This window comes from Rhopalosiphum padi, chromosome 1 (genome assembly GCF_020882245.1).
Source record: "Rhopalosiphum padi isolate XX-2018 chromosome 1, ASM2088224v1, whole genome shotgun sequence".
Taxonomy (NCBI): Eukaryota; Metazoa; Arthropoda; class Insecta; order Hemiptera; family Aphididae; genus Rhopalosiphum; species Rhopalosiphum padi.
Genome location: NC_083597.1, coordinates 15527488 through 15671666, shown reverse-complemented (window position 1 = coordinate 15671666; position 144179 = coordinate 15527488). Strand labels below are relative to the sequence as shown.

The 144179-nt window shown below is 26.1% G+C and overlaps 9 protein-coding genes across 18 annotated transcripts in view; 5 read left to right on the top strand and 4 right to left on the bottom strand.

Annotated features, from left to right (window-relative positions):
• LOC132917062 (sodium/potassium/calcium exchanger 5-like) overlaps positions 1-34020 on the top strand; it is a 37090-nt gene extending 3070 nt beyond the window's left edge. Inside the window, exons 2-8 of one of the 2 annotated variants that reach the window (XM_060977592.1) lie at positions 17925-18146; positions 20396-20800; positions 29230-29358; positions 29668-29811; positions 32235-32432; positions 32539-32640; positions 32923-34020. In XM_060977592.1, coding sequence (XP_060833575.1) covers positions 17925-18146; positions 20396-20800; positions 29230-29358; positions 29668-29811; positions 32235-32432; positions 32539-32640; positions 32923-33245 — 1523 coding nt within the window. In that variant the 3' untranslated portion in view covers positions 33246-34020. The remainder of the gene's footprint in view (positions 1-17924; positions 18147-20395; positions 20801-29229; positions 29359-29667; positions 29812-32234; positions 32433-32538; positions 32641-32922) is intronic. The other variant, XM_060977593.1, reaches the window with a different exon arrangement.
• LOC132917063 (guanine nucleotide-binding protein-like 3 homolog) lies at positions 33899-37327 on the bottom strand. The gene is made up of 7 exons (XM_060977594.1): positions 37117-37327; positions 36931-37038; positions 36506-36744; positions 35971-36437; positions 35720-35912; positions 35503-35651; positions 33899-34169 (listed from the first exon to the last, which is right to left on the bottom strand). The coding sequence occupies exons 1-7, from the start codon at positions 37133-37135 to the stop codon at positions 33995-33997; spliced, it is 1350 nt and encodes a 449-aa protein (XP_060833577.1). The 5' UTR covers positions 37136-37327; the 3' UTR covers positions 33899-33994.
• A 372-nt stretch (positions 37328-37699) lies between these two features.
• Positions 37700-52811, top strand: LOC132917061 (GRB10-interacting GYF protein 2). Of its 5 annotated transcripts, none has more exons than XM_060977588.1 (23): positions 37700-37993; positions 39047-39129; positions 40598-40790; positions 40859-41095; positions 41575-41873; positions 41936-42050; positions 42121-42235; positions 42686-43042; positions 43255-43425; positions 43480-43637; positions 43708-43838; positions 43964-44051; positions 44120-44320; positions 44383-44622; positions 44681-44878; positions 45005-45060; positions 45136-45247; positions 46217-46419; positions 47712-47892; positions 48698-49022; positions 49357-49581; positions 49643-49815; positions 51985-52811. In XM_060977588.1, exons 2-23 carry the CDS (start codon positions 39098-39100, stop codon positions 52093-52095), a joined length of 3921 nt encoding a protein of 1306 aa, XP_060833571.1. In that variant the 5' UTR covers positions 37700-37993; positions 39047-39097; the 3' UTR covers positions 52096-52811. The 5 variants fall into 5 exon arrangements, with proteins under 5 accessions (XP_060833571.1, XP_060833573.1, XP_060833569.1 ...); XM_060977586.1 differs by lacking the exon at positions 37700-37993 and adding an exon at positions 38241-38681; XM_060977589.1 differs by lacking the exon at positions 37700-37993 and adding an exon at positions 38259-38681 and having other exon boundaries at positions 44693-44878.
• Positions 52812-63737: 10926 nt separating this feature from the next.
• Positions 63738-66530, top strand: LOC132917784 (uncharacterized). Its single transcript, XM_060978683.1, has 5 exons — positions 63738-64268; positions 64352-64475; positions 64545-64746; positions 64806-64920; positions 66059-66530. Exons 1-5 carry the CDS (start codon positions 64207-64209, stop codon positions 66186-66188), a joined length of 633 nt encoding a protein of 210 aa, XP_060834666.1. The 5' UTR covers positions 63738-64206; the 3' UTR covers positions 66189-66530.
• Positions 66531-68877: 2347 nt separating this feature from the next.
• Positions 68878-89452, bottom strand: LOC132927567 (myosin heavy chain 95F). 3 transcript variants are annotated; one of them, XM_060992126.1, is made up of 23 exons: positions 89111-89452; positions 75580-75764; positions 75425-75498; positions 75065-75194; positions 74825-74992; positions 74483-74745; positions 74271-74420; positions 73949-74208; positions 73727-73884; positions 73494-73658; positions 73174-73397; positions 72732-72929; positions 72450-72674; positions 72141-72348; positions 71944-72068; positions 71645-71761; positions 71362-71585; positions 71227-71296; positions 71022-71161; positions 70270-70378; positions 70088-70205; positions 69772-70005; positions 68878-69645 (listed from the first exon to the last, which is right to left on the bottom strand). In XM_060992126.1, the coding sequence occupies exons 2-23, from the start codon at positions 75761-75763 to the stop codon at positions 69497-69499; spliced, it is 3693 nt and encodes a 1230-aa protein (XP_060848109.1). In that variant the 5' UTR covers position 75764; positions 89111-89452; the 3' UTR covers positions 68878-69496. The 3 variants fall into 3 exon arrangements, with proteins under 3 accessions (XP_060848109.1, XP_060848119.1, XP_060848104.1); XM_060992136.1 differs by lacking the exon at positions 89111-89452 and adding an exon at positions 79086-79177; XM_060992121.1 differs by lacking the exon at positions 89111-89452 and adding an exon at positions 75990-76233.
• A 6204-nt stretch (positions 89453-95656) lies between these two features.
• On the top strand, positions 95657-101170 carry LOC132917291 (2-acylglycerol O-acyltransferase 2-like). Its single transcript, XM_060977967.1, has 6 exons — positions 95657-95827; positions 95899-96131; positions 97895-98160; positions 98871-99042; positions 99109-99302; positions 100706-101170. The coding sequence occupies exons 2-6, from the start codon at positions 95908-95910 to the stop codon at positions 100861-100863; spliced, it is 1014 nt and encodes a 337-aa protein (XP_060833950.1). The 5' UTR covers positions 95657-95827; positions 95899-95907; the 3' UTR covers positions 100864-101170.
• A 1063-nt stretch (positions 101171-102233) lies between these two features.
• LOC132917290 (kynurenine 3-monooxygenase) lies at positions 102234-139034 on the bottom strand. Of its 2 annotated transcripts, XM_060977966.1 has the most exons (13): positions 138912-139017; positions 137523-137626; positions 108668-108742; positions 108514-108583; positions 106193-106386; positions 105517-105565; positions 105363-105450; positions 105123-105291; positions 104809-105066; positions 104594-104683; positions 104356-104496; positions 103758-103919; positions 102234-103435 (listed from the first exon to the last, which is right to left on the bottom strand). In XM_060977966.1, the coding sequence occupies exons 3-13, from the start codon at positions 108713-108715 to the stop codon at positions 103343-103345; spliced, it is 1362 nt and encodes a 453-aa protein (XP_060833949.1). In that variant the 5' UTR covers positions 108716-108742; positions 137523-137626; positions 138912-139017; the 3' UTR covers positions 102234-103342. The 2 variants fall into 2 exon arrangements, with proteins under 2 accessions (XP_060833949.1, XP_060833948.1); XM_060977965.1 differs by lacking the exon at positions 137523-137626 and having other exon boundaries at positions 138912-139034.
• On the top strand, positions 114108-139351 carry LOC132917289 (uncharacterized). 2 transcript variants are annotated; one of them, XM_060977962.1, is made up of 30 exons: positions 114108-114621; positions 122548-122730; positions 122797-122937; positions 123242-123424; positions 123532-123675; positions 123734-124048; positions 124122-124304; positions 124368-124499; positions 124566-124880; positions 125166-125348; positions 125423-125554; positions 125627-125956; positions 126018-126200; positions 126313-126450; positions 127098-127280; positions 132629-132760; positions 132828-133010; positions 133104-133244; positions 133316-133504; positions 133627-133764; positions 133883-134185; positions 135585-135685; positions 135795-135879; positions 135956-136087; positions 136348-136530; positions 136607-136747; positions 136821-137003; positions 137074-137214; positions 138176-138358; positions 138942-139351. In XM_060977962.1, exons 1-30 carry the CDS (start codon positions 114384-114386, stop codon positions 139148-139150), a joined length of 5427 nt encoding a protein of 1808 aa, XP_060833945.1. In that variant the 5' UTR covers positions 114108-114383; the 3' UTR covers positions 139151-139351. The 2 variants fall into 2 exon arrangements, with proteins under 2 accessions (XP_060833945.1, XP_060833946.1); XM_060977963.1 differs by lacking the exon at positions 133883-134185.
• Positions 139352-140138: 787 nt separating this feature from the next.
• LOC132932347 (uncharacterized) lies at positions 140139-143107 on the bottom strand. The gene is made up of 7 exons (XM_060998673.1): positions 143033-143107; positions 142718-142790; positions 142472-142635; positions 142275-142386; positions 141753-141967; positions 140691-140859; positions 140139-140426 (listed from the first exon to the last, which is right to left on the bottom strand). Exons 1-7 carry the CDS (start codon positions 143105-143107, stop codon positions 140335-140337), a joined length of 900 nt encoding a protein of 299 aa, XP_060854656.1. The 3' UTR covers positions 140139-140334.
• Between the last annotated feature and the right edge of the window lie 1072 nt (positions 143108-144179).

Below are 144179 nucleotides of genomic sequence, written 5' to 3'. Positions count from 1 at the left end.
ATTATGAGTTAGGAAATATTGAATTTTACAGCTATAAATTAATATGTTATGAATCATAACTCATCATTGCTAAATTGTATTCATTATAATATATTTATAATATTACAATATTGTCTGTACACCATTTTGTATATATAAGCTATGCAACTGATGTACTGGTTAGTGATCACTGTGTAATAACTTTTCGACTATGACGTTATTGGAAACTTAGGCATAATATGTAAAGATATCTTCAGTTGTTCTATCTCAGGCATAGATGAAGTTATAAAAATGAATAATAATAATTTTTAACGAGCAATGCTTTCTTTTTTGACACATGTTACATCAGTTACATGTAATAATAAATTCTATGTAAGTACCGACAACATTCAAACATTTTTATTGAAACTGACAAGTACGAGAAGGTATTTAATGTAGGTATACTTTAATACTTAATGTGCTAATACACCATAGTAATGATATTACTAAATATCAGCTTTGGCACTATGGGCGCTGAAGGACTCCTCCTATAGATAATTATTCAAAGATACTTTTTTCGTTATTAAGTTAATTCATAAAAAGGTAAAAACAGGTACTTTAATCTGAAACGGAACTTACGGTATTCTATATGTTTATGGTTATTATTTTTTTATAACTCCGAGTAGGTAATTTATTTAATTGTAAAAAATGTATGTGAATATTTAGTGTCCAACCCTTCCCACATTTTCTTATTATTAAATTCGCCACTGTATTTAATATGTGCGTAGGTAGGTATATGTATCGAGTTAGCAAAATATTTATCATACAATCATATTTAATAGTAGAGCGTAATAAAAACCAGTCAGAAAATCAACTTCCTTTAAAAATACCCTGGGGCAATGTATTGAAAAAAAAATTAAAACCTATGAGATTATTTGTATTGACTATTGGCACTTAAGTCCTATTATAAAGCGCCCCGCACTGTTTTTATATCATATAAACTGTGATGTTCAACAAATACTCGTATCTACAATAAATTGCATTAATTTACATATTTTATTAACTTTTATCGCCCGTTCACGATTCACCCATATTTAAATGGCTAAGAACTGAATTGTAAAAATAAAAAATTATCTATCTGTAAATAATTAATAATTATTATCTCGTTGTCATTAGTATTTATTATAATCCTATAAAAAATAAAAAGGTATTTGCTTGGCCCCGAAATTCTCGACGTATTTCGTTTATGAAAAAGTGTTTTCTTAAAATTACCCACGTGACAAATTAAAAAAAAAAAGATTCTAATTGAATAGATTTTAGAAAACCGTATCATTACAAATAACAATTAATTATTTAATTATGGATTATTAACTACTGTATATTTACGTTTCTTGAAAAGGATATATTGTTTTAATACTTCTTCTTCAAAGTACCCAAATTTAATAGGCAAAAAGTTACTGACTATTGATTTGAAAAATGTATAAAATTTAATTTAATTCATGAAGATTTCATTGGGTTTTTATTTAATAACTTAAAAGCATATGTATAGGTATCAAATGAAATAAAAACCTACATACTTGACGTTTCTCTGTGTACTACCTACACGAGTAGTATAAGTAATATGTATGTAGAACTATACTTTTAAAATAAACCATTTGTGATTTAATTATTGTTATTATTAGTGTTGATGGTAAACGATTACCATTAAATTAAACATTTTATGTTATATTAAAATAGTATTTTATACTTTTGTTTCTTGAGGTTAAAAACCTTGGAAATTCTTTCCGGTTTAAAATCTGGAAGTATGCGTATAGTTAATATAACATGACTGTATCACTAATATACTTGCAAACGCATATGTATACCATTCTATATATTTGTATATTGTACACAAAATGCAGTTTAATGTGTAACTATGGCCATGGTTAGTGGTTGCCGATGAGTATATTATACCGCGATTCATTCAGCATGTGACAATGTCACTGCCACCTTTTTCCTTTTGATAATCTATTTAATAAAAATCTCGTTTTTAGAATTGTTGAGAATAGTTTAGAACCATATTTTAAATACTCACAATACCACTCCAATAAGGAGGGCCATGCACTGCTGCAACAATAATAGAATCTTATTTTTTAAATGATAATTAACTTTTTTTATTGTTAATTGTCAAAACGCGATAATTTAAATTGGAATTCGATAAAAAATTTTTAATTTATTTAATTTTGTAAACTAAGGACAATATTCCGTAATAATAGTTTTAGAAGGTATTGTGGGGGCTAATGTAATAATTTAAACATATTTTTAATTCTTATATAGTAATTAATATTGGTTTATTAAAATATTTAGTATTTGGAAAATAATTTGCGTATAATAAATACTAGACTTAATATTGCATACATATCTTATATTTTATTTGAAACCACAGTTCAAGACTATTATTCTTACTACTTATATACAGTTTAATAATTCGGAAACTATTCATTCAAATTCTAATTTAGACAGGTAAAAATTTAAATAAAATTATCTAAATAACAATTTAAAGATAAAAATAAAAATAAAAAAAATAGTAAAGTAATTTATGTCTTAAATTTAAATTTAACAATAAATAATGAGAACAACAATTCTGAACAGTCTATTAACCTATATTTTATGATTTATTTATATTGTTATTAAAGTAGTTTATTTTACTACTTATTAGTAGTAAAATTACTATACACTATGTTGAATACTTAAATTCATTTAAGCTAAAAATATAATATTAAACATATTAAAAGTTTCAAATACTCACGAAAAATATTCTTAAATTTCAAAAAATAGCTAAAATCGTCATTCTTTATTCTAATATCTAATATATAATTTGGTCTACATTTTAACTCAAAATATCTATAAATAGAACTTATGTTAATATATTTTTAAGATTTTTTGATTATACATTATGAACGACTTATGTGAAAACTTGTATTAAAATTAAAATTTGTATTGCTATACTATAAAAATTGAATAATTGTATAAACTTTTAACTACAAAACTCCGTGTTACAAATGTATGTAAATATGTTAAAAATTAAGAATAATTGTCGAACATAATCACATAAAAGCTCAATAGTAAAAAACAAAAAAAATTATAAGGTAATTTGCAAACTTTCATGATTTTACGAATTTTTTCAAAATGTAAGCTTCTAATGCTTATAAATAAAAACCATGTGTATGAATCTTTAATATCGTTAGCTATAAAAAAACAACTTATAAAGAACTTTGTATTTAATTTTTAAGCCTTTTGATCAAACGAAAATTTTTTTGTTATGGTTTGTAACATTTTTTCAAATGATTATAAAGTTTAAAAATATTGAAAATACATGTAAAGAAAATACTAAGAAAAATATTTGGTGAAATGACGAAGTATTTAGGGTTATTTATTGTGTTAGGCTAAAAAACAAAAATTATTTTGTCGGTTATTGATTTCCCGTAAAAATATCAGTTTTTCTTAATTTATTTTTTATTTTTTTCTGATGATATTAAGTACTATATTTTTTATTTAAGATCCTCTCAAAGTATCAACTAGATCTAATTTTATATCATAAATCAGTAAAACATCTTTAAAGTTGAAAATAAAACTGCTTTTACTATTTCAAAGTCCAGAGATAAATACACAAAAAAGTAAAATATACATCATTGTAAAGTAAATATATTCATCTCTTCACTTAGAATTAAAAAAGGGTAAAAAAGAAGTTTTTATTGCCATAGAATTATCTCTAAATTATGAACAAAATCTAAGTGGTCTTTAAGTGTAATTAAAATTTCTAATAATCAGAATTTGAATAAATAAATTATTAAAAGAAAAATTGAGGGTACAGAACATGTGGTGAATCACACCATATACACCATGTACGTACTGGATATCCAATTGAAAGATCGTAATGAGCTAGAAAGGACAAAGTTCTTTCTTATTCTCAGAAAATTTAATTCGCCAATAGAATTCAAAACATATTTATTTTAAGACTTACAATAATATGTCCCTGTAATGTATAATAATTATTAATCAAATTATATACTAATGCAATTTTATACGAATTTAATACTGTTAACTATCTATTCACATTATTTCTGAATTTTAATTAAAATTCAAGAACATACTAAAATATATAGTAGGTAGTCTCATATTTGATCGATCGAGGCTTTCTTATAATAAAATGTAATTTTATATCTCTATAATTCAATAATCTGGACTGGAATACGGATGCTGTTGAATATTATAATTAATTTTGTTAACTTGACGAGAATTTAAAATGCTTGTTAAAATATGGTTTTTTTGTCTGTCTGTTTAATATCCTGTTTTACATGAGTCTACAGCGTACAATGTCATGTAGTATGCAATATAATACTCGTAAACTTATTATGCATTAAATGATAGTCTAATATACTCGAATTTACAACTAATAAACTTATTAATAATTTATTGTCTTGTCTTCTTGAATTTGAATGGTACACATTAATAATATTTTTATCTGTAATTATTAAAATACATTATTATTTTTTCTGAAAACTTTATTTGTTTTTTCATAATGTTCTTCTTTTACTCAGTATATCATATATATTTATTTTTTTAATATAAGTATATTTATTTTTAACAATAATTAATAAATTATAAATATAAATACCATAATTTAAAACGAATTTTTTAGATTAAAATTGTTTACAGTTATTCTCTATTTGTGGGCATTATAATTTATAACACTAATTATTGTAATGTATTGAATTAAATATACTTATTTAGATTAAATATCAAAACTAAAACAAAACCTACCTGAAATATTCGGAAAAATTAAATAAATAATCCACTTGTAGTTTAAAATCAAAATATCATTTAATCTTATTATTATTCATATTATTGTTTATATTTGTACATCATTAATACGAAATAAATGCAATTGTAGGAGAAAATAATATTCATAATAAATTATTGCAGTATTTACACAAAATTAATTTTTAATATTGCAAACCCGTTGTTATGTTGACGTTTACAAAAATGTAATTAAACTTTGTACCATATGTGAGTCGTGGGTTAAAAAAATAAATCATCCAACATTTATACGTCGATACATTTTATCTATTATAAAGTTTATAATCCATAATTTACATAGTTTATACACACGCAAATTAATATTTTATACCAAACAAAAAACTTAAACGAAATTTTTTAAATTACATATTAACAAATATTTTAATCCACGCAAATATACTCGTACAGTGAGTGGCATATAAATAGTAATATAGAATATTTTAATCAGATTCATTTTAGAATAAAATGGGTATATTTGAGGAAGATAAAGGATATTTAGTATTTTAGTATTTTAGATACTCATTCTAGTTCAATTTTATGGAGTGTGATATTTTGAAATGCTTAAAGATTTTTTTTTATTAACATTTAACTATATTTTTTTCGATAGATAAACTACTCGATTACTTAAAATAGTTAAAAATTAATTTATTATTATAACTTATTATTAAAGAACCAATATAAAATTAACAATTTCATAATATTAGTGTAAATTGATGCTAAATTTACGTTATAGGTTGATTACATATTTATATTTTGTATCTATGTAATAACATTAAATTTAATCTTATCACATGCTTATATCTATGCAAATTTTAATTTACTGAAATATGTAAACGTTCCTTTGAAAAATATTATTTTAATAAATAACTTTTTTTTTTTTTTATAAAATATTACCTTATAATTTCTCATAAGAACAATTTAAATTAAATCGTTATTCGAGTAAAGAAATGGTATAACAAATTTATTTTTTAATTTGATTATATTTCAGACAGTGATAATTTTTAATATTACACAATTGTTTCATGTATAAAACGGATCCGTTTTTGGGGTTTCACCCAACAAACTATATACCTTTTATTAATTCCTACATACTACTCGTTGGCCCAGACATATCGAATGACCTCATTTCCTTCCTCAAAGAAACCGGACTGGATAAATAAATTTAATAATTAAAATTAATATTCTACTCCAGTGTACATACATTAATTATAAATAAAATATATTTTTTTTAAAAGTATGTAATATAATGTATTTATATGTTATATCAAATAGTTAATACTAATGACCTTAGCTGCTGAAGTTATATTTGATCAATAAAAAATCACTATGCTTTAATTCTTTTAATTCTGGTAAGAACAATTTATGAAAAATATTAAACTTATTAAATTTTCAAGCTCATTGACCAATCATAGAAAAATTTGTTAAATACGTCAAAAATTGCAAATGTCTATAAATACATCATTAAAATCCAAAATATTAAAAATAATTATATAATGTCTATAAAAGAATTTGTTTTTGAGTTATAACTTATAACATAATCAATTTTTCTAAAAATTAGTATTGCATACATTTTTCTAATATTTACATAATATTTTTTAGTTTTTCCAACCGTTTTTAAAAAGTACTCGTAATTTTCTTATTTTGTTTTTATGTACTAGTTAGATCCAATTTACTACCAGAAGCTACAATCAAAATCGATTATTAAAATATTTCTCTGATATAAAGACCAACGTAAAGGAATATTTCATAAACACTGTTTAGTGTTCAAAAATATTGATTTCACTTTTTAATAATACAAAAATAAATGTCCATAAAGACTAATTATTTTTTCATAATTTTATTTCACATTTTCACCAAATATTTATATTTCCATTTTTAAAATTGTTTAGTTCGTCGAATGATATATTTCCAAATTTTGAAACGCTGTACTTTTTTGATATTTAATTTTAATTAAATGTTTGTTTCTTAGTTATAAAGCTTGAAAATATAATGCATTTTTACTCAAAAATATTGTTTTTACAATAGCTAGAAAAATTCAAAATCCATAGCAACATTTTTATGTTATACGTTTGAACTTAGAATGTTTACGAAATTGAATAGTGAATAAGTATATACTTATATATAGATAGTGTGTGTATTAATTTAAATACAAATTAGATTAACATAATAATATAACTGTCAATTGATCCGTCTTATCTATAACTACGAATGAAAAATGTATTAACTTCAGTAGATTACCCTTAAAATTACACGTGTGATTTGTATGACGTACGAATCTAATCAATTATAATGTTTATAATAATGATTCAAGAGGTTTTAAAATAATAAACGATATCAGGGTTTGTTCGAAGCAGATAATTATACCTATATTGTTATGTTTTATTTTTATATTATAGTAATCATTATAATATTATTTAAAATTGTTGAATTATTATAGCTGTTACTTAACTTTATTAAGTTAATACCAGTGTACTTATTATTAAATAGATTCGCGTGATAAATACATTAAAATTAATCAAAATATTTTAAAAATGTATTACTAAATTGGGTATAATATATAATAATTTATGTAAAAATTCTTTAAGTCTCTACTTGAAACCTTTTTTTAATTAATTTAAATCATTATTTATCGTTAAGATATCCAGTTTTATAATAATATGAAGCTAAAATTACTAAAAACAAGTTATCCTATCCGTATTTGTTATCAATATTTTTAGTTAACTATGAAAACAACTTATGAGATATATTGTATATATTTTTACAAATCTTTCAAATCTTTGTTATTAAAATTAAAACGTTGTATACACTTTTAATTAGAAAATAATTTGAAAATGTTTAATCAAATTTATGCTAAAAAAATCATATAAAATCAAAGTAGTTTTAAACTAAACTTTGTTTTTTATTCCAGTAAATATCCATGGTCATGGTTTTTTATCAAACACGGGACGTTTTTTATTAATATTTATAGGAACAAAAATAAAAAAAAAGTTTAAAAAAATGAAATATTAATTTAAAATATTAAAAGATCCAAAATAATTTAAAAGTAATACCAATAAGTCTATAAAATTCCAATATAAATAATTTGTGATAATTAAATGTCTTCACTACAGTTATTATATTTTAAATTACCATAAAATAGCAAATTTGATTTGGTCAAAAATTGATATGCAGAAATATATATTTTTTAAATATGTTAAAAGTTATTTAAAGTATAGTTTTTTCTATTACTAAAAAAAGATATCATTATACAATGAATACCTTCATTCATGCTTCACTTGAAATCTAAAAAAGCAAAATACTTAATAAATTAAATAAATAATAATAGGTACCTATCATAATATTATACACACATGTCCTGTGTTATTATCCATGTATTTAGTAATAAAAATAAGAAAATAAACTTTGGATTGAACAAGGTTATAATTGGAAGTTTGAACAAGTTTCAAAGTTTATTTTATTAAATAAATTGGCATTTAACACAAATTTGCTTAAATAATCTGCATATACCTACATAATAAATCATTAGATAAATTTTTTTTTTAATGCAGAGTATAACTGAAAAGAAGGAATGCTTTCTACAGTATAATATTGAATACTTTAAATAATAATAACTTTCATATTTTTGAAAATGTTTATTTAATCTACAAGAAAGAGTGAGAGTGTGAGGGGGAGAGAAAGATATAGATTATATAAAATGTGAAAATGTATGTGGATAAAATACTTACAGTCTCAGTGTTCTGAACTTTCATAAAATATTTATACAATTTCATACAATATTTTTTTTTTATTTTAACGATTAATATATTATTTATTTTACACTGTGAGATTATTTTTTTTACTGAAAAAATACTTCGATCATCGATTTTGAGGGAGGTAAGAAATTGTATTTATTTTATACTTAGAGGGATTGGGACTGAGTGGAGTATACATTTCTAAGAACTTTTTAAAATAATGGGAAAAAACAAAATAAAATTAGTAAAAATATATTTTAAAATGTTAATATTATCATTATTTAACTACGGGGTTCTAGCAACTAAATCCCTGAAAGACAAGACCCTCTATCAGTTTACGTCGATCCTAATGGTGCTTCACCCAATTTATACCTTAAAATTTAAAACACAAAACAAATAATATAGAATTAAAAGTATTTAATTGCTAATAATAATATTGTTTATTGAATTTCATGGCAAAAAAAATTACACAAACCATTATTATAATATAATAAAAATAAATCGTTTTTTGTTAACTGCAATGGTTACCAAAAATGTACAATCTTCTCATTCAGAATAGTTTTTTCACGTAAACAATATGATTTACCATTGAATTCAAACTTAACACGTACATTATAACCTACTGAACGACAAAGTTTACTCTACATTTACTAGATAACAAAGCGCGGTACTTGGCGCCTTTTTCAGATTTGTTTTTAAATATTGATTGCACATTAATGTTGTTTGAATTCTATTCAAAAATATACACTGCTTTATTGTAATATATTGATTTTTATTCTAAAAATCATTGAAATCCACAGACTACAGTGTTTTTTCAAGTGATAAAGCTCATATTATATAAAATTATCATATGTATATTACTATGCATTTAATTATCATCGTTATTATGATTATTTTTTACCGAACATTGCAGTGTTTGTGTACTTTTGTAATTCATTTATAACTTCTTGAATCTAATAGGCTGTTATTGCGATCTTCAAATATCGATATGAACACTACAGTAAAACTTATCTCTGCTAGTTTTCCTACCGTGGCAACCGCAATGCATTAAGTGACCCTCCTCTGTTTCATTACCATTTTAAACAACTCAATTACTTTATAGGTGTGTACAAAAATACACAAAAACAATGAATAGACAATTGATTTTTTAAGTTTCAAGATTGTGGTGCGCACAGTAAAAGCGTATAATATACTTTTCATTTACGGAAACTATAGCCATTATTGCAAGGACGACATAATAATATAATATACAACTTGCAAAAGTGGCTAATTTATACTATTCTGGAACAAATTACACGTCTTTGCGAGAGCGGCATATTTGTGCTAATTTTTTCATATTGTCATTTTTGAATGATGTCACCACTGGGACATGTTAATAATAATTATGTAATGTTTTACCGACAAATTTATGACATTGTGTAGGATTTCAATGGAAGCTACAATTAAAAATTAAAATAGAGTGATTTTTTAAATTTCATGGTACGTTAAATATTCGCATAGAAAAATACATAAACGTATGGTTTTTTTTTTTTAATACAAACACCTAAGTTTAAAATCTTATTTGAATGCATTACCTAAAAACCCATTATCTTCAAGTGTTCGTGGAAATATCAATAGTACCTACTACATATATATTCTATTCTATTCTCTATGTTCAATATTTTTTTTCTTTATTCGTAATAAATAGTTAATTTTCTAAAATAAAAACTAGGATATTATTATTAACACTTATCATTTTGTAAAAAAAAAAATATTTACTTTATTTGTTATAATAAACGTGAAGATACTCAATATTGTTATCAAACAAGTTTTGAATAAATATTATAATACAGGAATAATATACCTATTTAATATAGATCCTTATATAATATGATTACCACTCCAGAGATCATATTGTTTTAAAGTACTGTATCCCCGTATTTTGATACAAATATGACGAATCAAATTTTAGAATATTTTTTAAACTCTTAAAGTCACAGAATTTCTTATAATTCATATATTTCCGTCAACTATAAGGTGGATCAATATATTGTTAATTATATTTAATTCATTTTTAATACTGTGTATTGTAAATTTGTAATGCAATTGGTTTTACGTCATTGGTTCACGCTTCAATGTTTATATAATATTACTAAAGAAATCTTCAAGATGTTTTTTGATTGGTTTGTAATAAATTTAATAATGTACCTACGTTACAATTCAAAGCTATAGATTGTGTTATTAAATTTGGGAGACATACAATTTTTACTTTTAATAGGTATAGGCTGGGACCACGCTATTCTCAAGTACATTAATTTATTTTGTAAAATACTGTTATATAAGATTTTATGATTTTACCTTTGCTGTTAGAACATTTCATCAATATAGTCTATATTTATCGTGAGATTTTCAATTCGTTTAGATTAATACTTGTTGTAATTTCAAAAATCATCTTTATTTTTATCAAATACATTCAATATAAAAATTGCATTTGTACTTAAAAATAAATTATTTTTTAAAATGCAATTTTATAAATATTACTTAATATGTTAAGTACTCATTATAAATTAATAACTATTCCAGCCATATTGTAATTAGAAATTAATATTTAAATATAAACAGAGAAATACCTATCTAAATAACAACATTAAATAATTTCATATATATTAATCAATTATAATAAAGTCTATACCCTGAAGAATTATAATAATACCCTAACGGTAAAATTTTAACTATTAAAATCACTTTTTAATAAAGTAAATAATTGTTTAATTTATTTTATAGATTTTAGATTAGTTACTATTAACTTAAAATAACTTTAAGTTATTTATTATTTACTGTAGGTACATAAATTATAATAAATAATAAATATCATGTATATATTAATTATTATCAAACTTTTGTTTAATTTAATTATGAGCATACATTTTTGTTCTATTTCATTTATATTGACTAAATCATATGAAAAAACTTTTGTTTTATTAATTTATTAACTTTGAGTTTTCTGCACTTAATGAGTAATATTCGTTATGCCAGCCTTTTGTATATTTCGTTGCCATTATTAGTTACCTTAATTATTACGTTGTTGCAGTTAGTGCATTGATGATTACGTAAAAATACATTAATTAATTAAATATTTAATTCTTAGAATATTATGACGGAGTCTTTTTTTTTACTAGCTGTCTCGATGATTTTAAGTAGATATATTTAAATACAATATTTATACTAACAATATAAAGGAAAACAATTTAAAAATACATTTAAAATCAATTTTACTATAAAAAGAGAATAATGAAGTAGAAATAATTTATTTTCATAATAATCTTAAGCTAGAATTAATTAGTTGAAAATTGTATTATTTTAAGTTATATTGAATACTAAAAAATTATATTAAGTTTCATTGCCATATATTGGATATTTACCTTTATTTTACTTACATTCTTGTCTTATACGTGGACTAGAGATATATACTATAAAATAAAATGAACTTACGTCTTAATAAAATAAAAGTTGAAAACTCTAATCAATTTAATTAAAAAAAAAAAACATTGAAATTCATATTCATCACTTATTGTCGGTACTATAAAAAGAGTCAACGATGTTTTATATTTAGTTCAGTACCAATGCCTATCAAACATAATATATATAATATACATACAGTGGCGATGAAACTTTTTTTATATCAATAATGACATATCTAGGTTCTTAGAAATATGTATTATGTATTAGTACAATAAATATTATAAATAATATAACTGAAGTGATTATAGTTACACTATTTATGATCCGTCTATATGCGAGACTATGAGAGTATTAATAATTTACTTAGTTTAGAGTACTACACTATTACGGATTTAATATTTATCGTTATTAATAAAAATTATTATTATTATTATTATTATAGTAAGTATGTGATAAATATTAAGTGTTGTATAAGAAAACCTTAAAATCCTAAAACTATTAATTAATTTTAAAAAATAACTTGAATTTTTACTTCAAATATGTACCACTTAAATCAAACTATAGTTTCTGCAAATGACTTTAAAAGTTGTTAAAAATATTTATAATTAATGAAACTCATTTATCATTATTGTATGTAACTGATAAATTCCTTGTTCCGTCTTCTGTCACGAATATATGTATATATACTAGAAATTAGGTACCAAAATCAAACGAAATATCATTACATGAAAAAAACATGTTTATCGTATATTGTTTACCTACTAAACATTATATTCAGATAATCAATTATTCATTATTATTAATCTGTTATATTTCCATTATGAATCATTTTATAATAATATTATCATATTATAATGAAATACGTATACCACACTACGATTTATATACTTACTACTACTAAATAAATCATTAAGAATTATTGACCTAACTAGTTTTTTATAATGCTAATAGAATGGTAATTATTAAAGACATTGAAGTATTTATGTTCGGTATTATATTTAATATTTATATAAAATAAGTAGATACCTAATGAGATTTTCATTCATAAAATTCATATATTTAACTATTTGATTGAGCTGTCATAATATTATTGTGAGTAATACGTGTTTGGCTGTTTATTGAATAATATATTATATATGTACGTTTATTTTGCATAGAGTACACTATTACAATAAACACATAATACAATCAATATTATAAAATAATATTATTTACACAAATATCGAAAATTCTTGGATAGGTGAGTCGGCGAGTTTCTCAGTACGAAACTTAAATTTAATAATAATTCATTGTTACCATCTAACAAAAGAACTACTAATCCAAAATGTATGATCAAAACCTCTCAAATATATAATTTAACAAACAAAAAACCAATTCAAACGTCAAGCTCATTTTTTGTCCAACCAATCTTATGAAATATTTCTTTACATCCCTGCAAAACCAACAACAACAACACAGAATACATGACATAATACAATTATTTACCAAACTTTTTATAACCACGGGAGACTTCAACAGCCACTAAGTTAGATACAGGTCTCACAATAGAGGTTAAAGAAATAGAAAACATTTTAGAAAAAGAAAATCTAATTCTACTTAATAATTTCCTAATCTATAATTTTATCAAATAACAATTATTTCAATACTGACTTAAATTTTTGAAACATTATTTTGCCCAAAACCTCAATTAAATGGTCCTATCCAAAATTAACGGCAGTTATCACTTCCACAATATTGTATATTTTATACCTCAATATAATGACAGTGACAGAAGTTTTTGGGAACTGTAAAGAGAGATGTAATTTGAAAAATCCAAACTTAACAATATTTAGAGAACTTCTTGAAATTGAAATAACCCATAAAAAATAATAAAAATAAATAAAGAAAACAGTTTAAAGATTAACAAACACAGTCTTTAAATTAGCCAATCTAATCATAGAAAAAATAAAAATCCAAAACCCAACGTACCCTGGTGGAATCAAGAAATAAAATAATTTATTAAAAATAATATTAATGCCCTTACAAAATTTCAAAAAACAATAAAGCTTTATCCAACTAAAATAACTAAGGGCAATATTAAAATAGGTAGGTACATAAAAAAATCATATGAAAAGCTTTCATTGAAAATATACTAACAATATTAATGAAATAGCCAATAAAAAAATAATTTGGAATAAAATACAACTATTTTTGGTACTTCTATACATTCTACCAAAAAATGTATTTAATTTTAAAATCATTATTTTAATATAAATACTAATGTATTGTCAAAAAGTACAACAAATATCCTTAATATTGTATTATCTTACTTTCAAAATATTAATCGTAATTATAAAGAAATAATAATTAATAAGTACATAAATAATAATTTATTAGATTATTTTGTTTCTTAATAAATATGAAAATCAGTATATTATATTAATAGCATTTCCTTGAGCGCGGGCGTAAGGAGTACGCCGCTGGAGGACAGTTCTGTATAATAAATACATATGATATACCTACTTAATGTATATTATATTAAATAGGTACATAATATTATTACAATATTACATATTTACTATAGTAAAGTTCAATGTATAAACAACAATATAATAAATCATACTTTTAAACATGATACTTTTATGTTTTCAAATTTATTTTATATAATATTATAACCTGAGATATGACGATATCAATAATACTAAACCAAAGAATGCAATTCAATATCAATAATAATTAGTAAATAATGTATAAGTATTTTTAAAGTGTATGCATAGAATGTATATTATATTATGACAAATAATGTATCTAGTTTTGTAAGACAACTTTTATGATGATGAAACTGTTCTTTATTGGCCAGTTGCAAAAATAAAACGATCTTATTTTATGTAGTTTATTTTATAATTGTGAAATAGACAAGTAAGTGCGAGTTAAATAATTAAATTTTACAGAAAAATCAAATAATAATCACGATTTCTTTCAACAAATTTAATTTGTAATCATGAAAATATTTTCGTAGAACTATTTTTATAAAATAATTATAACTAAGTTCCGGTTATAACTTAAAACCTTTAGAAACCTAATTTAATAATAAAATAATATGTACTGTTTCATTATAAACATTTAAATTTCATATTTCCACAATAAAATAACCAAATAATTCTAAAAATAAAATAGTTGATAATATTGACTTGTTATTAAAATCTAAATATGTTATTGAATAAAAAAAAAATTAATATGAACTTAAATACCTACCTATTTATGAATTCTAAGACTTTGTTTATTGCTCTAAATTCTATTTAGCAATATGTAATTGTTAGTTTCATTATTTTTTAAGATTGACCTCCACTAAGCAGTACCTACTCCGGCACCTGAAAAATCTTTAAAATCAATCATTATATTTTATTATATTATTTATTTTAATGATTTCTCTGCCTAGAATAAATTGAATTCTCCTACCCAACGGCACTACTATACATCGGTCAGAAATATAGGCGCACTTCACGGTACGCATACAGTAAGATTAATTATTATTGTAATAAATATGCAATTTAGGTAGGTACCTACAATCATTGTTGGTAAATATTATCGACCATTTGAAATGTATACAACATACTTGATATTATAATAATATATAATTATATATTAATGTTACAAATAAACTTGAAGTCAGATATTATTGTCATGCTTATGACCTTAAAAAAATATATCAGTCTACGTGTAGTATATGATTTATGTACTGGGTGATTCGTTTAAGAGTTAACAAACAAACAGAGTAACACTAACAATCATTATCTTAAAAAGTATTTAGTAATATTTTTATATAATTTTAGGTTATTTTAAAACAAAATTTAATTGTTTACTATTATTCATTGTTATTGCCTGTTATAATTTTTTTTACTATTTTGAATAAAAATATATACTATTTTAATATCATATTCTAGGGTAGAACATTTTTTGAGAAATGTGACACACACAAATTTAATTTCGAATAAGTTCAGACGTTACTATTACTCCACTTAACTAAGCTTTAAATACTTACAATAGTTAATATATTATAAAAAATAATAATTTCATTTCAATTTCGTTACATTACTTAATACTATACATACTATACAATTGATAGTACATGAATTTAAAATTATTGTAATAAATTAATCATAATAAACCACTATTTAAATATTATTAATGTTGAACATTATCTAATAAATTTTAAAGAAATAAAAACTAATATACGTAATAGGTATATTATACGTACGGATATTGATATGTATTTATTTGTAGCATACTTTACGCATTTTATCATTGTATACTTATGTCCTTGATTTTTTGATTTTTCTAAACTATACTAAATTGATTATATAATATTGTACTTGTATCTAATATTATTATCAAGTATATCTCTTTCAATTTTAAACCCTAAAATATGAAGTTTAGTATTAGTTTAATGGTTTATACTGTATAAACTATATACTGTATTTAACTTGAGGTATTTTAATTACGTTAATTATGTGAGTATGTAACGTTATTTTAATAATTTGCGAATATTGATTGAAGGTTGTCGTGTCGCTTTAAAGATTTATATTTTATAATATATTAATAAGCAAAAATTTATGATCATGTACACAGATACGTTTATCATAATATGCAATAAGTATAATCGTTTAAAAAACTTGTTTTTTACACTACTTAACCTGGTTTTTAATATGAATATAGGTGGATACATTTTAGCACTAAGCTTGCTGCCAAATCAATACCTAATCAATAATTATACTTACCTATTTATTGATATTTTAACATCAGCTATATGGTCATTACTCATTACTATGTTTAATATTTATATTACAGACAGTTTTAGGTAGTTAGTTAATAATTAATATCGTTATAAAATACTACTAAATACTCTAATATACTATAGGTACTAATATTATGTAGAAATAAAACTGCATGATCAAGTTTAAATACCGTAATTCTAATGTATAGGGATAATACTACAAAATATATAGTATGTTTAAAAGTAATCAATTTCATATTGATAGTTCATCTATGACATATGTAATCAAAAACGTAAGAAAAATGGTCAATGTTTATAAGACCCTGTGATTTAAGCCAACAACAATTTTCGTCTTTTTTAAAAAATGTAGAAAGCTAGTATTCAGGTTTGTCATACATAAAAAAGTACGATAGTTATCGTGTATTCGTGTTCTGATGTTTTAAAAAGATTCTGGAAGTTAAAAGATTCCATAAAAATAATTTCAGGATCTAAAAAACAAGATATCAGCCCCTCTTTTTTGAATCCAGTTTGGTTACAAGATATATGACTCATAATTGATATAACAAATCATTTGTCAAATTTAAATTCGAATTTACAAGAAAAAGCTCAAATATTATTAAACATTAATGACCACGTTAAGGTTTTCAGTTGTAAATTAGATCTTTAAAAAAAAACAGCAGGAAAATTAAGACTTAACGCATATCGTATAAAACCAATATTAACCAATTTTTTACTTTTAAGTATACGGGAAAAATCTTATGTTTAAGAAATCGACGTAGAAAAAGTATAAGTATTCTGTTAGATTTGGGTTAACTGACATTCATTCTATATTAAAAGTGACCTTAAACAATAAAATGTGTTCTAACATAGAACATTTTTATAGCAAAAATATAATGTTAGATATCGCAGACATGGCACTGAAATAAATAAAATAATATAAAATAATTTATAACTTAAGCAATATCACATACTATAATAATATAATTATTATTAAGTTATTGTTTCTTTTCTTTACAGCCTCCGCGTAAATACAAATATTTTGGCCATTTTATATTTCGAGTTTTATATGATTAGTAAAGGCTATACCATTACATTAACGAAATAAAAAATAATATATACAACTATAAAATTATAATACAACGAGGAAATAGCATACGTTTATAATTTGCAATCAAATCGTAATTTTTTTTTTTTCATTATAGGAAATGATACAAGTGACAGCATCGAGCTCAGTAATAGCAGTACTATCACGTGTGAAAATGTCAGTCGTTCCATTGATGACTTTCCTCCAGACTTCTTCACTGACGACCAAAGACGTCACGGCGCTGTTGTCTTTCACTTCATGGTGGCTTTTTATGGATTCGTTTTCATAGCATTTGTATGCAATGATTATTTCCTACCATCGGTGTTTTGCATATGTTTAGGTATGTTACATTTATCGAAAAAGTTTTTTTTTTAAAGGGTACATAAAATACATAATATATATAATATTATATACCTATACATATTATGTTTTAAAAAAATTCATAAAACGTTATAATTATATTTTAAGTACCAAACTTAATAATATACAATACCTCTTATAGGTATGCAATAACTTATCACTTTTTAATACTTATTTCCTTGTATTGTTTTTAAAATTATAATGCAAACCGAATACAATAATATTATGTACACTTTACCTACATGGTATTTAGTGAAAAAAATGTAAACATCAGCCAATTTTGAAATGTAATTTAATGACTTCATTTTGATAGCTATGATGGCCAGTAATTGGTATATTTTAGATTCTGGGAAAAGCGTAAATGTATTTGTTTTACAATGTGTGTGTGTGTCTAAAAAAGCTTTTTATAGCAACATTGAATATTGTACTTTGGGTGGTTAAGTTTAAAAAAGGTGGACGTGAGTACCGCGCGCTTTGCTGTATAATATAAGTGTTGAGTGGGTCATTGTAATGAATAATATGTTTAATTTGAATTCAATAATATCATATAATTCTATGCGAAAAACTATTTTGAGCTTCCATGATCTACTCATGACACAATTACATTTCAATTTCACATCCAATTTTGTTACTATTTTACCATTTTAATTTTGTAATTTTATTAATTTTCCACGGTTTACGTATTAAAAAATTGTAGTTTGTTATAAAACTTGAAAATTTAATACAAAATTTACTATAATAGTTATTAACGCAAAAATTAAAAAAATATATTAAATTACATCATAACTTAATTATATTAAACAATATATGCGTTTGAAGAACAATTTTTGTCAAAACTACAATAATTTGAAAATAATGCAATAATTTTAAATTTTTAAATTTTTTCATTGGCCATAGGGTTGAAGAAAAGCACATTACACATCATTAAAATAATCTATTTAATGATAATGTTTTTGCGGTCACTACATAAATTTAAGAAAAACCTCATCAAATCATTTATACAGTTAACGTGTAATAGATATAATAGTATTAAACTCCGTTACTTTATATAATATAATATTAAATAACACCTATTAACTATATACCTACCTACTTATTACGCAATAAGAACTATCAGATAATATACATATAGATTTCACTGCCGCCATTTATAGGTACTTTTGTAGTTCTTCTTAATTCTTAGCTACTCGTTATTATAAATATTACCCCGTATATAATTCCAGACCAACGTATAAGTACGTATATTTTAAAAATATATGTGTATTGTTTAGAATTAGAAGTATCGTCCCAACTATAAGGTATACAAATTGACTGTTACCGACAGTTACGTTGATAGACAGTGTCCCGTGAGGATTTATCCATTGCGATATATCCTGAAATAATTAAGATATCATAATTTTGTTTTTTTATCGCAGGGATAAGGACTAGGACTACAAGTATTTCATATTTTAATTTAACTTGACGGTTTGGTAAAAAAGTTAAAAAATAATTTTAATTTATTAATTTTTTTTAAATCGAAGATAACCGTTTCGTAAAGATTATTTTTCTGAAAAATTGTACGTTTCAACATTTTATTTTCATTAATTTCATGATTTTTAATATTTTTTGTAGTTTCGAGAAAAGTAGTGAATTATTTATTACCATGTAAGCACAGAATATAACAATATAAGGTATATAATACGAGTGTTATCAAACACGTGGCCCGCGGGCTTGTGCCCGTATAATAATACAAAAATATTCTCAAAACTAAAAAAAATATTCCAACGTAAATAATATAATATAGCAACCGCCGGGTTTTTTAAAACATTTATTTGAAATAAATAATTAACAATAATTTAAATTATAAGTACCTAAACCTAACTAATAGGTGACGCGTAAATGTAATAAGTATTAACTTTTGACAAATTCGAATTTTATTATTGGATTGCACTTGATAAACAATTTAGGCAACGCATTATTTTTGTACGACAAAAGCTTATTTATATTAATAAATAGTTAATTATCTATTAATGTACATAGGTAATATCAAAGATATACAATAATTTAACAGCGATAGACAGTACATTATACGTATTAAATTTCGTCGCATCAAAGCCGATTCTAAAATAAAATTCGGTCGGGGTCCTCACACCGTCAACAAGTGAATCGGCAACATGCGCCTGTCGTGCATTTTAGATTATTCGATGGTCGACGATCTTATTATTACATTTCTGTATGTGTTTATCACAGACTTGGGCATCTCGCCGGACGTGGCGGGGGCGACGTTCATGGCAACGGCTACGTGTGCGCCGGAACTTTTCGTCAGCGTCATCGGAACGTTCCTGACAGAGTCCGACCTCGGGGTGGGCACAGTGGTGGGCAGCGCCATATACAACACATTGGGCGTTTCGGCGTGTGCGGGACTCGCGGCCAGGAAAGCCATCAATTTGGAAAAATGGCCACTGCTTCGGGACAGTGGCGTGTACTTGGTGTCAATCATCGCGCTGGCCATCATCGTGGTCGACGACGTGGTCATGTGGTACGAGGCACTGTTTCTGCTGTTTATGTACTTTGGGTACTTCTTACTGATGTTCACGCAAGGAAAGCTGAGGACAGCCGCCAAAAAGTTGAAAAATAAAAATTCGTTCCGGTCGTGTAAGTATTTTCCATTTTTCTGCAGCAATCATACTTTCCATAATAATAACATAATAATAATACTGTATATACAGGACAATTCGCAGATATCGCCTATTCCCATTTTATCCTTTAATTGTTTAAATTCTAATTTTCTTAAACTTTTAAACTTTTATTATATGTATATCTATATACTATATTTTAAAATATTTTCACGGTAATACGTTTAAAAATTATCATATCAACTATTTTTGTGCATAGAAAGGTAATGATATTCATATTACGTCACCAAATTTCATACTTAATATCATCTAGAATATAATATCAAAATTATATTAAAAACACAATAATAACTGTACCCTGTACCATATTTATATTAATCAAAATAATTATGTACCTAAATATTAATAATAGTATATAGAAATATAGAAATACATATATACGAAATTGATATAATGTGTCTATGTACAACAACAATAATAAATAATAAAAACTTACACAAAACATACGATAACAATTTAAAACGGAACAACAAATCAAAAGGTCAATATTATAAGTAGAGACCATCTTTTGATGTTAAAGTCAGTCTGTTACCATCTACCAGCCTGTTATTACAGCATAACACCGTCTTATTACATTAACTTAAAAACTTTATTGATCTTTATTTCAAGTTGTGAAGTTATAAATTAATATTGCAAATTATATCCGAACTGCAGTTGTTCTTAATTTTATTTAATATATATTTATCGATACTTGGTTCACGTCTTGATTCTATTGTCATCTAATCATAGACGTCTACCAGGTAAGAAACTTTATTAACATACAAATATACATCCAGGGCAATAAGATTACTTTCACCTAAAAGTTACATAAAATACGCAGACTCAAGTATATTATAAAAAGAAGGTAAATGAATTCGTATTAATAAATCTATATTCACGATCACGATAAAGCGTAATAATATATATATAGACCTTGATAAACAATACACGAAGAGGCAAAAGAACGTCGACACTTCTAGTCCCCATCATTTTATTTACAACACCAGACTTAATATATTATTGCAAGGTAAAGTTTCATCAGACATCAATAGGCAATAGCAACGCGCAAGCTTATTTTTGATTCACTACAAAGTGGCGCCCAACGTGGGGCTTAAACCCACGACCCCGAGATTAAGTCTCGTGCTCTTATTTAACTTTTAGGTGATAGTAATGTTATTTCCCTGGATGTATATTTGTATGTTAATATAGTTCCTTACTGGTAGGCGTCTTTGATTAGATGACAATAGAACCGATACGTGAACTAGACTACTAGAGTATCAATAAAGATATTAAACTGAACTGCAGTTCGGATATAATTTGCAATATTAATTTATAACTTCTCAACTTAAAATAAAGATCAATTAAGATTTTAAGTTAATGCAGTAATAAGACGTTGTAATGCTGTAATGACAGGCTGGTAGTGTGGACAGTGGTAGATGGTAGCAGACTAACTTTAACATAAATAGGGGGACTATATTTATTGATCTTTTGACTTATTGTTCCGTTTAAATTGTTATTGTATATTTAGTGTACCTGAGTACCTACATAGATACAAAATATATTATTGTTGTTGTACATAGTATCAATATCTTATATATGTACCTATATATATATATATATACTATTATTAATATATAGGTAAGTCATTATTTTGATTATTTGATTAATATAAATATGGTACAGGGTACAGTTATTATTGAGTTTTTAATATAATTTTGACATTATATTGTTGATGATATTAAATATGAAGTTTGGTGGCGTAATATGAATATCATTATTGAAAGATTGTCTTTCTTATAACGAATCTAAATTTTAAATAAATTATTTTTCTGGCAATTTACAATTAAGTTGTACTCATCACTAAATTTAAATTCAAAAATTAGTAATAATAATTTTCCTGAATTATTCTATTTTGAGCGCACTGATCGTCGGCGGTCGACATAACCACACAATTATCGTTCATAACCACACATTTTATACCGTTTAATACCGCACACATTCATTATATTGTTAAAAAGGGAAATTTGAAAGGTCAATAATTCAAAACCGCACACATTTGATTGACAGTTAAAAATTAAATAGAAAAATTATAAAATTGTTTTTGATCTGGACAAGAAGACATAATCTCGACAAACGCCGTAGGAATCAAATGTGATGATAAATAAGGCTAACAAAAAAAAATGTTTAACCATAATCCAAATTGTAAATATTTAACATTGTAATTTTTTTTAATATTGGTATAGAACTGTTTATTCTGTATAATACCGAAAGTATTATTTTTATGATTTGGTGATCTTGATTAAATATGATTTACTGGTGTGCAGTACTAAACGTTAATTTTATTTTAGATAAATGTATACGTTATATATATCAATGTGTGCGGTATTGAACGGTTTGATTTGGGGAAAATATGCGAAAAAGTGTGCAGTTATGAACGACGCCCCTGATAATACCTATTAATTATTAAATATAATATTATAATATATTTGATAAAACTTTTAAAATGTAAAATATTTAGAACCTATTGTTATAAACTTAATTATACATAAAATATAAAATGCATTTAAAAAAAAAATTAGGTAATAAGAATTTAAACAAATGCTACCTATACTATTTAAGGATAAAATGGGAATAGACATGCTTCAATGTGCTTGGATTATATTTATGAACATTAAACTTCCATTGTCACTGTATCACGCATCCTCATTATTCAATTCATCACGCAATAATAAATAATTATGAAAGATATTATAGGTACGGAGTAAATCTCATCATTTTATAAAGTATTTACTTTTCTCGATATCTTCATTATACAAATAAATAAAAACGTATAAGTAATAAACATATATACAGTTTTTGACTCTCGCCATAAATTTAAATGGTTAAAAATGAAAAATGAATCTTTTAATATTCAAAATATTATATAGGTATACTATATCATTCTATTTTAGAAATAAATAAGTAATAGTGATAGTGAGTACCTACTTACAGTTAAAATCATCATTACATCATCTTGTGTATGTAAATAGGTATACTAAAAATAGGCATATTTAACATGACGCTTGCCATAGTAACAAGTTTCGCAGACTAGCTTCAAATCTATATACTCACAATCATCATGAAAATATTACGTATCATGAATGTTTGATACTTGACTCACAACTATACTAACTTCGCCATATCCGAGAAATTATTGTATTTGTAAAATTGTATCCAGTCAAAACTAATGACAATACTTTATGAGAATTTCGAAGTCCGCAGTTTTTTCAATAACCTACCTATTAAATTATCTATAGACATTTGATTTATATAATTTGTCCAGATTTATAACTATATGCATAATCTTCTTAATTATTCTAAAGGCTTTATCCTTTCATAATGAAACCAATCGTTGCATCCAGAAATTTTAATAATTTCTTCTTAAACTTAGTCTTTCTTTCCCTTTGTAACTATTTAAATTTTATTTCTATTGTATTGAGTATAAGGTGGTTATGTTTTATGAAAATAAATTTGACATTTGAATTAAAATATACTTGGAAAAAATGTAAATACTCGGTATTATCTATGTTCATCATTTTTATAGAAACCATAATATGCAAGTAATTGAATATCTAGTCAGCGTAAAACTCCTAAAATAAATTATCGAAAAAATAAATACTTAGGTACAATACTACTTATACTAGTAAATGAGTACCTAAACGCAATTGAATTCACTTTAATATTTCAATATCGATGATTAATAATAAGTTATTTTAAAAATTATTATTAGTGTAATATACGTACGCTATCCGTTATTGCAAAGTAATCTAAAAAGTAAATAAATACAAAACAATAATTAAAAACAACTTGCTCATGCGCAAATACGCAAGACCTATGTTATTATGTATGTGTTTTTATAGATGTATACTATACTGTAAACAGTATATACATATATACAATGTCAAAATATTGTTATAAGGGTCAATAACATGAGTTTGCGATCATAGGATAGACGGTCCTGTGGTACTAATTTATAGGTACCTACCCACCTACCTACACACTACCTACTTTATATAATGGCATATTATATAGCCTATAGGCTATATTGCTATAGGTATATAAAACAGCATTTAATTTTATAGAAACGCGAATTTTTTGGCAATCGTAATGTTGTATTACTATTAGTATTATAATTTATAATAAGTTATTATAACTTATAACCGTCGGCGACGACGCGGACGATTAGAGAGTTTCGAGCACAGTTTGCCACAGTAGTCACTGCCGCTGATAGGCAGATTTCTAGATAACCTTGAGAGGCCTAGGGGCTATAGTCAATCGATATACATAAACATATTATACAGGGTGATTCACTAAGTATGCTCACCCCAAATGTAGTTATTCAAAATTTGATTATTGAAATTTATAATGTAATTATATACTTAAACTCTGAAACTCTTGAGATTTTTTGTACCATTTAAGAAGTGCCCTGTGCCACTAGTTATACTACTATACGACTAAGTTATACTAACTTTTGTTTTACAAATGAAAACTACTTTTTATACCGTAAATTATTTAGTAGATATTTTTCCTGAAAATATTGAAGTATCAAATCAAAACTCGAGCATTTGGTTTTTGAATTGTTTAATTTTGTATTCTAAGAATAATAGGTTCACGATAATCGTTTGGAAAATATGGGGGTTATGGAGACATGAACATTTTAGTAATTAATATTAATGTATTAACATTTATAGGTATTTTGTAAAAATAATGTAGTATAATAAATACTAGATCCAATATTACATATTATATACCTATTTTATATTTTTTGTAAAACTGTTTCTAAGGACTATATTACCCTTAGTATAAACATTTTTATTAATGAAAAACTACTCATTCAAATTTCATAATATAAGGTAACATTTTCAAAAATATTATCTTCTAAATAATTAAAAGTAAAAAGCGAAGTTTAAAAAAAAGAAGTTTGTTTCACTCCAGAGCATTCCTTATGTTGTACCAAAAATTTCAATCGTAAAATACGGTTTTTAAGTATATTTAAAAATGTAAAAAATCAGAATTTGAATTTCTTTATTATAGAAAGAAAAATTTGGGGCGGACATGCTTTGCAATCACCCCGTATATACAATAACAAAAAAATAAGGTTATATTTTATACCATTGAAATAGCATATATAAGTACCTTATTACTTACATATTTCAAGTTATTATAGATATCTACATATCTATTATTAATTAGGCACTGTACTATTATTACCTATATTCAGATCTCCGTTCGATGTTTATTGTATAATATAACGTGTCGTAGTGTAGAATTTAGATACCTAAGTAGCCATGTATAGGTATATATAACAAAATTATACGCGTAATTCGTATCTATATTATTATACTTAATGTTTTCATAAGCTTGGATACATAAATGAACTAATATAATGTGAGATAGGTATATTACTTATATAATATTACATATTATTTACATTAAATATACCTATAGTTATTTGTTATTTAAAAATAATTTAACAGTCATTGATTTTTCTTTGTCATGCCTATACACAATAATATTTGTTTACAAAAGATTCTTTGTTCGTAATAGATTAACTTGTCTGTAGTTTACCTAATACTAATCTAGAATAAACGATGGGTTTATTTTTTTAAACCGACAAAAAACTGTATTTCTTTACAAAAATGTATATGAAAACAATTTGTTATTTTAAAAAAAAAGCTATAGATACCACGTGGCTAAAATAATTGTTATTCATATTACATTACGACGTATATTATATAGTTATAGTTATCACAGGTTTATTAATAAATAAACAACTTCTAATGTAATACTCAACGACTTGAATCAATTAATGATTGTACAAATAAATGTTTTTCTAAACTTTTTCTCGGAAATAATAAACTAGTTTACATTAGAGCATTAGGTGTACGATAATAATTCATAAGACGATGTTATTATGATACGTTCTAAATTATGTAGGTATGTGCCATTGAAAATACGTGTCCACCATAGGAAATCATTTGCTATAATATTTATTTTTTTTATAACTATAAGCCTATCAAAATAGGTAGGTCGGTAAAGTTTTTCACAACAAAGTAAACAAACAATTTATGACCTTGTAAAATGTAAATAAGTAAATATATTTAAATTTATATTAAATAATAATTATAATACGTATTATATTATATATAGTAACACTGATCTTTATACATAATATAATAAAATTTTATTAGTTACCTATCAACTATATATATATATAGCGGCCCTTAACATATACCCTTGTAATTTAATTTAAAAGTCTGCCGTTATAAATGTTATAGATTACATGGTCTCTTTATAGAATATAACCTTAACTCGATTGAAAAACAATAGATTATATTAAAATTGTGTAGTACTTCTTCAACTTCAAGTCTTCAAATAGTAGTTGCGGTGTAAATTTGTTAAAAATAAAAATTTTAAATACGATCGTAAGACCAGTACAGTTTTTGCGAGATTCTAAAAAAAGTTTTTCTCAATTTTTCTTTTTAAATATTGGAAATTTGGAAGCTATTTTATTGATAATATATGCTATTTGTTTCTAAAAATAATAGAAATTAAATCTAAAAAAATTATTTTCATAAGTTTATAACCTATTCTAACTAAGGACGAAAAGGTATAAAACAGATTTCCTATTTTTTCCAAATCAAGTTTACATCACATCATAGCTCCTATTGGTATTTTAAATATCAATTGATTTTATATGTGCGTTTCATCACATGGTTTATTGCCTACGGGCTACATTGAGGTTGCAGCAGTCGAGAGTAGCGGACCGTGGATTGCCAATTCCTGAGCTAATTATTAGATATTAGTTTAAAACTTTAAGACAAATAACTGTTCTAGTCAGAAGTTACTCCTTAAGGAGTTAGGTTTTAGTCTCGTAACTTGTTTGTTATTATCTTTACCTATATAGCGGCTATAGTTAATAATGTAATATGTACTCGTATATTATAATATTGTTGTAATCTAATAACTTTGTAAAAAATACCCGTGGTGTCTATAGTAATTTAATATTAGAAAAATTATATAATAATATAATATCTATATATTATAATAATATCATTGTTATATGTAATATGATTGTAAATTTATAACTTTATGTGTAGATTTCTTATATTTTTATGACACGTGTTTTTGGACATCCTCAACTTAATTAGTCTACAGAGTGTTTGAGTCACATATCATACTCAATGCAGAACCTCTTTTACTTTCAATAATGTATTTGTTTAAAATCTAATTTTTGTTATTTAATATACTTAAATACCATGCTTAAAAATTCTTGAGATTTTTGTACTACTTAAGGAGTAATCATCGTGTGTGTTATTTTTAAAATGAGAGCCCCATTTTTATACTGTACATTTTTAGTGAATTATTTTTTCGAAAATTTTTTTAATTATCTTAATTAATACTATAACAGTATAACAAATAGTTTTTGAGTTAGTGAACTTTGTGTGTCGAGGATAATAGTAATAGAACAATATAATAATAAAATTGGAAATATGGGAGGTATAGGGATTTTAAAACTTAAATAATTTATGTTGATCTATCAATATTTATAATTTTTAAAAATTGCACAAGGAAAATAAATACTAGATCCAATATTTCATGTGTTTTATTTATTTGTAAAACCATTTTTAAGGACTATTATCCTTTGCATAAACATTTTAATAACTAAGAAAGTAAGAACTTACTCACTCGAATTTTGGATTATATAGGTACATTAAAATGTTCAAAAAACTAATTCCCTAAATAAGCTGAATGTTAATATTTGAAAAACAAAAAATTGTATCACCACAGGACATTTTTTAAGTAATAAAAACAATTTCAATACTTTTAAAATATGTTATGTATATTTAAAAAATTCAAAAATCATAATAATCATAATATATAGAGATCCAAATTGTTCATCATCAAATTAGAGATAAAGACAAAGAGTATACATGTATAGTAACCAATAAATAAAATCTTCTGATTTAACACTTTTTTTAATTTAATTTTTTCATTAAATTTGTTACAACTTTTAAGACTGGTATCTCCTCGAATAACTGCGCAGTCTGTACATATATTAAACAAAAAATTGTTATATGAATACAAATGTACATGTTTAACAACCAATAAATATATAGGTTCCTGTATACTATTACTTACCAACCTAATTAGTAAATTACAAGATACAACTCTTACAATTTAATGTTTTGAGTTCGAATAGAAACACTCAAACACAAACTAGTTATACGCATTATATATACAAATCAATTAATAAAGTACCTAATTTTTGAGTCCTGCACCTATAATTTCTATTCCTGACATTCCTGTATAGTTATAGTAATAGTAGGTTGCCTACCTACCTAGCAACACACCTATTCACTGTTGCAGGGGCTATAGTTTTCGATTATGTTCAACGGCTGTTAATCAATGCATTGTTTTATGGGAAATTTACTTCGAATGAATGTCGAAGCATTTCGTTACCTGAAAATGGTGAAAAAGCATGTCAATACGGAACGGGTTGGTTAAAAGATTACGCTTTGAATAACGACAATATGCATGAGCATGATTTATTCATATATTTATATCAAAATTTGAAGACTGCTCTAATATTATCTTCTGTTTCTAACGTTTTAACAATACTGTTAGCTTATAAGTACCTTATATCTATCGTTAATGACAATAACAATAATAATAAATCTTCACTTCAATACCTATTACCTATTCTACACAACAGAGCTACTTCAAGTTTTGGTATTATGCAGACATCACACGCTTTACTGCTTTAGGGTTTAACGCGAATCTCTTATATATATGTTTGAATTATAGCTTCAAACTCGATGAAACCACCGGCGTTCGACATTGGTTACGGCGTTTATCGTTCGTTCTACTTCACGGAGTACGTACCGCCCCCGCCGGCGAAGAAGTCCCAGACGAGCAAAGATCCCAATGAAATAGACAACGAGGAACCGAGTAATTATTATTATTTTATAATAACGCACGACGATTTCATGTTATTCAGACGGGGGCGTCATTTTTTATTTGCTAGGTATAACTGTAAATGTGTATCTATACATTTTACATTGGACACATCACCCATGGGATGCTCTTTATGTTATATTATTACAAATTTGTTATTGAAATCGATAAACACTATTCTAACACAGATGATAATATTTTGATGGTCTTAGAAATTTTCAACGATAAGTGATCATTTTTTTTTCAATTTTAAATCGTCCTTAGCAATATATTTATTATTTATTGAAAGTTAAAAATATTTATTTTAATATTAACTGTATAGGAACATATCCTAAATTATTTTCAGAATTTATTTTTGGTAAATAATATCGAATTTTAAAAAAAAAAATCAGGCAATTAGGTAACGCTGTACAATAGGTATGTTAAATGGTATTTCCTCAGTCCTCATTAAGCAGGTTACTATAATGGATAATATAATATTAAATTTGAATTAAATTATAAATCATCGCATATATATATATATACTATGAAAAACGATTCTAAGCGGATAAGATCTGTTAGTCTGTTGTTTGTCTGTCTACAATACAATTTTCAACTATTTTTAAATTTAATATAAGATCCAACAATATTTATTTTTATATTATATGTAATATCTGTATAAAAATATTAAAAATACACTTACATTTAGAGTTAGAATTTTGATGAATTTCATAAAAATCGTAAAAAATTGAAAACTATTTAGAAGTTAAAAATTCAAAAAAACTTTTGATTTTATGCCTAAGTTTTAAAATTGCATACAAGATTCTTTATAAATAGTTCATACAGTATTAACAGAAATTTATAATCACATTTTGTTTTATTTAAGTTGATATAATATGTTATAAATATATGTTATTAATTATTATATTATTATAATAATTAAATATTTAAATGATAATAATATAATGAAAGCAATATTTTAGGCGCTACTGATTCCGCTCAGTATCATTTTTGGTTTAGTTATAATAATAAATCATTGAATTAAAATTTAACACGTCTATAATAGTGGCCCACTCGATACGACAATACCTAATGTCTAATGTATAGCGAACCAGAGCGCACTTGTCTACCTTTTTTTTGGTCTATATTAGCTTCTTTAGTCTAAGATCTATAGGTACAATACAACTACCTAATGGCTAATTATTAATACTTTTTTGTTATTATTTATTTATATACCATATACCTAATTGATAAAAGACATTGTTTAAAAAACATAAATATTATAAAATTATAACAACATCATTCTCCTTTTAGAATTTGTTAGCAGGTAAGTATGTATGGTAAATTTTCATGGATTTAATATTTTACATTTTTTTTGTTTATAATAAGTACAAAATATAAATACATGTTTTTGAACATGTATATACTTGATACCTATAATATGTTTAACTGATATGATGGTAGACTAAAGTATAAATTATATTGTGTGGAATCCCACTTAATATTTTGAAATGACGCCCCTGAATAACGGGCGTAACCGTTTTCTGCCAAAATCGACCTTCTTGTTAACCTCTAAGTCCGTTTACCGCCCGTATAATAATATATATTTCCATTTTTTGCCAATACTATTCACATTGTATCCTCTAAAACTTTGGGCACTCGCATCTTCTGAACTTACACGCACAACAAACGCCTAGGTATATGAGTCATTTCATGCACATTTAAAAAATAGATTTTATCGACATTCGCTATCTATTTTACAATGAAATCGTTAATGATTTAGAAGCATCTCTATGAACCAAAAACACCGCGATGTCAAATTTTCAACCGACAAAAAAAACATTGTTTAATTGATCAATATAAAAAGAAGAAATATACCGGATATACGTTTTTGAAATCCATAGTGTATTGCGTATAACTACTAAAACTATAAAAAAGTAATAAAAAAAAAAAAAAAAAATTACAATTACAATTACAATTTTAATTGATTTTAAAATCAAGATTATTAAGATTTTACTTCATTTTTTATAACTTACAGACATAATTTTGACTTTATTTTTGTAACATTATATAATGATCTATGTATACAATAAAAGAGTAATTAATGTTTAAAAAATATATATATTTAATTAAAATCCATTACATAATTATTTTTTTATTTTAAAAATCATTGCCAATTATCAACAATTTCGCGTTGTTATATTACCTAAGGGGTTACCTAGGTTTAAAGTATAAAAATTAAAATTTGTAGTGGTGGAAAAAGGAAGTATAAATTATTATATTGTAAACGGAAAGGTTGATTTTGTCGGAAAAATAGATCACTCCTGAAAAACGATCGTCGTAAATCGTATTCTGTGTGTTATTGGGTAAAGGTAATGGTAAAGTTATTTGTTATATTGTATCCGTATTAAAAATAATATTAAAACGTAAACTTGCAGTTTCCCCCATATGGAAAATACCAACAGGTGTATTACCCAAAATGTGGTGGGTATTTTCCTTACCAGTAGCATTCATGTTGTCGGTAACAGTGCCGGATTGCCGGACAAGGCGTAAGGTGTACCCGTACACGTTCATCATGTGCATAATTTGGATAGGCATCAGTTCATACATAGTTTCTTGGATGTTGTCAATATGTGGTGAGTACTTAGTGATAGTTATTGTTTTATAATTTAATATTTTTTTTATAAACATCAGTTGCTGTGGTATTAATTCACCATATCTTTTTTTTTTGTTTGTTAATAGGAGACACATTTCATATTAGTGACATTGTGATGGGCATAGCTGTGCTGGCGGCTGGTGGTAGCATACCTGAAGCGACTTCGGGTATAATAAATGCCCGTAACGGTAAGAACTCAACGTCACTACAAATAATTTCGATAATAGTATTCAGTTGGATTTTGGAGGGGGGAGGGACATGGGCTCGCACAAAATTCAGTCCATGACGGGCCACATCAAACTAAAGAATGTTGAATTTTAAAAACGCAAATTCGCCTTAGATCGTACCCCTCATTTATGAGGACTTCTATTTGATGAGCCCCGAGACCCCCACAACTCTAAATCTGACCTTAGTCGTATTATTATTATTATTTATTAATCATTTTTTTTATATTATATTTAATGCCCTAGGTGAGGGATCGATGAGCATCAGCAATGCGTTAGGTGCCAATACATTGGACATACTATTATGTTTGGGTTTGCCGTGGTTTATCAAATGTCTCATGCCAGTCTCCATGAATGGTGGACCTATATTGATGGAAACCAACGATTTATTTTTTAACTGCATATGTTTGATCATTAGTGTGATTGTGCTAAACATTGCAGCTGCTGCGAATGGATTCAAAATGTATAAGACATTTGGTATTATATGTCTTATCGGTCACATTTGTATCATAACAATATTCATAATTAGCGGCCTTAATGTAAAAAGCACAGACATTGGGCAATGTTAATATCAAATAGACACTATTTAGAATATTCATTCATTATTTATCATTTTTAATTGTTATCAAATGAATGCCATACATTTTAGTTTTAAGAAAATGTTTACAATATGTATGAACACTGTATACAGTATAATAACTATAAACATCAATTATTTTCATTTTATTAGTTTTATCAAGTATTATGTTTAATTAATGTAGATATTTTTAACCAATGACGTGTAGTGAACACTAGAATATTAAGAATATAGTAATAAGTATTTTGATAAAAATAACCACCTATTTACATATTTTTGTGCCAACATTTATTTTACCATTTAATATTATTTGAATAATTTGTTTAATATGAATATTGACTTGTATGTTAATTATAAATTGTAGGTCCTATGGAACTTGTTTTATATTATTTTATCTAGTTGAAAAATTATTGTAGATTATTGTTTTTATTTTTTAATAAACATTAATGATGATTTAATTAAAATATTTCAATAATTTAATGAGAATGTTAAATAGCTATAAGACTGATGACTATATTATTATATAATAATTAATTATGGCTAATAAACAGTAACCAATAAAATACGATTTAGATTGATGATAAGAAACATAGGAAAAAATATTACATTCATGCATGTAATTTAATTTTAGAAATTATTAAGAAATGTCTTGATATTTGTTACTTTATTAAAATATATGTGTATTTTGAAAATATTGATAATAAAATAACAAAAATGAAATAATAGTTTTAACAATAATCATTATGAATCGGTCATATCAAAATAAAGAGTTCTAGCTCTATCTCTACAATGAGATAGACCTTTATTAATTTTTGTGCTCATATCTTCAACATTGAATTTTGTTCCCAGTTCCATAGACATTACTGTTCCTGAAGGTTCTGTAGCAGGTGGCCGCGTGTAGTACAGTAATGTTCCGCTAAAAAAAAATATATTATTAAATTACTATGAAAATTATGTACAGCATGACTAAACCTATATGATGTAACAAAATATAAATTGTGTCTGGATGCAATTTATTGATTAACTGATTGAGTCAATTGAAGTAAATTATTTTAAATTGACTTTTAGTTTACAACAGGAATCATTCAAATCTTAAAACATAAATATTTTATAATAATTTAGACCATAATATTTCATATAACCCCAACATTATTTAAACTAACCATAATTCAAGTTATATATTAGATTCAGATATTCATTAAATGAATAGTATCACAAAATTCTCAATTTTGGTAATTTATTTATAGTATATTTTAGATTAATTTAATAAATATAATTAAATTTATATAGGTGTATTATTTTACATAATCTAGGGGAGGAGGTAACCAGACCAAGGTTACTTTAGCTAGTAGGTTGTAGATTTTTTTATCTGTGAGATTTTCAAAAAAAAAAAATTAATTATTAAAAATATGTATTAAACCTTGTGCGTTCAATAAGATCAAAATACGTCAAGGTATTATACCTATCTATGTCATAATGTATATTTAATATTGAGATTAAACTTTTTTGCCCACTTACAATTTTGTATTTTTTTTTATAAAACGACATATCAATACTAATTAGATTCATGTTTTATATGACAACAGTACTAACACGTTCAGTAGGGAGCTGACATCCGCCGCCAATCCGTGATTGTCACTAATACTTTTATTTAGATATGTTTAAATAATTCAGCCATAAAGACACTGCTTCAATATTTATCATGGCCATTCAGAAAGTATGTAATAAACAATGCACTGAAGTTTGTTTTTGTGTACCGCGTATTTTTGTTAAGTTTTATAAAAAACAATTGTTATCAACAGTAAGTTATACACGGCGTGTGGAACTAGATTAGGAATAAACGTGCGGAGGTGAACATGTAAATATAATTTTTTTAACAAGAACTTACAATTTAATCAATTTAAATTACTTAGAGGACACCACACATATTTGTTTCTCTCTTACAAATGTGTAATATAATATTAGAGAGAAAGAACTTACTATTAAACTTAAATATAACATTTTCTATACTTAATTGGTTAAGATTAATATAACATATTTTATGATCTTCAAAAACTTAAAGTTAATCACTATTGTGTTTTATAATCATTAAAACCAAATTAATCACAGCTTTCTCCAAATTTAAATCAAAGATAAATAATTGGTCAAATACACCAATATTTATCTTAGTTAATTAGTATTATATTTTCATTTTATTTCCAAGCAATCAGGAAATATTTTTAAATAAAATTAAAAAGAATAACACTTACTCTTTTAAATCTTTCATGAAAGATTTGGCTGCATTAAGTTGGTCTGGTTTTCCTTGTCTATTTATTAAGCTATGTCGCTTTGCTTTCATTTCAAGTATATGTGTATAATCTTCAGTATTTTCTACAGTCATGTCATACAATAGCTTAAACTAAATAAAAAAATTATGTTAATAAAAATAGACATCAGTTATAAGCAAATTCAATCATGTTTACATACCTGATTTTTTTTTATGTAAGGTAATATTAAAGCACATATCTTGATTGGGGCTACATTTTGAAGATCTACTTGTAATGCCTGTCTTAATAATAAACGACTATCACTGGGCTTCTCCAAAATTGTACTAGCTCCAGTACATTTCCATGGCAATAATTCAATTTTAACATTATTGAAAGGAAATACTCCTACTGATCTGTAAACATTCAACCATTGAATTTGGTTACTAGTAAAAAATAAAATTATTAACTCACTGATTCTTTTTTGATGGAACAGGTTCATCACCAATTGTATATTTCCATTTAATGGTATCTACAACACAAGATTTTCCCACTTTGGGCATACCAACAACACCAACTGTAATACCTAAGATTGGTGCATCTATACAAGTCTGTAAATAGTGTAACACAACAGATTCACCAAAACATCTATTGGCTACTTTTTTTTTTATTCTTGCTAAAAAATTTGGATCTTTTGCACTGGTTTTGGGTGTATTTCGTACTTCACGACTAGCTCTGAATGGCACTGTTGGTGCTATCTTGCTAAAATACTCAACCCAATCATTTATTATTGTTTTAGGCACTAGATCAATTTTATTTAACAAAATAATACGTTTTTTATCTGGATTAGCTGTTAAGTAATCGTCTATTTCTTTAGAACGAGTAGCTAATGGATCACGAATATCCAAAACTTCTAGAACTACATCACTCATAGAAATGATCTAAAACAAATATTAATTTATGAATATAAAAAACTACAAATCATAGAATCTATTATAGGCAAGTTTACATTTTTAAAATTGTGTTCCATATATCGGTCTTCTCTAGTTTCTTTTAAAAGCCATTTTTGTCTAAAAGGCAATTTTGATTCAGTACTTTTTTTAGTTTCTTCTTCAGGTTGTGTTTCCATTGAAGCAAAATTTGACAAACGAATTTCTCGTTCTTTTCTTTTGGCTTCATTAAGTTGCTCAATGATTTCTTCTTTGAATGGACACATGTTCGGAGCAATGATCATACTATTTTTGGTTTCTAAGCATAATAAATAATTAAAATTAAATACTTAATACTATATAAACATAGAATCATTAAAATAAAATATTGTACGATTTGTTTTGACAAATGTTTCAGATAACTTGAGGTAATATGACACCAAAATAAGCAAACACAAGTTATAAAAAAGGTATGTTACATTATTAAAAGACAACAAGAACTCACTTTTTTTAGGATTTTTCTTTGCATCTCTTTTGAGTTTACGATTGTGATCTCGTACTTTCTTGGCAACCTTATACTTGGTCCTGCACTTTAAACGTTTCGACTGTTTCCCTATGGATAAATGTTAAAGTTGTAATATAGAAAATAAAATTGTTGGTAAAAAGTCATAGCTGTTCTGGTAGTACTTACTCTTTTTTGGTAACGCCATTGTGTCTCACGATCTGTGTACGAAGTCTGAAAATATATCACAAAACAATAACGATCAAACTGCACCTATTATTTTGGGATAATATATAATAATATTATGAAGTTAATAGCACACTAGCAACTATGGACGAGACAGAGATTAGGAGATGTTCAATATTTACGTGCGGAGAGTATCCGCACAAATGATAGAACACGACGGGGACGTCTGTGAGTTAACCTCAAAAACGGAACGTGATCAGGCCGGCTACGGTTCACGATAATATATAATCTATACGGTATGTGATGTAATAATAATTGTGGGTTGGTACCACCGCCCGTAAAGATTTACATATTTATCTATATCGGCAGATCGTCGATGGTCCGGAGCGCAATCTACACGAGCTGGTCAACGGACGAACAGCAGCACCAGGAGCAGCTGTTTGAACGTAAACAAAAGGACCGCGCGTCGATTGGAGGACGGGACCGTCGTCGTATTATTCCGACCCTTCCGCTTATCCTTCCCACCAACGACGACGGTGTCCGACGATTTACACCTTCTACGTATCACACACGCGCTCGCGTATCATGACCCATCCTAGGTCTACAAACGTATCAATTTATATATAGGTTTATATAACATAATATATATATACATACAATACAAACGTAAATATATATACATACATTTGTGTGCATCTCATACGTCTACGAACATTTCGTTTTTTTTTTTTTTTTTTTTTTTTTTTAACATAATACGCTGGCAATAAGCGCAGAGGAAATACAAAATCATTTTTTTCCTCTCTACGCACGAGCCCGCTGTGTGCACCTACGTCAGTCATACCGTTGTCGTTTGTCCCGTTTCCGGATTATATTATTTCAGGTACGGCTTGTATGATATTTACCGTTTGCACGCATAATTTGCAATAATAACATCAGTGTAGATAATAATAATTTTAATAAAAAAAAAAAAAAAGGCCGTTCGCTGGATTAACCAACGCGACACCGACGAAAACGATTTGGATCCGCTGGTGTCGAGCGCGAATTGTTACTATATATACCATTCGTCAATCGTTATTAACTATTGTCCTCTTTATACACGACGAGCGCCGTTTAGGGATCGGGATCTCGTTCTCCGGTCTTGAGCGACGTACTCTGTATTGCCTGCAATCACGAACTCACGCCACCCGCGGAAGTTCGACTGCAGGTTGCAAGTCGCAACGGTTAACGGGAAAAGATTTCGGCAGCGGCGAGCGCAAGTGGCGTGTGGTGGATGCGGATCCGTCCCGTTTCCCGTACCGCGCGCAATTGTTAGGTTATGTTTGCTTTGTTGTCACTCGATATTCTATGTATATATACATGTATGTGTATTTGTGGTGCGTGTAGTGCATTATTATTATTTTTCCACTGCGCTCTCCGCCGTTGCAACCGCATTACCTGTATATGAGTTCTTGAATGTCCATCAGACATCAGCGCAATTTTCCCGAGTCCTGTACGCAACCCGTTTCACTGATTGTTTTTCCCGTGCAGCCGTCGCCGTCGTAGTTCGTTTTTGCCACACTCAACCAAAGGTTAGACGGTCAAATTTTCGATTTTTCTATTCCCCGATCCCCACCCCCATACACGCTCCGTTTTTCGTTTTTGATAATATTTAATAATTTATTGTAAGGAACACTACAATATTTATTGCCGTGTACCGTGCCCTAGTTTGTTTCCTTGTGATGTTTTAATTTCCTTTTGTCAAAGAATATTTGTTGTTTAATTTATTTTCTCGTTTTCGAATTACACACCATACTCAAATTTTAGAGACTAGACTCTTGTGAGTGTGTGTGTGTACCTTTATTGCCGTGTCAAAAACGATCAACAGGTTTAGTGTGGGTTTAGTGTTACTTAACTTTTAATTAATATTCGAATCCTCCTTTTTTTTCTGTTCCAGCGTTTTGCGTTCGTACTACTTTTTTTTTGTTTTTAAAAAAAAGGTGAAATCATGACAGATTCCATAAAGTTTGGTCCAGAGTGGTAAGCACGTCTAGGTTTATGTTTTCTTTATAATTTATTTATTTCATCTTCTTCTATTTTTTTGACACTTGCAATTGTGCACGTTTATTGCCCTCAACGAATCAACGTTTCGTTAATTTCGCAGTGCCAATCCTACTACTGTAGTATGCATGTGGTTCTTATTTTTCTTTTCACTATAATAAATCTCAATCACTGTTTCCCTAAAAATGTTTTCATCTGTTAGTCCATTATAATATTATATAGTGTACTGAGTTTATCCTAAAATTATTATAATTTACTAATTACTTTTTGTATGAAAATCATCATTCTTTGGCTAGATTTTTAATTGTTTGAATATTATCTAACTGATTTACTCAATAAAAGTGCTTATAATTTTTTTCACTTAGTTACTTTAATTTGTTGATAGTCATATGCTTGACTAGTGTTTAATCATTTTCTGGTACTTATTAAATTTTTTTACATTTGTTCTAGTTACACCTATGGTTCCTTTGTTAGATTATTTATGTATACAAATGAATACATTTTTTTTTATTATAATCTATGTAAGATAATTTAAAAAAATTTTTGTTTCATAAAAACTAATTGGCTATAGATAGGAAATAGTAATTTTTGGCAAGCATTCAGAACCTTCATTATATATTTTTCAAGTTTCAATATTTGTCACATGCATCTTAGTATTATGAAATTATATTATTCCTTGCAGTTTTATAAAATGGTAAAATATTTGAACCCTCTTTGATGAAAATCCATAAGATAAGAATTATATGATTATTAAACTTTGTATTAACCATATATTTGATTTTTTCAAGTGTAATGCTAATACATTAATATATCTAATACTTTTTACTTGTTTTGTTTGTTATACAATTACTTATTGATGGTATACAAAACCAATAATTTGATTTATTTAATAAATGTTATACAAATTTAATTAATTATTATGTTTCTTTTTTATATCATATATTTTTTATTACTTTAACAACCTATAAATACAGTTACTATATAAAAAAAAATTATAGTTAGGTATGTACCATATTTTTTATTGAATTTTTTTATATTTTATTCAATGTATTCATATTTTTGTTTGTTATATTTCTTATATTATTGAATTTAGTGACATTTAAAAATACATTATATGTATTTACATATTATTTAATTTTCAACATAAAAAAGATACCTGATATATAATATTTTCTTTCTAAAACTAATTTAATTTCACTATTATATTCATTCACCACTTGATCTCCCTAGTGAGTTTATCAAATTTATAGTTAATTATAATTTTAGTATGAATACAATATTTCATTGCAATTAATATAAAATAATTTTAGGATCTTAGGTCTTTTAGATTATGCAAATAGTTGATTCGTTGATATTGGTTATAATCTTAAATTTTATTTTATTTTGAACATTTTTCATTATTATTATTTATTTGTTTGATTAACTTATGTAACTATTTATGAAATAGGTTAAGGAATATGTCTCAAGGTATATCAAAACCACAGCTTGCTGAGCATCGTTATGGCCGAGAAGAAATGTTAGCCTTATTCGATATTTCATCATGTAATATTCCACCAGAATCACTTAAAGAACTATCTATGGTGTATAATGAAAAACCTCAAAATCCATTGTCTTTACAACAAATGTCTGAAGAAGAAACTGTATGTTTTTATACTTAATATATGAATGTTAAAATTAAAATCTTAAACTATAATTTTTGATTTTGCAGAGACTTTGGAATCGAGGTATAAATAGTGATACCATTATCAGAGCATCTGTTCGAACAACTGGTGGTAGAGGTACTGCTAATATTGAAGTTCGTGGAGGTAGTACAAGTGCCAGAGGAAGAGGTGGTCGTGGTGGTTATTATTACAATACTACACGACCAGGTTATGAGGAAGGCCCAGAAGGTGGAGGCTCCCCAATGAACAGAGGTCCTCACAGACCTTTTGAGAGACTTAACTCGGTAAAATATTTATTTTTCACAAATAACATTTATTTTGATGCGTACTTGATTATAAGTTACTCAGTGTCTTAAACTTTTATTGAAAACCATTATTACCTAACAGTGTAAATGTATAAAAATAGTATAAATGTATAAGGTGCTAACTTTGACATATTTATTCAATGTTGTCTACTTAGTTCTATGTAATATTAAATTTAACTGAACCGTCTATATTCGCTAGTTTTTTTTTTTAAGCATATTTACTCTTTTATGTGTGTGTGTGGTGTTTGGCTTAGTGACAGTCCACACTATTTATTTGCTGATAAGAACAAAACCCATTGATATGAATATAGAGTTAGCCACAATGTCTGGTATACAATATTTTGTTGAACTGTCAATTAAGAGATTGCATTAGGCAATTGATATTGATTAAAAAAAAAAAACAGATAGTGTGGCCTTAATGCAAACCTTACTAAGCTATATAAAATATTTTTTTTTAGAACGAAAGAAATATGAACCGCAATGGTGAATATTCAAATGATTGGAGAGGAAGAGATGAATCAAATTGGTGGAGAAAAAATAGAGGTGGAGCACTTCAAGGCCAATCTGATGAATCTAATGGTCGTTGGGGACGAACTCGTACAGATTCTTATAATAATGATAGATGGCCTGCAGGACGACCTACATCAAAATATGATGAAGATGAAGGATGGGATCGTGGTGGTGAATCTAGATGGTCGAATAATGCCACAACCCAAGAACGACGAAAACTTGATTGGGGAGAAACCTTGCCAGAATGGTAACTGTTATTGCAAATTTTTTTTTTTTGAGATTTTTCTTTTAATAACCTAAATATTGTAGGGCTGTTGATAATCCTGGTGAAAAAGGTGGAAGTTTTGATTCATCTGGTGCCTTCCATGATAATCATTATGAAGAAGAACATCACTATAATATGGCAGATGAAATATCTAGAGAAGTATGATAGTATAAATTAATTTTAAAGATCTAAAAATCAATTTGTATTCAAAATTTTATTTTATTTTAAGGAGGGACGAGAATATGAAGAAGACAATGATAATCATGAGACCAGTGTTAATAATGTAGAAAGCTCAAATATATCACCTATTGATGATAAACAACTGAATGGCCAAGAAAAAGAAGGTATGTGTAGTGTTTTAAATCTCAATAAATTAAATTAAATGCTAGTTATTTTAAGTGTATATTGTAAATACTAAAATATTAGGGAGTCATATAGTATTTTATCTACCAAAATCTATGTTTGTACTCTTCTACTAATTCATTATAATTGATTTAACTAAAACTCACCTTGTGTATTAGTAATAATCATTAAGACAATTTAATATAACTTATAAGAAATTATGTATGATTATCTCTTTCTTTTAAGCTAAAAGCTTATGGTAGAGATAAATTATTATTAATATTCATTATTGTCCTCATAAAATCAGCTTTTCTGTTATAATTAATAATTTATTTAAAGTATTTATAATTTAGTATTTTCTTACTGGTTATATTTTATATCCAAATTAAATTATGAATATTAACACTAAATTATATTAATAAATTACATGTATTTTTTAAAAAAATTTTTAGAAGTTGTGTCATCTTCAATATCTACTTCACCGACACATAATGAAGAAGTAATTTCTTCCCCTGAACGTTTTAAATCCATAAGACAACAGCATCAACATAAAATAAATCCCCAAAATCCCCAAATAACTAAGGAAGTATTTGTACAGAATGAACAAGTAATGATGAATCATCCTGAACCAGTAAGAATTCAACAAGTTCCAGATATTCCAGTTATTCACAGTAAAAGCAGTCCAGCAATTCCACTTATGTCTGACTGTCAACCTAATAAAATGGAAAATATTAAAAACTTGAGAGAGATGCCTAACCTAGGAAGTCACATTGATAGTACTAATATTAATCCCATCCATCGATCAACAAGTAAGTATTTTATTTACATAAAAACATAACAGACAGAAAACAAAATAATTTTTAAAATTAAATTTAGTTATATTAATTACATAATTATTTTTTAGATTTATTATTTACTGATTTTGTTTATTTTTATACTCTATCTTATATCATTTAAAACTCAAAAATTAAGTTACAACTTTAATGTACCATTCAATTTTATTTAATATTATGATTTTTAGGTTTAAATGCTAATGCTCATCATCGAATTGATACATTGGATGCTGAGGCAGAATCAATGGTGTCTAGGTTAACCAGTGATAATTTCAAAATAGGGCCATCTTCACATTCTCCACTTGCACCTCTTACTAACAACAAATGGTATTATAGGGATCCTCAGGGCGAAGTTCAAGGTAAATCATAAGGAAACAATTTAAGAATATTAATGATAATAGTTTAATTTTTAGGTCCTTTCTTGACAACTGAAATGGCTGAATGGTATAGTTTGGGATATTTCCACGACAACATGTTAATGGTGAAGAGAGCATGTGATGAACATTTTTATTCCTTGGGTGATCTTGTACGATTAAAAGGAAATGTACCATTTTCAGACACTCCGTTTTCGGTATTAAATTTAAAAAAAAAAATAATTTTTTTATAATCAATATTAAATAGATTATATTTAATATTTATAGGAGCATGATGTGAAAATTAGTAGCCGGATAGGAGTACAACCCCCTCCAACACATAACCCTTTTGCAATGAATGAATCTTTAGTTCTTCAACAGCAACAGCAACAATACCAATACAGGCAATTATTTTTAAAGTAAGTTTTTAACTTTCAAATACTATTCAATATTTTATGGTAATATAACAGAATAGAAAATAAAATCTATGGAGTATGTTATTTTATAAAAATGTTATAAAAGCTCAAAAGATACCGTTTTGTAGGCAAAGGGAATTAGCTATTCAAAGTGCAGTTCATCAACTATCTCAGTCTGAAAGGTGGAATACCCTATCACCCATTGAACAACAACAGGTAATTATTAAATTGAATGGCTATATTTTTCATCAATTGTATAAAACTTATTTTGTTTGTATGTCTAGTTGATAATGCATCATATTCGAAATGTAGAAGCAAACACAGCAATCCCTCCAATGTTTACAGCCCCCATCCTTCCTCAACCACAGCCAACACCAAATATACACCCCATGAATGCACCACCTAATAACAATTTAATGGTGATGCTATCCCATATGCAGCAGCAGCAGCAGCAGCAGCAACAACAACAACAACATTTCAACCATGTACTATAATATACAATTTAAAATAATATAATATGTTTTATGAAAAACATTATACATTTTAGCAAATTGATCCTAAACATATTCATTCTGTGCCACCTCAACCAATAACACAACAAATGGACCCTCTCCATTCACTTGTACAAAATATGGGAGGTTTAAAAACGTCCACGCCACCCCCAGTAAACTCAAATCATCATCATCAAAGTTCCAATATTATCCGACCTAATAGTGCTCAACCAGAAAACAATCCTATCTCAGATCTTTTAAGACAATTGGGTGCACCTCAAGATAAACCACTCAAAGTATATATATTTAATATTATTTATTCTATTACTTTTTTTTTATTATTATTAATGTAAGATTAATCATCAGGTGACAGAAACGAGTGTATGGGGTATGGATTTTACGGGTCCAGATAATAAACCTAAAATGAATGGTCCAATTGGAATTAGTGGATGGCAAACCGGACCTTCTATTGAAACATCTCAACAGACACCAGGTGTGTTGTGGGGATCTGGAGAGTATACTAAAATTATTGGAGCCGACCATAAAGCCATTGTAAGTAAAATCATCGTGTTTCTCATTTAAAAACTACCTAATTGTTGATAATGTTTAACGACAATGGATTTTATTGATTTTTATGATTATTTCTGGTATTTCACTTATGTATTTATATGCATGTAGGAAGAAACAATAAAAGAAGAAGCAAGACGGAGTCAAGAAGCTCGAAAACAAGAAATGTATTTTATTGTTACTTACAAATTTATACCTTAAAATTACCATTATTTATCACTGAAATTTGTTTTGGTTTATAGTAAACAAAATGAACAGATTAAAAAAAGAGAAGCAGAGAAGTCCAGAATGCAAAAAGAGTTAAAAAAAAAACAAGAACTCGAAAAAGCTCAATTGGAAGAAGAAAAAAAGAAGGTAAATAAACTTGTTAACTTATTCACTAAATTATTTTTATAATATTAATACGAGGATTAACAGTATTTTAATAAGTTGTTAGTCAATTTAGTGTTGGATATAAATTAAATTGTTTTCGGAACTAATGTAAGCAATAGTTACTCTTTCAGTATATCTCTTATGATTGTATTATACTGTTAAGTTTCCACATAATAATGCTATTAGAGTTCAAAAAATATTTAAATCTAACATACATATTTAAATTTTTATTGTTAAAGGTTGATCATATAATAGCACAGTTAATGTTATGTCCATTTATTTAAAAATTTAATTTAATTTCATAATTGTAGATATTTAATTTGATGTCAAGTTGATTGATATGGATACAAGAATAATTTCCAGTTCCTTGACTTATAAATTACAGTGAGTTCCGCTTAATGTGATCACATTGATTCAGATCATTTTGATTATATTTATATGTATATTTAAAAATAAAATAAAGTGAAAAAACTATCTTTTTTTGATTGTACTTGAGAATCTACTAATTTCATTTTCATATAAGCCTAAAATTAAAATCCATATTCAATTAATGTAATATATACAATCTTTAATTATTTAAAAATAAATAAATAATAATGTATGTATATATTGTACCTATAACTTTTGGAACAACTAAAAAGTATTGTTTTCGACATATTTTTGCATAGCTCCTTTTAACTTTTTCAAAACAATTCTTATTTTTTTTTAGTGAAAGTTTTAAATACCATTAAAATGATAAAAAATTTCTTAAAAATGATTCAACTTATCTGGTAATTAGTGATTCTAATAAAAGGTTAATTTAACATAAGTAACACAAGAACTGGTTTTGGATTTTTAATTTTGATTTCGATAAACGGTTGATTCTATAAACCAATGATCACATTAAGCGAAACTCTCTGTATAATCAATACATTTATTTATATGATTGTACAATATATTACATAATTTCAGGAAGAAGCACGTAAAATTAAAGAGCATGAAAAAAAATTAAAAGAAGAAGCAGAAAAGAAAAAAATTGAGAAGAAAAAATTAGAAGAAGAACAGGCTAAAAAACGTGAATATGAAAAAAAAATGAAAGAGGAGAAAGAAAAAAGACTGTTAGAAGAAAAAAAGAAAGAGGAAGAAAAACGACTTGTAGAGGAAGAAAAAAAAAGGTAAGATTTATTACATTATATTAAATTATTAATATTCTTGATACAGGGTGATTTTTGATTGTGAACAATTCATTATTTCAAAAACTATTAGTATTATTGAAAATATTTTTATAGAATTTATAGCCAAGATTAAATACATTTTAAATTATTTAACGTTATAATTTTTTAGTTTTTATACTTTATTTGATTATAATTTACATTTTTAATTTCATTTTCTGAAGCAAAAGTATAGTAGAATAGTATAAGTATTGAAAGTTTAGGTGAACGAAGTGGAGAGAAAGGAATATCTGCTTAACAATAAATGCTTATGACCTGAGCAGGATTTTTATGCAACAGCATGTTTTTTTTTTTTTTTTTGCTACGTCCCAATAGAATTTTACTGAGTAATGTCCACAATTCATATTATTCTGATGAAAATGGTACTATTTTTATTTTGCATATATTGAGCTTTATGCATATTTTTGCATATTTAGTATGATCGTATTTATTGTATTTGAGTCTGTAATAGTTAAACTGATCAAAGTATATAACTTGGTTTTTTTGTCAAACATAAATTCATTTTTATAAATACAATGGTACAATATGTGATAAAATATTGAATAGTTTGACGGAAAAAGATGAATTCAATTAACATATGTAGGTATCAATATAAAATCTGAGATAAGATATAATTTGTCGGGTATTTGTGTATTACACGCGATCCTAGTAGTTTTTATGTAGTACAAACTGTTCAGTTGTTGTCTGTACATCACCATTTATCAGATTGTTTTTTTAGTGTGATTTTAGTAAAATTATTGCGATTTTTATTTTAAAAATTCTGAAATTCACAAATAAAAATGCCAAATTACAACAATTTGTTGTGGAATTTTTAAGCGATGTTTTTAACAAATCAATATTATGATCCAATCGCCTATCATTTATATTCGAAAATTTAAAAATATATGTAGTTGTAGCATATAACACGTATTTGCGCTATTGAATGTGAACTATAATTTGTAATACTAAAATAATTATTAATAAAAATTAAAATGGATATTTTACAATTAATTGGGTGACATACATTGAAAAAAATTCTGCTTTAAAATATGAAATAAAAAATGTAAATTATCATCCAAAAAAGTATATAAACTTAAAATTATAACACTATATAATATAAAATTTATTTTATTTTGACTGTAAATACAAAAGGAAAATTTTCAAAAATTTTCATAGTTTTTGAATTAATAAGTTTGTGATAAAATAATCACTTGATAATTAAAAATAAAACCCATTAATTAATTTTATTATTTTAGAAAATCTGATTTGAAAAAAAAAGAAGAACAGAAGAAAAAAGAAGAACAAAAAAAGAAGGATGAATTAAAACGGAAGGAAGATACTAAAAAACAAGATCAGAAGAAAAAAGAAGAAGAAAATAAAAAAAAACAAGATACCTCTAGATCAAGTGCTGTTCCCATAGTTACTGAGCCACAAAAGGTATTACAACTTAAGTACAGAACAATCAATTTAACGTAAAAGTAAAGTGTATTAACTTTTAGAAACTTGTTTGTTTAGCTACTCTTAACCAAATAGGGGTTATTTAAATCATTAAATGCATCAACATATTGCACACTATAAACTCTATTTAGCCAAGTTTAAGAATGTATGGCCACTCAGAGAGCACTATTCTTTCTTGCATCCAAATGATTGAGCTGAGCCCACGGTTTCATATCCAAATATTTCCCACTCTATTACGTAATCGCGTGTGAATGCGCGAGAACGGACAAATTTTGGTCCCCACCCAAAAGTGCTCTCTTGATGGCCAGAGTATAGTAGCTTGAGTTATTCTTTGTTTTTATTCTAAGGTTGAACTTCTGTTTAATTTGAATTAAAAAACATGTTGCATTCTAAAAACTAGTATAATTTTGTAATTTATTCTCACTATGGATATAGCATTCTTATCTTCACTAAATGCAGTAGAATCCGTTTCATGGAGACAAATATGCAGTTCCAAATAAATGTATTAGCTACATTATACATCAGTTTATTATTGGGACAGATAAATCACCGCCCGATATGTCTCAATTAAGTGGATTTGATTGTATACATTATTGAGCCAACATAAAAGAAACGAACAATAGTTCACATTTGCGCACAGAAGTGTAGAAATGTAACAATTTCATTATTTTAAGAAAAACTATTTTGTAAAAATAAAAAAAAAATTTAAAAGTATAACGATAATATAACCTAAAATATGACTGATGTTTTGCTATCTTTTGATTGTTTTATTTCTTTTGTATAGAAAAAGAAAAAAGAACCTCAGACAGTGACTCATAATGGTATAGAAACATCTGCACCGTGGGCTGCTGCTGATCAAAAAAAGCAAGTGCAAATTAAATCTATGGCTGAAATTCAAGCCGAAGAACAAAAACGAGAACAATTGATGAAACAAAAAGAACGTGAACGCACTGAACGAGAAATATCCATGGTAGCAATTGAACAGGCAAAACAAGAAAAAGCAAGATCTGCAGTAAAAATGCAGTCTTGGTCTACTGTAATCACTAAAAATGTTCCTCAGTCTACTCCCGTGGCTAACAACTCTGTTTGGGGTTCATCCAATCAAACAAGTATGTAACTTGAATTTGATAATTTGCTTTATTTAAAATCAATTATATTTGAAGCTATTATATTTATGATTGATAAATTTAATATTTTATCAACTCTTTACATAGAGTATATAAATTATTTCTTCAGCTTTTTATAGGCCTTTCAAGTCCATTACCTCAACAACATACTGCCTCCTTTCTTCCCTGTCTTTTGCAGTTTCTTCTTCGTTCTTATAAATTATTTATTATTTTAACTTATATAAGTTTTTTTTTTATACAACTCGATTAATTAATAAAATAAAACCAAAAGTTAAACTTAGCATTTATTGTAAATAAAATTTATTTTATATTTCAGATACTGATAAACCACAAATTCAAAAATCAAATAAAACACCTGCTGTGACGGTTAATAATAAAAATAATGTAAAAAATGTAGCAAAAACTGTAAATCAAACTGTACAGCAAACAAATGCAATGAAAAAGGTTATAGAAAGTAGAGGTGAAAATAATAATTGTACGGACGAATTTAGCCAGTGGTGTTGTAAACATTTAGCAACTCTCAATAAAAATACTATTGACAGTAAGTATTAACTTAATAATTTTTTATAATCTGTTTTATCTCAACAACTTTTTTTCTTTAGTACCAACATTTGTGACATTTTTAAAAGATGTAGAATCTGAATATGAAGTAAAGGACTACATTCAGAGTTATCTGGGTGATAATAAAGAAGTTCGAGAATTCAGTAAACAATTCTTTGACAAACGCTTAAAAATACAAAATAAACAAAGGAGTTCTGATTTTGTAGAAATGAAAGTAAGTTATTTTTTTATTTATGCTTATACCATTTATAGTTTTGAATAATTTTATATTATACAATTGCTGCATTTGTCTTATAATATTCCTATTGGAAGCTACATCTTGATAAAAAATCAATTTTGTACTTGCTAAAACAAAATAATATTATTAAATGTTAATCTGTTTCATGTATGAATATATTATATTATATTATATTTTTAATATCTATGAGTTAATTTGAAAAGTAGCCTATTAGTGATTTTCTTTTAGAAAAATAAAAAATGCACCAATATTAAAAAGCTGATTAAAATATATTTTTCTACATACCTAATAGCTCTTCATACATTTTTGTTAATGTAGCCTATTTCTACAAATCATATCATAGAAATCCTTATTTTTTCTTGATGAATTCTTATTATTTCTATGCTATATTTCTGTAAGATTTATTTACTTCCTTAAAAAGTTTTTAATATCAGGAGGAAAAGAAACATTTATTAAGTCTTTTTCTGGTATTAAAATATTTTATAAGAAAAAAATTGTTCAGAATTGAACAAATTTTTCTATTAGCTTACAGACTAGTTTTGAAAAATAGGATATGTCCTTTTACTGAAATTATTTGTAGAAATTTAAGCTATAGTACCAAAAATGTATCCTTATGACATAAAAGATATTAACATTTTTATTTTTCAATTCTGGTAAATATTTTGATTTTTCATAGTATTTGAAAATATATTTTTTTTTCATTACACAGACAATTCTTTTTAGTCAAACATCTATATAAAAAATATATAGTATATAGTTCTGGTAATCAAATTCTTTTTTAATTGTACCATCGATAAATAAACTTTTTTTAATACAAAATCTGTTTATATTGAAACAGTTGAACATATATTGTGGGTAAATAAATATGGGATGCTCTCCAATACTGTGGTATTGCACTACGTTTTAAATGTTGATTACATAGTTTTAATAACTAGTTCACAGTCTTGTTAAGAATACATTTCAAATATATTTAGAATACATATTTAAATATTAATTTGAATACTTTTTTTGTTAATATTGAAATTATTGAAATATTTATATGTCAATCACGTATTATAGAAACTTAACTTTATTTTAAAATTAAATAGTTATTACTTATTAATAGGTTCAAAAATATCAGATTCCAATTGTAATTTGCTTTTTTTATCTCTTTATATGATATAATCTTATTGTGAATTCTTAGAGCCAATATTGGTTATTGAAATAATGGTAAAACAAAAAAAAAAATGTGTACTCTTTAAAATAAGAATATTTAAATACAATTATTCAAATACTTAACAAAATTACTAATCATGAAATTATAATTCTATGTCATTGATAACTATCGATTAACTATACAGTAGTATACAAAAAAAGTATTCATAATATTTTTATATTATAAAAAAATCAAAATATGTAAATGTTTATGTTGTTATTACTTATTTTTGTCAAAATATATATTAAAAAATAATATGAAATATTAAACATTTTTAAAAATGTTATAATTTTAAAAAGAAATGTATAGCATTCAAAACAAACAAACCTATGAAATAAAACTTATCATTAATAAATTGTAAATAATCATTGTAGCAATATTCAATATTTTAAATTTTTTATCTATTAATTTCCCTTATTTATATGACGTATTATATTTTATATTTCAATTTATGGCAGATTGAACATTTTCCTCAGAACATTGATTAATTGTCTGTATGTTTGCTTGTGAATAGGTAAATAAAAAATATATTAATGAACATGTTTTATTTGGCCGTGTTATGAAACATGATCATTCTTTATTAGAATTAAGAAATCTGCATTCAATAAGATTATATTTTTACATCCTCGCCTTAGTTATAAATATATAATATCAAAATAAATTGTGTCTGTATATCTAATAGTTAGTAATTGGTAAGATGTGAATTTATTTAATTTATTAAACTTATTATTTACATTACATATGTTATTCAATATTGGTCAGCTCTAACTGTAGGTTCTATTAGTCTAATTAATTTCAATCATATTTATTTTATTACCTACTTAAAATTGAAATTATATTTTCAAGAGTTTTGCTAGAACTATGTGGTAAAGACAAGGTTTCTTATTGTTTAATATTTATTTTTTATCTTAGCTGTATAATCTAATTGAATGTTCTATTTATTTTTATAGAGTAAAAACAAAAAACGGAATAAGATGGTGCCACTAGATAATAAAGTACTTGGCTTTAATGTGGTCGCTTCGGAACGTATCAATGTTGGTGAACTTGATCTTGGCGAATAGGAGTGATCATGTATGATAACATATCAGCTCGTTTTATGTAATCTTGGTCTTTTTAGGAACGATTTAGTCCCTTTAAAATTAAAGAAAACAATCTTTATTTAAGTATTAAATATGTCCATGTTTCTCGTTGAAAATTCTTTTTTTTTTATTTGATAAATATATATATTTAAATTAATTAATTTCTTTTTATTATTATTTTTAAATGTAAATATTTAAAAATTAATAATTATACTATTGTTAATTTTTTAAGTTAATGTTGTCATAAATTTTGTACAAATGCTTGCATGTAATGTTAACATTGATTTTTTTGTTAACTGTACAAATTGACCTAAAATCCATTTCTAAAATCCGTTGTTTAAACTATTATTGTAATTAACCATAAAAAATATTAGAATAATATATAAATTTTTTATAAAAAAAAAAAACAGTACCAGATACTTATATTTTATTTTTGGTTATAAAATTAAAAATTAGCATGCATTTAAATTATGTATACTTAATGTTCGTACACTTTGACTTAAGTTATCTAAAAAAAAAAAAAAACCAGGAGAAGTTACTCTACTATTATCTACTATATTGTAGGATTTGGTTGTAACTCGTCACTATATGGTAGTGTTAAATTTGAAATTAATCATTTAAAGGATTACATACAAAAATGCTAAGAAACGGTATGTAAACCTATATTATTAAGGCTATATTATAATTTATTTATATTACTTATGGTTATTTATTTTTCTATTATTAATAAGGTATGTTGAACTAATTTTTGCCAAAAACATTGAATATATGATTGTTATTAACTTGTAAGTCAATAGTCAATTAAGACATATCTTATTACAATACAATGTCATGAATGAGATTCTAGTATAGCTAAAAATTGGTTAAATGAATTTTAGAGGAGATATTAATGTTTTATATTTTAATATTTTGTATTAAACATGACATTAGAAAAAGATAATATCAAAACAAATTGAAAATTTTGATGGTTTCAAATAACTTTAAATAGCTAAAAAGTTACTAATAACCGTTGAAAATTCTGTAATAAAATCTATAAGAATATTGGTATTTTACACTTGAACAATTTTTTTCAACTTATTCTTGTATAATAAAGTATACTATTATAAAATCAGAATTAGGCAATCGGATTTAGTTTTAAAGTTATAAATGTTGGAAGTTTTATTTATTTCCAACATGTAGCCTTACAACAATTATTTATGTATTTTAAATTAATTATTTAGGATTTTTCGTTCTGGAAAGTTATAGATATTCTAAAATTCCGGATTATTAAAGCCTCCCAAACTGCACATTTCCTGAAAATATTCACTATTTAAATAATATGTGATTACAGCTGTCTGTTAGGGTAGAGAGTGACTCACCGCTGTATGTGAAAATAGTGTGTTGTTTTTGTCAGATTCTTCTGTTGTAAAGTATACAACATTATAATAATTTAACAGTTTTAAAGGTGTTTATTATAGGCAAACCTAATACAAATTCATTATTTTAACGATTTCCCATTTTCCTTATAAACCATTGGTGACACGAAAATCTTGTACGATTACATTATTCATTAACATTCAAAATTTCATAGATTTTCTTATTAATTTTAGTGTAAAAAATAATTTAATTATTTTAACTTACTATATATAAGAAAATTGTTTCATGTTGGTACTATCTTTATTGAACATGTGAGGATTAAATATAAAGCACATGCGTGTTTAAAATATTTGCAATTAATAAAGTTTTTTTACTGAATTAGTTTGGTGGTTAGTAGACAGTAGTATTTTTAAAATGTTAAATTTTCATTACGCGATAAACTCAATTGTAACAACAATAATTACAGGCATAACTTTAGTAAACACTGCATATAAAGTATTTGCTTCAACCTCGTTAAAACGCCTGGAGTCAGTATAAGATAAGTTCTTAGGACAGTACCAAGGCAAATTAGTCAATTTACAGGTATAAAATTGAGACCAAAACTATATAGGTGACTTTTTCGTACGACTAGTGATAGGAACACGTGTGTACTCGATTGCGTTTCAATATTTATATATATATATAAGCACATAATATAAGGTGCCAGACCTATGAATTATAAACAAACTACCAGATGGCGCAATGATATAATCGAAAAAACCTCATAGCTTATAAAGTAAGTGTAATAAGCCCCACAAGAGACCCAAGGCATAGATTAAATATACTATATTATAAATATAAATATAGTATATTTAATCTATGCCCAAAGTGACTATTTTTCGTGCGGCCGCCTAACAACGAAAATTGGTTTTTTTCAAAACGCGTCATTTTAAATTCAACAATGTAAACATAATATGGGGTCATGACTCATGTTTAAAAAGTCTATTTTGTACATAATACCTATATTAACACTTTATACACATGTCAAAAAATATTTGACTTCCTACTTCCCGTATCAAACTTTTTTTACTAAGCATCCTTCTTCGAGTACTTTTATCATGTTTTCTAAATTTTTAATTTAACTACTTACTACTTAGTTACTTGGTATATCTATCAACTCGAACGCAGAAATGTGTTCCCCTTCATTTTTTTGTAAATAATTATTAAATACTCTGTATATCAGCTGTCAGCATACTTAATAACTAAAACCGGCTAGATACAATTATAAAGTTTGTTTCCTAAGCGAAGCTAGAATATTCAACAAGCTTAATAAAAATCAAATTATTTTATTTACTGGCTGAAAATAAATCGATTGTTAATATTAAATTAAAACGAACAGAATAATATTGATTTCACTAACAGACTTATAGTTTTTTTATTGACATTGTACCAATACCTTATATTTAATAGGTAGGTATTATAATATTATTTAGGTTTGGAGCTCCTGGCTGTTAATGGTTGTTTTATTAGTGTCGAGATGAAATCGATGTTCAATATTCCCATTATGTTATTGAGTCCATAGGTAAAAACTGTTGATGTTATCTGATTAATTATTATTTTTATTTAAAATATTATATTTAATTAAATTGCGTTTAATATAAAACGCAAACAATTGTAGTTCAATATCTTATCTATTTAGTTTTTGAGAAGTCTTTCCCTAGAGAAAAATATAAATTTGCTATTTAGTGTTCCTAATGACTAATGACTAATGAGTAATGACCATGTAGATCTAATGATCTAAATAGTTCAAAGCAACTTAGTGGACAGGGGAACTTATTGTTCCTATTAAAAGCCAGTTAACTATTATTTGCTTACACTGTGATATATTTCTTTGCATATATATATTTACATTATATTCTTTATATTTCTTGAATAATCTATTTTTATGCGGCCAAGCAATATAAACATTAACACGTATTTTTTTTCTTAGGGCTGTTGAAAGAGGACCGCTTTTAAGGGGTTGAATATAGGCAATATTCTATAATCGTGGGAATTGTTGTGTGGCCGTGTGCGTGAAATAATATTCTGTGGTAAAACAGTTTACCAATAATTGTATTACCATCGCAGCGCGTATTGGCGTATTGTATTGACAAAATAGGTAATATGACAGGTACAACATACTACATAGTATATTATAAACATATTATACTTTATAGACGTAAAGTTCATAATATTATTTATACATTTATACACATACGAATATTATAATATCGTAATATTATTGATTTATTATAGAAAAATGTATTTTTTAATTTCATTAATTACAACTTTTTTTCCGATTTACCGGGACTAATTGGTAGTCCTCGGTCAATTATTTCAGGCAGTAATGAATCCATGTAAAATGCTGTTACAAATGGTTCAATTTTTGAATTCCCAAATTCGACGTCTTTGTTATAAAACCTAAAATAAAGACGTTTAAATTATAATATTTTAGATCCTATGTATAAATGTATAATAGTCAAATAATATTACCTTTCGGAGTCTACACAACAAAATAACAGTAGTTTCTTTTCGTAATATTTAGTTGCACTTAAACTTGTTAATAATAATTATCAGTTTTTTTAAAGTAACTTTTTTATCATCAGATATCATGTACTTTATTTTTTTTTTCCATCTATTGCTTCTTCTGAAGTATATTCTTTTATGCTTGGACTGCTTGGAGAGTTGGAAGACATTTTATTTTTAAAATACCGTCTTTGACTATTAACCCACCAGGACTCGATGAGGTATGGTTAATGTTTATGAATGAACAATCCTGCTGGTTCGATTTTTTCCTTTATGGTTTTTTTGAATGCATTTCGGGGTACGTAGCCCATTCGGCTCCCGTTTTACGAAAAAGTAAATTCCCAAATTGATTCGTTTTCAATACCGTACCTTAGTAGAACATTTTATAAAAAAAATAATAATACAAACAATTACTATTATAAAATAAATAAATATATAAATAGACATTATAGACAACAAACCTAAGTAGAAGAACTTCCTCGGAAAATATTATATAAATTATATTTTATTGTATTCGCTTGTGCGAAGTGGCGGGTCTTATAATTTACAATTTGCTAAAATTAGATGCCGTGAATCGTTGTTTTCTATATTTTTTCCAATCGTTATTTTCTTGCTGTCCGCGATGGTATTTCTTTCTATCTCAACTATTTAATCAACAGTTAAATACATTTTTTTTAAATTTCAATTTTTTGCATCGTTTTATTCGGCCATTCGGGTGACATATCAATTATACCTATTCCAATGTCTGGTATTATACAAAAATGTCCGAGGAAAAAATGTCCACGGTAAAAATGTCTGGAAAAAAATGTCCGAAACCAAGAATGTCCACGGTAAAATTTAGTTAAAATTGGGCAAAAAGATATAGGACAACCTCCGGCAAAAAATAAATGTATATTAATATGCAAGAAAAATTTAAAAAAATTTGCGAAGAGTATAATAATAAAGAAAGAAGTATAGAAAACTTTTTAAAATGTATATCGTTGACATTCATAAATTTTAATTAGACAATAATTATCTGGGTTTTTTTTGGACATTTTTATAATCAATTTTTTTATTTACTTTTATATTCAATAACGAAAGAATTATTAATTATTTTTTTAAATATTATAATCAATGTTGTATAAATACACTTTTCATATCTGACTACCGCAATAATGAAATAATTGTTTATTTTTTTTTTTAAATATTATTATAATCAATGTTGTAAATATTTTTAACGAGGTCTTTTACTTAGTTTATTTTGAACATTTTTGGTTTTGGACAATTTTACCACGGACATTTTACCGTGAAAATTTTTTCCTCGGAAATTTTTACCTAGATTCCCTATGTCTATAGCTCCATAATCTTCATCTGGTCCAGCACTCTAGCTATACATCTTTGTTTTTTCTCAAATTTTCTATTCATTTAAATAACAGTAGATTTAAAAAACATATTTTAGAAGTGCTGTGGAAGTATACGTACTGTTATTTATAATATGATATATATGTTATGTATTATAGAGTATATTAGACAAATAAACCCTATATTATTGTGACCTATAATATGGCTCTATGGCTATATGGTTACCACGATGTACATCGTGATGGTTACTTAAATTAAATAATTTATACCTGTCTTTTTCAAAAGTTAAACGTCGACCAACTCTACTAGTCTACTATGCTGGTTTTTATCAATCTTGCTTATGCATTTTTTAGTAAATACTAAATACTCCAGGACTTTTATTCGTAACTTTTTTATGATGAAAATTATTTCAATATTTTGGACCAAAATTAAATTATGAAACTGCAGCATTACATCTTACACTATATGGTCCTAAAATACAAATCATTTTTCATATGATATTATTTAGATATTATGTAATTTATAAATTTTATTTTGAATATATTATACAAATCTATAATTCTAAATTTAAACTTTTACCTAGTAAAGGAAAATTCACCCTTTTTCCACCAACAAATTTCGCTACTACATTATTAAATCCTTCTACAGCATTATTATATACATTATAAATTAAGCTTTGAGCATGATGATAGGCAACAATATATTGCCTTTATTGTAATCGCGCACCTAAAATATTAAATAATACATATTAACTTTCTCAGTATACAAAATATCATAATTTATTTAAATTAATTTTTTTTACCATTACTATAATAATTAAGTTCTAGAAGAACTATTATACGACGAGCTGATATGTCTATAGATGTATGTATATATATTTCTATTACAATAGTTTTTTAAAATATGGTTTATACATTCTATTTTTTTTTTATATCTATATCGTGATCAGCATAAGGTTTAGCATTACATTTATCATTTATTCATAAATCACATTTGTCATTATACCAAATAGTATCATGTGTATACCTATTTGTGATTTGAAAATGAAAATGAAAAAAAAAATTTAGGCAAGTTTAAAATTACCTATCTTAGAATTAAAAGTTAAATCATTTTTTTACACTATTATAAATTAATTAATTCATGAGATAGGTGAAGTCGGCCAAGTTGTCGAAATTGACGTGTCCAAATTTGGTCGAAGAAAATATAACTGCGGGCATCGTGTACTGTGTAGATATACTAGATATAGGCAATGGATTTTTGGTGGTGTTCAGTGAGAAACGGGCTTGTTTTTTAATACCCGTAGAAAAGCAAGATAAAGATACCCTTTTAACCGGAGTTGCCCGATTGCGGCCCGAATTCAGGTAGTCGTATTTTATCCCAAATATAAGTATCCCCGTTGCGTCCAAGCGGTGGAAGACATAAGCGCCAAAATTAGATAAGAAAAAATAAAGTCGTATCGTACAAAAGCGCCAAAATCCTTGGTACCTGTGTGCCACGGTTAATAGGTGTTAAATAACAGATATTAAATTTAGAACTATATCGTTCAAAAACTCCAAACGTTTAATCTTAATCGACAAATGTCGACAATTAGATTATATATCTGATTACGATAGATTGTCACATAGACAGTGTGTAAGCAGTTTTGTGTTATAAGTTTATAACATATTGTCAGTACCAACTTTGTAAGCATTCGCTGCATTCGTGTAAGCATCATTCGTTAAAATGGATTTTACAAAAACTATTACGAATAAAGGTGTTGTGTGTATTTCATTTAAAGAGCAAAAATATAGATTTTTACGAGAAATGGCCAGTGGTAATGTGTCATTGAGGTGTATCAAAAAAAAATGTTCTGCTAAAACACAAATGGATAAACCTATGACTACAATTTTATTGTTAGTATTAATGGTGAGCATTTAGACGAAATAGTGAACGATCATGATGCCCAGTGTCATATTTTGCGCAATAATTGTAAAAGAAAAGCAACCGAAAATATAACGGACCGACCTTCGAAAATTATGCGTCATGTGTTGTTGAAAATACTGCAAGGTTTCAGTTGATATTGGAAATATTCGAGTTTCAATGTACAGACAACGACGTAAATAATTGCCGACAACGCCTCATCATTGCAAGGAGCTATTAATCAAGTTAGTAACCGAAATACTTTTACTATAATAGGAACGAAACGTTTTGTCACGTAGATACAGAAAGCAAAATCATTTTTCTGACCACTAAATCTAATATCCAATACATGTGCCACAGTAGTTAACTTTTAGTTGCCGATGGTACATTTTACGTTTGTCCGAAATTCTTTTACCAACTATATATTACGATACATGTTTATAGCTGTGGAAGATATTTACATTTAATTTACTGTCTACTACCAAGTAGAACTTCAAATTGCTATGAATCAATGTGGAAATACATACAAAAATTGTGTGAAAAATATAATTTAGAATTTTCTCCTAAAACACTCCTAGTTGATTTTGAAAAAGCAGCACATGATGGATTTTTAGCAGTTTTTCCAAATTCAAAAATAAAATGTTGTAAATTTCATTTAGGGCAATCGTTGTTTCGGAAAATTCAAATCTTGGGTCTTCGAAATGAATAAACGAAGTACTCTGAAAGTCTGAAATAGGGATTTGGTTGAAGTCTTTTTTTGGTTTGGCTTTTCTTCCTTGCACCGAAGTATCTGATGCTTTTGCAGATTTAATGTCTATCGCACCCGAAGATCAAATAATTTTAAATTTTAGTGATGACGTTTTAGAAACATACAATATACATTGATTCTAGTATATTTCCATCTAAAATTTGGGCTGAAATTCCGGATAATGAGGTTATACGAACTACAAATGCAGCTGAATCATATCATCGACATTTAAAAGAACAATTTTATTTGGCTCATGTTCCGTCCATATGTATTATTAAAATTACAAAGTGAAATATATTTATTTATGAACTCTCCTCCTAACAATAAATTAAGGGTATCTCATGAAGAAATAATTGTACAATGGAAGAAATATCAGGATGGTGAAATAAATCGTTTAGAATATGTGAAAAAAGTAGGATTAAAAAATCAACCAATTTATTAAATTTATTATTGACATTTTTTTATAAAATCTCAACCGATTTATTAAATTTATATTTATTTGCATGTATATCATAATTTATTATTGAAAAATATAAAATTTTTATTTTGGGGCAAATTATTTGTAATTTTTGCACCTTTGGCGCTTATTTCACACGTTATAGGTATAGAATATTATATTGGCGCTTATGTCCTACACATTTTGGCGCAAATGATAGGTAATTTTTGTGCATTTGGCGCTTCTGTCATATAGCCCGTCCAAGCACACATTGGTTCACAAAATAGCTTATTATAATTAATAAAATAAAGTAAATATTTTAAATTTTTAAAAACTGTGGTACTTGTTTGTTATTGCCCCGCCAGTACGCCGTATAAAATTTATCGCCCCTCTATAAATAAAAAAAAATATTTCAATGTATAATATTATTTTATTTTAATAGTTTTAAATATATAAATGTATAGTATAAAATTTAAATTCAAAAATGTATAAAATATAAAATATGTATAAAAATGTAGAAAATATATTATGAATCTATAGTTATAATGGAGGCCAGAATTCGGAAATATCTTTGAGGATAGTTTCAAATGCGTCTTGTTCTCCGAGACGTGTTCTCCACATAAACTCTGCCAAATATGATTCTAGAAAATTTCTGTTAGTTCCACGACGCTTTTTATTGCCCTATTTAGCAGAACCCCACAACCTCTCAATATGTTGGGTGTGAGCCCCTGTTTCCGAATCGACAAAATTATACGTGTGGTTTACCGTATTATGTTTGAATCCCACTTGCTGCAAATTATTGTAAGCTTTCCAACAATCTGACAAAATTATTGAGCCTGGTCTTATATATCTTTGTATTATAGGTAACAATGTTTTTTCCGATCGATCTGGTACACTGATTATAAAACACGCTTTAGTTTCCCGACATATTCCACCAAAAATCCATTGTTGTGGCAGAATACGCCCAGCATTATTTTTTCTACGCACAAATAAACTTTCATCTATTTCCACAAAAAGACCGGGACCACCAATTTCTTTATTTTGATTATTTTCAAGCTTCCATACACATACCTCACGTAGATAATTACTCCAATCAACCACAGCATTTTGTCCCATATTTAGTTCACGTCTACAAAATGTTACCGAAGACATTTCTCGGGCCCAGTAGTATATGAAATGGACAATTGTGTGTATTGGTAGTCTAGAACCAGTTAGCCAATTATTAATTCTTAATCCTTTTTCCTTTCGGCAACTTCTTTTCTGACATCGCCATCGCGATCCCTTGATAAACATTATATGGCCATTTTCACACATTTCACTAACTTTAATTATACTATGTTGTTGTAAAAAGCTAATTCCAGTATCACTGTTTGAAACAATTGTAAGTAATTCAGTAAAATTCATTTTAACGTATTAAATTTAATTTTTCGAATTTCTCAGTAGTAGGTAATAAGTAAATGAAATGGTAAACGAATGCCAGCAACGAACGAATATCCTATATCATAAAAATGATAAAATGTAGTTTTCTCATTTTCTAAAATAGCTCACAAACGATTAGCAATAGCGATAAATTGTATGCGATGTACTGGAGGGGCGATAACAAACAAGAGTGGCGGGGCGATACATTTTATACGGCGTACTGGCGGGGCGATAACAACAAGTACCACTGTGTTGGATAAAACTGTATTGGAGCCATTTTAAGGTATTTGTATTTGAAATAATGTATGAAGTAGGTACAATTAATGTGTTAATAAATAATTAATAAATACTCAAATATTAAAATAATAAATAATTTACAATAAAAAAAGATAAAATACAATTAATATGTCAATAAATAGTAAAATAATTATAGCGTTCGAGTTAGATTTTTAAAACTCATTATTTAAAAAAAAATTAGAATTAGATATTTCCAAATTATTTAATTTTGTAATCTGGGTTTGTACCAATTTTTTTTTTATTAATTTGTTCGGTTGTTTCTCTAGGAGTCCAAACAATAGATTACATTTTTATTTTTGCATCTGTATGGCATTGTTTCGAAATTTCTAAAAATTGAAATATACATTATACTTGGATAGTGAACTTAATGTCGAATGGAAACTTTCACATACGGATCGTTATCAAATACATACTGAAACTACAAGTAGTCCATATTTCAGGATGAAAATTAGAATCATCATCAATTTAATAAGTGTCTATACTAAATAATCATAAAATGTTTATATTTAGCCGTTGAAGGTTGTATATATTATATATATAGAAACTAAATCTATAGCAGCACCGAACTACCGTCTACCACGCCGAGTATTGGTGATCGCATGAACCGTGTATAATCGATAGCTATATTTATGTCAAAATACGTATCGGATGAAATCGGGATATTTATTTAGTTTTGATAACCACTTAAATAGTATTTCCTACCTATTATGTACGGGCCGCAATCGGGATAGGTAAAAAGGTAAAAGGGTTACTTTGGGCCGCAATGGAGCGATGCCCCTTTTAACAGCAATCAATGATTGGATCTTGCAGTGACTACAATAAATTATCAGCGGTTGTTGGAAGGTAGAGTTATAAATACCTTTATAAATTTAGTTTTTAGTGTTTTTACCCTGTGGTAGTGATATGATCAACATGAGGTAGTTTTGCATAGCAAGTCGAGGGATATTTTCCTTACTGAATTTGTTCCCAAAAAACTTTATAAGTTAAAATAGTTAAATCTTAAACGACTTAAACTACAAACTTAAAAAGTAAAAACTGACTAGGCAGAAATCTACGATAGGAGGCCGCTGCTCCCGCGCGGTAAATTTATGATTAGTTCCCGAGAATGCCAGAAAGCGCTAGTGTTTCAAATTTCAAAACCTGAAATGTGGCGGAGTTACCAATCTATTTATCTTTTATCTACGCACGGTTTTGGTTTTTGGAGACGCGATACTAAGGCTCTGTAGTGTCTTTATTGGGCCCTAACGATACTGCGACAATTTATGATCACAGTCAAGGTGGATACATAAGTATATCTGGACATATCTATATTAAATATTAATGTAATCACTAATCGCTATAATTATTCACAATGACATATTATGAGCTGAATGCCGATAAACAGAATAAACAATTCGATTGAATATCGAATTTAAAAATTTGGCAGCTGATAGCCGATTGATAAAATGTTTTTCTTTATCACGAACTATAACCGCAACACACATTTAACCACAATCGTGGTAACCACGATTTAAGGTATATAATAATAATCATGATGGTAAATTGGTAACTTTACTATGCTTTGTATATAACCATTATCTATTTATCTATTACCGAGCCACGGGATCTCCCGAGTTCCGAACTCGTTCGTTTATTATCATCAGATATTCCGAAAATTGTTGTACTTAATATTATAACATCAATTAATATACATTAAGTATTGTATATATACTCAATAGCACCTATACAATCGTTATTTATACCTTTTATACGTCTCGGACTTATGATTGCATTTTCTAATCATTGATCGTTCTGATTTATTTTTGGTCGTGTCGTATTTTCGTGTTTGGTTTACTGCTGCACGTTCGTAGAACGTACGCCGTTTACAGTGATTTATTATTGAATTGTTTGTACTTATTATCCCGCGCTATTTTGTTTTTGTGTTTGGTACGATTTTCTCGGCATCCAGGAAAGTCGACGTTCACGCATACATCGCTAAGACCATGACAAACCGTCTTTAAAGCATTTTTTGTTGGTATTAATATTGATCGGTATTCTGTAAGCGGCTTCAGCTATGTCGACAGCAAGAAAAAACAATTTACTGGTTAAAAACACTGGAATGAGCTTAAATGACAGGTACCGTACAAGATTTTGTTCTTCGTAAATGATTATTTTTTATGTTTGTTATTCAATTTGACTTTTTTTTTTTTTTAACATAGGTTCACGCAAATTCAAAAAAAATCTAAGCCAACTGCAGATGATGAACTTGTGAGAAAACATCGAATTCTTTCATTTAACATGGAACGTCGACCTGAAGTGGCTGCTTCTTTATTAATGAATCAGGTATGTTTTAATTCTTCATTAGATTGTCATACCTACAAATATTTCACTTATATATTTTTACTGTTGTAGGAATTTGTGGGTAGAGAACGACTTCGTGTACCGCTTCCGCCACCCTTACCTCCTCCAAGACCTGAAATCGATAATCGCATGTATAATACTATTATACATGATATGATAAGATCAACAGATAGATTAGGTATTCCTGTTCATGAAAGACTAACTATAGGAAGAGTTCCAGTGGTGGAAGATAGAAGGAGAATAAGGAGAAGAAGTAATGTGATGTCGATATTTAATTTGTATTTGCATTACACAGTAAACTATTTATTTTAGGAGGCCCTAAGACTAAAACACGTGAACCTGTTAAACTCAACGTAAACACAAATGGAAATATTCCAGGAATTCCTAAGGTTTCTAAATCTAAAAAGCGGAAAATATCAAAACAGAGGTTAGTTATGAGAACTTTGCATTTATTAAATAGTTATTATAAATCGTAAATTTAAATTAATAGTTTTAATCATAATAAAACTTGATATTTGTATAAAATAAAAATCTATTTAAAATTACGATTACAAAAATAATTTATAATCAGTTAAATTTTAATAAAAATAATGTTCAAAACATTTTATACATTTTTTTGATCAATGTTATAAGTGATTAAATGTCATCTTATCATTATATTTAAAAATAAGTTGGTAACTCAAATTTAGAATTAAATTATTTTATAACGTATTATTGTAATAAATAAGTAATAAATATAAAATACATACTATTTAATTTATCATAATTGTATTTAATTAAATAACAAATGCTTATATAAATTGAAATATCAACATCAAAACTTTAATGTTAAGAAAAAATTCTAACCTCATGAAGCAGTCTGATTTTGATTCTATTTATATTGAAAGATAAAAAGTTTTTATTAGTTGCACTGAACTCCAGTTTAAAAAAAATATATTTTATTCTTACATTGTTTAAAATTGATTCAAAAACCAGTTTAAAAGTGTTACTCTTTAAAAAAAAAATTATCTAAATCTGTCTTTCTTGTTTTTTCGATATTTCTTGTTTTAAAATGTATAACATAACTAGAAAATCTCTACATTTTTGTCACTTAGTGAATAGTTGTAACTTCTTAAAAAGACATAAAATAAGATAATAAGTCAATAAATTAATTTTAGTCGTCAGTTTCATTTTCATATAACATGATGGTATTATTGGATCTATGGGCCCAATTACACTTTGTCTTTTAGTATTTTCATTTTTATTGTCTACTTATTACAATTATACAAAATTGTCACTCGCATACTGCTTTCATATATAGTTGTTTTAAGCATTTTAGCCTTGTTTTTTATCCTGAAGACTGTTCATTAAAGTCAGTATTAATATAATGTCAAAATTCTTAATTAAATGTAATAATCTTATTGTTTAATAAATCACATGATTGAATGACTATTTGCTATTTAGTTTTAGTGGCTGTTTGTATAACAAATAATTAATTTGTATATAATTGTAATTAATAGTAATGAATTGTAATATTATATATCATTTTAGAATCTTCATAATTATTTTTAATGTATGTTTTACAGAGATCAGTTTCCTCGTAAAGAACAAGTATTTTCTAAAGAAGATTTAGACCAACAACTGGATCAGTTTATGTCACATACCAAACAAAAACGAGACGAAGAATTGAATAGAGTTATTCAAGAACATTCTTAACAAATCATGTACGATTAAATATTTATAATTCATTTATTTGGTAAAAATTATTTTAATTATTCATGGGTATGATACGTAACATTCAAAGTATATAATTAAATATTTCTAAATACTGCCTTATTTTAATTACAAGTTCAAAATATAATTTCTAATTTGTAATTCTAAGTATCATTTAATTTAAAAAGAAATTTAATAGGAGTATAAATTGAAGCTATATTAAATATTTTACTTTGTGTTATCATTTTTCAGATACACTGACTGTCTATTTATAATAATAAAAGTATAAACTTAAAAAAAAAAAAATGTGTATTAGGCATTTAATAATAAACTATAAAAATATTATTAATTGTTTACATTTATTAAGCATACTTATATATATATTTTGTAAAAAATAATATTTTTAGTGAATGATTTTATGAGTTCGTACTAGTGTTTTTTTTACGTGTTGATTGCTTATCGATAATAACAAATAAGTAAGTTAACCAATTAGTTAAACTTGTTAAGTTAACATAGACAAATTTAAATGAAATAAAAAAAAAAGATGGAAAGTATGTAACTGTTCTATTGTACAATGTATAAAATGTACTTTGTCATTGATTAAATTAATATAATGGTTTGTGTTAAATCATTGCATACAAAAAATAATTCTGAGCAAACCATATTACTAAAAATGTTGCCGGTTATGTTTTTAATGTTGGTTTTAAAATAATTTATTTTACTACTAGTTGATCCGCAAACATTGTTTTGCTCATAAAGAATCACAATTTAATATTGTTCAAGTTTCAAGATTTTTTTTAAATCTTACTATTTAGTGAATAAAAAAAAATGTATTACTTATGTTAGTAATTTAATTTCTTTAAAATTCCGAGTGTATTGTATTCGTTGTTTCTACATTTCAACTAAACTGAATGTTTCTATCTTTCTTTGTATGCGATACACCAAATATTACTGGATTAAACCAATTAAAAGAAAAAATAGAATTTTACACAAAATCTTTTTTAAAAATGATTTTTTGGTCTATAAAAAAAAAGACTTGAAATTTTCACCAATTGTTTATATTACCATTTCCTAAACATTTATAATTTTTAAAATATTTTTTACTGCTTTTGAGCTATTTACAGACATTTAAAAACATTTTTTGTTGGATCAAAAAGCTTGAAAACGTAATCATTGGTTTCTCACAAGTTGTTATTACAGCTGATTAAAAACAATTGGTGTTCGTGTAATAAGTGATCTACTTTGGTATAGTGATTAATATACAAATACAATTTGTTTTATCACTCATTTTCTTGTTTAAAACTTTTTAATACATGTTAAAAACTTCAATTAAGCTGTGTCTATGGGGTTAATTGGCTCCCACCATGTTAAAATAAGATGATGTAAAAGTTCTAATGTTCTGTCTATTTTAATTTTAAGATGTTACTAAATGGATAGGTACATTAAATGTTCATGTGTTAGCTTCTGTTTGTGGATCAACAACATTTTCTGAATGGGTTACAAATTTACAGTCAAGTTAACGATTACGACCATGATTTTATAAAAAGTTTCCATTAGTCTGACATAATATTTGTTAATCGTCACTATATATCGTAATATAGTATAATACCTAATATAATATAGACAATATAGTATATACCCGGGTCCAGGGGTCACCAATAATTTTGAAGGGCCACATTAGGAATCTGAAAATTGTTCGTGGACCATCAAAATTCTAAGTAGATATTTACATTAATTAAAAACCAACAATATTTAACAAAATACAAAAATAATAATTTACAATAATAACACATACATATATATAATGTTGTCGTAATAGACGTAATATGTGTTGTTTATTCTTAGTCAGAAGAAGAAAAAACAGTAAAATTTTCAATTTTGAAATTAAGCCGGCAAAACCTACACGTCATAATTTGTGTTGAGTTAGAGCATGTTAATTAAAAAGATCTTGACATTATTTTATTCAAACTAAAATATAGGTAATTCAAATTTAAAATACGCTTACCTCAACGTTATACACACTAACACACTCACAGTCGTTCTGCTGAAGATATTGGTACTCTGATACAATATAAACGTTCTAAATTTTGTTCTAATTTATATAATAGACAATAGTTCGTCAAAACTTTTGATGGACATCCGGAAGTAATTGAAAAATTTGTCTTCGTGCTCTCGAAGATCAGAAAACATCGTGGCAAATGCACCTTTAAAAGACCTTTGGGCTATTAAAGGATGAACCCAAAGTCTTTTTGCACGATTTTTTTTTAGCCATTTGTTTTTTTATTAAATAATAATACCTGGTAAAAAATGCCTGGTTTTTTTTTTTGAATGAATAAAAAAAATATAAATATGAAAAATGGTAATTAGGGATCTAGCTATCAGCCCTCAACCGATGCAAATCGATACCTGCATACCTGCACTTCTGACGTTGAAAGACATGTTGATAATATAATTATCATTACAAAAAAATTCAAAAGGGGGGATACTCGTATGACACCCCGATCCCACTCATGAGCACGTCACTGTTATAGTATAAAATAAAATTTTGATAAACAAAAAAATGAATTCAAAATACATATAAATATTTATATAGTTTTAATATTGTTAAACATACATTTCGGCATGTTGCCGATAAAAATGTTATCGGTCTTAAAACAAGTACCAATGAAAATGATTATTATAAAAAACAAAATACATTATAATTTGTTTATTTATTAAATTTTCTCATAAATTGTTTATAAATGGAATATTATTTTATAAATTAATAACTATGATTATAATAAAATATTGAAATAACAATTTTATATATTTGTTTCAAATTCCCAACTTATTATCACAGATTTATATTAATTAATAATTTGTAACGAGTTTTACAATAGATAGGTATATTGATTTTAGTGTTCAATAAGAAACTGTTAAAACATTTAACATTCAATATTTTTTTAAATGATTAGACAATTTGTTAACAAATAATATCAAAAGTGAACATTAATATTTAATTTTTAAATAAATAAAAAACCAAAAAATTATTTTTCAAACTTGGGATTTGACATTGGTGCAACAGTTAAACAACAAGAAAATGATTTTAAAAAAAAATGTTTAAAACAATAATTGAATACTGTAATTTATTTATCACATCTATCACAATCTGATAAAAACCATTCACCCAATTATAGGAACAAAACATAAAATAATACAAAAAAGATCAAAATTGAAAGGAATGTGACATTTTGGATTAATTTTATATCTATAGTTAAAACATTTATTTGATACAATAATCTTGACAGCTGTTGTATATAAACTACATATACTTAATTATTAACATTATTCCTAGTATACGTTTTGCCACCATGTTTTTCCCATTCTTTATTGAAATCATTTTCTAATATTTCAGCACCCCTCTTACGAGTTAATCCTGTTTCATCCAAACTTAGTTCACACATCTGCATATCATCTTTACCTAGAATGAAAATGTATTTTTACTTAATTACCTATATAAGTCATTTTTATTTTTAAATGTAACAAACAAGTTTCTAATGATTAGGTACCCGTTAAATAAATATAATCGGTACTATTAAAGTCTCACCGGCATTAAGTAAAATTGCTGGTTTATCAGGATGTAGTTCCATTTGTCTAGCAACGTATTGTCCATCAAAGTGTGCATACCACCATCCACGATGCTGATCTCCTCCCGATCCAGGTAGTCTAGTAGGTGTACTTGAGCGCACAAATGGAATGCGGAAATAACGTTGACTACTTGTAGGAATTATTGGCTGTACCTTTGCGTTTTGATAATGTTTGATTCCCTTGGACTGATTGGCTACAAAAAAAATTATAATGTAATACACTTACATAAATACCTAATAAATAAAAAAAAACTAATTATAATTTATGGCATTTACCAGTATCCATTATGGAACGAGGTACCCTTTCATTGTCGTCCATGTAAGTACGTTTTTTGTTCTTGGCTTTCCAAGCGTGGTATACCTTGAGGCGACGATGAAATTCTACTCTACAAGCCTATTGCAGAAATTTTATTATTGTTAATCATTAATATAATTAAGCATATTGAATTTAAATTTACCTCTAGTAGTTCAATATCACAAGAAGTGTTGATAGTGTCTCTGAGTTCTGAATACTTCCACTTTGACAAATCATATTTACTTGACGGCTGTTCTACATTTGTAGATCTCCTATTTGATAAAAATATATATATTTTTGTTTATTATATTTATAATATCATTATTTATTATCAGAGCTCGGATTTTATAGCATTTGCTAATAGTTATAGGATACAGATGAAAATAGCAGAATGAGCTATAAATATGTTTTATGCACCAGGGACTCCAAATATGAAATTTTATAATGCTATTTTTTTTGCATATTTGAAGTATTTTTTTTAGGTATTTAGTGTTTTTTTTTTTTGCTAATTTGCATAATATAACATTTTATTTTGTATTTTCAAATTTTCAAATTTGGCAAAACATTTAATCGTATAGTGTAACTCAGGTAAAATAATTTAATATATTATTTAATGAATAAATAATAATTTATTTTATTTTATTCTTATTTTCAGATAATTTTGAATGGTCACCATGCTAAATAATTCAAGTAACTTTAGTAACTAAAAAAATGTAAACCAACATTAGTTTTTAATTAATTGTAAATGTACCTATTAATTCATAAATAATCTTTAGTTAATAAATAAAATTTTTTTTTAATTATGAACAGGATACATTTTTATTTTTGCTTTTTTCATGTTTTTAGGTCATATTATAGCGCATATTTCATTTATTTTTAGTGCTATAAAATCCAAGCTCTGTTTATTATACTTACTTTGTGTAGGTATTAGAGATATCTTCAACAAAACTATTTGTTTCTTGAGCTAATCGTAATGCGAGTTCATGATCACGTCGTTCTTGTTCCATTTGCTCTCTAAACTTAGCTTCAGCTAATGCAGCCTTATCAATCTCTTCCTAAATTTGAAATTTAATTAAAACATAAATATACAACTAGTAATATACTTTTGAACAAAACTTACTTTACTTAAGAATATATCATTTTTATGTATTTCTTCTTCTGCTTTACGTCGAAGTTCTATTTCTATTTTTCTATAAACAAAAATCAGCCATAATATTTAAGTTTAAATGACAAAATTATTAATTGTTTTACTCACTGTTTTTTAATTTGTTCATCTTCTAATTTAGCATGTTCTTCTTTATTCTTAATAGCCTTAACTATTTCCATTTCTTTTTGTAATTTGGCTAAACGTTGTTTTTCAGCTTCAGCACTTTTTTCGGCATTTGCTTTTTGTCTTAAACTCTCCATTTGTGAATTGGCTTCTTTAACCAAACTATTATAAATATTGTTTATTTCAGCTGCTTTGATATTTTCATTATTCTAAAATTATTAATCATGAATTTAAAATAATGACAATTATATAATTTTTAGTTTATTACTCTAATCTTTTTAATAGCTAAATCAAATTCGATTCGCAAATTTTGAGCATCAGACACACAAAGAGCATTGTCTTTTTTAATTTGCCCTGCCAATGTTTCCATTTCATTTAAAATGGTCTAAAAAAAAAAAATAATAATAATTAATAATTGATAAATAATGCATAGTATTGCAATGCTAAAGATACATCTATTAATTTAATACATTTTTAAGTATTTAAAAAAATTGTAAATTAGTTTATTAAATAAAATATTTGTACTACAATCCATAACACAACTAATTAAATAATTGATTAACTCACTTTAAGACTATTTATTTTTTTTATTCCCATATATCTAGGCCTGTGTTTAATTTTTGATAAATGCATTCTCACATTTTTTTGAATTATTATAAGATTTGCTTGTCGATACAATATTTTGTTTTTTACTATAATAAAATCAATGTGTATAAGTATTGGTATATCACTTAAAAAATATTTAAACTGATATAATGTCTTACATTTAATAACAGATAAAGCACACCATTGAGATTGTTTCCAATGTAAAGTAGTCAGATACTTTTGCACCTTTTCAATCATTTGTTTTAAATTTTCTGGATCTGAATGCATAATTGCATCAAATTCAGCAAATTTTCCTGGTCGAAAAAATACTTTTGATACACCAAACTTGAAATCGCCTTCATTAACTCCAACTGCTCTGAACAATGCCTAATATAAATAAAATAAACATACAAATATTACAATAATTATAAATGTATTAATAATATGTTCATATCTATAAGGAAGTATATCTCATACTCATTAATTACTTTAGAAAATATTCTTGGATCAAGGCGTGCAAGCTTTGGAGGCAGTCTTTGCTTGTACATATCATAAAGTTGTTGAAATGGAGCACGTGATGGAAAACCTTGTTGCATAAGCTCTAATACACTCGTCATGCCAGAACATTGCAATTGTGACAGAATTGATCCACCATCTATCAAGTGATCCACCATTTTGTCATTTGGTTTAATACAACGAACAAAGTTTGTACCCTATAAAATAATTAAAACATATGACACATTGATTTATTCCAGAATAACTTAACTTACAGTGCTCCTTAATTTTTCCATAAGTTCAGCCAATTGACTTTTAAATTTTGATCCAACACTTATAAAATTCAACTTTCCTTTGTTTGCACACAATGTGCTTGTAGCAAATAAACTTTGTAAGAATGGATTGTTACTTTCTTGAACTAGACCTTCCAAGTTGGCATGAAGAGCATCATTATTTTTATCAATGAATTGACTCTGTAATACAACAAATTTATTAAACCTTAAATAAAGAAATACAATTTTATGAAACTATATTTCAATTATAATAAAATAAGAAAAGCAATAGATTTTGTACATAAGGAAGAAGACAATTTAAATATTAATTGTAATACAAATTTAGTACAGTCCATAAATATTAAATAAAATGTTTAAGCTAATTAAATTTTGAACTTAAATAATAATAAATCTAATACTAAAAGAAATATATATTGGTTCTTACAGTTTGGTAACACACTGCTCCAGCAAAATGTCTAACCATAAAACCTTCATCATCTCGTATTTCTCGATGAGCTTTGAGTCTTGAAGCCCTAGCTAATGCAAGTCTGAAATGCCCCTGCCATCGTTTGTGTACTTCAGTAGTAAAATGTTCTGAACTTTGTTTTGGTAGCTTTGATTCTTCATCCAATAAATTGAATATACCACCATTTTTTGATTCAATTAAATCTGAAAATATACCATAATCAAACAAATTTAATAGTTGGTATGACACCATATTTTACAATTAATTATGTCTTATTTTTACTAGTTTATATTTTTTACCTATACAATCTTGATTGTCAACAAATTCAATTTTTCTAACAGCTAAACCTTCACGCTCATAAAGCATTTGTTCTTCTTTAAGTATGCGTTCATTGAAAAATTGTTGAAGTTTTTCATTACAGTAGTTTATACAAAATTGTTCAAAACTATTAACAGTGAAATATTCTAAAAGAAAACAATAATCATAAAAATATTTTTGTAGTTCTAATATTATAGTAAGATTAATTTCTTACCAAATCCAGCAATATCTAATACTCCTATGTAATAATTAGACGCCTTAGATGGTATACTTGAATTTATCCTATGAACAATATTATCAAATAGTTTTCCATAAATGGCTTTAGCAAGAGCATCTCTAGCATTATTTGCTTCATATTGCTTTAATGGTACCCTATTATTTGAAATTGATATAATTAGTAAATATAGTTAATAAAATTATTAATATTTTCTCATACATAATTACAGTCCCCTTGAGTCCACCTCGATTAGTCATCATCACTTTAGTAATAAGTGCTTGTCGAAGCTCATCAACGTCAACAGATAGCAATTTGGCAACTACAGACAAACTACATTCAGTTTGTTCTGTCACTTTACAACCACCTTTAGTGCTTTCAGTGTTCTCTTCAAATTCTATATTCCCTAAGTGTAAAACAGCTGCTACAATTGTGTAAATGTCACATCTTTCTTTGTTTGATAGTCCAAGTCTACTCAAAGCCTACAATTAATGAAATAACATAATTATACAATTTTAAAATATAGATTAAAGAAGTAACTAACTTCATCCATAGTAGAAAATCCTTTGACATCATCTAACATTGGATCTTTAAGACCCCCTTGTTTATTTTGAAGTTTACTCTTTTGATCATTTTCTAACATTTTACTAGTTTGGTTGCTAGTAAAATATTGAGTGCAGCCTTTCTTCAAATACTATAAAAATATATGATATTGATTTTCTATAGGCTATATATATTTTCTTCAAGTTAACTTACATTAAAAGCATCAGGATTGTCAAGTGATAATTTACCACGTAAATCAAGTGGGGCTCCAGCACATAACAAATAAAATACATGGTAATTACGTTCTTCTGAACTTTGAATACAGACTCTAGATTTTTCTAGAAGATAATGACTGATATATCCTCCAACAACAGAACATGAATTATCAAAATGAACTTCCATAAATTTTCCAAACCTTGATGAATTATTGTTACGTGTTGTCTTAGCATTCCCAAAAGCTTCCAAGACAGGATTTGCTAAAAAAATTTATACATATATGAGTATAATACAAACATTTTTTTTTTAAGTATTGAACAATAAAATTAAAGTAATTACCATCTAAAATGTTTTGATCAGCTGCTGGTCCATTAGAAGATCCCCACTGATAGCATAGGTATCGTAACAGATGCTTTGTCGATTCTGTTTTTCCAGCACCTGACTCACCAGACACAATAACAGATTGTGATTGTTTAAGCACTTTCATATCCCGGAATGATTTGTCAGCTAGATATCAATTAGATAATGGGTTTTTATACTTGAAATTTCTTTTTAAAATTTATTTAAGATAATAGGTACCAATTGCAAATATATGTGGTGGTAAAACGCCAAGAGATTTCCCTTTATACTTTTGCATAACATCAGCTGAATAAAGATTTTTGATTTCTATATATGGATTGACAGATATCAATATGTTAGCAACATAGGTCTGAAAAATTCATACTTATTAACGATTTTTCATAAAATGAAAAGTTGTTAGAGATTATTTATAAATAATTATTGCAGTAACTTAAACTTAATCATTTATCTCCTAAAGATAAGTACTAGACAAGGTATAATATAACTTAATGTTTTTAGTTTAAATTAGATTAATTTTAAAATAAAAATATAATATTGAATAGGTAGGTACAATGAAAAAAAATATTTTTAATCACTTACATAAATCTTATCTTTTGAATATCTTATTTTGACATTATTTAATAAAGTGGCTTCGTTCAAATGCATCAGAGAACCTGTAAATCAAGAATACAACTCAGTTACCACATTTGTTAGGTTTGTCTTGGATTTGTAGTATAATATAATATTATGCTTACAATTATCATCGACATCCTTATTGTCAAAATGGGGATCGGCTGTATAAACACGGTCTAGAGGTAGTGTAAAATGAGCTTTTGATGTTCCTACAGGTTGTACAGTGACCTCATCCATTCCTAGATCTATGATCGTGGCCAGTACAAAGCCCTCTTTGGGGTCTGGCACCCAGACCACTTGTTCCATCCTGAAAAAAGAACACAGATGTTTTTACTAGTCGAAAGTTAATTAAAAGGTAATCAAAAACCTCTAGACAAGCCATATTATAACGGTTAATGACAAATATTATTATTTTATTATGGCACACATAAACAATTTAACGGGCGATGAGTGCTGGCTGGTAATCGAGGATTAGTATTATTTAGAAAACCGATGCTTCGAAGATTTTTTGCGATCAAACGCAGCATTTTACCTTTTGGCCATTGCGGACGGACGTTTCTCGGGGTGTGGGACTTATTGTGTCCGGCCTTTTATGGCGGCATGTGTGTCGGCGGAAACTGAAGAGCGACAAACGCACCGAACGGTTCCGTGACGACGGGGGCCGCGGCGGACCAAGGCCATCGCAATATAATATGGTCCGTACGACGGCCGCCTACGAAAGTTCAACACTTCAACGTAACATTTCGCCAGTGTTTCGCACGACAATAAGGTCGCCGGTGATGGTGGGGGGGGAGGCGATTGATAGTAGTACTACTGCCGCGCCGGACGAGTTTACTACTGCACTCGTCCTATAACCACGGTCACGTCGTGATTACGGTCATAACGTCATTGGTCATTATGCGTTCTGCGATGATACCACAACCATTGACAATATTGTAATTTGTAGTTGTGGAAATGTCGCTACAGATATTATCCGAACACACGGTTTACCTCTACGCAAATGACATCCGTAGATCGTCCGTATAGACTATAAGTGTACGTCAAGTACTCGAGTGATACGTATTTATAATGTTACCGTTCTTTGTTCCGCGTGACATATATTATCATAAATTCAATAGGTCATAGATAATAAAGAATTGAATGCCAACCGGTAAAGGGGTTATTGGCGATTCTCGCGGGACCCGATTTAAGATATATATTTATAACAATATAGGCATGGTCTCCCCGTGTCCTGAGGTATATCGATTCGCGATGCATAAACATTATTTGATTTTTAATAATGTAATGTATTATGTATTTATGTATTATAGGCCAAGCCAAGATTGTTACACAAGTACCTACCTACAGTCTACATATATAAGAAAATATTAAAATCGGTAATGTAATAATAACTAATACCTAGGTAATTCAAAATAATGTACCCAATACTTTATTACTTATTACATAGAATTTACTTCCGTTTAGGTTTTATGCATTGGTATAATGTCATTATTTCAAGTTCAAATTAAAGTTTTTTTTAAATTAAAATTTAATTAAATTTATTATGTGGGTATTGTATGTGGTAATTTACTAAAAAAAGGAAAAATAATAGTCACAGTGGAAAATTAACAGATTTGTACACATAACTCATTGTTAATCATTAATCAATGTCTGACACTGACGCTTCTAAACACTTTAAAGGATTCGAAATTAGTTTTTAGTTTCAAAAGTTATACAATTAGACTGTTATATAGTGAAGGTATACTGTTACCGTATTCAAAAACCAGTCAGGTGCTAAGTTATTACTTATTAGTTATTACATTACAAGAAATATAACGATATAGAGGTCAATCATTCACCTAACCTAACGTTCCGTTCTAAAAATTTCTTTTCCGGAAAAACAATTAAAATATGTCTAAGCTACGTATAATTTCATAAGTTTATACATTTTTGAATATCTACCTATATAAAAAAAAATCAAGAAAGTCGGTTTGCTGTATAATATATCTCGAGAGTAGGTACCTATTACTTGCATTACCTAATCGTTCAATATAATATATTTGCAAACGATAAACGATTTTAAGCTCTTTGCTCGGTAGTCGGTATAATTTATTAATATTACTATTAGCAGTTTCTGTAACTAGGTCTCGTTGTCAATATTCAATAAATTAGTTGGTTTTTATCCCATAATTAGTTTTGTAAATGGGAACAATATAAGGAACTTGGAATCTTGTTGAACGATTGAACGAGAAGGAAAATTAATTGTTTAAGAGGACGTGTCACCCCAGAAAAATATGCCGTAAAAACATGTTTTCGTACTTCCAATAATACGGCTTACTGAAGGGTTTTACGTGAAAAACACCTATTATGAAATTTGTAGAGGAGAATTTTATCTAGAATCGTATAGAGCCTGATTTTCACACATTGTTATATGTGTCATGTGCGACGTGCGTACTATAATGGGGTTCGCTGTGCTAGCTGTAGAATTCTGCGAGCTGTAGGGGACAGGGGTGCTCACTAGTCACTGGTCAGCATGATTTTTATTTTTCGTCAATGATAGTAGACGCCAGTGGCCACTGGCCAGTAAATTAAACATAATTAAACACATTTATTGGTGTCTGCAGCATGGCGTAAATTTGCCATGTTAGAAGGCAGGGGGGCTAAAATTATAAACATAGAACAGGCTCGCGGAGGGTTTCACCTCCCGTACCCCCTACATATAAATGTATATAAAAACTTCAAAATTATTTTATTTAACGGCATATAATACATAACTTTTTATCGTTGTCGTTATAAAATATTAACGTATAGCTCAATTATTTTAATTTTTTTAGAAATATACAATACAAAATTCATACGTGAAGCTTAAATGTTCACATAACACATACCTATCGGATATCCTGATTAGAAATTAAGTTTTACATTTTATAATTTTCTCTAATAAATAACCTTGAATTTCTTGAAAAACTTTAAAAAAATGTAGGGGGGCTGAGTCCCCCTAAGTCCCCCCCCCCCAATTTACGCATATGGGTCTGTAGAGTATGAAGATGAAATAGATTTTTTCAAAAATTATTTCTCCTTGCCGTCACTTCAGTGCATATTATATATTGCATAACATGTGTGTTATTATTAGATAGGTATGTTATGTAAACTTTAATCAACGCTATACGTACGAAAATAATAAATAACAATGAATTCACAAAAGACTATAGTTTATAAATATGCAGATGCCGATGTATAGGTGAACAGTAAACACAGTGTACACTACTGCACCTGTATGGCTGTATATATATATATATAACAAATAACAATTATATGAATTAAAGTGTAGGATATTTTATATTTATATATATATTTTATTTTATTGTTGTCAGTGAGCGATAATAGCAACGACGACGCGACTTCGATTAATAATGTATAAATTTCACACTTGTGTAGTTGTGTAGAAGTGTAGATGTAGAATGTTCTATTCTCATAAAGGTAGGTATTATTATCACGTGTCTTTAATCTCTATTACTATTCAGTTAATCGTTAACCGCACAGATACCATTGTGATGGCATTATCTACGTATAGTGTATTATAATAAAATACATAATTATACTCGATGATATTGTATATAACATAATATATAGTAAATATTATATTTACCTAATTAAACTTTTCGTACGCTTGCAAATAGATCAGTGAATGACGGTGATGCCCGATTGCGATCCGAATTCAGGTAGCCTTATTGCGTCCTAAATATAAGTAGGTACATATTCTGATTAAGTCCGAACACAAATTGGTTCCCAAAATAACGTATCTACGTATAAATAAAATAGGTATAGTAAAAATATAAAATTATTTAATTATTTAATTATTTTTACATGTAAAATACATAAATATCAACTTTAAGTTAAAATAACCATTAATTTATAAATCGTAATAATATATTTAAATTACTTAATGGTACATATGCTATAATTTGCTCATCGCACATTCATAAGAGTTTTTTTTATCGAAATAACGCCTCTGCGTGACTGCGTGTATATAATTTATAAATAGACATTTTTGAATAAAACATTGTAGTATTATAACACACATAATACAGTCAAGTTTATATGCAAATGTTTGCAAATTTTAATAGAATAGCTAAAATAGTAGTTTAAGACTTCAAGACTACGAGAAATAAAAACATTACATAGTACATACACAATGCAATTATACTATAGGTAAAAAACTGATTAACGATTAAGACGTATTAACACTATTAACTACCTATGTGGCTATGTCTTATGTGTATTGACAATAACCTATTGTGAATTTAAGTATAGTTTGGCCTGTTTTTTTGTATGAGTTCACGAAAGAGTATTGTTATTTTAGATTCCGAGTGGTGTGATTACCTAGTGTGAAGGAGATTTTTGTTTTACTTCAATGGTTAAAGTGTTAAACATTTGTTATTAGGAAAGTAAAACGTTCAATAGATTTCTATTTATTAAGTTAATGAAAAAATCATGAAAGAGCATATCTACTCATTGTCTCTTTTATGACTTATTACTTTACAGACTGCAGTTAGATATGACTTTATTATTTTATTCGCCACTCGGTACAGGTACAGATGACGTGCAGTAGAAATAATATACAATAACACGTCATATTAATATAGTATACAGGAATTTTATCGTTTGACGGAGTGTAATTTCGAAAGTATTGTGAATAAATACTAAATAGCTTTAATTCTACCATACAATTATTTCCTGAGGAAGAAGCCGAGAAGCAATACTTTATATATTTTAAACTAATTTTTCTGGCTGACTGAGTGCTCGAAAGCATCACGCGTAGAATCGAAATGTGTGGGAAACCTATATAATCATAATCAAGATAGTACTTATTTTTGACTATCGTTTTTTCCCCACTCTGCATAATATCGTATAAAATATACCACTGGTTAATTTGGTTTTAGCGGTGTTGCATATACACACGCGTTTTATTATACTTACTATATTATTATAGGTGCCTATTTATTTATAATGTAATATTTGACGTGATAGTATGTAATAGGTTCTTATGTAGTTATGTATATGTATAATATAATAATATAAGTACAATATAAGTACATATTGTACTGTATCATATGCATAAACGCGTTACTGCATTTCGTTACAGTTGTCAGTTTGTCACCATCATTGAATGTATTGTCGCGTGACATGATGGCGACTTGCACGTATAGTACCATGATAACTGATAAATAAAAACCGTGTGTTCCAGCAATAAGTATAATACTTAATAATAATAATAATATAACAATATCACGAGTTATGTTCTCACGTGAAGACTAGGTACTGAAATACGAGTAATATAATATGGAGGTGTTTATGCAGTATGCGGTGACGCAGTCGCGAATGAACATAATAAATGTATTATTATTCATAAGCAAACAGATTACAAAGCGATTCGTTATTAAAAAGTAAATGTTAATTTTATCGAAAAATTTTAACGCATTTGGAAATATTATTTATTAATTTTAAGTCATTTTACATAGGTAATTAACTTATAAATTATAATAAAACTGCATTTTTACAATTATTTGTCGTTATAATAATGTTTTACTTTTCACTATTTTGAATAATAAATTAATAACATAATTTTAATTTCATATTCTAAAGTTTGAAATTTGAACGAGGTAGTTACTAGTTAATTAACTATATTGTTATATATCTATTATAAAACCATAAGTACTTATAGTGTAAAATAGTGGCTTATCACATTTTAGATTCTAAATTGCTATGAATATAGGTATCTATAGGTTTTCATATGATATGTGTGTGTAATTAATATATTTTGAATTACAATTAAAAAACTAAAAGAGTTATGAGAAATCGTTTTTTAAGCGAGAATATCGAGGTTCGTTAAAATCCTAATTTCAATCGCTCATTAACCATAATAAATTATCAATTATTGTCGATTTATTCTCAATTTTTTTATTTTTTTTAAATATTACTGTATTATAGTTTACCCACCACTGTTAGGTTAACGATAAAAAAGTCAAACTCATAGAATCTATACAAAGTACGAGATGTAATATTTTGTCCTTCACGGTTTCACAATTCCATCTTTTGATAGGTACAAATACGTACATAATACATATTGTGTTAAGTATTGTCAACACTCTATACCGTTACATAAAGTATATTTATAATTTTTATAATGATGTGTAGTACGCGTTCTAAAGGCGATTACCGTTTTCGTAGTAGAAGTTACTATATGAAATAAGAACACGAATTGTCTTCTTAGGATAATAAGATCGTATTGATAATCTACTCATACATAAAATATCTTACAAAGGAAGTTTTAAGTAGTACTTCAGAGTACGTTACAATTAAGACTTTATTGAGATTTGGTGGCTCCCCTGGCAAACCACTGCATTAGTGTTCCCTTCCAAAATGGGAATATATGTATTTGACAAGTCCCATGCATTTCGTATAGGTACAGACGTACAGTTATGCTATAAATACATACCTACCTAGTTTACGAGAATATTGCCATACATATATAAATTATACGTATTAAGAAATTTCATGCAAAATTAATTGTCAATATTTCAAATAGTGTGCTCCAACAGCCTTAAAATAAATAATTTTTATACAATAAAAATAGAGCGAGACTTTACTGTTGTAACTTATTAAATTAAATATATGTTTTTCAAATATTACGTGAAAAAATTATTACATAACTAGTATTGAAATTTGCGCCCCTTGCCCATCCTCTTGCTCTGCTCTGAATATGGCCCAGATTATAATAATGCACTTTAAAATCGAATTAGGTACTTTACATTTTATATTGATCGATTACAGTTTACGTGATTGAATTTAAGCCGAGTCAATTGTTTCCGTCTTGTAAATGTACAGCATTCCAAGTTATCATTCAGTAGAATCAATGTTTAGTTGTTAGCTATTGAATATTGGAGTGAAAATCGAAAATTATCAAACTTTGAGGTAAGAAAATTATCCAATGTATTTCATAGGCTTGTATTAATGTTATTGTTTTTAAGTGAGATAAAACTAGGCATTGTAAAATAATATGATTTTAAAATGCTAATAGTTCACTTAAATATTTAAATATCGATTAAAGCTCATTTTTTTTATCTGCTTTTTAATTTTAAGATAACCTAAACAGTATTTTTATTTCTTAACTTTAAATGTATTAACTCTAATATTTAAGTTAACAACATAAAATTGGGTTTGTTTTCTAAACTTAGATTTGTTTTATGTTTATAAGACGTTTGTTTACGTTGTTTTCGACATCGTGTCATGTCGGTTCGGTGTCCTCTAAGTCAATTATAACTATTAGGACTTTAGGAGAAACCACATAAATTTAAAATAATATTACAGACTTTATATATGCACGAGTGATAATAACATAATCATATGGAGTATAGGCATAGAATACTATAGTATTCTTTGGTATAGGTGACAACTACCAACGATTAGTAAATAGTAGGTAGTGATGGTTAGGTTAAGTTATTGTAGTTATTCCAAAAAAAAATTCAATGACCTATTCACCTATTTAATGTTACCGTCTCACCGAAAAACGCTTTTAATAACCTTTTTTCTTAAATAGAAATAAAAATTAAATGGGTATATAAATTCAAAAAAGATTAGAAAATATTTTTATTTTAAAATCAGATAAAAGTTAAACGGGTCAAACACCTAACAAATATTATCATAAAAACAATTATCATCTTACAATTCTGCAGTAAAGTATTATAATTATATAATTTATAGTATCTACCTACATTAAAAGCAAAATCATTACTTAAAAAATCACAAAAATATGTCGAGTAAAATGTAAATGTGTATGTGTTAAGTAGGCACATTAAATGAATCACTGCAGCTGTACATAGATAAAATATGAAATTATGAGCTGTCTGGAGTTCAGTTCTATACCTACTTACTAAATATTTATAATTTTTACATAGTAGCGGCGTAGTGTAATATAATTCTATAAACAAATTAAATGTGACAATTGTTATTTAATAACAAATTTAATACTTTAAAAACTTAAAACGGTACAAACAATATGAGTTCTGTGTTCACAGTTTGTTATGTATTTATAGTAATCGCGTGACATTCTTCGAAGACGAGTTATTCGATCGGCTTTGAAGTTAGTGCGTAAAGCATTTCCAGGAAGTAATCGTTGAATCAATATTAAAATACTCAGAGGTTTTTATTATAGTAGGTACAATAGATGCATAAATTATTTTAGATCATTACTATTTTATTTGATACATTTTAGATAAAAATGTATTACTGCAATTATAATTAAATATTTATCACAATCGTTTTTTACTGTTTTTAGAGTTTATTTTACATAAATATTTATTTGCTATAGATTATGTACGTAGGCCATCGTATCTAAATATTCTAAATTTCAAAGAGCCGTATCAAAATTAACGAAATGAATCGAAAATAATTTTTAATAGCTATATATTATTTAATGTACTACTTTGAATATTAAACATTTGCACGAGTACTTAATTCATGAAATAAATGTATTAGTGTATTTATTATTACATAGGTATATTGTATTTATTATATTTTTAATACACATTTTCTTCCATATTACTTATACTTTATAACTAAGTAGAAAATAACGTATAATACAACTATTATTAAATTTAAAAATTTAATGATAGAACTATAGTATTTATTAACTATAATTATTGCGTAAAATGAATAATATTTAAAATGTAGTTTTAGTTTTGTATTGTAACAAAGTAACTTGTAATACGATTATAGTAGTGATGATTGTACTATAATAATACAAGCATTCTGCGAATAAAATGGTATTCACTTTACGGTCTATGAAAGTTATTTTTCGATTTTTGTTATGATTCTAAAAAACAACGACAGTTGTTTCCAAAATAATTGGATTATTATCCATAGTTTATTGAGAACAGTAAAAATACAGATAAAATAATATATCTACCATGCGTTTGTTTTATATTATGAGTATAATATGACAAAAGAACTTAAATATTTTCACTGTAATACTGCAATAGTCAAGGTTAGGTATGATTAGTTCTTTACTATGGGTAGGATATGTGGTATAAACCCTTACCCCTATTAGCTTTGTTTGTAAACTGTTGTGTATTCAAATTAAATACAAATTTATCAAGTATTAAAAATATTAAAAACCGTAAGAAATATTTTATGCCCACATCAGAAGACATTTTCTATTACGCCACTGGTTATAGTATAATGCAAGACACTTTAACCGTGAAAAAAATATAAAATATAAAGATTGATGACCAACCATTAATTCTTAGTGAAGCGTATCGATTCATACTACTCGAATATACACTAGAAGTCAACGATCGGCTATACATTTTTATACAACCTCTATTATGAAAATTAAAGAAATGTTGTTCACTTCAGTTATTCATTTAATGTGAAAAAATAATGAAAATAGGTTATCCATTAAGCGCGTTATTTGAGATAAAATTGTTATTGCTTTAACTACTAATTTTTCGATATATTATACTATAGTCTATAAGTCATGTGTATCTTCAGTAGTATAGCTCAGGGAGGAGGGATGTTGTAAGTGTAGTAACAAATCCCTCGTTATAAAAATTATTTTATATAAATTAGTTTTCGAAAATAAATATATTTGTATTGACAAACATATTTATTTTTTAAATTACTTATATTATTACTATATTAGGGTTATTATTTTTCATAATCTATTCTGGCCTATCTATTATGGAAACTCAGGCTATGCACCTGGATATATTGTATAAACTATAAAAGTAGAATAAACAGCTGAGTCAGTGGCTGCAGATCTAACGGATTATTGTAACAATGACATATTGCAAACGTACCGGTACTTCGAAAAATAGGTTTTTCTCACAGAAACCAGAATGCACGACGGCCGCGATGCAATATGATTGTTTATATTATATTATTATAAATTTGTAAATAATAAATAGTATAATATTATACTATAATTTATTATTCTGCGTGAAATAATGCAAATAATATTATATCACTTTTATGCAATGCAGTTGTTTTCTCTCGTATGATAGTACCTACATAAATATTTTTCTTATTAGTCCAAATTGTCATAAGTAGGTATATAAAACGTTTTCACAAATAAAAAGCTTGTGTCGGTAAACCATTCGTTACTCTCCAGTATTGCATAATATATGGTCTCTGTTGTAAATTATGACGTTAGAATATAATATTATACTGCAGCGATGTTTAATGCGATAATATGTGTTTAAACAGTTGCAAGCCGTTTATAATAAAATGCAGGTGTTAGCGCTATTTTATAATATACATATCTATCTAATATAATAGGTACATACCGATGTTATTATTATTATAGTTTTGGTCTGATGAGTTAACGGAAAAAAAAAACAAAAATAACGAAAAGGTAAAACATATGTATTATTACACCAAAAATAAGCAGATTGAAGTCTTGTATATTGAACACACTACTCTTATAAGTTATAACGTATTATATGAGTGTTATATATTATATATTGTAATGTATAATGTATTCATATTTTCGAAAAACTCCATTGTAGAGAACGTTTACGCACGTAAGCCTTGTATTTATATATAACACCAGACGGAAATTATTAGCGCGTAAGAGTGCGTCGACGAAGGAAGAACACTTTACTGTAATATATCATAAATTCGATATAAATCTCGCAGGAAGTTTGTCGTATATATCAGTATATCACATGTCATGTTTTCAAAAAAGAAACTAGGTGTGTACTAGTGTACTATGTACGTTTATAGCATATGTACATAATTTTAAGTTATCCATTACTACTACAACTGTTTAAACTAGGTACCTACTGGCTACTACTGTATTCGGTTATTCGGTATATACATAAGTGGGTACTTACTGCCTACTGGCTATTATGTACGTAGTACGTACTTACTAACTACAACTCACGTATTACTGCAGTACAATATAATAATATAATATTATATACATGTTAACTGGTTATTTAAGTATATAATATTATGTTATTATCGTATATATATATATATGTATATCGACGCAATTATACTGTCACGACCGAGAACTTTCTTAATTTTCACCTAATATAGAAAACGAAGGTAATTATTTGAACCGTGTAAAAGCACTTGGTTTACCTGCAAAATGAATAAAAAACAGATTCTAGAAAACGGGTATATACCTACTATACCGACCACGGTTTCATGTAATTCGATAGTGGTTTTATATTATTTTATTTTACGAACGCGGGAATGCACGCAAGCAGACTGCCGCTGCAGAACAATACTAACGAGCTATTTGATTGCGACGATTTGGTAAAAAAAAAAAATAAATTAACGTGAATTGTTGTTGTCGTGACGTTATGATGTCAACGAATAAATTATTTAACTATAATTCATAACCGTTATTTTATGTGGGATCGATCCAACCTTACCACAATATTACCACGACAGTCAGTAGTCTATATATTTAAAAATCAAAATGTCTGTAGTCATTATGGATGTGCACGACTGAATACTCACGCTAGTCGAGATGTACATACCTATCTGAAATCTACTCATTTACTCGTACTATGTATAGTATACAAAATGTCTGCAGAATCCAATCTACATCGAAACAACCGTTAAATGTGTAGCGAAACACGACCGTAAAAATATATAATAAAATACAATAAATGTGACCGAACAATTGGCCTCATTGTATGTTGCAACGCTGTATTATTGCTATGATTAAAATATCATCGTTAGCATGGTATGCTAGGTGATTTAAATGTAGAGAGTGAATAAATATTGAATGGTCGAATTTTTTTGGAATATTTTAGTTGTAATTTTTTTACTTGTTAGTTATTGACTGCATGGAGACACAGCAGACAAGCCAATTCGGCGTTAGAAGTTCGATCGGCACCACGATTAAAAAATATATTAAAAATATGTTTCATCGAAATTTAAATTTGAAATGCTTATATGTAAAGGAAATTGAGCATTTGGAATATTTTAAAGTTTTTAAGGTTTCTATAAGAACAACTTATTAGAAACCTTGTATTATTAAGTTTCAATTTTTAACTGATAAAATTAAAAATTGTATACATTTTTAACCATCTACTTGCCTACAAAATAGTTCGTAAATATTCGTGAATTCGACGAAGTTAATTAGTATTTTAATTTAAGATGCTTAAAAAATTGTGAATTTATATTTTTAAATCTCTGTATTCGCGATTTATGATTAATCTTGTATTACATCTTTATTACCAAGCATAAAAATGTTTATAAACATTTATAAAAAAAACTAAAGAAATTAAAAATTTTCATATGCCTATGAAATATAATTTAAAATTAGTCTAAATGTTTTGAAAATATCATAGTATATAAAACTATAATTTAAGCAATTGTAAAATGTTTCGAGTATCTACGGTTAATATTTTTGTTTTAAACCACGTAAATATTCACATTACTCTACGATATATCGGTATTGACTATTCATTTACAAGTTACAAACAATTATAAATAATATAATAATTGCTCTTATACAATATATTAGATGTTTTTGACACTAATTATTTCAACATACCATACAACATATAAAAAAAATAATATACTAATATTACATGCTACAAAAAATATCCATAGAAATACAGGCTGAAGATAGTCTCCACGTAAAATTGTATTTCGTATGAATTCAAATTAGCACGTCCGTAATGGACCGTAGTGACCTACTCTATGATGAAGTTCACTAAAAACCTGCTATACAGCAGAGAAATTTTCTTGGTTTTTTTAAAAATTATTTTTCATTATTAAATTATTTATATTTATGCAAAAATAACTACTAAATAACTGGTACTACTATAAGTTTAATAATATTTAAGCAGAAGTACTACATCGGTGTCAAATTATGTTTGTTTATACATTTTTACATAGTTGCATGACTTTATTTAATAGTGAATACATTCTCACATTTTGTGTTTTTAATTTTTAATTCATTTTATTTATAATTTGTTTTTTGTGTTTTCCAGAATTTTAGTTGTTGTAGAGTTAAGACGGGTAGAATAATAATGAATATTATAAAAAACCTATGTGGACATTTAATGTCAAAGTGTAAAACAATCCAATCAACATTACTGAAATTAAAGTACCTGATTTTTTTAAAACGTACTTATATAAACATAAATATTGTAAATATATCGTGTAATAAACATGTTAACAAAGGTGGTGTACCTGTAAGTATAAGAGCTCAAAATAGTTTTATTATTATTATATTTATTGAAAATCTTGTCTTGTAGATAGGTACTAATTGTTAGTTGAAACAATGATATGAGGTAGATTTTTTATTATATTATTTATATTAAGTTTTCTTTTAATGAGGTTTAGATGAATCGTTAAGCGGGAGTGGGATCGTAAAGTTTTTAAAGGGTAAATAGTATTTTTGAAAAGGTATTACATGCAAATCTGAGTGTAAAGTATGATAGGAGACATAGGGAGGTGCACATATTATTATAAGCAGAGTGTGGTTTATTGGAATAATTGCATTTTTTTGTCGATTTGAAGGTTTGGCTGATCACAGTATTTATAATGATTAATGATATTGATAAATAGTATACACAATTTTCTTGTGCTAGGTTGGGTAGAATTTTTAAGCTGATTAAATAAAATAAATTATTATATATTAACCTGGTTAAGATGTTTGATGAAGCCTCGATAGTAGAATATTATGGCAACAGGTAAAATGGAACTCGAAGAACGTGGAGTATTAGCACTAATTAATGTTACTTATTGTAATGACAATAGTAATGATCACAACTATGCACTATTAGAATTATTATATTAGGTATCAACGGTCGTCGATTGATCGTTAACTAACAACCGGTGAGGACAGCACTGGCTCACAGACAATAAAGTTTAATACTATAATATTTATAACACATCAATCACACATAACCATCAAATGACAACAAGAGCGCGTATACACTCGCGTCCACATACGACACGCGGAACGAGTTGTTTTAGTACTAGATAGTGTCTAGAGTAAATGTGTAATACGGTCGACAGAGGACGGACACGGATGGAACCGGTGGCAAACGGGCAGGTTGGCTAGCTATATCGTGACGGTACGGTGAGCATAATAGTCGTATCTTTGGAGGGGATGGACTAAGAGGGATTAGTCCATCCGCCACCTGCCTAAGTATTGACCAAAGCCCGCTAGAAATATCAATGCTCTATATAATTTTATTATCTATAGGTACTCGTTTATATATTCGAGAATATTTATTTTTTTTACTTGGTTAAAGACATAAGTAAGCAGTTTCCATTTTAAATTCAATTACTGTAAAATATTTTAATCGAAAAACGGCTAATGAAAAACAATTAAATATATTATAATTATTAAATAATATTTAAAAACATTTAACTCAATATTAGCGTTGTCTGCTTCAATATTGTAGAATTAAATTTATAAATATACATGTTAATAAATACCTGTTACAGACTATAGTATATGGAGCTAAATATCGACGAATGGATCACAGCAAAAAAAATTGTATCACCGTCCATATCGTCAGTCGGCTCGGGAAACTATTAATAAATATTGCGTGAGTTGGTCTCGTCTCGGGTTGATCGATTGACATTAATTCCAAACTCAGTCAGTGCCACGGGAGAAGTAAAGACCATCACTGTCCATTATACGCCGAATTGGCTTACTGCTTCGCAGATAGTGTCCCTCATGGCTGCAAAGTGATGGATGTGAGACTGGCATAGTTAGATTGTAGGCCACAAGTCACTAAACCTAGTAAGAGAGGGGGTCTACAGTGATGAAAATTGACTATTCTTGGTAAGGTATGAGATCTTGGTCTAAGCACAGGTCGTCAGTCTGACGACTCGGAAGTTCGGTACCAAATCGCTAGGATTCTTGATTAGCTCCTAGAGCTATAGTAAACGGTCTGTATAGTTGGTAGTTGTTGGCGTTAGTCACTAAAACCAGTAAAATCTGAGAGTACTCGTGTCCATTATGTTTCATTATGTATTTATCATTGTTATAAATTAGGTACTATACGATAACAGATAAAATATTTATATATTGTACAGAAATATACAATATCAACGTATCGTACATTTTTAATCGAATATACAGTAAATATTGATGTACATCATACCGATATAAGTTTCTAGCTACTACAAATACTATTTTTTAAATAACAACATAAAATGAAAAATTGGCTTAAGGTCATTATTTTACGCGTGAATATTCAATTTCGTCAAAATGTAAACGCCTGATGCTCATAAAAAATATCTATTGAACTTTTATAATTCTTACAAGAAGAACTTAAAATGAATCTTGCATTACATTTTCAAATCTTAGGTAGGTACCTATTATGAGTTATGACTTTAAAACTACAAAATAATTTGTTAATTTGCAAAGTTTTGTGATTTTGACAAATCAAAATTTTATCTTCAAACGCACATTAAAAAATTATTGGGGATTTACTGTCAATTCTTATAGTCGATGAAATTTAAAAAAAGTTAATAATCCTTCTACGATACGTTAATTATTGTATTGTATATGATATTATGATACCTATTTTATCTTTTTTCGTGATAATTTATAACAATGTAATAAACGGTATAATGACGTTTTGTAGGATATATTTTTCCTACTGTGGTTTATTGTTCCATTTGTAAATAATGAGTCAAAAAAATAAACCTGAGTACAATCTACGAAATAAGCTCATTTTTTATTACTGATAAATATTATATATAATAATAAAAATTTGTTTTCCTTTTTAAAAAGACTACCTATACATTTATGATATGCGTTTGTTAAGGATTTGTCATCGTGTTTTTCATACAGTTTTAAAAAAGGATTAATTTCTATGAATATAATATCAGAACCAACATTTAAATAAGTCATGCAGGGGGCTGTGAAGAGCAGAGTTCACACAAAATATATGGTAAATTGTTTGATCATGCTATACTGATATGTATAGCTTCCTATTTCCATAGCATTTGACACCACTTCTGCGCCTATGAATTAGTGTGTGCCTCGGACCGTGTCTCCGACTCGCACCACGCAAATGACAGGAAGGAACCACGGCTACCAAATAGGTGGTGGATCGGAGGGTGGGGATTATGATGTCCGTATGTTATTAATATTATTTAGGTGTGTCACCGCTTCCGTATCCGGTCGTCCGGTGGCAACACGCGGCAAGGCTGGAGATTAACTTATGAGTTAAGAATTAAAATTTAGTTAAAATTTTAAGTTAGTTTTAATTAAGTATAAATTAACTTGTTATTTATTTTTTGAATTTGTTTTTAACTTAAGTAGGTACGTAAGAAGTTACTTTTTTACTTTACCGGACACTCTTATTCTTTTTTAGGTGGGCGGGGGGGGGGTGAAATAATAATTAATAATTCGAATTCAATTATTATACTAATGTATGTATAATATATAAACCAATATTTTTTGTAGCTTATAGATTTAAAAAGTAATCGACCAATTTAGATTAACATTTCAGAGAATATTCTTAAAAGAAATACCTGAACAGTTTAAAGAATAGATTGAACCTCGTTTTAATGATGATGGACAAACTTTTTTATTTATACATATTTATGTTGATTATATATACTATATAAATTATAAACTACTATAGTTACTTTCCTTTATGATAATATTGTTGTTATTATTGCAGCTTTTGTTAACAGCAGTAACACAATTATTACTATGCGAAGCTAACGCGAGACAAATATTTGTTTTATAAATATAATAATAGGTACTACTTCATAAATAATAATTTTTCAATGAATATAATTTTGATGGTGTAAAATATTTTAAACATGGAGTATTGAAGTGTATAATAATAGGTACCAAAGTAAGAACATTTTAATACTACTTTAAATTTCAATTCGAAATACATTTCAATTAGATTCAACAATAGATCTTTAATGAGTATGGGGAGTTTATCGAAGAGCAAGCTAACTTACTGTATGATATTGTGACATTTATTTAGAAAAATAATGTTTTAGAAAATGTATACCTATTTTAGAATACAACATTTATTTATATTCAAACATATGGTATAATATGAATTCGTTATAATACGCATTATATACCTAATATACCTATCTACTAAATAATAATCAATTTTATACATTTTTTTAAAAGAAATATGAATAAGTACTATTGTACTCGTAATTTTGTATTTTAGTATTTTTTTGGCTTGTATAAAAACAACCTACATGAAACCATGAATTATAATTTCAAGTCCCATTGGCTATTAAAATTGAACAATTTTCAAATTTCGATCTACAAAATAAAATCTTGATTTTGACGAATTTTGTCTTTTTGGTCCTTAAGGTTACTTGAAAATTCCAAACATTAAAATTTGAATAAATGTATTATTTAAGAAAAATCGAGGGGAGAGGAGAGGGTGAGCACTTAGTGAATTTCTCTCTATATCAATGGTGCTCAATTATTTTTTATAATACCCTAATTTAGATAAATAAAATTATAGTCAATATATTATGATTATGTCTATACGAGTCTATATGGGCATTTTTTCTACTTGACAAACTATATATTCTCATCTAAGTATACACTTATACCATTTTAGGTGATTCAAAGTTTAAACTTTAAATTTACCACCTCAAGGTTAATGTTCGATTAAATATTTAAGGCGTTATTACTTATTGACTATTATTTAACTTATTGGATAATCAAATTACTTTTTTTAAAACTATCAGTTAATTAATATATGATTATAGACTTTAGTAGGTACTTAATTAAAAAAAATTCATATTTATTATTAAATTAATAAATTTAAAGTTACATCCAAAATTTATTTTAATTTGATTAATAAATAGGTACATAGATAATGAGTAAAGACTTAATTAATAATAACTAAAACATAATATTATGTTTGTAATAACCTTATCAAAATAAGGTAGGCAACACCCATAGCACCAAACCGTAGTTTTAACAACGTATGTATAATTGTATAACGCCTTATCGGGTTTAAAAACAAACACACTAGATTTATCGTAAAATTGATTCAATATAAGGTCAATGCTCCATGAATCATGTATAAGGTTAATTTTTTGCATTTAAGGATCTATAATGGGTTAACTATTTAAATGTAGATACGATGTAGATAGGTAATCATGTAACGGTTTACTCATTAAAAATGATCACCAGGAAGGATAATTCAAACTGGCTATTGTAAATTGTAATTGTAATCTTTATATTTTTGACAAAATTATTTAAATATTAATACAACACTTATGTTTTGCATAAAATATAAATTATTAGTGGTGGTGACTTAGGATTTTCTTATTGTGGGATAATATATGAAATGTTTTTCTAACTATTATATGAAATGTATAAATTATATCAATAAATAATATTATATAATATTATATAATATTTTATATTTTTTTATAAAACTTAATAAAAATTTAATTTTTTGACGAGCGTAACTGTAAGTTTTATTTAATATTATAATGATTATTAAGTAATAAGTATTAGGTATATAATAAATCAATCTTAATAAATAAATTACGGTTAAAAAAGGATAAATGGTGTAAGTTAAGTACTATATTTGATCAGATTAATGAACAGGTATTAAATTTAATTCTACTTATGAATATATAGTGGTCTGTGATGTGAGTTTAATTGTTAATGTGCTTAATTATTTTGTTATTATATTAAATACAATTATTTACTACAGTATATATGTAACCTTTAGACTTTGGGAATCTATATTTTTTTTAAATCAGTTAAATTATGTAATATTTCATTGTTTTATGGTTTATTTTTTAATATTTTAACAGTTCACATACGCAGGTAAGTGCATAAAATATAAATATTGTTATTTGTTTTGACTTGTAAATGTTTGATTAATATTAAATCAGTAGTCAGTACCAAGTTAATACCTAATATGATAACAATTTTGCACTGTCGTTCTGGTCGTTGGACGTTGATATAGATTAGAAAAGGTTTTATTATTATAATATATATTTGTAAACTATACTAATAGAAGGAATAAAATAAAAACTAAAACCAGGGAAATTTCATCAATAGACGGCTTCTATTCTCATTAAAATTTCAAACAAAAAACAACAGTAAATTAGTTTATTATTTTAAATAATAATGTAGCATAATAATAAGCAATAACATTTCAAATAAATAATTAGTAAACTTAATTATTACTACTAATCCAATAATAAATAAAGTTTTTAATTGATAGTAGGGAGAGCCGGACAAAAGATGGAGCGAGATCTGTTACAATTTGTTATAGGCGAGGCCCAAAATGTCATACAAATGCGCAAGGCCTGTGGCAAGGGGTCCCGCTGACCCCTACCTAAGGCCAACTCTGATAACAAATATATTATTAAAGAGTCATAACATTTAAATACACTAATGAAGACAGATAGGTGTCTACGTGTGACTATGTAAGTGCAATTATTTTACTAGGTAATCGAAAACAAAACAACAAAAATATATTAGGTATATATATATATTATTGTTATATATTAGGTATCATTTTAATACTGTACATTGTACCTATGGTTATACAATAATATAATATTATGTGTAATGTACATGCATAAAATAATCGCTGTAAAATCCTAAAATAATATCAATATATTATTATACGTATAAAAACTTATAAACCAAAACCATGATTCATGATTGTTTAAAATTGAAACATACTTTTGTTGGTTTCGAGTTTAAAAGTATAGTCGATAATTCTTTTATAAATATTCAACAAAAATGATTGAATTTGCAATTAAGTATATTTGAGAAAATAAAATTTAATAGGTCTTCAACTTATTCCGTAGGCTGTTGTGTAAGTGTGTAAATGTTATTATTTATTTGCGTAATATATATAATACATTGGCTAGTGCATGTATGCTTCGGCCTGCTTGTATAATAATGAATAAATAAATACATAATTATTAAATATTATAGGACGTAAGTACCCGTTACTATAATACTAATAAGTAACAATTATAGGTACCTACTGTGTAGTGTATAGGGTGAATAAATGCATATTTTACGTAATAAACGTTATCTAGTTATCATTTATATACGTTATCTCTCTATTTGAGTTAATAGTATTGAAAAAAAGTATATATAAAATTAATGACCGGCTAACAGATATATACCCAAGGCAAAGTACAAACCAAAATGCCACCTCTCCGATTCTATGCCAGAATCGAGATGCGCTCCACAACGATGATTGTGTACGTGCAGTTTTGAACTTGACACGTTCTTGGAAACATAATAATTCTTACTGTGATAGTTAAAACTTACGCCTTTAGTCTTGTTAGATCGATTCTTTTTATATCGACGACGACGAAACACGTTTCGTTACGTACTGGCAGTGTATTTTTAAGGTAATTCCTTCGATTTTCATATTTAATGTTAGATAACAAGGAGAGCTGTATCATCAAAATTTAATTTACAGATTTCACCAATGAAACTGAAGGACGTGGAATTCGCGCCTCTATGCGTGCCACTCAGGCGGAGACTCGAGACGCTCGCAGCCGCAGCATGGATTTACTTAGTGGTATTCGGAGGACTAACCGGATGGGCTTTTCTTTTGTACATTTTATTGGCCACGCGGTTTTGGTGGGTAGCACTATTGTACGGTTTATGGATCTATCTTGATCGATCAGTAGCGTGGAATAACCCGAAAAGGTGAGACGTAAAAAAAACACGACTAAAGGTCATTTAATGCCTTTTTGGTTAAAAAATATACACAATAATTAAAATAAATATTTATCACGATAAGTAAATATATATACTATTGATATTTTAAGTGTAAGTATTGTATTAACATTTATAAAGGATACTTTTATATACATATATTATTACACATAAATATACATTTTTCGTAAAAAAAATATGCATACAATAGGTACTTACAATATTTATTGAATTGACGTCTTAAGAAATTCATGTTTTGTGTTTATTCTTGAAATTGATTTTATAAACATACACGTATATTTCAAAAACGAAATCTACTTGAAAATTAAATCTAGACCACGCTTAAGTACAGAGTGACATTAGTATTTTTGAAATTATCATAATATTATATTTATTAAATTATTATTTAGAATAATATTTAAATACATATAATTTATCTATTAAAAAAATGATAGTTTAAAAATATTGATAGGTACTTGTAATAATATCAATAAGTATACAACAATTATGCAATTAAATTATTACAATTTAAAATTGTATATATGTAAATATTTATTAACCATTAGATTATTAACAACATAGATATTGCCAAATGGGTATTACCTTGAAAAATAATTGTACATTCATTAAAAAATGAACCTATGTTGGGTATTCAACATTTAAATTTAAATATATATTTTTTAAATCTTGTAAAATATTTTTAATTTTTTTTTATTATTAATTATTATTTTTTATTTACTTAATTAATTAATAATGGTACTAAGTTATTACTTATTAACTATTAAATATAAAAATGTTCTTTCAAGTTCATAAACTTATTTTTATCGATTAAATTCAGCTTAATTATAATATTTTACAGAAGTTGTTAAATGAAGTAAAATTATATTTCAAGTGTATATTATAATAATTATAGAATATAAATAAACGTATCTGTAAATAATACATATTTTCGTTTTTAATAAAACAATAATTATCTTTATTTTTAAATTAATATCATGCAATGATATCATATTTTTTAAATATTCAATATTGAAAAATAATTATAATAATGTTCTTTTGCAATGTTGAGAGTTTTTAATTATTACTTAATATTGGTGAGTAATAGGTCAATATTCAAATATTTAATAAATTGAACAAGGTATTTGAAGATATATTATAAAATATATTATTGAATAATATTATTCGGGAAAAACAAAAAAAGAAACTAAAAACGGTAATATTTACGAAACACCATTTTTATGAACAATCGATTTTGATATTTTGATGTAATCCTAAAACATGTTACCTGAAATATTTAACATATTTATAAAATATTATTTATATTATTAATTTTTAGATTGTTTAATTTTCGAAAAACATTTCGTCAATTTGCATATTGTTATTTACTATACAAACATAATTTTTCAAAATATTAACACAAATTTTAAGCTATTTATATTACAGACCTCTTCCTTCCGTTAAATGGTACCTATGAGTAAGTCATTACTGACTTATAAGTAAATAATTATTAATAATTCATTGTATAATTTGAGCAATTTATTTTTTATAAACATTAATTCGACATACCATAATATCAATAGATATAAACTAATATATTTAAGCTGATAAAGAGGAAATTTAAATATCTACTATTTAGGACATCGGTGACTTCCGCAGTTTTCTTTAAATCTTTATTATTAATTGTAAACATATAAACTTAAAACGTATGTAATGTGTATATAGTGTATACTGTATATAGTATGTTCTATTTATAGATTTCGCTTTATGAGAAGGTTGACATGGTGGACCCACTTTAAGAATTACTTTCCAGTATCTCTAGTAAAAACTCACGATTTGCCAGCTGATAAATCATATCTGTTTGCCACTTACCCTCATGGAGTGTTGTGTGCTGGATCGTTTTCTAATTTTGCGACAGATGCAGGCCAATTTTCAGAACTATTTCCTGGTCTCACATCGCATCTTATAACTCTTAGCTTACACTTTAGTATGCCATTCACCCGTGAAATTGGCATAGGTTTATGTGAGTATATTAATTGTATTACAAATTATACCATGTATTTATCAACTGACAACCAATAATTATTATTTAAGTATAATTTATTGATATTGAATATAGTTATTAGATTTTCTAGCTCGTGAATCTTTAATTATGATTACATGTTTAAGTTGGATAAAATAATTTTAATAACAATTTGGTATTAATAAAGTCTACTTAACTAAAAATTATTTAAAAACATACATTTGGATTAAGTAAATTACTCTATCTATTAATATATTATACCTAATAAATACGACCATATAGGTATTATTTTTCAAGTTTCTCAAATTCTCCATTTCATAACTTCTTGTTAATTAAATTTGACATAAAAATTTAAAATGTTTTATTTGCACATAACTTATATAGTACTTAATAATATTTTAGTACACTATTGTTTCTCGCCAAAACAATATGAGATTAACTGAAAAACAAACAATTTCATTAGACGCCAAATGACTTTATTTTAATGTTCTATTACACAGTTATTTTTTTAAATAAGTGTGTGTAAGAATGATTATCAGAGTATATAAAATAATATATTAATTAATAGATTGTTATTTGCAACAATATAATTATTATTATTTATTTATTTGTAATGATCAATGAGTATTATATTAATGTCGTATTATATGCAATGTAATTATACATTAATAAGATAATTAAAAATTATAATAAATAACCTTTTTTCACAGGTCTTCAAGAATCATCTGAAAAAAGTTTGGTGAATTTATTGGATAAAAAGAAAGGTAACGTTGCTGTTCTTATGGTTGGTGGTGTTTCCGAAGCATTCAAGTCTTTTCCAGGACCATACCATCTCATACTAAAAAAAAGGAAGGGATTTATTCGAGTGGCTTTACAAACTGGGTAAATTTGAAATATAAATATAGAACGATACTTATCGTTGTTATAAATTGTAAAATTAATTTATAGAGCGTCATTAGTGCCGGTGTTTTCTTTTGGTGAGACAAATGTGTACGGATTGGGTGAAGCTGAGCCAAATTCATTCTGGGATAAAGTGTTGAAATTTATTAAATGGAAAAGCGGAAATAAAGTACCAGTAGGACGTGGATTTTTCCAGTATAGTTTTGGTATTGTGCCTCGTAGACATCCAATTGTTACTGTTGGTAAGTATAAGTAGTATATAACTACCTTATTATTTGAAGAGATCTTAATAAGTAATATAATACAGTATATCATATATTACTTGTATTATTGTATTATAATGTATAATTTTGGTTATCTACATAAAAAATTTGTGATACAATATTATTTCTTATTGTTTGACGAAAAAAAAAAAGTAAAAATATAGCATATAAAATATTGACTTTTCCAGATTTATTAAAAATATTTAAGAAACTAAAAAAAAAAAATCTATGATAATAAATAACTATTGACATTTTGTTCTCTTGTAAATAAAATTTTTGAATGGCATTCTGATAAAAAAATTATAATAATAAATAAATATTTCGCAAAATTTAGCAATAAATTAGGTATTATTATTTATTTATGTTAAGAAATAAAGAAAATAGCTAAGTCATTTTGATAAAAATATTAGTTAAACCATAAATAAGAACATAAGTAGCTAAATAATTATGTAAATTCGTTCTACTACAAGAATTATAATTACTTTAACCAATGTAAAATATTATATATCTATTTTATGTGATTATATTTAATGCCTTTTAAAATGATATTGGTTTATTATTTTTATTTCGATTCTAGTTAAATAGTTATAACTTATAACCTTCAAATCGGACTTTTTATTATATATCATAAATATTTGTATGAAAATAACACATAAGTACTAAACAACTAAATAAATAATTTTAAGAACAGATTTTTTTATAATCACGAATAATCGAGAGACCTTCGAAATATCCATATACATTTTTAAATCTATTTAGGTACACCTAATTTTGAATGACCAATGTAAAATAGAATAATTATCTATATATTTAAAAAAAAATTTAGAATGACTTGTTTTGTGTTGTTTTGTCGTGAATTTAATCTACTTTGGTTATTGTGTGTTTATGCTGGGTAATTATTGAAACATAAAAGGGATAAAATAACAATTTTGGTATTTTGAATAATTGGCGAGGAGAGACACGTTAATCTAATGGCCTTATGAATTGTTTATAATCTCTTTAAGAAACTAACTAGAAAATATATGGACAATGTGGCAAATCTAGATGAAGATGATATGAGTATACATATATTTGCTGATTTTTGCTAGCTAATAATTGTCTCTGTTGTTATTTATTATCATACTTATGAAATGAAAATAATTTAAGTTAGATACATATATGTTTACCTAATTGTATATAAATTTTAACCTTACAGCTTAAAATACATTTGGATTTAAACTCTTTTAAATAATTGTTAGTATTTTTTCATGTGTAATTTTGCCTTTTATGTTCTCTTTAACTATTCACCTTCAACTTATGAAATAAACAAAACCTTTGGCCTTATACATGTGATAACTGATTAGATATTACAATATATTTTAATTAACTATGTCTATTTTTAGTGGGCAAGCCAATTGATGTACCAAAAATTGTTAAGCCAGAAAAAGAAGATATAGAGAAGTATCACAGCATATTTATTGATGAGCTGACTAAGCTATTCGAAGAACATAAAACTAAATACTCTAAACATCCGGATGAAATGGAGTTAGTATTAGATTAAAAAATAAAACATGTTATACTATTTTTTTTTATAGTCATATTTTCCCTAAATTTAATTTATAGTTCTTTGATATTCTTAATGTTACAACTATTTATTTGTTATTATTGTATTCCTTTAAATATTTTTTATTTATATTTAATTTACCGAATTTATAAAGGTGAATGTGTTTTAATCAAAGTGTTCAAGTTCAGCCTAATTTTTGTATTTAAATTATAATACCTACCTAATTAAAATTATAATTTATGTTTATTATAATATACAAGTATGATACAAAGAATAGTTAAAATACATTAAATGTTTGTTTAAACGTGTATTAATTACGATGTAAATTGTTTGGATAATTCCATTGATTTTTATTGTTAAAATATTTAGACTTTAAGCATTATATGACTTTATCGAATTTGGATTATGTGAGATGAATATAATGTTAAAAAAGCGACAAGTTTAGAAGAAAAAGAAAGTAAGAATAGTGATTTATAGAGACTATAATTTATGAACATTATAAAGTATTTAAGTATCTATAAAATAGTTACTACTAAATGTCAACCAACTCAACCATTTATATAATTAGAATATGTAGGTGTGTTAAAATAATGTAACTATTATAAATTTATTTTTAATCTTAAAACTTCTAAAGATCAGAATTTGAATAGAAGCCTAATGTAAGCGCATAAAAATATGTTGTGTTTGTTTAAAAATTGCACTATGTAATATATGAAGTTGTGGACCAGATACGTATTTAAGGGATGCTAGTTATTGGCTTGTGTAGTAGCACTATTATATTATGTTTATATAACTTTTTGTAACAAATTGTGTTAACTTGTTGGACAATTTGTAAATTTTATTTATTATTAATTATTATGCATCGATGATCAATGTGTAAAAACATTGTGTTCTAGCTTGCCGCAATAATATTTCCTACAGATAATATAATAATTTTATATAAATATGGAAAAAATAGGAAAATATGGTTAGAACAGAACCGGATTAACAAAATGCTGATTACGTTTTTGAAAAATATTATGCGTTAAATACGTTCAGACAATACATTTATTAGGTTAAAATTTTAAATATTAGACTGCACTATCAAAGTATATTCTATTATTATTATTATTGTTATTATTATTATATTATGTATTATCATTTATATAATATAATCTGTAGATGCATTTAGAACGAGTTTTCAAACTATGCAAACATTCCTAAAATTTTACACTTTTATTATCTAAACTTTAAATACTTAATAAGTCATAAGTTATAAGGTTATAAGTTATACTTAACTCATCAAATCATAAACTGCTCGTGTAAAATTAAATTTTTATGTACTGAAGTAATCCTAAAAATATTTTGCTTTGGAAATTGGAATGAGGGTCACTAAAAAAATATATTTTAAAAATAATAATGATTTTTTTTTTTAGAAAAATATTATTTTTTAAGCATAAAATTATATACATATAAAAAGATATTTTTAAAAACATTAATTTTTTTTTTTAAATACAATAGCCCCATAGGTTGGGAACCGCTGGTATAAATCCTTATGTAGTGCATTGTGCATCCACATATCACGGGGCTCTAGTTTTTTTAAAACATATATCAACTGGAAAGCTTGTATATAAGTCTTATTGAATTGTTTTGCTTGGCTCGACTCCAAACTTGAATTCCGTATGACCAGATAGAGGTTATAGTTGTTAGGTTAGGTCATTAAATATATATTATAAATTAAGATAAAATTAACATATTTTTTTATAATATGGATATTTGAAGATTCAAGTGCATAAGAGTTTTTATTTTTCATAAATATTTTATAACAATAATAAAATAAGACTTAAGAATTATTATGTTACAACTATTTTTTTTTTTTTATTATTTTTAATTAAATGCTAAGCCTAATGATTTGTATAATAATGTGATAATTTGTAATAAGTAATTTTTATTATAGTTGGAAGATGCGTGATTGGCATGAAGAGTAGGTAAATTACCCATTGGTAATATCTCATTTGTCATAAGTAATTAACTGTTTTACCTTCTTATTTATATAAATTGTATTAATGTTACTGTGCTTCATCGAAAAATGTATAACATGTGAGTTGTGAGTAGATATAAATACGAAAAAAAAACATTAACAATCTGTTTTACTATTATTTTTTGTATAGATAAATTATTTTTAATTTATAAGGTATTAATAATGCCATTTAAAAAACAAGTACCAAGTATACATTCTTAAAACATAGTATACATTGACGTTACAGCTTTAAAGATAATAAACGATCACCAAAAATTATATCGATTTCCTTTAGAATTGTTTCCTTAAATTATTTAACTTGTACATGTACATGTGTGCATTAACGCTAATTTAAAATTATTTTATAATGTAAGAGTATATTGAGTAATATATAATAAATCTTGTTCATAATGGCGTGATCTGAATCAATTATTATTTATTATAGTTGATATGTCGTAGGTATGTGTGCACTTTGTTTTACTGTAATGTTTTTGACATTATTGAAGCAAAAATAAAATACAAGCCGATAGAGAAAAATGTTGCGAATAGAATAAAAATTCTAAATAAAATCTGTAAAACAACAATAATAAAATAATATTTATGTCATTATCAAATATGCTATTTATTAAGTATATGTTGGTCAAGAATCTATTATTTTTTTCATCGAACCCGATAAAAATAGGTATATTTTTTTTTTTTTATATATATAAAATAGTTTTTATACAATAGTATTAAGGTATACCGATTTGAAATATATATAGATATTAGATACACATTTCAACGAAAAACGTTATTATGTGATGGGTATAGTATTATAGTCTGATAAAATATATTTCTTGTTTATTCATTATATTTACAAATTAGAATGATTATTTAATTATAATGTGCTTACTTGGTCTTGCCACTGATTGTCAAGTTTACATTGTTTATAGCTAATTGTCGTAAAAGAAACTGCACTATGAAGCGATATCCACGTTTGAGGAAACCATTTATTTAGTATGTTATCCAGTTTTTTTCGCCACAGAAAGCTTTTACGAGCAACTAAATCACGCATCTATAAATTTGATAATAATTAGTCTAAAATTAGTTGTACGTGATTTGCTGTGAAAAATATGTTATAATATTACTAGTACTAATATTAATAGACTTTTCTTTTATGCTTTTTTGTATTGTTTATTATTATTATTTGATGAAATACTCGTGAATATATTATTATTATAAATATTAGTAGTATTAGTATTATCATACTATATCACAATAACATTTAATAATTAATCGAAATAATTTTTGAACATAATAAGTATAGTTTTAAATACATACCTAATTGTTTAGGCAACAATGGTTTTAAGTTTTAAGTACACGTAAAATTATATTTATATAATAGATAGTTAAATGTGAATATTGTAATAATATTTAGAATTTGTAATTCGACTTTTAGCAAAATACTCAATTTATCTAAAATGCATTACAAAAAAAAAAAAAATTATTACTTCAATATAGTTGTATAATGCTAAATCACTAATAGCTTCCGCATCTTGAATCCTTCTAGATGTAAATGTTTTAATAACAGTTTTTAAATCATGGTCGTACTCTTCGAGAAGTTGATTCAAAATTGTGCAATCTTCAAAACCCTTAAAATTTAAATAATACGCTTTATTCAATATACACATATCATTTACGAGATTTAATAATACATAATATTTATTTTGGATTTTATTCTATACTTACAGCGTTCATTCCTTGACCATAAAAAGGTACAATAGCGTGAGCAGCGTCTCCCATTAACAGAAAACTATCATTAACGTGATATGGGTTACACTGTTGTATAAACAATAAGTCATGGTATAATGATTTAAGTAATATAAATTATTGTACATTTTTTGGCTGAGAGTTCTAATAAAATAGTACTACATTTTTTTACATTTAATAAAATACCTACTTACTTTAATAGAAATAAGAGTTCTTGCTTCTCCATTCGTTACTTGGTTTAATAAATATTCCGGTTGAATCAAATCCATAAAATCCTTAAAGTATTCATTAAAAAAACGTAAAATCTCTTCTTTTTCAGATTCTAATATCAACGGAAATTTATCCATTGGCATGAATAAAGTGCAAGTCCAAGATTTATCTTTATTTGGTAGTGCTATCAACATGAATGTACTTCTCGGCCAAATATGAAGATGACCCGGAGTTAAAGTATCCTAAAAGTTTTTAACATTATTTTCTATATCATGAAATATTATTCTTAATTTTTTACCTTTGTTTCAGTTGATGGTAAGTTTATTTCAAAATAACCATGATCTATATATGTCTGCGAATAATTAAACATTGGCAGACGAATCATATGTTTACGAATAACAGAGTGAGCCCCATCGCATCCAATAATTATATCCGGTTTTACAGTTTCTTGTTGGTTTTCTAATAATCTAAAAGAAATATGGAATTATTTATAAGAATAATGTTCTTACAATATTAAATATGATAATAATAAACTTACTTTTTAAATGTTAGTAGTTTAGAATTAAAATCAACATCGACGAGTTTATGCGAAAAGTTTATTTTCACATTTGAATATTTTTCAAGTTCTACGAACAAATTGTAATTATTTCATTGGGCTTTTAAAATAATTAAAATATTTAACAGATAATTACTTGTTAATAAAAATGCATTGAGTTCCTTTCTGCTAACAGAATATAAACACTGTAAAAAATTAATTAACTCAATTTTTTTTTTATTAATTAATATGAATTTATTCTGATTTAAGCAACTATAATTTTTTTCTTTGTTATATGAAATAAATGATAATAATTTTATTTTCTTAGATACATTTTTTATACCTAATAGAAACCCAATTTATAATATTAATACCGAGTAATTTGATTTCTGAGTGAATGAGAAATGTATAACTTTATTATAAGTGTTTTTAATCAAATGTTTAATTTTTTTTTTTAGTACTAAATGATTGATTTACTCTGTTGTAATAGTAAATTGTATAACAAACTCTCAACAATAATTTATTATATTAATTTACAAATAGAATTACTACTTAAATTTGGATTAATTTTAGGGTTTCTATAAGAATTTTGAATAATATTAAAAATATTTTGGTTGTTCCATTAAATTTTTAACAGTGCTTTGCTATGAATAACTTTTAATTGATTTTGATTATTTAAAATATGATGTCAGAGACATTTTTAATTTATATTATATTAGTTACAATCGTTACAAATAAAATAAGATATTTTATGTAACCAATAATCAATATTTGATTAGTAATAATTATAGCTTATAAAACTAGTCACTATAAAAATATATACATAATGGTACCTTGTTTTTGTTAACATCATACATAATGCTATATTTCTGGCCATCAATGGAATGGATCATTCTACCATACATAGGTTCTGTGAGTTCTTCAATAACAATATTATCGAGACCGATAAATTGTAGAGCGTTAATACCTCTTTCTGACAAAGCCAAATTTATAGAACGTCCTGATGTTGATTTTTCAAGTCTAATATCTGTAATTATATAATTTTATATAGGTAATATATAAGTGAGACGTAGATATGTGTAAACATAATACAGCTTATTTTTATATTTATTAAAAAAAAAAATTAAATGGCTATTAGTTATAGACGTTATAGCTATTATATATATATTATATCTAGAATACATTAAAAGTTATTCTTTATTTTTATATTTAATTCAAATTAGAAGGCTGAAGAATAATATTAATAAAAATAATTCGATACTTATTTTTCTATGTGTCTATCAGTATTTTAATTTTATTCATGAAAAATATTTTGATATTATTGTTAAAATGTTTTATTAAATGTTGAGGTTTCATTATCTATTTTAAATCAAATACATTTGTTTTTCATCCGATGGCCAATCTATAGGTCAGATATACGTACATCAGTATTAATACATAATTATGTTTAAAAAAAAAATATTGAGATTTTTGACGTCTATTCATTTGTAATTAGTATTAGTTAGTATATTTTTACGTATGAAAAAAACGATCGTCCATAGAAATTATTATTATTTAAATTTCATGATTAGTCCATCTTGTAATTATGTCAAAGTTCTACAATATTTATGTGTTTGTATGTTGAAAATTAAATTTGAGAAAGTGATTCACAATGGCTGATGTCCATTTGGCATTGTAAAATGAGTGTTGATAATTTTTTTTTAACTAACGAAATTAACGATCATTTAAAAAATAAGTGTTATTCACGTTGTAGTAATATTAAGTAATACTTAACAGACAGTTGATATTTATTTATATAAAAAGGAATTTTTTTACCGACACTAATTCAGTAAAAAGGTGTAACGAATAGCCGAGTATGTATATCATATGGGGTAAGGTCGAATTGAACTTGAGTTAATACAACTATCTAAATTAATACAATATTGACAATTGTTCTAGTTGTATTAAGCTCGACTTCGCAAGCGAATATAATTTTATTATTTTTTGTATATAATTTTAATTTAATTTTCCCGGAAAGATGGTGTCATTGATACCTAGATTCATATTTTATTATTCAAAATTCTGTGGATGAGAGGTTTGTTCATAAAACTATGCTTAAAAACTGTTTCGGAGTGTGCTATTTTATTTAAAAAAAAAAAACCGCATGATGATCGGATGAGTATGGTTTCCGAGATTATTGGATTCAATTGTGAATCATCTGAAATTTACATATGTATTACCAATTAAGACACGTTCATGTCGAAATGTCTTAGAACGCAATTGCAACGTCTCTTATCGGATCCAATTGTGAATCCAAACCTCTCAGAGCCCCATTAAAATACCTACATTAAAAAAATTTCATCAAAATAAATCCAGCTGTTAAAGAGGAGTTCAGTAATATACCTACACACGTACAGGAGAATTATATAATTTATATAAATATACAATATATATATACGTATATATAATAGGTATTATATTTTAATCAAATAATTTTTTCCGTAGAAATTATAAGAAATTAAATTAATAATGACGTAATATTAAATAGAACTACTAAAAGATATTTATTCGGAAATAGCTGATGTTTTTTCAAAATTCAATTTTTTATAATTACTGCGAAAAAAAAATTTTAAATTACAAAACTAATTTAACAAGTTCAAAAAATACTTTAAAAAAATATTATATGACATTTATAGTATACCTATCTACTACTTTCAATGTATTTATGTGTAATGTGTGTACATATTAACATATTTTATAAACATAAAATATCTTATTTTTAACCTCAGCCTTGATTAAAATCATTGTCAATACTAAGTGGGAAGGGAAATAATTGTTTTCATAACTTTTTTTTGTTGAACAAATTTTTGGAACATTTTCAGTTTGAAAATTATCTGGTTTTTATCAGAGTGCAGTTCAACCATTTAATTTAGGTAGAAAGTGCAATTTTACTATCCTCGTGATATGTACATTAAATGATGTATAGATACATAAAAATGGCTTTATTTAAACACTAATAATATATTTGTTGTACTATAAGTACCTATATTAATTGATGAACATATTCATCATAGATATTATATTTGAAACTATATTATTGTAACCATGAATGCGGTTGAAAGTAAATTTGATTATATGAAACGGATTATAATTTAATACTTGAAAATTAGTTTACCTGTTCGACTTTCGTAGACAGTAACGTCATACCCATTTTCTGCCATAAAACATGCACACAACGATCCAACCTAAATCGAAAGTAATTACATTTATAATCGTTATTAAAACTTAATTTCATTTTAATAAATAATATAATTTATAATATTATTTACTGGTCCGGCTCCAATAATAGCGATTTTAACTCTTGAATGAGAAAACATCTTGTCAGGTTCAAATCTATGTGAAAACTAAAATGAATGAAGACTTTTTATTAGATAATTTGATACATATAGTGTCGTAATTTGTAATACACATTTCAAATAGGGTGATATTATGATGTAACGTTGAAAATAATACCAATACACCCACCAATCTAGAAACCGTATAAGATGTAGTCAAACAAATACGAAGGTATGTATTTCTCCTTTGAAATAGTATATATCAATATATTATAATATCACTGTTTTTAATTTATGAACAGAGCAATGCAAGTTCAGGGCTAACAATGATAAGTGTGTATTGAGTGTGTGTTTTTGACGTCATCTTCAAGAATAGTAAAAAAGCTTTAATTTTTAACTTTCTAGTATACAACTGGATTTTATTAATATTTCGAGGAGGTAAAAAAAGAGAAATTCCCAGTATTTTTAAAAATAATCGAGAAAAAAAAGATAGGCGAATGGGTACTGTAGGTACATTAGGTGTCGAGTGTGAGTCACAATTTATTACAGATGTGTTAAATTTGAATTCAATGGTATATCATTTTACACAAAAACAATTCGGAGGATAAACGGTTTGTCAGGTTAAATTATTTAATATATTTCGTGATATTATGATTTTTTCACATAGCTTGAGTCATTTTTTAAATTTTGAATGGAGTGATGAATGTATTGATTTTATAATGTTGTGTTATTTTTTTTGTATGTCAAAATTGCAAAAATTTGCAATGAATATTGAAGTTAAAAATTCATAACATTTTTGTGAATTATACCTAAGGTTTTCCATAAGTTTTCCTTCAAATAACTGTAAAAAAAACTCCAGTGCTAATAATATAGAAAACATCATTTTATGAGCGCAAAAAATTAAAATTTTTACGAAATCACGTAAAATAACGATATAACCCAAAAAGGATTTAAAATATTGGTTGTTATTCAAAAAGTATACGTTGTAGAAAATTGAAATTTTCACCAATAGTTAAGAAAAATAAATTTAAATTTAAATATAGGTAATATTATATAATAATATATCCTAGAATGACAAATCATCTCCGTCAGAATCGTTTTTCGTATACAATAATACCTGTCATTGCATTCAAATTGAATACATCCATTATAGTGACCTACTGTCCATCTCTACTATAGAGTAGAGCGATTCCCACTTGCCCGACCTATTTTTTCTTTAGTATTAAGGTAGGTTAATGTTAATATAAATAATGTAATATTTTCCTAGAATATTTCATTTATTTTATCATAAATATTTAATTATTATAAAAATATATTTTTATAACATATTATATCAACTTATGGCACTTATGTAATTCAACATTTAAAAATAGATTCATAGTATAAATAGATAATATCTTAAAATAAATCAAAAATGTCATTGCGTATAGTAAAATTCATAATGATATAATATACGTAAAAGTTTTAAGTTCCTACGAATAATGTTTTTAAATTATAACAAAATAATTAACATAATTATTTATTGTTAAAATAAGTAATACTATCTAAATTTGAACTTGAAATGCCTAAAGAAAATAATTGACTTTATATATTTATTAGATTATACTATATGGTTTCAGTATGAAATACTTTTGAGAAATGTTTAACTATACAAAATAGTTTGGAATTTTTTCATCAAAATTCTAACTTTAACTGCATAAAAAAAAATATTGTGACTATATAGATTAATGTGATATTTTTTAGTTGAGAAATTAACTACTTATAAAGAACTTTGAGTTAAATTGTTTAGCATTTTTTTTCTCAACGAAAAATATTTAATCGAAATTTATAGAAAAAAAAACTATAATAATTTTTATTGAAAACTGTTCAATTGTCATACCTATAAATAACTTAAAATAGTCGAAATATTTTCAAAATAAAATCGTAAATAAAAAATGATAATATAAATATTTGAAATTTAAAGTATATGTACAGTTATTCATTTATGAGTTACACCACAAATACAAAATTTCAATTCAGTCAACAATTTGCGTAAAAGACCTGTTTTTCTTTAGTTTTTTTTTGTCTTCCAGGTGATAATAATTTTATGGTAGGTTAATAAACTTGAAAATTTAAAATGAGGTTCATAAAAAAGTTTTATCCGAAGCAATTGAAAAATATCTAAAATACTTTGTTACAATTTTTATATAGGCATTTATTTTTGATAAAATTGCATATTTATAATGTTATTATTAAAAAAATATTAACTGTAGGCACTTTTTACCATTGAGTATATTTCCATATTTAACGTTTATAACGTATATATTTTTAAAACATTAAGACTAATAATTAATAAATTGAACCTATTTAAATACACCATTTTTTGGTACGTTATTGAACCATAAATAGGTAAAAATAATGTACATAATGTAAGACGATAGATTCGATGTTAATGACTTATAATATTATGTTGTAATTAAGTTTGAATTTCACGGTTACAAAATGTTTGCTAATAATTACAGTTTTATATACTTAGGGAGGTATATGTATTTCATTTGTAACGTTTGATACAAATAAATGTCTTAATTATTATTATTGTTATTACGTTATAGTAACTTTTATATATACATATTATATATATATATATGGATGTATTATACTATTATGAATATGTGTGCACTGCACCATACAGTATACTGTAGTAAATAAGTTATTAGTAACACGCCAACTATTACGCCAACGCGACCGTCGCGCGTCGCCGTCATTGTCGGTATACCCAAGTTAAATCGCTTTCAACAACTCACACTCCGCACGATGATCTTCGTATAATACAATTTATACATAACCGTAACCTCCACTAACTGCTGAATAAAATACAATTTACCGGACTTTAAATTTTAAAAATGTCATAAGTATAATGAAAAAAATAAAAAGTAATCGAACTGAGTTTTATAATCGATTGTCTGGATTTACTGATTGCGAGCGAATCTTTCAGGTCAATACTATAACGTAACAATTGCGAACACGGAGTTCGTTATCATAATACTAATTTAGGAAATCAAGTTAATAAAAACCATGCTAGTTGAGGACACAAATATTTCCCTTCATCCCTTTTTCAGGACAGAACAAGTTAAAAAAAATAAAATTGGTAGGTCAGGTGGAGTTAAAATTATTTATGTCTTGCAAAAGACTAAAGAGCAATCGTTATTCTTAAAATATTGTTTTATAAATATACTATCATCATGAATTGTGAATGTTTTTTATAAATATATTATAATTTTGTAGAAAAATATTTTTGAAACAGCTTGTAAAAAGAAATCTATTTATTTCACCGCTTGAATATTGCAACATTTAGTTGTTGATGAACAATATCTTCTTTTCGATAGTTTTATTTTTTTGTTCTCTTTAAATTTCGAGCAGCAGTACAATTCAAAAATTTCTCGACGTCCACAATCGTTTTATCAAAAATAATGATTGAAAATTTGTCCGCAATTGGTATGTTATATTTGTGCCCGCAATTCGTATATCACCTTTTTAGGTTTCGTCCGTTACTCATCGCATGGTTTTTATTACTTTGTCCACGATTAGAAAACACCGAGTTGTCCAAATTGATGCTTGAATTTTACTATAAAAAGTTTTTTACTATATATTGTTGTAAGTATATAAATGAGAAGAAAAACATTTTTATTGAAACTGTTATAGTTAACACCTATAAGAAGGTCTCAATAATTGTTATAGTCAATTTATTTCTTTGGGATTCAATCCAGATGTATCCCTAATTTTATTAAATTTAACTATAACATAAAATGTATGTATTATGTTAGTTTTCCTATTTAATTGACGTTCATATACTTAGTTACTGTCCCACTTTTATGGATCATAGCAGTGATGTTGTATACAGAGTGTTCTGAAATGGATGAGGTCACTAGTATACGCGCGTATACTCACTGTGATGGTCCAATGAAGATTTTTTTGAAATTTTTTTTCTATCTTCAAAATCTGTGTATTTCATATTATTTTTAAAATTTTATCTTAAATATAAAAAATAAATACTTTAGTTGTATGTTTTATAAAATTCTCATACAAATCGAGACGTCATATTGTTTTTGAGCTTGTCGCCTGTTTTTTTAGTCGGCGATTAGAGCGTGAAAAACGCGCGACAAGCTCAAAAACGACGTGACGTCTCGATTCGCATGAACATTTTGCAAAAAATACAACTAGACTTCTTACATTTAAGATAATATTCTAAGAATAATATGAAAAAACCCAGATTTTGAGGAAAGAAAAAAATTTTCATAAAAAATTGGCAATCTATAACGCAAAAATATTTTTTCAAATTAGACTACTAGTTCCTAAGATTAATATGTTAAAACAACTTTTCAGCTTCATAGATAATATATATATGTTTATGTTAGAGAATGGCTGGCTTTTTAGTAGAATTAGTTATTTTTATTTTTATTTAATTTAAATTTCATACAGTATAAATACTGTAGATAACTCACATTAGAATTTTTAATTTTCTAAGTCTACTTATTATATATTAGTTCAAAGTAGTATCTAAATGTAATACTAAAATAGTTAGTTTTCAAACCAATACTGAATAAAATGTTCCTATAGTTAATTTTTTTTATAAATAAAATATAATTAGTTATAATCTATAAACTATTTTTGTTCCGTATGGTTGATGTTTGTGATGTTGATGATCTCAAAATGAATAAAACCATATTTTAATCATACTTACACATTAACAGTTTTAAACTGAGAAACATTATCTATCTTTTCTTTTTTTTTAATTTCATTACTATGAAAACATCATACACTTCTATATTCGGCGTGATGTATGCGAGTTTCACAGTGTATCTTCAAAAATATTTAATTGTACACTTCGAATAAATGCATTTAATTTATCAAATATTGAGCATATATTTTAAAATCTTGATGAAAATTTAGGATTATTAGAAAAGGAATATACATGTATACCGTAAGTTAAACTTGTTATTATGTGGTAAATAAGTGCATGAACGTTATAATAATGTTATAAATGTTATAATGTATAAATAATAACTAATATATAAGTAAATTATACAATTTTAGATACCTAAATTAATATTGTAAATAGATTAGGAATTTCGATCTAATGAAGCCATTTGGGATCATTCGATCTGAAGCATAAATCATGGTGTTATATTTAAATTTTGCCTGGTAAATTATTTATTTTATTTTACAATTAGTTTTCTTAAAGATTATCAGAGCGTTTTTCAATTTTTTTTTTTTAACTTCTAGTGAAATCAGATCTAATTAAGCACAACTTGACTGCATTACACAATTTGGATTGTTCAAGATAGCACGATCAGTCTGCATTTGTAAGAGATGTAAAATTGAATGTGACTTGGCGGCCGTACAACACTGTTCAAGCTTGCTCAAAGCTCGCACGGGTGTAGGAGTGATTAGCGGCGGCGGTTCCCAAACAGACTATTGCCCAGGCACAGTGCGCGCGTTAGCTAGTCATGCGGCTGCTGGTCAGTACCAGTCTTCCGTTCCAAAAAAAAATCGTAATATATATTAAAAATTTAATTTGATGTATTAACATACGCAAATTATAAAAAAAAAATTGTTCTCGATTTCTGCTCTATTCCGCCGTTTTCGTACTATTTATCATAAATATATTTCTTTTCCGTCCGTATCGACCGTGGAACAAACTACAAATTGATCTATAGAATCTCAAACTAATATGATACGATTCACGTGGCACGGCTTCCTAGCCGTGATCGCGTTTACCGCGGTCGCATTCCAGCAGCACGTGACTGCTAAAAAAGACTTACCATCTAGCGGATCTACGGCTTCAGCACCAGACCCGCCGGCAGCCGCGTACCGACCGAAAGACCATGCAGAGCCGATAATAGAGGAAGTGACCGCCAAACAACTAGAACGGGTGTTAAACGAAAAGGACTACGTTGCCGTATTTTGGTGTAAGTAACGTGATGACACATATTGCTTGATGTTTTTGCAGTATTATACAATCTATAATTTACTTGGGCGATTTACGATTTATAAGCATGAAGTTGCTACTTACGCCACGTGTACCGATTATCATATTCTTATTTTATTTTACGTAACTGAACCATCTACACCATCTATGTGTAAAGTATAAAAATAACCTTTAAATTATGTATAAATAACTTGATTTGGAAATATAAATAATTCAGCAAATAACGCGTGTCAAACGAGTCGATGTAAATAAAATACTATTTAACAGTATTTTAGGTAGATATACAAATATGATTAAACTGCCTATACTTTATTTCAGTACATTATTATAATATTATGTCACCTCCAAAATGATGTACTATAAAATTTTATAATAGAACACTGGAGTTAGAGCAAACTTGTTCAGCTATTTGGCATAATCTATTAATCTTGCCCCAAATTTTTAAGTTTGAGAGTTGGCAGCTGCATATATTATGAGTCACTGGCTGGGATTTCAATAATAAGAAAAAAAATTAATCTGTGAATGAATTGCCAAACTATTTTGTTAAAATAACAGAGATTTGGTTATAATTATCGACATCAACTTAAAACAAGTTAAACATTAAAATTATTTAACCAAATAGTATCATAAAAAATTCGTAAAATCGAAGAGGCGAAAAAATCTGTATGTATGTATAAAATATGTATGTTAATATTCAATGCCAAATCGTAATATGATACCACTTTTATGACGTACGTTATTATTAAACACAGTGTTTGTTTTTATATAACTTAATGAATGTAAAAATATATGTGTGTATGAATTTTTATTTGAATGATTTTAAACAGATTTGGTTTTGGCATAGAATAAAGTCAAGCATTGCTAATAGAATACTTGTTAAGTGTAAAAAAAATAAAATAGTCCGCATTAATACTGATATATACATAATATATTGATAATCTTATTAATAGCTCTACTATTAAAAACATTATTATTAATATAAAATGTAGCCCAAAAGTTGTAAGTTTCAAGAGATGAAGGGGCATGCAATTTTGAAAAAAAAAATAGCATCATAGAATAGTGGTTTCTATTGTTGGCAATGTTTTCGGATTGTTTAAGAGCTGACCTTTCTAATGGAAGTATTCCGGTGGAGAAGAGAGAGAAATTTGGATTGTAAAACGCGCGACGGCCATGGTATTATTATGGTTACACTATCCCCTGACTGCTGTTGACGATTTTGCGGAGGCCGAGCGCCGGAGATAATAATAGCACACGCCTGACTCCATCTGAGGTAGTGTGGACCGTTTCATTTCATCTTTGCTGAACTGACATCACACAACAGCTGTTTTTAAATGTTATAATCGGAAAAACCTTCGTTAAGATAATTTATATGGGTATATATATAGGTTTTTTTAATGTGAACTAATTCATTTCAATTGGTTCAAATAAAAAAAAATTATTATTATTTATATTTACATAAACAGAAATTTTTTTTAGATAAATAATTTCTCTAAATTTAATTAATCAATTAATTTAAATAATTGATTATAAATGATACTTTAAAAAAATGATTTCCCTAATTTTATACTAAATTTCTAGAAATTATCTTGGAAAAATGAAAAAAATAACATTTTTTGATACAAATGTATTCTTTTTGAGTAGAACGAGCTCTACTCATTCAGTAGAACGCTTTATGAAAATTTGTTAAAAGAACGCTACATACCCGCTATTTAAAAAATTTAATTTTAATGACATTTAGAGACGAATGAAAATGTTTAATTATAAATATATTTGAACACTAATTCAAAATATTTTAAAAGTAGTCCTATGTCAGTACTATTTTGGTTATTGTATATAATAAAAGTATATTATAAAAAAACAGTTTCACGTGGACCAAACTTATGAGTACATTATTTACAGTAAATTTACCAAATTGTCTCACTACATTTGAGAGATCTGTATCTATATCATAGTGTTTTTAATTATTTTAATATAAATAATCAATATTTTTTAATAAGCTAATGAAAAAATAAAATAAAATAAATCTCTAAACGAATGAATAATTTTAATTGTCTTTAAGTTATAAAAAAAAAATATAAAACCACTATGACATACATAAATATATTTTTATATTATTATTTTATATTGTTTAAATTTTTTAAATTTTTTATCTATAATAATATATAATTATAAAATATAGGTAGATACCATTAACCTGTAAAATGTATGAATTCAATGTATGCTATAATTGGCTGTAAATTAAACACTATTATACTTGATATTCGATATTTTAATATTTATAATATAAAATAATAATTTTATAAAATAATTCCACTTAGAATATGAAAAAAGTTCGCAAAACCTATGGTAAAAGTGTTACCGGTTATTAGTTATAATAGTGTCTATCTACTCCTATAATGGTGTAATATATTATGTGGGAAACCATGGCGAGAAGCTATTCTGTAAAGTTTTTGATACCTCTACAACAAGTTTGTTAATAATGCCATCAACCTTTCAAAACATAAAATTATCATTTTATCATACATAGATTTATGTACTTCAACTAAATATTATATTTTTTAAATTGTTTATTGTTATATAATTTTATTTGTTTAAAAATAGGTACCTTATATGTCTAAACACGTATTTGTTGTATCTAACCTATGAACTTACAGTAATACTACATTTGGAAAATATTTGGTTATTTTCTTTTGATTTTTTAGCTTAAATAATAAGCTAATATTATTTTTTTATACATGTATTTTATAGAAAGAAAAATATATGAATATTATTAAGATTTACAGTATAAATTAAAAATAAATAAATAAACAACTTCTTGAGGACCTTAGACATAAATTATTAATTATTTTAAGACTTGATTATGATAAAAATAAACGAAAAAAATAATATAGACCAATATTGGCATACATTAGTATTTAGTACCTACGATTAAAATTAGTTTTAAAGCTAAATGTATAATAACTCGCTGTTGATAAAAGTCCTTTTCACTATAAATTATTAAATTATGTGAAAACCTCTGGTCTAAGTTCTATATTAATGTTTGTTTGAATTCGTTCTACGATTAGGTTAATATGTAAATGACTCTGTGTAGGTATAATATAATCTATGGTAAAAACAAATTAGTACACGTTCATTTGCACAAATGGCTATCGAAATTAAGCTAAAACGCATAATTTTATAATTATATTGTAGAAATAAGAAAACCAATCAATATCGCAAATACGAAAATAGAAACGTATACGAGTTTACAAGCCCACACTTGTATAACGTATATTTACGGATTATAAAATCCTATAAGCCAAAAAAATTATGTTTACTTTAGGTATGAGAATAATGAACACATTTCGTGTTTGTTATAGTTCTTTTTTGTTTATTTGCACATATGTCATAGAAAAAAAATGTGTTTGTAATGTTTGTATAGTATCCTCTAATGCTAATTGCAAAGTGTCTAGAAATTAGACTAAAAGTGTGATTTTGAATAATTAAATATTATTTGGTATGCATAAATGTATTATCTAAAGACACTTCAAAGTTTAAACTATTTTAAATTTTTATTTAAATCACAAAAATTAAATGAGAAAATGAGTGCAATTAAATAGATGAGAATGATGAGATCACATATAAATGAAAAAATATTTACAGAGAACCGTATTTTTCGTTGTAGCTGGTAGAGTACCAATGCACATATTTGGTATCAGATATTTGGAGTTAACACGGTGATATGTAATTAAACTGTAAAATACTTTAGATAAATCATCATGATCTGATCATGTTACATGATTTATGTATTAAGGAGCCGCTACATCATCATTTGTTTTTTTTGTCCATCTCCCACATAATATATTAATATAAGAACAAAGATATTGCGTATTTCCACGATTACGACTCTCTAACTTAGTTTAGAAAAAAGGGACTATTATTATACATTTTGTAAAAAATAATATTTCCTGTGCATTTACAAATATTTATATTTTTAAATAAGTTATTAATAGTTAAAAATAATATAAATTATTTTAAGTTAAAACATGATTTTTAATTTAAACATGATTTTATAAAAAATGTAAATATTAAAAATTTATTCGGACATATTCTTTTTTATAAAATATATAATAGGTGCCTTTACTTTAAACTGAACCAGAGAGTTGTTAATTTGTAATCGTGGAAATACGGAATAGTTCCTATATTATGTGGGAGATAGATAGAGAAAACAAATGTTGGTGTGGCGGCCTCTTAAGTAATCAATTTATAATGGAACGACATATATAGTTTGGAAAAATATTTATAATTTATACTTAAAAAACATAATAAGTATTGACTTATATTGATTTATACTTTGACAACATGGCTTGATTGCGGAACATGTCAATCAACACTACTTAAAAGAAAAAATATATAAGAAAATAAAAAATTTTAAATGTAATGATTTATTATATTATAATTATAATTATTAATTATTGGTTTTAAGTAGTCTCAACTTTTTTACTTACAAAGCTTTTTACTCGTTACCGTTAGTATTCTTGTTTATACACATCTACATACTATATAATAAAGCAATTGCGTTATAAACGCTTCTGCAAATGCTTTAAAGTACAAAGATAATTAAATACTTAAATATATTAGGACTTTAAATTATCAATATATCAAAACAAGTAAAGAAATAATGAAATATCAGATTCTTACATTAATATTTTGTTATTTGAATTTTAAGTATAGGACTTAGTTAATTTTAAATATAAGCTACGAATTAAAAATAATAATTTGAAAACAAATAAAATATCATAAGTCATAACACTATATATAGAAAATATTGAAATTGAAATAAAAATTTTTGTTTTCAATTCAACTTTGCTTATCAATAGTATTTTTTCTAATTTAAATTTCAGATAATACATCTATTGATTTTTTAATTTTATGATTTTTATATTGTTGGCTGTTGCATAATATCGAATTGATCGTTTTCTGTTTTGTAATTAAATTTTAAACATATTTTTTTTTAATATCACTTTTACATTTTTACGATTTTAATTGAATTTCTAACTATAGGAAACCTGTCGTAGTTCCGGCTTCCATACACGTCGTTAAGTGCGGCTGTTAATCGGTTACAAGAACATAAAAAATTGGTTATTACTTATTAGTTATTACTTATTATCTACCAGTAAACAATATTTAGACCTATTGTTAAATTTAAAATTCATTTTTTTTTAAACTTGAAACCGATTTATTAATAAAAAGATTGGCAGGTAGTTACCATTCTGCTGTATCCTATACGGTAGGTTTTGGGTGGGTCACCGTAATGAATATGTCAAATTTAAATTCAATGATAGATGTTTATATACAAAATACGATTCGGACACAAGACTGTCTATAAGCATATATTATTTATCATGTTATGTAGTTTTGATGTTGCTGTTGGCGTTGGGTAAAGTAATTTATTTTACTATTAGTAATACAGTACATTTTATTAAAAACATTGCATTTTAAAATATCATTGTGTATCGTATATCTATATAAACTAAAAATTCACGTAAAAGATAATATGATCCCAAAAATAATGTTTTTAAATTATAAGAAAATAACGAATATCGTATTCATGGTTTAAATGTATAATTGGATACAAATTTAAACTTAAAATGTCTATGAAAAAACAAAAAAATATGCAAATATATTTTTTTTAATTACATAATATAATTAACACTATATTAAAATCACAAGCCTTAGCTATAAAACTTTTATATCTTATAAATTTTCCACTGCAAAAAAAATTCTAAAATTTTCGTGACGAATTTTGTCAAAATTTGAACTTCAAATGCGTATACAAATAAATTGTGATTGTATTTTATATATTTTTATAAATTTATAATAACAAATTATTTGGAATATTTTATTAAATGTTCAAGCTTTTTAACCAAATGAAATTTTTTTTATCGTTATTTATAGAAATAAAACGAAAAAAAATTCAAATGTCTATAAATAAATTAAAACAGTTGAAATATTTTGAAATCATAAATAACGATTATTATGGTACGTTTTATTATGTATAAAAAAATATGATAATAATCATTTAAAAATTTGGTGACATTTTCAGTTTCTATAGCTGTTTGTTTTAAATTACAACAAAATATCAAAAATTGTTTAAGAAGAAATAGGTAACTCATAATTAACTGGTGAATATTCAATGTTATAAAAAATAGGCAAGTGGGTACCGCTATATGTATGTAAAGTGTGAAGTAGCTCACTATTATGGGTGTGTTAAATTTTAATTCAATGATATTATATCATTGTATACGAAAAACAATTATGAGCTGAGACGAATTAATAGTTTATATAACAAACTATATTTCATGATATGCTTTTTTGATATATGTATTATGATATATCAATGATATATTATATATTATGATATATAGCTATTAAATTAATTTATTTTACTAAAAATATTACGGTAGGTTTATATAATATAAATTTATGAAAATATTGCATTTATTATATTATTAATATTTAATTATTATGATAATTTTTACCATATTATATAAATTTATATTACTTACAATTTAAAAATAGATTCTTAGTATAAATATATAATATATTAAAATAAATCAAAAACTATTGCGTGTAGTAAAATTCATAACAATATAATAAACACAGTCCTAAAAGTTTTAAGTTTCCATATTTTCAAAATTTAGATGTGAAATGAAAAAGAAATACACATCATCCAATCATTGTAAAATCAATACATTCATCGCTCAGCTCAGAATCTAAAATTTAAACTTTAAACGCTTATAAAATATTTATTTGACTTTCCGATAGATCTTTTTTATATAAATAAAGATTGAAAAACTTATAAAGAACCTTGTAGAAATTCTATTTTGTAATAATAATAAAATATTATTAACAATTTTTATCGATATTTAAAAACATTTTGAAATTAATTTTAAGTTCTGATTTATTGTCCTTATTTTTCGTACTCTTTTGTTTATTGATTAGCCGCTAATTCATAATAAACCACTTTTGACTTTTTTTTAAATTAAAATTAATATTTTTTTTATATGATATAAAATAGAATATTATTTAAGAAATGTTTATTTACAAAAATGGTAACAAAAAGTTGAAATTATACATTTTTCAGGTTGACCTTCCTGCTATTTTAATTTAAGCTTTAACATATCATATTTAATCAATATTTACATATAATATAATAAATATTTCATATTTACGATCACTAGGAATTTTTAGGAAATTATTTTTCTTTAGATTATAGAAATAAAAATATAAATTACTATTTAGAAATCTATAGTCGTTGTACTAATCAACAAAAAATAAATAAGTTCAATATAAAATGTTAGAATAATATTTTTAACTTATATTGTTTTGAAATAAATAATTGTTGTATACTATATGGTTGAAATAATCACCTTTTATATATTATTTTAAATATCCTTTATGAATATAAGTTACCGTGGTTAAATATAATAAAAATTGCTTCCTATTTATAAATATATTAAATGGGTTATAAAAATAATTGTATACAATTTATTACTACTATTAATTAGAAGTTATAACTAAACTACGATTTACAGAGATTTATAAAATTGATATTTTGTATTATTTTGTTTTTTCAAACGTTTTAACTTCTGAATATTTAATTCTCAGTAATAATTTATTTTTATAACTGAAGTTTAACCATTATATGATTATGCCTCATTGTCAATCATAAAATGAACTAGAATAGAAAATATTAACCATTTTTATTTGTATAAAATGAGTGTTTATATGAATGATGTTCACAGTTAGTATTATTTTAGTAATCGGTTCGAATGAATTGAAAAAATAACAAGAATATTTATAACATGTTTAGAATATTTTTATTTCAAGTTATCTTATATATTGGTGCAATTTATGTATATAGATACTAGAAGCTGTCATACGTGTGACAAAGTACTAGAAGAACTCGAAAATATTGATGACGATACTGACACGTTTGGAGTAGATTTTGTAAAAATTAATGATAAAAGACTAGCTAAACATTATGGAATCAAAAATTTCCCAGCACTCACTTACTTCCGAAAGAAAGAACCAATAATTTATGAAGGTATGTACATTTAAAGTCATCTTTTTTTTTTTATTAAACTATCATAGTTTTGTGTGGTAATTTTAGGAGACCTAATGGATGAAGATTCGGTATTAGAGTTTTTAACTAGTCTAGAAGCTTTAGATTTACCAGACCGTATTGAGGAAGTAAACTCAAAAATATTACAGAAAATTATTGAAGATACAGATTATGTAGCTGTTTTGTTCTGTAAGTAAAAAACTATCATGAAAATAAAATTACTAAACAAATAAACAATATAATGTACAAGTATTTAAAACATTGAAACCGAAACATTACATTGAATTAGGTCCTGAACGATCAGAATGCACTTTAAAGGATATCCGTAAGTGAAATGGTTGTAAGCTGTGACCCCATTTCAGCTTTTAACCTTGGCGCCCCCTTTAGAAATGTATAACCTTTCATAGCTTTATCCATGCAATATAGAGAGAGAATTTATCTGGTTTTTAAATTATGTATTATTGTATTGCTAATATTACAATTATTATTTTAGATAAGGCAGGCTGCAAGAAATGCGCAAAAGCATTGCAAGAATTGGAAAATATTGACGATGAAGCAGATCAGCTAGGGATTGGGTTCGTAAAAATACATGACTCAAGTTTAGCAGACGAGTACAATTTAGGGGACTTGCCGAAGTTGGTTTATTATCGGCATCAAATACCAATTGTTTATGAACGTCAGTGGTTTGTCTAAAGACACATTTATATTAAATTATAATAGTTGGACTTATATAGTATGTATATATGAATGTGATTTTTAATACATTGACATTTTAAAATGTAGATGAATTAACTAGAGAAGAAGATGTACTCGAGTGGTTAGTACAAAACAAGTCTACTGGAGATGAAGAAGATGTTATTGAGGACGTTACATCAAAAACATTAGATACACTTATCGGCTCTGTTGATAATCTTGTTGTTTTGTTTTGTAAGGTCTACAAATAGGTTTTAATATTATGTATCAAATAACTATTGCATTTTTTCAGACGATAATGATGACGAAGATTCTTTGAGAGTTTTGAACGAATTAGAAAAAATTGATGACGATTGTGACCGTCACGGAATACAATTCGTAAAGATTGAGGATCCACAAGCAGCTTCTTCATTTGGTTTAAAATCTGTGCCAGCAGTTGTTTACTTTGAAAAACAAATACCAAACATTTACGATGGTGATATCGAAAATGAAGACGCTCTATTACATTGGCTCATTGATCAACTTCAAAAAGATGAAATCGAAGACATTACAAATGAAATGATGGACCGTCTTATTAAAGAAGGAAAAAATATTGCAGTTCTTTTCTGTATGTATTTATTATGCATAAATAGTAAAAGATATTAAAATGTATAAATTTTAATTTATCCTTAAACCTGTAGATGATAATAATGATAAAAAATCTCAAAAAGCATTAAATGAACTTGAAAATATTGATGATGAGTGTGATACACTTGGAATTGTATTTGTGAAAATTGATGATGACGAAGAAGCAAAACTCTATGGAATTGAAGAACTCCCAGCTTTATTATACTTTGAGAATGGAGTACCAACACTTTATAATGGTATATAATATTTATTCATTAAATATTAAAATACATATCTCAATATTTTAATTTATATTTCAGGCAACTTGGAAGATGAAGACAAAGTATTGGAATGGCTTAGTTACCAAATTAAACATGACGAAATAGAAGATGTAACAGATGAAATGCTTGATATACTAATAAATAAATTATCAAACGTGGCTGTATTGTTCTGTAAGTTAAACATAATCAATATCAAGTTAAAAAAATAAAAATATTTTTTTTTATGTTAATTTTTAGATGATAAAAACCAAAAAAAAAGTCAAAAGGTTTTAGTTGAATTGGAAAATATTGATGATGAATGTGATCAAAGTGGAATCGCGTTCGTCAAAATTTGTAATATTGACGAAGCTCGAGAATATGGCATTACAACAGTACCGAAACTTATGTATTTCGAAAAAAGAATTCCACATCTATACAATGGTGATTTACTTAAAGAAGAAGAAGTTTTAAGTTGGCTAATTCACCAAAAAAGACATTCGGAGATACCCGAAGTTACGGATGAAATTGTTGATAAACTCATTGAATCTGAAGCATACTTGGCAGTATTATTTTGTAAGTACTGTTCTTAAATATACTATAATTTACTAACTCGGTACAAACTCCATATTCCATTATTCTAATAGTCCTAGAAAGGAAATCGTTTTTATTGTAATCGTGGACGTGTTTGACAAGTCATCTACAGTTCTACACAATTAAATTAATGACATTTAAATAAATAGATAAAAGTTATCTATTAAGTTATTATATTAATATTGCCAATTGGGTTTTATTTTTTTATACAAGTATATTACTAATATTTGAAAATCTATATTGTTTTATTAAACTTGTTTTAAATAGATGATAAAGATGACAGAGAAGACATTCGCATATTAAATGAATTAGAAAATATTGATGATGAATTGGATAAAGAAGGTATTGTAATTGTGCGGTTGGATGATGCGAATGAAGCTAAAGAGTATGGTATAGATCATTTACCTACGTTAGTATACTTCGAAAATAAAATTCCCGCTATTTATGAAGGTATTCAATTTTAATTATTTACATAATATAATTTATATATTTTTGCAATTAATATCGCGTAATTATAATCTTAGGTGATCTTATAAACGAGGAACAAGTATTAAAATGGCTCATAGAGCAAAAAACTACTGCAACCATCGAAGAAGTTACTGACGAAATACTTAAAACCCTCATCAATGAACATGAATACGTTTTAGTTTACTTTAGTCAGTAACTTAAAATACATGCATTTTATATTATTTTATTCTTTTTAAATCAAAATGTTTGGTTTATTTTAGGTGGAAGATGCGAAGAAGGAGAAGAATGTGACAGCATACTCGATGGTTTTGAAAACATCGATGATGAATTAGATGAAACCGGAATAGTATTCGTAACTACCGAAGACGCATCCATTGCTAGAGAATATGGACTTAGAACATTCCCTTCACTAGTATTTTTTAGAAATAAAGAACCATTAGTATATACAGGTGATTTGGAAGATGAAGATGAAGTATTGACTTGGCTTATAGATGAAGAGACTCTTAAGGTGCCTGGACGTATTGAAGAAGTCAATACTAAAATGTTGGAGAAAATATTAAATGAAAAACAATTTGTTGTTGTATTTTTTTGTATGTTTCACAATATCAATACGTTGTTTAAAGACTATAGTACATGTATAAATTATTTTAGACAAAGAAGGAGATAAAAAAAGTCAAAAAATAATATCAGAGTTGGAAAACATTGATGACGAGTGTGAGGAAAAAAATATTCAATTTTTAAAAACTTCTGATGACGGAATAGAAAAAGAATACGACCTTCCGGGATTACCATCATTATTATTTTACAGGAATAAATTCCGAAAAATTTACACAGGTGAATATATATATATATATATATATAAGAATTATTACACAGTTTAATAATAAATTATTTAAGATACGAATACATACTAAGTATGGCAACATAAAAATATTATGTTTAACAGGTGATTTGATGCACGAAGAAGCAATTTTAGAATGGGTTCTCGACTTGCACGAGTCTGAACCAGATTTTATTGAAAGCGTTGATAGAAAAACGTTACAAACTTTAATCAATGATGTCGAACACTTAGCAGTTTTCTTTTGTACGTATAAAATGTAATATGTATATTTTAACACGTACATACGTGGAACTATATTAGATATAAGAATTTTCAATATAATTATTGTTTGAACCATAATAATCTTTATAGCATTAAATTCATTCTATACCAACTTTAAATTGTTTACAAATTCATAATTAACTTATTTCAAAATATCCAATATAGTCTAACTCTACATCGCAAACAACGTGGATATTTCATAAAAAATATATTGAATCACTAAAAAAACTTAGGTTTTATAAAAATAGTTCAGGTGTAGGTATATATTTATTTTAACTATACAATTCTTAATATTATAGTAATATACTAATACATAATATATTTTCTTATGAATCTGCTATATTATTCATGTGCTAAATAGTAGTCTTTTTCTAATTGTTCATTCTTATATTTTCTTAAATTCTTTATGACGTATAAAAGCATTTATTACAACAAAAAAAATGAAATATTGTCTTATTTAACAAAAAAAAAAGATTGTCATGTATTAAAAAAGTGGCAAAATGTTGCCTTTTATTTTCTTTAACCATAACAATGAATTCATACTCATATTTATTTATAGTTAAGTATGTAGGTATTTAAGTCAAAACTATTACTAAATTATTAAAAAATAAATTCGTATGTTTTTATAGATGATGATAAATGTGAAGCTTGTCCTAGTATATTGGAAGAGTTAGAAACTATAGATGATGACACCGATAAGGAAGGTATTCAATTCGTTAAGTCAACTGATTCAAAGTTGGCGTCAGAAATTGGTATTTTCAGTTTTCCTGCCTTGGTATATTATGAAACTGGAGTTCCAATCATGTATGACGGTAAGTTATTATAATTAAATAAGTATAAATTCTGGATAAAATAATAAAATGTTGAATACAAATATTCCATCAAATTACTTAATACAAAAATTATAGGATTAATTATGAACTTATCATGATAAAAGACTGAATCGAATATAATTTTTTATTATTTACTAGTGATTCTCTATTATATTTGATTGTATTTTATAATATATATATTATATATCTACTGTAAATTATAATATGTACCTATGAGTATTGAGTATATTTCAATCATAAATTTAACTATTTAAGTTAATTTTAATTTAGTGTTATTATATTGTAATAAGAACAAAAATAATTGTTATATGATGGAATGATACTAAATATAATGGTATATACTACATAATATATATGCAATATGCATACATAATTATAAAATATATTTACTATTATTTTTTTTATTTTTGTATAAATGTCATTTCCAGTTTTATATGAATAGCTTCAAAATTTTTTTTTATATATCTACAAATATGGTATATATTACCATCAAAAAAGGAAATCTTGTCAATATAATATGTAATTATTAGACGATGTAAGTACCTAATGCCGATGAACACCATAAATTATTGATAATCGGTGTATAGTGTTAGTGTATACCAAATATTTCCGTAATAAATTGACAGATAAGTTTAGTCATTCGTCTTTTTTTTCTAGAGTTAATTATTGATTTATCATAATATTACCATGAAACTTTAAATATATTAGATACTTTTTATAATATAGCCACTTTTTGGTGGTGGTGAACTTATTAGCTATAAATATTACTTATAAGTTATAATAGCATGTAAAAATCTTAAAATAAAATTAAAAATTCAAACTTTGGATTCAAAAATTTTAAAAATATCCTAAAAATCCTAAAATTTTAAAAAAAAGACCTTGAAAATGAATATTGTTAAAACATTCAAAATAAAAACTTCTTATTCTACTTCAAAAATACATGAAACGTATATATCATAATACGAGCAGTTTCAGAAAACAATACAAAATACATTGAAATCCTAGCCTTAGTAATGATTAATGAATATACCTATCAGTTATCACATAATAATTATTATATTTATTAAACGCGGTTCTACCGATTTAGGTATATTAGGTTGTATTAAGTAATATTAGTATACTAATAAGATAAATAACAACATTGATTAATCGAATTAGCCACTGTCGATAGAAAATAATTATTAGTTATTTGCCATCACCCATAGATAATTACTGATTGCCAACATTAACGGTAACATAATATATCATAATATAAAATATATGTCTTATGTTATTTAGTTTTTTATCTTTCAGTTTGATGAAACTTTTCCTAAGGTTAATAAAAAAATATCTGTAAATAGTTTTTTATGATAATATCATGTCGTTTAATCTATCTCCAAAACTATAATAATTCTAAGAGAAAATTGACGAAATTATATTGGTACCAAAAAATATAATAGTAAAAATATTATAAACATTACACTATTTCACAAAATAAATAGCAATTCTGAAAGCCTACAGAGAAATTGGAAATATGAAATACATCAGTAATCGTAATTATTTATCATTCTATCATAGAATAATATTCTAAACCCTTGTATAAAATGCAATGATATTTTTAAAGTTAGTGTAAATGTTAATTAGTATGTATTTTATTAAGACGTGTAGATATGTACCTACGCGTATAATAGAGTATTATTTTATACAACAGATTAAGTACTCAATAATCATAAAGATAATATTATGTGAATTATAATATGTAATACCAGACGCTTAAAATAGTTCGATATATTAGTATAAGTAATATTTAATTTTTATACACGCAAAATCTATAAATATAATATTAATTACATATGGCTATAATTAATATATAGATTATAGGTATATAATGTAAAGTGTGTATTGTATGTATTGTACCTATGTATTTTATGCATAAATATTGCTAAAAAATGTTTATATTATATCACAATTTTCTATAATATTATTATATTGTACTTAGGTAACCTTAAGAATAGCGGGAAAGTGTTAAGTTGGCTAATTGATCAAAAAAGTAAGCGATATCTACGTGTTATGTATTTAAATGATTTAAAATAATTATATAGCCTTTGTCCCAATAACCGTAATCGTTCTATCGTATTCAGGTGGTCAAAAAAAAACTCAAGATCCAAAATCGACTAAATATTTGCAAAAAATTGAACACACAGGTATTTAAATTTAAAAAAAAAACCACGCGTGCTTGAATTCGTAAAAAAGTCTTAATGTTAAATTAGACATCTGATGCTGATTTTCTAAAAATATAAATAGGCAGCTGTCCAGTAGTTAATTATAATAACAAAATATTTTTAACATGGGTTCTCTCTAATCCTATCTCGATGGCCTAATTTCTCTAAAGCGATGATTTCATAGAGATTTTATTTTATTTTAAATATCACATTTTAATAATTAACGTAGGACCAAAAAATGTTTAAACAATTTCACTACTAAATTCAATATTATTAATAATAATAAAAAAAATACTTTGTAAATATTCAGTTTATCAATTTTATACTTTTATAATGTATATATAATATTATATATTACATAATAATACAATTATATTAATTTACAAAATTTCGAAATGCTATACTTATTGAAATGTGGATAAAAAAAAGCACAGTTATAAATGACAAATATAATCTTGCTGATTTGTTTAAATATAGGTAAAAATGTTACAGAAACAAACATAATATTATCTATCCTTATGAAAATATAATATATTATATTATATGATTGTAGATATTTTATATCATACCAAATATTTCCAATACTAATTCTACACCCTACCAAAAAGAGTTCCGATACAAACTTTTTCTATTAAAATATAATAATATGAATACAGTGGGATTTTGCTCGTTAGGTAGGTTTATCCAACACGAAAATAAATATTAATTTGAAATATTTGAATATTAAATTATAAAAAATGTATAATGTTTATACCTAGTATGCTACCGTATTTAGAATAATGTTGTAAATGTTGATTTTACTTTTACTAACAGCTTGTCGTCTGCAGCATTTTGTTCCATCATACCCTTGTTACATTAAAGCTTTTGTTTAGCATTTATAATTTGAAATTAATTCACGCGTTTGTCACCTTTTTCGTTAAATATTTGTTCAGAATGTCATATAATTAAAAAAATAATTGCTAATATAATTTGGATTTTGCTGCAGGCGACAGCTGTTTTTACATCGGTCTGGGAAACACTAAGACAAATACACCATCATTTGAGCCATACCAATGTTGCCCAAAACCACCTTCGCCGGCCGAAAAGGAAAAAACCGAAACTAAAAAGAATAAAACAGGGAAACCAGTAAGAAAAGAAACTAAGGATGATGAACTGAAAACAAATGGCAAGCCGGATAACAATAACAAAAAAAAAGAAAAAAGAAACAAGAAGGATAACGGAAAAGCATCTTGGTGGTGGTGAAATTTTACAAATACTAAAGCCTGAAATAGGACAAAAGAAAAAATGAACGTTAAAGGTCCTAAAAATAATATTTATTAAATTTGTATTTTTTTTTTTTTATTAAACAGTAAACACCAACTTAAAAAGCGGACTAATAAATATAATAAATTGGTGTTTCAAATTTCCAAAGACCCAACTTTTATTTTAAGGATATGTGGAATGTTTTAAATATTTTAATACATTACCGGAGTTAACTAATTTATTAACTATCTTCTCATTTTTCTTTAATTCGTTATAAAGAAATACATATCCATTACTTTCATCGCATTATATGAAAACGTTATAACTTATAACTATTATTTAACCAGAGAATATTACGAGTAAGATGAAAAACAAAAAGCAAACATGTATTTACTATTTACTAAAAAAAACTTAAAAACCAATAAATATATTTATTGGAAAAAATGTTATGAAACAGATAATTAAGGTAGTTTTTAGTGTTTTTAACTATTGTAAATTTTTTTGGGATATTTTCAATAAAGTTATTCATAATGTAAAACTATTTAACATACCTACTATAAATAAGCTATGGTGTATATTAAATGAGCATAGTTATGTTGAACTTAAATATTTTGTTTTTATCTAATTTTAAAGTCTTTGGCAATCCATTTTCTACTGAGAATGAACTCAAAGTTCTTTTTTTTACATTTAGATTTAAATTATTTATTTATTAATGATATTTTAAAATATCTATAAACATTTTATCCATAATTATCAAGTTCAAAAGTATTATTCTACAAAGTTTCTTGGACAAGAACATTTGCTATAATGACTTTTTTTTATTTTTTATTAAAGCTGCACTTAACACAATCTAAATGTAAGAAATTCCTTGTAAAATTATAAAATATCCCAAAATTAGTGTTAATTTATGATCAATAAAATAAATAGTATGTAAGTAATTTTACTTAGTATAAAGCTTGAGGTTATTTAAATCCGTATTAAAATAGTCTAAATAATATATCGTTCAATAACCATATTTTTAAGTATTTTCTATCATACCTAAAATTCAACTGATACTATATATATATATTACTTGACGTTGTATTTAAATATGTATTTAACCTCAGTTATTAGGTGTAGTATACTTCGTAAAGATTAAATTGATAGTCTTTAATCTATAATAATTATTATTTATTAAAGATACAAATATTTTCACAATTTATTTATTCTGTCTTATTAAAATGTATAATTCAATATAATTGCTCATTTTATTATAGTATTTAGTTATTTTAAACGATGTATTGAAATCTATTTGAATTAATTATGATATTAACAAGAATGTATAAATATTAATTTAATATTAAATGCAATTTGAATAAGGCTGTTATTTATCCCCGTGTAAATATGTAATGATTTCTCTGATTTTGCTCATGTAGAAACTAAATATAGGACAATTTTAATTAGCTTGATTATCCCAAATTGTTTTTAACATCGTGTATTTCTAACATTGTTAATTATTTTTTTAATAAAACCATATTTATGTTTAAAGATAAGTATGTTAGTATTGTTACGTTTAAGTTATCCCAATAAATTTGATGTGTACAAAATAATGTATTAATAAAATCATTACTGTTGTTGAAGTTTAAATTTTGTTTGTTTGTTTATTCATTAATTTTTTAATCGATGCAATTTAGATCTTCAAAGATGATTTAGAAAATATATAGAAATATTTTTAATATATGTATAAGACAATCGAAGGTAAACTTGAAATATTAAGAAAACAATTAGTATAATAATTTTAAATGATTTCAACTTAAAAATCAATATTATAACTAGTTATGAGTAATTTAAAAATGTAATCATTTTAATACGATTTTATATTTTTCTTTAAAATTATTATTTAAGGAGATATTGCTAATGAAAACGAAGTGCTTAGATGGATGATAAAACAAAAGACAGACGAAAGCATTGAACTTATAGATAGAGAAAAGTTATTTGAGTACATTGATAATCAAGACTTTTTAGCTGTTGTCTGGTGTAAGTTATTAATAAAATACATGAACTATGAAAAAATATCGTTAAACTCTATACTTCAAACGTTTAGTCGTCGAAGGCGATACTAGAGTGCCGAGAATTTTACGGCATATTGAATTAATTGATGATGAAGCTGCAGAATATGGTATAAAAGTGGTTAAATGTAATGATAGATTAATGGCAAAGAAGCATGGATTTCGAAGTCCTCCTGGTATCACTTATTTCCGAAAGAGCAAATATATAAATTATGATGGTCAGTTAATGAAAATAATTTTACTTGCAATTTGTATTAAGTCATATGAGTTGTTAAGTGAAATTTACTATTTAAAATATATTAACTTTTTAGGTGACATAGATGACGATGAAGAAGTTTTAGATTGGCTCACCGATCCATCCAACATGGAGTTGACCGAACACATAGAAAAAGTTAACAGAAAAATGTTTTCAAAAATTAGACAGAGTTCAGAAAACGTAGCAGTGTTCTTTTGTGAGATTATTATTTATTAATCGTTTTAAATACTATAAACTGAATTAATCTACAAAGTGCCTTGTATTTAGACAGTGACGATTGCAAACAATGTAAACAAGTACTGGCCGAAATCGAACATATCGACGACGACGCGGATGGCGCTGGAATAGATTTTGTGAAAATCGATGACAAACAGATGGCTAAAGAGTGTGGGGTATTCGCCTTACCAGCCATAGTGTTCTTTAAACTTGGGTCCAAAGAACCCACGATTTATGCAGGTATATAATAAAATAAGTGTGAGATTTATTATATAATTTATAAGTGAAGTAGTTACAAGTTACCTAAACAAAATCTCAATAATGGTGTTGGCATTTCAAATTATTTTTATTGAATATTTCAGGAAATCTATATGAAGAAGCAGATATATTAAATTGGCTTCTGGTTCAAAAAAACCCACACGGCGAAATAATCGAAGAAATAAATGGCCAAGATCTGAAGGACGCCATAGCCTCTTCGGAATCAATTGCAGTATTTTTCTGTGAGTGTTGAATTTTGATTAACAAAATGCCTGTCTTGACTCGTAATTGTATAATATTATAAAACGGTAATACTGTGTTATGGTGTCAAATATGAGTGTGTTGTTGTCCGGCATATAGGGAATGGAACGCTGTGCGAACGCTGTAAGGCGTCCAACACCAAAGCGTTTCGTAGACATCATAAAGCACAACAACCACAAAACGGTGTCCATAGTGATATGAAAAAAAAGGAAGCGAAACCAGAAATTGTGACGGAATCCGTCGCCGAAGAAGATGATACTAAAAATGATGGTGGTGTTGATGATAATAATGATGATGATGACGATGATGATGATGATGATGATGATGATGACGATAATGATAATGATAATATGGAAAATAATAATGATATCCATTCTAATATTCAAGGAAGCAATAACAATGGTATCTCACCTGGGAGAGGATAGAGGCTTTGATAATAAAGCGCATTTGAGACTGCGAATCATTGGCTTTTTAGAATTTTTGGTGCGCTGAATATGCATGTATGCATTTAATATACAAGCTTGGTTTACAAACAAAATTTAATTAATGTACCCATTTATTTTATAAGTTATAGTTTACTTAATCATCACTTAAATGAGTTTATCGTTTTACATATTATTTAAAATTAAATATAATGAAGACCGACTTCTGCTTTATTATTGTTACAAATATATAACTAAAGTAATATAATATATATAGTTATTTTTAAGAAGATTGTGGAGAAATCATATTTAACACAATTTATTAACTAAATTTTTATTTCATATGAAATAATGTAAATGATACATAAAAACTTAATAGAAAGGTACTTTTTAAATATATAAAGTATGATTGGCTTTGATTAAATTTTCTGATAATCGAAAACACATCTATCAAGCTTTAATACACAATTACGTTGTGCATAGATACTTAATAAATATAAATTAAAATAAGTTAATGTAAATAAGAAATGTAACTATTTAATTAATATATTATTACATATACAACGTGAAACGTATATATTTAAGAAACTTTCCTAAAAATATAAAAAACTGATAATGTCATTTACAAAATACACTTTGCTATAAGTGATATTCTAAAGTAGATTTCGAGTGTACCTCGTCATTGAGTAAATCACCTTAATGGATGTGATAAGTTTAAATTCAATGCATACGAAATCAATTCTGAGCAGAGATCATCGGCTTCTATTTTTAAGGATATTAAAATTTAATATTTCTTAGATAACTAATTAACTTATATTTTATTATTAGTACGGTATATTGAACTATTTTTGCCAAAAACTTTGTATGCATTATGCTATAAATTAAACGATGTTATATTGTTTGTAATTTATAAGTCAGTGCCAAATACAGAGTATTTATATATAGTCATATAGAGTTAATAGGTTCGTATATAAATAGTTTAAAACTAATTTAAGTATATTGAACATTTAATTATTTTTAATTTACTTTGTAAATACCTAATAATATACGTAAAAACTAATAATTTTAAGCCCTTGTGATTAAAATTGTTTGAATCATTCTTTCAAATAACTAATTTATGCATCCCCTCCAAAATTTACTTATGTAATTATATTTATACATAGTCTATAACATTTTCAAAATATAAAGGAGTCGGTCTGCTTTGTAATATTTGACCTAGAATAGATGATTAGATTACTAGATGACTTTCCGCATGAATACGTAGATTTTAATATTACAACGATCACAGCTAAAATTAGATATTAGTTTAGTATATTATCTATAGATATAGATATATTATAATATATTAATTATTAGATATAAATTATAAATATTTGCAGACAGTGAAGATGAATGTGACTCGTGTACCAGTATTTTAGAAGAACTAGAAAATATTGACGACGATTGTGAACGGCACGGGATCACTTTTATTAAAACACAAGTAAACGAATTTTTTAAGATACATTTCTTTTTAACGTTATTTGATGATCCACAGAAACATAAGATAGTTGGGCTATTTTTCATGACTTGTTATATAATCTATACTTTAGGATGTTGACGCTGCAGAACAATACGGTGTATCGAAATTACCGGCGTTAGTCTACTTTGAACATTCGGTACCAAATCTATTCGGAGGTAAATCACACATGCCATTTTAGATGATGTATTGTATTTTTAACTTGATATTATAATTTGTATTCCATAAACACAGGAGATTTGAAGGAAGAAGAAGAAGTTCTTCAATGGTTAATAACACAGAGAACTGAGGATAGAATTGAATTGGTCACGAGGTCGATGTTAGAATCAATTGTTCAAGAAACACAATACTTGGCAGTTTATTTTTGTAAGTTTAATTGAACAACTCACATTTTGCCTCTGAAAAATGAATTTTTTATCGGCAACAAAATTATATATGTGATAAAAAAATATACAAGTTATATTTCAGTATGCTTGTTATATACTACATAAAGCATATTTTACTAAAATTATCTTTCGAGAGATTTTTTGTTAAAATGTACAAAAATTACTTATCCTTTTTATAATTGTCTATTATCTCAAATAAAATATTTTAATTTATTTAATTATTCGTTATTATTGTTATAGATAAACAAGCATGTCATGTTTGTGATCAAATATTAGAAGATTTAGAACGAGTAGATGATGAGTGCGATTTATATGGCATACATATGGTAAAAATTCAAGATCCACAATTAGCTAAACGGTATTCAATCAAGACATTCCCAGCACTTGTATACTTTAGAAATGGAAATCCTCTACTGTATGATGGTAATCATTATAGTTCTATAATAAAATTAAAAATGTACATATAGGTATTATTACAAAATATTATAACGTGTTATAGGTGATTTACAAAATGAGGAATCAGTTCTCGAATGGTTAATAGATGACGAAAATCGTGAACTCGCAGATGAAATCGAAGAGGTAAACAGTCGTATGCTAGAAAGACTACTGGACGAATCATTACTATTAGCAGTATTTTTCTGTAAATAAATTTCTATCCAGAACAATGTGTTGTATCCGTGATAAAATAATAAATTAAATTCAACAATGTTTAGACGAAGAAGACTGCGAAGAATGTGGTGGTATTTTAGAAGAACTAGAAATAATTGATGGCGAAGCAGATTTATTCGGTATCGATATGGTTAAAATATCAGATCCAGACGTGGCTTCAAAATACAACATCATAAGTTTACCATCATTAGTATATTTTAGAAAGAGAGTACCTGAAATATTTGACGGTAAAAATGTGTAAAATTACAAATTGCTTGTTAAGTAAATTTTTTTGCTTATAACTTGTCCTTATTATAGGAGATTTGAGTGACGAAGACAAGGTGTTATCGTGGTTAACTTCGCAAGATGTGTTTGAAATAAAAAATGAAATTGATGAGGTAAACAAGAAAATGCTAACGAAATTACTTAATGAAAATGAATTCGTGACGGTGTTTTTCTGTAAGTACATGTACCCACGATCGTCATAATATAAAATAGATTCTCAATGATTCAATTAGGTACCGAATAAAAATTAATTAGGCGTTAAGTTAGGTTAAAGGTGTCAAGATTTCAAAATATAAAGTTATAATTAATAAAGTGTGTATATTTATACATATTATATATACACGAATAATATATAATATAAATATTCACTATATTATATATTGTATATAATTATTTTAGGAAGTTTTTTAAATTACTAATTATATGATTATATTTCCATACGTACCTATAGGTTATTATAATGACATCAGAAAAATAAATACCTTATTAGTAAATGTTTAATTTGTATATAGCCACTTATTAATGTTGTCACTACTGGCTATTCCGTTATTCATTTATATAAAATCGAATTTTCTTTTGTCTTACTCTGTAAAATATAATATATAAATATTCAATTATGTTATTTAATATATTTAAAAAAATAATTAATTATTGTACTGATACTTTATAGCGTAGTGATACATACACAATATCTGTATCTGCAATCATTAGTTAATATAATTTTTATTAATTTCGGAAAGTCTAAAATTATACTAAATAATTACGAGGTATATATTACGTATAAAACATTAACTATTACGTATAATATGGAAACAAATTTTAAAGTTATCAATAAAACTGTAGTATTATATCGATAAATTGGAGCAAAACTTTTAACTATATGTTGAGAAACTAGAGAAAAATACCTATTATAAAGACCATTTATTTTTTCATAAAATGAATAATATGATTGTGCAATTATTTTATATTTTGAATTACTGTAAATATTTTGAAATATGAGTTCATACATCGAGGATCTATCAGTTATAAATAATTGTTAGTTATTAGTGCTATTACCGTAATTAATAATTATTATATAAATGGCACGTAAACGTAACTGGCATTTATAATGTTTACAAATTGTGTTTTGCGATAGACGAAAACGATGTACCCGAAAGTGCTGAAGTGCTGTCGAGGCTAGAAACTATAGACGATGAAACGAACAACATGGACATCACTTTTGTAAAGATGGCTGATGCTCGTTATGCACGCAAATGGGGTGTTACTAAGCTTCCGGCCATAGTCTACTTCCGCAATAAATTTCCGAGTGTATACAGAGGTATGTATATTTTGTTTACAATATACATAAATCAGAAAAAGTATATATGAATAATAGGTATACCAAAGATTTAACGTAAAACTCACATTATTTAAAAAGCTATTAATGTTTTTATCAAAAACTAATTTTAAGTCGTGAAATACAACATTATTTACAATTTTCTAAATTTTTTACTTTTTTCAACGACCGTATGACAAGTATAGAATGCATGTTACTCGAAGTATTTCAATGTACAAAAATTAGGTAAATTTCAAACGAGTACCTTATTAATTATTTGTCACTTTAAAATATACATAAACTATTCTCAGAATATTCTGCATTGCAACAAGGAATAAAAATGTACGTAGTCATAAAAAAGTAAACAATTAACAGTAAAAAAATATTATGATATATATTTAATTTTTTCAAAGACGTTATTTCGCTATATCACTCCTCTTCTATTAATAATACCTATTGTATGCTTTACGTGTATGTAGAGTCTAAAAGTAGAACTCTCTGTCAGCAGTATCAAATTAATTTTATAAAGCAATCATAATGTAATAATTAACGCAACCGTGTCGTGTATGTTGCACGCCATGCGCAGGAAGTCTGGACACCGAACTCGAGGTGCTGGAGTGGTTGAAGAAAACCCGTTTCCGTGAACCAGAGCTCAATCTCTTCATGTACGTGATGATCACAATATCGTTGGCGTTCGTGCTTTACACGGTACTGCTTGTGTACGGTTTCAAAAAGATCACGATGACACCGCCCAAACCGCTGCCATCCGCGTCGTCGTCGTCGTCGTCGTCATGATCATAAATTATTATTATTAAAATATTTCCAATGTTATCGGATTATTATTACATAACTCGTACAGTGTCAACAATGCTCGTGTCTAATAATAATATTATATTGTATAATTATGCGCCACGGATGTAATACGAACGAAATGTACGAGATCCGTGTAAATGTGTATTGTATATTTTACAATAATATTATAATATTATACTATTATGCTTATGCATTACCAATCAATACGACACTAACCTAATACATATTTTATAGATGGGACATTTATTGTGAATTTATGACCATAATGTTTAGGGTATTAGTTATCATATCCTAGTTATTACCAACTGTTACCTATAATGCTATTGGCATCTGTTTCGATATTAGTATGGAATCAAAAATTTATAAAACCGCAGAGAGTTATTGACTAGAGATTTGTAACGAAAAAGTACGAATCGCGACGAAAACCTAGGTTTTTATGTTTAATAATATTACATACTTATTACTTATTAGGTAATATTTTAATTTATAATTTCAGAATAATAATATTAATAAATATATATTTTATACGAGCAGTGGCCCACCGGGAAATTTCCTGGTATTCCGGTCGTCCAGTCTGCCACAGTGCCACTGAATAAAATAGTGTCTGAGAGTTAGCAATCCTGATCAATCTCTTCCAACACAAACAATTATCTTACCGAAAAATTCTATTACTAGAACTGTCACTCCTCACTTAAGTATTTCTAAAAAATGTTAAGACACAATTTTAACATTCAATTGTCAAGGACTAGAGAATTGATACTCGAGTGTACGATAGCAACAAAATGGTAAATTTCTAATTCGAATATATAGATTCTAATATTGGAGTAATTTGTATTATTTTATGTAATTTGTTTTTCAAAGTATATTAATAGACAAAACATTTATATATATACAAATAATCTATCTATTTTATATAGATTTAAATAAATAACTTCAGGATTAGGGTGATTCTAATCCATTATACGTTAAGTATGTTATTTAATTCCATATTACTATAATGAAAAAAAATATAAATATTAAAATTAATAGTTAATACTATGTCCATATAATAATAACCTCATAAGTATTCTAATCGATAATAAAATAAAATAAATACAGTTGACAAATAAAAATAACTAGTACACAAACGTATATTATTATAAATATCAAATTTATTTCTTAATGAGTTAATTATCTTCTATGGCATGGAAATCAAATTGCCAAATACTTTTTATTGCTGCAATACAGCATTCCTTTTTGGCTGCTTTTTTTGTCGATCCTATAAAATATAATAGTTAGACATTAATTGAAATTTTTTTTTCATATAAATACCTACTAATCCAACCAAAATTTGTTATATACATCTTTATTTGAATAAACTATTTTGTCAATACATAAAATTAAAACTAATATTAGGCTTTTATTTATGTTATATATGATAAAATGATTATATAAAAAAATCATATGAGAGTTTACATTAAATGGAATTTTTAAATCATTTACAAATAAAATATATAATGTAATATGTTACAAAAAATATTACCTTGTCCAGTGAATGGAACATCGTCTATTACACAGTTTACTTGAAAAAAAAAATTAGTTTTTGACGTAATTATTGTTTCAACAAATTTTACACCAGGCTTCATTTGATTTATTAACTGTATTGGATTACAGTTTTTCGGGTTTTCAGGAAACTTTCTCATGGCTCCAGTCTAAAATAAATGGGGTTAAGTTAAAAAATTATAATATAATGCATGTATACATTTAAAAGCCAAGGTAACAAAATATGAAATTAAATTAGTATTAAATTTCTTATTACGCGAGTAATAAAGGGAATAAAATAAGAAATAAAATTTAATTTAATTTATCTATAAAGATACTGCATATTGTTATTAAATATTCAACCTTAAGAGGACACAACACCCGTATAAATTGTCACAGTCTTATAATTGCGCAACATAATCAATTTACGCTCGGCAGATCACGTTTAGCTCCGTCAGTTAAAAAATTAGAGTGCGATCGATCCATTATAAAACTTGATGGTAAAAACATTATTTTTATATTTGAATTTTAGATTTTAATAATTATTTAGTTTTTAAGTGAGCTATGAGCATTTTTAATTTACACTATATTATATACACATAACATGCTAAAAAACTAACATATAAACACAGATAATGTTTTTACCATCAAGTTTCATAATAGGTCGATTCACTATAATTTTTAATTTAATGGAGCTAAACGTGATCTTCTGAGCATAAATTTACTATGTTGCACACTTGTAAGATGGAGACAACACATGCAGGTGTGATGCCCTCTTAATAGTTTGAGTTTAACAATTAGGCTATAGATACTATGTATACCCTGGAAAAAAATTACAAAAAAACATTCTCAGAACTGTATGTATTACAAATATTGAAGAACCAATGGTATAACTAATTAATATTCTTATAATAATAATTAAAAAAAAATCAATAAAAGTCCTAATTTTAACATAACTATATTATATTACTTTCTATTCCAGCAAATTCAAAATCAATCAATTTGTATTAATTACTGTTAGTTTAGAATAAATTGTAAATGGTAAATTACAATAATTATTCACCTTAGGTTGTGATTTGATAACATTTGGTTCTTCTTGTACATAATTAGCTTTTGTAACAACAGGCTGTAGTTCCCATTGATTTATTAAGTTATGCATAGCTAATGAAGCAAAATGTGTCCATGGGAAATCTTCCTGTGGTGGTCCTTTAGGTTTTGATACTGAACTATTTTCTCCAATTTCCATATCAACTTCCATCGGGGATTCTTCTTTTTTTTCTAATAAAATATATGACATTTTTTATATATATATCAATATATCTATACTAATATATAAAATGATAGCGTTTGTTTGTATGTTCAGAATAAACTCCGAAACAACTTATTCAATTGTCGTGCAGTTTTTTTTTAAATTAAAGAGGACATCACAGAATGACATAAACATAAATTTAGTCCGATAAAATTAATAAATAATTTGTTATTATTAATTAAAATTTTGGGCGGAGCTGAGACGGGTATGCTAGTATATATATATATATTATATAAACAATATTAAAAGTTAACTAATTCAATACTTTTAACTTACCAGATCGTTCACTTATTTTTTTTGCTAACATAATGCGCAAGAAGTTTTCACATGCCTTTTGTTTGGCTTGAGTCTTGGAAATATGATTTCCAGAATATATTTGACCATCAACCTACATATTTTTAAAGTATAATTATTAATTATTACATTATTTCACAAGAAACAAAATCAAATTATTTAATTCAATTATATCTTACCTCGAGTGTAGCAGTATAACTCATAACATTATGAAGTGGGTGCTCTTGTAAGTGAATTGGTACATCTTTGAACAACTCAGAAAATACCATTAATGGACTTTTGGGTGATACTAAGCGACGCATTTGAGCATTCAGTCGCTTTTTCCGTTCTTCCTTATTAATCTCTATTATGAAAATAAATTAGGTAATTTAAAACAATCAATTAATAAAAATAACAATAATTTAATTCAAAAAGCATTGACATACTACGTTTAACTGGCCATTTTACTTCGGACTTCTCATTAATTGATTTTTCATCTTCAAGTTTTATCTGTTTATTCTATATAGCCAATGAAACAACATAAGCAATATTTATAAATGTGGCGAAGAAGTATTTTCAGTTTGCGCAAGACACATATACTTTAGCAGATAATACATCGAAACAGTTTAGCATAAATAATAAAAATAATAATAATATTTTAATTGTATTATAAATTTATAACTAATATTGTCATTATTATTATAATTATTATTGTTGTTATAAAAGGGCAGTGTTTGATCTTCCAAGGTCTATGTAATTACAAAAAAAGCTATGACACCATCCATCACAAATGATGACAAAATACCACTGACTTGGACTGTAAATAAACACAGCATTTGTGTAGATTTACAGAATCCTACTGGTCAGATGATATAATAAATATGGCATCAAATTAATGGTTGGGTTTACAAGTTGCCAATCAGGATACATCAAAACTTTAAAATAATTTAATATTGGTAATTAAATAAAAAAGATAGAATTAATTTGTTGATTAATAACCATTAATTGAATACTCAAAATGTGTTTTCTTTCAAATAATTTATTATATCAATATTAATCATACTGGGAATTTTATATTTATAAAAAAATAATAAGTATTATTGGCAACAAGTAATAGCTTCAACCATACTGAATTTACAACACCGCAACAAATTTTAAGCTTAGCTGTCTCTCGTTTATGCGAGACACCCCAGGAATAATATTTGCAATCTTTAATCCAAAAATGATATGGATTGATCAAATCTGCACTACGACTGAAATCACTCTGAAATAGATGTACTATAAGTTTATAATATATGCGGGAAACATAAAATCTGTCAGAATACATAGACTTGTTCTTTTGAAATGTAAATAATTAGTTTTTAAATCAATGTACATATATTATGGTTTGGTGTCATATTTAAATAATCTGAGTTTTTAATAGGTACATAAATGTAATTAGTAGGGCCCGGATTCCAATGCAAAATGCATCATTTTTTGATTAATCCTAGACAATGCTTTCCAAGTTTATAATTTGATTCATGTAACAGAGACTTCAAAGGTGAAATTTTTATTTTGCATTTTTTTGCTTTTTTTTGCATATTTCAATATTTTTTCATTTTTAGAACATATTTTAGCTTTTTTCGGTCATTTTTTCGTTTTTAATGCATATTTGTATAATATACAAGTATAATATATAGACATATAGTATTTATACATTTTACTGCCAAAGATTAAATATACTAGCAGTATTAAATCTCTGATGCAATATTCTTTACTCTATGGATACAACTTAATAATCTAAATATAGGTAATTCAAAATGGAGTAAAATACGATAATGTTTTATTGTTTGTCAGCGACGCAGCTCCATACATGGTTAAAGCTGGTAAAAATATAAAAGCTCTGTACTCAAAAATGGAACACATCAC

Excerpts from the sequence above, each read along its gene's own strand:
- LOC132932347 (XM_060998673.1), bottom strand. The coding sequence starts at position 143,107 with ATGCTGTGTTTATTTACAGTCCAAGTCAGTGGTATTTTGTCATCATTT. Across the intron at positions 141,968-142,274 it reads AAAAATAAGTGAACGATCTG|AAAAAAAAGAAGAATCCCCG; the intron begins GTAAGTTAAAAG and ends ATATTTTATTAG. Across the intron at positions 140,427-140,690 it reads TGTTCCATTCACTGGACAAG|GATCGACAAAAAAAGCAGCC; the intron begins GTAATATTTTTT and ends TATATTTTATAG.
- LOC132917289 (XM_060977962.1), top strand. The coding sequence starts at position 114,384 with ATGATACGATTCACGTGGCACGGCTTCCTAGCCGTGATCGCGTTTACC. Across the intron at positions 124,049-124,121 it reads AAATATTGCAGTTCTTTTCT|ATGATAATAATGATAAAAAA; the intron begins GTATGTATTTAT and ends TTAAACCTGTAG. Across the intron at positions 133,245-133,315 it reads AAACGTAGCAGTGTTCTTTT|ACAGTGACGATTGCAAACAA; the intron begins GTGAGATTATTA and ends CCTTGTATTTAG.
- LOC132917061 (XM_060977588.1), top strand. The coding sequence starts at position 39,098 with ATGACAGATTCCATAAAGTTTGGTCCAGAGTG. Across the intron at positions 41,874-41,935 it reads GGAGAAACCTTGCCAGAATG|GGCTGTTGATAATCCTGGTG; the intron begins GTAACTGTTATT and ends TAAATATTGTAG. Across the intron at positions 42,051-42,120 it reads CAGATGAAATATCTAGAGAA|GAGGGACGAGAATATGAAGA; the intron begins GTATGATAGTAT and ends TTTTATTTTAAG.
- LOC132917063 (XM_060977594.1), bottom strand. Across the intron at positions 36,745-36,930 it reads AAAGAAAAATCCTAAAAAAA|AAACCAAAAATAGTATGATC; the intron begins GTGAGTTCTTGT and ends TATTATGCTTAG. Across the intron at positions 34,170-35,502 it reads TTCATGAAAGATTTAAAAGA|CGGAACATTACTGTACTACA; the intron begins GTAAGTGTTATT and ends ATTTTTTTTTAG.
- LOC132927567 (XM_060992121.1), bottom strand. Across the intron at positions 74,746-74,824 it reads TGATCAAAACATTTTAGATG|CAAATCCTGTCTTGGAAGCT; the intron begins GTAATTACTTTA and ends AAATTTTTTTAG. Across the intron at positions 70,206-70,269 it reads GTGATATTGAACTACTAGAG|GCTTGTAGAGTAGAATTTCA; the intron begins GTAAATTTAAAT and ends TTTCTGCAATAG.
- LOC132917784 (XM_060978683.1), top strand. The coding sequence starts at position 64,207 with ATGTCGACAGCAAGAAAAAACAATTTACTGGTTAAAAACACTGGAATG. Across the intron at positions 64,476-64,544 it reads CTTCTTTATTAATGAATCAG|GAATTTGTGGGTAGAGAACG; the intron begins GTATGTTTTAAT and ends TTACTGTTGTAG. Across the intron at positions 64,747-64,805 it reads AAGGAGAATAAGGAGAAGAA|GAGGCCCTAAGACTAAAACA; the intron begins GTAATGTGATGT and ends TATTTATTTTAG.
- LOC132917291 (XM_060977967.1), top strand. The coding sequence starts at position 95,908 with ATGAAACTGAAGGACGTGGAATTCGCGCCTCTATGCGTGCCACTCAGG. Across the intron at positions 96,132-97,894 it reads GCGTGGAATAACCCGAAAAG|ATTTCGCTTTATGAGAAGGT; the intron begins GTGAGACGTAAA and ends TTCTATTTATAG. Across the intron at positions 99,303-100,705 it reads ACATCCAATTGTTACTGTTG|TGGGCAAGCCAATTGATGTA; the intron begins GTAAGTATAAGT and ends GTCTATTTTTAG.
- LOC132917290 (XM_060977965.1), bottom strand. The coding sequence starts at position 138,935 with ATGGCGTGCAACATACACGACACG. Across the intron at positions 105,566-106,192 it reads ATGATGTTAACAAAAACAAG|TGTTTATATTCTGTTAGCAG; the intron begins GTACCATTATGT and ends AATTTTTTACAG. Across the intron at positions 105,292-105,362 it reads AAACTACTAACATTTAAAAA|ATTATTAGAAAACCAACAAG; the intron begins GTAAGTTTATTA and ends TATTTCTTTTAG.